Raw genomic sequence first — 121,896 nt, forward strand, 5'->3', positions numbered from 1 at the left:
ACACCCACAGTCATGTATGGGAGGAAGATGAGGAGCCATGGAAAGAAACAGATTTCGATCCTCTCTGGTAGCTCACTTAATCTTCATTAACTGATTCTGACTTTAGGGAGAGAGAGGGTACTAGTTTATCTCTCTTCTCCCAAGGTTGGCATCCTTCTACTGATTCAGAGCTGTGTTGGTCAGAGGGGCCCTTTATCCTTTCATTTCCACATCCCAGCATCCTTGTTCAAAGTTTAGAGACCACAGCTGTACTCAGTCCCTGTTTCATCAGGACTCTGTATTTCTCTCTCAGGACCAACCAGAAACACAAACCCTTTTTTGGGCTTGCCCAGATTCCCTAGCTCTGAGCTGGCTGGGAGAGCACAGTAAAAGCCATGGGGTTGGGCCCTCCCAAAGGGCATCTGGGGACTGCTCTGCACTAGGAGCAGGGAGGAAGCCAACAAGGCATAGAGAAGCAGAAAACTGAGACAAACTGACAGCTCCTGGGGGCCTCCATCTGCAAGGCCAGTGTCCAGCTGGTCCCAAGGCCCAGGTTCTCCCACCCCCACTGCAATCCCATCTCCAGGGGCAGCCATTGCTCTACGGCCTCCTGTGGAGAAAAGTGGGGAAGAGGAGGAGTGACAGGAAAGGAGCTATGGAAAAATCAACTGAAATAGAGACAGAAGGAGATATTTAAAAGGGGGAAGGGAAGAAAGAACAAGAAAGAGCAAAAGAGAGAGAGCATGAAAGGTCAAGAGAGGGAGAGAGCGAGAGAAACACACAGAGAGAAACAGAGAGACAGAGGGAGGGAGGGAGAGGGAGAGGGAAAAGGAGAGGGAGAGAGAGAGAAACAGAGAGACAGAGGGAGGGAGGGACAGGGAGAGGGAAAAGGAGAGGGAGAAAGAGAGAGAAACAGAGAGACAGAGGGAGGGAGGGACAGGGAGAGGGAAAAGGGAGAGGGAGAAAGAGAGAGAGAGAAACAGAGAGACAGAGGGAGGGAGGGACAGGGAGAGGGAAAAGGAGAGGGAGAAAGAGAGAGAAACAGAGAGACAGAGGAAGGGAGGGACAGGGAGAGGGAAAAGGGAGAGGGAGAAAGAGAGAGAGAGAAAGAGAGAGAGAGAAACAGAGACAGAGGGAGGGAGGGACAGGGAGAGGGAAAGGGGGAGGGAGAGAGAGAGGAGGGGGAAGAAGGAAGAAGAAATTTCTCTAGGAAACTGATGAAGTGCAGCTGAGAAAACTGTTGCCATGGTGATGGGTCCAGAGGAGGGAGTAGGAGTATAAATCGGATTATGGGGGGGGGTGAAGGGGGTGTTTCATAGAGCACTTCTGCTGAGCAGACCTAGAGGCAGCCTTACTCTCAGTCTCCCTGGCACAACCCCAGGCTCTCATCTACTTTTCCCAAACCTGCCAGGGTCGACATACTCCCAGCAGTCTGGGCCACCAGGCCGCTGCTCAGCTGCTCTTTCCCATTCCTCCCCCAGCACCACCAGGAGGAAGCTGGACAAGCAGCACAGACAGCTCAGGTTTCCAAATAAGCCACTTCCAGGGCTTTGGGTTGGGGCAAGAGCCCTACCTGCTATTCTTCCCATTCCCAGGCTCCTTTTCCTTGTGCTCTACTACCTAAGCCCTTTCTCAAGGGAGAATTTTCAAGAATTAAAGACATCCTCATCCCCAACTCCTCATCCCTCTATAAATGTTGCTTCATTTTCCCAGCCTTACCTGGATACCACTTATTGGTACCTTAAACCAGGCAAGGGAAGAGAGGCCCCTTGGCTGTCATTCGGCTTCTCCCCAAAGCCCACACCAAAAACGAGTTCTCCTGCTTCTAGAGATTTCCAAGAGGCAGGCTGGGTGGGGAGTTTCTGTGCCCATAAGTCAGTTAAGGGTCATTTAGGGTCAGAGCCAAGGGCTGCCGGTGCTAGTCTTTTCTACCTAGGACAGGATAGAACAGGACAGGATAGGTGGAGTTAGTTCCAGTCTCTTCCCCTCCTTGGGATTGCCTCCACGCCTTTGCACTCTCAGTCCAGCTCCTGGCTATGCATTTTGCTCTGAGGTCTCTGAGTCCCTGAGCTTGGAGAGACCCTAAGGAGAAACTTCCTGTCACCACAGACTGGAGATAGGACACAAGTATCAGGCACTAGAGACTGTGTATATGCCTACAGATGGTTATTACCTGTGCTGGGTCTAAGAAGCTGGCCTCCCCAGGCTGGATTTGGAGGTTGGTATTTGGCATTAGGGTACTGGTCCTTGAGACCATAGGGACCCGAAGAAAAAGAGGAGGGCGGTGGAAGGGAGGAGACAAAAGGGGAAGTGTCTTCGTATCTCTTGTCTTCTCTCTTCCCTTCCTTCCTCCCTCCTGCCTCAATCCTCTGTACAAATAGCAGATTTGCAAAGGGCACTGATGTCTAATGTGCATATCAAACAAGGCTCAAGGGAGACAGGCAGTCAGAGTTGGGGGCATAGGCAGGGGCAGCCAAGTAGAGCCAAGGAAACCTGCTTCAAACTCCACATCCCCCACAGGGAACTCCTGTTCCCAATAGACTGGATTTGGAGCTCATACATTATGAAAGGGGTGGCAAGCTACCCCAGAGATGACTTGGGACTGCACCTCTGTGGTTCACTGAGCAGTATTAGGGAGGGATGCCTGGGTTTAGTTCACCCATATTTGGCTTGGGGGTGGAGGGCAGGTCTGTACAACCACACCAATTCTTTCCCAAACCTCTTGGGATGGGGATAGGGACAGAGACATGGGTAAAGGAAGGATGGGCTTTCTCCTTTGCAGGCATGGACAGCAGGCTCATTAGCAGTCAGCTCACTACTCCTGCCGCCTCTGATTCACACCTTCTCCTACGTGCCCGACCGGACTTCTTAGAACACCCCGCCCCCTTCATCCCCATTGGGTTCCTCCCCTCCCCTCCTACAGAGAAGCTAGCAAGGCACTAACGATGGGGAGGGAGGTCAAGAAGGACTCTAGGGAAGAGGGGGGGCCTGCCCTACCTCTGCTGGCCTCGGATGGAATGAGGAACAGTAGCTGGGAGTGGGGAGCACATAGGAAGAACCCAATCGTCCGCTTCCAAACATATCCAACACTTTTAGTGGGCTCTCCTCCACAAGCCCCAAGATCCTTCTCCCTTGGCTCTGTGCCCTCAGACATGCAACCCCATTATCTCTGTCTCCCTCAATCCTGTCCCTACATTAGCTCATTCCTACACAATCTTCTTCCCCAGGTGTATACCTCTGCTCTTTGTCTCTCCCCTCCTCCTCTTCCTTCTCCCAGCCCAGAACCTCAGTCCACATAAAAATCCTAAAGGAAGCATCATGGTTTAGTACAGAGGGTGCTGAGTTTAATTTAACATAGGGACATGGGTTCAAGTCTCAGTTCTTTACATACCCCCTTATTGGGTGACCTTGGATAATTCACTTATCCTCTATGGACCTTACAGGTAAAATGAAGAAGTTGGATTAGGTAGCCTCAGAAGTCCCTCTGCCCATGGTCTATTATCATCTAGGTGTCTCCCTGCTCCCACAGGAGTTCCATGTGAAGTCTTTATGAAATGGGAGAAAAAACTGAAGCCTTGAACTGAGGCATGTAGCTAGGGGCACTCAGTCCCAAATTATCCAAACGGATCAGGACTGTTTGTATTTCACATTCCTGACCTATGCTGCCCAGGCTCCAGTATCTTGCCTCTCCCCTTGCACCCCTGATTCTCAAGTCACTTAACCCTGTCTGCCTCACTTTTCTCATCTGTAAAATGAGCTGGAGAGGGAAATGGCGAACCACTCCAGTGTCTTTGCCGAGGAAACCCCAAATGGAATCACAAAGAGTCGGACGCAACTAAAATGACTGAACGAGAAGTGGCTGAGGGTGGATTTGAGATGAGGACCTCTTGACTCCAAACACAGGCCTCTTTGGGAGTCAAAGTCAGGGGTGTTGATTTGAGTCCTTTCTCCCCAGAACAGGGCAGGACAGAGGGAGTTAACCCCAGTCTCTTCCCATGAGACCTCTGAGCCTCTCTGAACCAGGGCTAGGCAAAAAAAGAGGTAAAAATATTTCATGGAGGCCTTTGCTTGACGAGTGCCTGAATGTTCCTTTTTTTTTTAAATGAACAAAACATTTTTTAACTTGTAAAAACAATTTTTAATCTTTTTTTTTTTTACAATTTGACTTCCAAATTCTCTTCTACCCTTCCTCCCCTCCATCCTCATTGAGAAGTCAAGCAATTTGATAAAGGTTATACATATGAAGTCACGCAAAATATATTTCTATATTAGTCATGTTGTGAAAAGAAAGTAAAAAAAACAAAAACAAAAACAACCCAGTATGCTTCAGTCTGCATTCAGACTCTATCACTTCTTTCTAAGGAGGTAGATAGCATTTTTCATCATAGGTCCTTCAGAATTGTCTTAGATCTTTGTATTGCTGAGAATAGCTAAGTCATTTCACAGTGGATCATCATAAAACATTGCTGTCACTGTGTGCAGTGTTCTCCTGGTTCTGCTCACTTCACTTTGCATCAGTTCATGTAAGTCTTTCCAGGTTTTTCTGAAAGCATCCTGCTCGTCATTTCTTCTGAGTGCCTGAATGTTTTGCCCCTTTTTCAATGGGTCTTTTAGTTCAGAACTCAATTTCCTCATCTGAAAAGTGAGGTTTGATTAGATGACCTCTAAGGTCTCTTCCAACTCTATGATTCAAAGAGCCTTAGTTTCCATATCTGGAAAATTGGGATAACAATTCCCTTATCTACTGCTTCACCAGAGATTACTGTGAGGTTAAGGAGGAAGAGGGAAAGTGATAAGTGTTTATATAGCACCTACTACCTGCCAGGCATGTGCAAAGAGCTTTACAAATATATTATTCAACCCTCACAACAGCCCTGCAAGGCAGGTTCTGTTATCCCCATTTTACAGTTGAGAAAACTGAGGTAAACAGAGATTAAAGGGCTTCTCCATGGTCACACCACCAGGAAGTGTCTGAAGCTACGTTTGAATTCAAGTCCAGGCTCCAGGCCTATCTACTGCACCACCTAGCTGCTTCTAAAATGAAATATGAGAACGTCAACACATGCAAGTGAGTATTGTTGTCATTAATTATACATCTCAGTCTGATTCTTATGCTTCCAAGAATAGGCCTCACAATTTTCCTATGGGAACCTGTGGTCCCCACCCCACCCCACCACACCCCAAATACAAGGGGAGGAGCCTAGTGGTGCTTGGGAAGAGGGTATCCGGGAGCCTTTAGATTGGAAGGAACTTTAAACTTGGGTCCCTCCTATCAGAAAGCAAGGGAAACTGAGTCATGGGGTATCAGGTGATCACATGGCCTCTACTGGTCCCCAGAGGAGGAAATCTCTACAGGTGCCTCCCTTAGTCACGCAACTTCAGTCGCTGTAGACTGACCAGCACTGTGTCCTAGATCAATGTTACAAGATTTTAAGTCTGACACTGGCAAGTTGTCCATTATTTTCGTCCCTGGATCATAAGCTCATGTATCCTCAGAGACCACTTAGTCTAACCCCTCATTTTGCAGATTACAAAACTAGAGAGAAATAAGCTTCTCTTCCTTTCCTTCTTCTTCTCATTATAATGTAGTAGTGACAATAAGCCCTTATATTCTGATAGTAGTATGTCCAAAAACACTTTCACATTTTTCATGAAATCTACAATCTTCAACATTTTATAAAGGGAGAAACAAAGATTCAGGAAACTGAATAATTTACCCAAAGTAAACAGGATCCCTATCAATTCATTGCTATAGTGGATTTCAAGTCAGGAGCCCTGTTTTAAATTCTGGTAGAAATTTTTAGTAGCTGTGTGATCATAGGCAAGTCACATATACTATCCGAGACTCAGTTTCCTCACCTGTAAAATGTTGATAGTAAATAATATTTCCCTAGTTGTCTAAACATGGTTGTCATGGCAAGGTGGCTCTATGGATATACTGAGGGTTGAACAAGTCAGCAAGACATGAATTTGAAGCCTGCCACAGAAGCTGACTATGATACCTTGGAAAAGTCATTTAACCTTTCTCATCCGTAGATTTCTCATCTTTAAAATTTCTCATCTTTAATAATAGTTTCTCCTTCCCAGGCTCATTGTGAGGATGAAATGAAATAATATATCTGAAATGCTTTGCAAACCTTAACATGTTATATATGTGTTATTATTATTATTATTGTGAAAAGCACTATATAAATCTCAAATCACTAAGTGTGATCTGCTGCTATTAAAAAAGCATTTATTGAGGCCTTTTGATGCACAGAACCCTGTCACAGAGGCTGACTGGAATAATGAATCCTAATGGCCCTGACACTTCCTACATAGGTGAGAACCATGAGTCTCTAAGACTCAGTTTCCCCCTCTGTAAAATGAGGATAATAATACTTCCTACTTACCTCAAAGAATTTGCAAGCCTTAAACCACTAAGGTAAATGTGAAGGATTTTCCTTATGGGCAAAGCATTGTGCTAAACTCTGGGGGAAACACAAAGATAACATCTACCAGTAGGAGGGCAATGGTACCCATCAAGAGCTGACACTGCCACCTCCCCCTCAAGACAAGCAGACACACAATTAATTTATCAGCTATAAATTAGCTCTTGCTCTCTCCCTGCAGTAGCTGGCCAGGGGTAACTGCTCCCTTTGTGATAGTGGGCAAGTCACTTTGAATCTCTGGGCCTCAGTTCTCTTATCTGTAAAAAGAAGGGGCTGGACTAGTTGATCTCTGAGGATCCTTCCAACTCTCCAATCTTAAAAGCTTATAATCCAAAATAGAAAACTGAGGGACAGAATACCAGAGAGGTCTGATAGCTCACCTGTTAGTCTTGGCAGAATAGTACAAGCAGGGAGAAGATGAGGTTGGGGGTAGTGGGGTGTGAGGGGGAAGAGAGAGCAGAGATGGATTTTAGGAAAATCCTAAATAGAGGCTGGAGCTTAGACAGGGACCCCAGGAATGCAGTCCTATTTCAAGCACCCCAGGGAATCCCCCAGAGGAGCAGGCTCTATGTCTTTAAATGACTTCAGTCTTGTCAATGAATCAGTTCCATTAAGAGAGTTATCCTCTTGCTCCTCTGCTTGGCCTCACCCCCACCCAACTCCTTCTGGCTCCCCAAACCCCTCTCAGCCACTGTGATGGGATAATTAGATGCGAGAGCTCAGCACAGATGATGCTCCAGTTGCTTAGCAACTAATGGTTTCCATGGAGATCGCAAAGCACAGCCTCTAGAGCAGCGAGTGAGCAGCCCGGCAGGGCAGGGAGAAGACGGCTCCAAGTCTCTGCTTCTCCAGAAACCCAGAGAGGACTAGGGGTAGCTAGGAGTGGGGAGGATGAGGGGTGGGATGCTTAAAGGAACAGGACCCTCTTTTCCTTTTAGAAGACCTGAGTCAATCTGCAGCCCACCCACACATCTCAGCCCCAGGCTCTGAGTTTCCTCAGATCAGATGCAGGATGAGAAGCACTCAACCTATCAACCCACTGCCACATTTCAGTTAAGGAGAATGATGTAGGGGAAAAGACACCACTGGATTTGCGATCAGGAGAACTGCATTTGGGTCTCAGTCCTAAAACACTCTCCAATCTGACATCTGACTAGTTATTCCACCTTAGGTTAGTCACATGAATTCTGTGAGCAATGGTATCCCTACCTGTAAAATAGGGGTGATCTAATCAAACAACCTTTCTGAGCCTCAGTTTTCTCATCTGCAAAACGGGATGCTTACCCTACCTCCTTCACAAAATTGTTGTGGGGAAAGCTGCTTGCAAAGCATTATAGAAATCTGTGTTATTGTAAGATCTCTCCTCCCACCCCCACAGTATCTGCTTCTAGTAGCTTGTGGCTAAGCTGAGGGTGAGTAACTCCATCCCCTCACCAGCTTCCCAGCAGGGACAGCCTTACTCCAAAATTCCCTCACATATAACTGAAATACCAACATTTATATCTTTGAGTTATACAATGACCTTTCCCCAAGGTACTCTTTTACAATAGAAATGCCTCTAGGAGATATTCAATTCATTAGCATTTATTAAACATCCACTGTGTGCAAGGCACTGTAGGATGGGACCTCAGAGGCAATCTAGTTCAATTCATACCTGACTAAGAATCTCCTATCCAGCAACTTCAAATTGCTATCAAACCTCTGCTCCAAGACCCTCTAGTATGGGAGGACCTACTGTGTCCAGAAGTGGCCCACCTCAGTTTTGGGCAGCTCTGATGATTAGGAAATTGTTCCTGATATCAGGCTTACATCTGTCTTAATTCTGCCCTCTAGGGTCAAACAAAAATCTAGCCCTGTCTTCTATGTGATAGTCCCAATACCTGGAGACAGATAACATATCTTCCCCCACCCCCACCCCACCACTCCCCAAGTCTTCTCTTATCTGGATTTAACATCCCTATTTCCTTCAAAGAGTCTTATATGGATTTCAAGGCCCTTCCTCATTCTGGTTGCCCTTTTCCTGAATGCTCCCCAGTTTATATATGTCCTTTCCAAAATGAGGCATCCAGAACTAAACAGAATACTCCCTAGGTGGTCTCACCAGAGCAGAGCATAGAAAAATGCTAACACCTCCCTAGCTCTTGATACTATGCTTCTTATCACTGAATTAGATTAAAAGCCATTCCCCAATAGATAAATGGTTAAAGCATGTGAATAGGCAGCTTTCAAAGGAAGAAATCAGGCTATCAACAACATATGGAAAAAAAATGCTTCAAATCACAAATAAAGAAATACAAATTAAAGCAACTCTGAAGTTTCTACCTCATACCAATCAGGTCGTCAGAGATGACAAAGGATGAAAAGGACAGATGTTAGAGGAGCTGTGATTAAATAGCCACACTAATAATGCACTGCTGGTGGAGCTGTAAATTAGTATTGCCATTCTGGAAAGCAGGTTGGAACCATACCCTGAAAATTCACTGTGGATACCCTTCAACTTAGCTGTCTAGGCCTATACCCTGAAAGAGATAAAACAAACAGTAAAAAAATACATATCCTATGTATTTACAGTAGCTCTTTTTGTGATAGCCCCAAACTGGAAACCATAGGAGGATCCACCTACTAGGGAATGACTAAACAAATTATGGTATATAAATTAATAGGATGCTATTGTGTTATAAGAAATGACAAAATGGGCAGTTGCAGAGGAAACTGGAAAGAACTTTATGAACTGATGCATAGCGAAGTGAGCAGAACAAGGAGAACAGTTTATACAACAACATTATAAAGAAAAACAACTTCGGGGTTCTGTTAAATCCAATGCTAAGTCACGAGGCCAGAGGATGGAGATGAAGCTCACTACCCATTGCCTGCCAGAGAGCTGATAGTCTTAAAAAGTACAGAATGAGATATACATTTTTAGACATGGCCAATGTGGAAAATGGGTTTTCTGGACTCTGCATATTTATGAAGGTTTTTTTTTCCTTTCTTTTTAAAAATTGTTCAGTTGAAGAGGGCAATAGGAGAGAAATCATAAATACTTGTAAAAAATAAATATTTTTAAAAGGGGAAAAATATTGAATTAAGCTTCTGTATCATATTCATATTCAGTTTACAGACTACCAAAACCCCCAAAAGGATCAAAATACAATGGGCTAGAATGATGGACTTGGATTCAAGAAGGCCTAGGTCCAAATCCCACTTTATTTAATGGTTGTATGACCATGGATGAATCACTTAACATCTCTGAGCCTCAGTTTTTCCATCTATAAAATGTATATAACCATATCTGTTGTAAGAAACAAATGAGATCATCTATATAAAAGTGCTTTACAAACCTTAAAGTGCTATCTATATAATGGCCAGATAACGTTAATTCTCAGGCAAATTGCTATTTAATCATGTTTCTCCATCTTGTACTACTGAAGCTGATTTTTTGAGCCCAAGTATAAGACTTTATAGTTATCCTTATTAAATTCCATCTCTTTAGATTTGGTTCCAGGTTCCAGCCTGTCCACATCTTTTTAGATTCTGACTCTATCATTGAACATAGTAGTGATTTTTCCCAGCTTTGAGTTCTCTATAAACTTAATAAGTACATCATCTACTTCTTTATCTAAGTCATTGGTTAAAATGCGAAACACCAAAGAGCTGCTAGCTGACCCAGTGGATAAAGCACCAGCCCTGGAGTCAGTAGGACCTGAGTTCAAATCTGTCTTCAGACACTTGACACTTACTAGCTATGTGACCCTGGGCAAGTCACTTAACCCCATTGCCTAGTCAAAAATTTTAAAAAAAAATGTTAAACACCACCAACTATGCTAGGCAGGGGAAATTAAGGGGAAAAAAGAAACAAACTTATATGACTTGTACATTGTATATAGGGAGATGCAATATGAATAGAGATAAATACAGTACAAGGTAATTTGAGGATGAAGAAAGCACCATCAGGGAAGGTATCAGAGGGGGAGCTAGCTGTACCTGAGAAAGAAGTTGATAAGGCTCCTAAGAGACAGAGATAGTAGAACAGGTAGCATGTATATGGTACTTTAAGGCTTCCTAGGCGCTTCACATATTTTATGTCACTTAAGACTAGGAGTACATTTTAGGCATGGCTTCTAAGAGGGAGACTGAATGCATGGTTCAAGAAGTAAATAATAGCCACTCTGTGCATTGGTTATTATGGGTTTCTACTGCATCTCAGGGTCACCAGACAGCAACTAGTCGCTGTTTCAGGATCCCCTTGTGTGGGGGTAGGGCATACTGAACTCACCGTAGATAGCAATTGTCACTGTGGGGGTCACATTGAGCTCCCAGGGTCCTTCTCCCCTTTCTCAGTACATAAGAACCCTGAGTTGACAGTCACTCTGGCCCCAGGTTTTGCCAGACTGGCAGGTAATTGAGGTCTTGGGTATGTCTCATGTACAGGATACCATAATAAGGAAGGAGGAAGGGAAGGAGGGAGGGAGGGAGGGAAGAAGGGAAGAAGGAAGGAGGAAAGGAGGAAGAGAGAGAGAAAGGAAGGGAGGGAGGAGGAAGAAAGGGAGGGAGGGAAGAAAGGAGGTAGGGAGAAAGAAAGGAGGAAAGGAGGGAGAGAGAGAAATAAGCTTTTTTTTTTAGAAATAAGCGTTTTTAAGTGCCTACTCAGCATCAAGCACTTTACAAATATTGTGTTATTTAATTCTCACAACAAGCCTTCAAGACAGGTGCTATTATTATCCCCATTTTACAGACAGGGGAACTGAGGCAAATATCAGTTAAGTGACTTGCCTAGCATCACGTAGCTACTAAGTATCTGAGGCTGGGTTTGAACTTGGGTCTTCCTGATTCCAAGCTCAGGGCTCTACCTACTTCACCAACTACATGAGGGTATGCATATATTCAAAATGGGACCTAGAGGAAAAGGAGAGGTTCAGAACATTTAAAGAAAAGGTAAGGGGAGGGATTCATAACAATCCAGCCTTCTCATCTACGTCCAGCCCCTTAAGCCTCCTCTCATTGCCACTACAGAACCCTAGACCTCAACTTCACAGGATGGACTTAATGCCTTACCATGCCCCTCTTTCAGTTCTGTGGGCAATACAACCATTCCTACACTCCCCTACCTTACATAATGGACCTTGATTCTCAAGACAAAAGGATGGTTCAAGTATCCCTGTTCAACTGCTCCCTGGGTAGGGGTAGCGAGGTGGTGCAGTGAATAGAGCTCTGGCCTTGGAGTCAGGAGGACCTGAGTTCAAACCCAGCCGCAGACACTTAACACTTACTAGCTGTGTGACCTTGGGCAAGTCACTTAACCCCAATTGCTTCACCCCCCTCCCCCAAACGAAAGCAAAAAAAAAAAAGAAGCAAACTGCTACCCGAGCAAGGCTGAACCCTGTCCTTTCCCTCCTCACCAACTCGGTGATTAGGAGCTGGAAGGGACCTAAGAGGTCATTCAGTCCAACTCTTTCTCTGCCCACCCCATTTTACAGATGAAGGAAAAAAAAAAAGGCCTTGAGAGGTGGAGGAACTTTGCTCTAGGTCACACAGGTAAAGTAAGAGAGCCAGGCTTCAAATACAAGCCCTCTGGCTCCAAACTGAAGTGTTTCAAACAATTTCTTAAATTTTATTTCAATGAACAAAAAAGTATTTTCTCTCCCTCTCTCCTTCATCCCACTGAAAAAAATAAACAAAATAAATCCAGGTCTTTTTTTATACCACACTATACTGCCTCTCAAACGCTATATAACATGTGTATGACCCTACTAGTTCCTTTGGGGGAGGGGAGGAAGGCCTGAAATGGTACCAAAGAGCACACAAGCAGGTAAAAGGCTACAAAAACAATTTAGAGTTTTGCTGAAAGCGTCCCTATCTCTACTGCCAGAGTCAAAGGAACCAGTGGCGTCTGACTTGGCTGCCATACCTAGAGACTGCTGCATCTCGATGTGTGCACCTGGGCACCTAGGGAGCCTCCCTCCCCCAAACCCGGTAAGAGACGATAGATCCCCACTCTCTAACACAGAAATCCAAGCCAGAGAGGGCAGAGAGTAAAGCTGGGGCCAACAACCCAAGCACCCGGGCTTACTTTAAAGCTTTCAAAGCACTTTCCATTATCCCCTCTGAGCTCCATAACAACCCAGTAAAGTGGGCACTACCATTATTTCGACCCCCATTTTATACATGGTGAACTGGCACTCAGAAAAATTGTCACCGTGGGGGTCAGAGGAAGTGTCAGAAAGCAGGTTTGAACCTAATTCTTTCTTACTACAAAGTTCTGCATTCTAAAGAATACCAAGCTCTAAGCTCTCATTCGATCTCTGAGTCTGAGACTTCTTTCTACTTTATCTGCTAGTTCCATTTTTCTGTTTCCTTTTCCCCTCCCCCTAACCCAGAGACTTGTCCTACTGTTACATTGTCACTGGACAGACACCATCTTGACCGAGAGTAGCATTACTGTGGAAAGATTCCAGGGAGTCCGTGAGTGGAGAAGCTGGGGTGAGGGGTAGGTAATGAAGGGGAATGGGTCATCCCCCACCCCTCTGTTGAAAGGAGGGTACATGTGGATGGGATCTCTGTCTGGGGATCTCCTGTGGCATCTCTCACAGTTAAGGTCTCCAGGAGGGGCTTCCTGAGCCAAGTTTTAAACCAATGCTCCTTCGCCTCAGTCCTGAAACTGAGCAAAGAATGGAGGTGAAGGTGGGACAGAATGGCTTCCCCCTCCTATGGGGTCTTTCTCCCTTCCATATGCAAATCAACTTTTAAAAATAACTGAATGTACAGAACAGGCTTTCCTTCCATCTCTCAGGCTGCTCCAGAGGGCAGCTTCACCACACCCTGAGCCTAGAGTCACTCTGCCTTCCTGGCCCCTCTTCCTTCCCTTTCCTTTCAGCTCAGAAGCCATAGGCAGTTTGAACAGCCCAACCTAGCCACCTTCTCCTTGCATCCTTAAGGGGTGGTGGGAAGGAGGGGGGTATGGGGGGAGCCATGGAAGAAAGAGCGAATAAAGCACCCAGAGTCAGAGTCAGTCTGCCTCTCAGAGAAAGCTCCATTCCAGGGGATGGCACAGACCTGGATGTGCCGCTTCAGCTGGGCACACATGGCTTCTCCTCTAGTTTCTTTGTCTCGCTTTTCTGCCTACTGTGCCCCAGCCCAGATTCTTTTTGCTCATCTCAGGGGTCCCCAGGGAACCCTGTCCCTATCTCCCTGAGTTTAACAGTACTGAGGCACCTGAGAACACTGGAGCTTGCCCCAACATGCCTGGTGTCCTGGGCACATAAAAACACCCACAGCCCCAGGGACCCAAATCCGCATGAATATGCCAGGTCCTGAGGAGACACATAGAAGTGCCTGATTTCATAGGCAGGAACTTCTACAGTCCCCACACATGTGAGACTGGGCTTAGGGGGAAGTCAGACTCCCCCTAAGGGGGGAGGGAAAAAAACATGGTTGTACCCTTCAGGAATCAATTAATCCATCCTCACTACCAGCTTGAATAATAGTAATAGCTAGCATTTATGTAGAACTTCAAGGATTGCAAAGTACTTTACATACACTGTCTCCTTTAATATTCAAATCCCTATGAATTGTTATTATCCTTTTACAGATGAAGAAACTGAGGCTGAGTAAGGTAAAGTGACTTAACCAGGGTCATACATTCTGGTAAGTAAATGGGTCAGGATTCAATCAAACTCAGTTCTTCCTGGCTCTAAATCCACTATACCACCTAGCTGCTTAGCAGTCATCTACCCCACAGTTGAGCCCACAAGAGGTAGTGGAAAAGGGCAGTGGACATCCCCAGAGAGAGGTCTTCATGACCCTGGAGGCCAGGTAACCAGAGAAAGGTTGGATTACATGAACTTTGAGGTCCATTCCAACCCTGAGACTTTGTAAATCATTGCCAGGAGCGTAGGGAGTCCCACCCACCCTCCTTCCAGGACCCCAGGGCCTGTTCCTCTTCCAGAAAAACCAGTTCGGGGCCCCTGCAGGCTCTTGGGGCAGAGAGGGCAGGTTAGGCAAGATTCCCCCTCTGGCCCCTCCCATCACTACAAAATCAGCCACCCCAAGGCCTGGGCAGCACATGCCTCGGGGACAAACCTTCATAGACTGCCAGATCCCAGCCCCTTCATCATGTCATTTCTGATGCCCACCCTGCTTCTACTGGTGCTGCTGTATCTCGGGGCTGCAGGTCCTCGTTCACCTTGCCCCAATTTGGGTTGGAGGGGGTGGGAATCGGGGTACCTGGCTGGGGCGAGATGGCTCTTCATCTCATGTAGGGTGGGGCTGGAGGTACCTTGTTTCCAGAGATGCTCTGAAGTTGTGCTGGCATTGGTGGGGAGGATAGGAAGTAGAGAGAATATGAGGGTGCTGGGCATTGAGGTACTTGTCCAATGATAGTGGGCACCCTCAGAGTCCTTTTCAAACTAGAAGGGGAGGATGGGAGGAACAGGGAGGCTCTAGAGCTGGCAGGTCCAAAATTCAGTTCTAGACGTCATGTTCTGTATCCCTAGGGTTAAATCCCAATACCTGCTGTGCCTTCTCAGTCTGTCTACCCTGGCAAAGTGGCCCAAGTCTGCCACCTGGTGGTCAGCTGGGCATTGACTGGACTCTCTCTGTCTCCAAGGGCTCTCTCTGTCCATCACAGTTCTGTGAAAGGATGCTAGTGTCAAGGGTGGAAGCCAGACCCTTGGTTCCTTTGAAGGGTAGTCAAGGGAGGTTTGGAGTACAAGGCCTGGACTGTGTAATGTAGTTTGGTCTTTTGTTGGGGTTATTCCTAAGGTCTCAGTTTCTCCATCAAGCCTTCCCTCCTCTGCCTTCCTACAGATTTCAACATCTCCAGCCTCTCTGGCCTACTGTCCCCAGCCCTGGCAGAGAGCCTTCTAGTTGCCTTACCCCCTTGCCACCTCACAGGGGGCAAAGCCTCTCTGACCGTCAGAGAAGAGTTAATGAAACCAAAGGTTTGGGTCCCTCCTTCCCCTGAATATCTCATCCTAACCTCCAGAGCCTTTCCTTGTCATCCTTATCCTGGGTACCCCCTTCCCTTCCTTTGTTCCAATCCTTTCCCCAGGAGTATCTTACCCCCACCCCACCACACAACTTGATTCCACCCCTCTTATCCCTTCCTCCTGCCCAGGAATAACACATAACTTCACAGTAACCTCCTGCCGAGGGCGAAGGGACCTGGTGAGCGTGGTATACAGCAGTGGCCGCTTCACCGTCACCCAACTCAGTGCCTACCAAGTCACCAACCTGGTACCTGGCACCAGCTACTTGTAGGTACCCTATCTGGGAGGGGCACCAGTAGGGGAAAGTGAGGGGTGGAAAGAGGAGTAGTGTATTTCTGTAGGAAGTGGGCAGGATGGATACCTCTTGGGGAAGGTGCATGCTGTGGAGGGAGGAGGGCACGTTTGGAAAGGTTATGATGGGAGGAGAGTCCAGAGACTGGTCGTGGATCAGAGAGGGGATCTTTGAGGAGAGAGAAGTATAGGAGGAACAGCATGGACCTATATCCCCCTCCTCCAATACCTCTGCTGCTTACTGAGTTCCTTCCTCCTCAAATTCCCCTTTCCCTCCCAAGTGTCTCCTACTCTGTGGAGAAAGGAAATGCTGTAGAATACAGTAACAGAGTCCGGATGACTACATTACCTCGTGAGTAACCTCTCCCAAACCGAACTCCCAGGTGTTCAGCCCCAGACTCACCTCACAGGTCTTGGGCCTGGACAGAGAGCTTCAAGCAGGGGAAATCCTCACCCAACCCCCTCCACTTCAGCCTCTAAATCTCTCATCATCCCACAAAGGAATATTTATTGAGTTCAGGTTTGCAACAGTTTATACACATTATCTCATTTGACCTTGACAGGCAGAAAAGTGGAGACCTTGAAGGTGGGAATGGCAAGAACTGGGGGCATGATAGTCATCACAGTACTGCTGTCCGTTGCCATGTTCCTGCTGGTGGTCGGCTTCATTGTTGCTCTGGCCCTCGGTGCTCGAAAATGAAAGCTCTGAGTGAGACTGGTGCTCCCTGGAGATTGGGATGGGGCAGCACTCACTTCCTGGGGGACTTGGGATTCTACTCCCAGGGCTTCAGTCCTCCCTCCCAACCCTTCCTCATTTCCCTTGCACTTGGCTCTGCTTCAACCTCATCCCCTCACATCGACTTTTCTCCCAGGATCTCTCTCCCCCTCCCCCACTCTCCTCCTTTCAACTGGTCTCTCATTCACTAAGGTCAAAAGCAAACCAAGCCCGGAACTAAAGGGTGGAGGAGATGGAAAGTTTAGATAAACTCTAAGGAGTTTACAATCTACTAAATCCCCAACCCCCATCCCCAGATCCTTCCCCTATCTACCCCAATCTTCCAATAGAATCTTAGAATTGTAAAAGAAATGAAGTCTAGTCCTATCCAATGCCAGCCTTCTAGTCCTCCCTAGACCCTACTGCTCCCAGGCTTCTTAGCCTCCCTTCTCTGCAGCCCCTCCCTACCCCCTCTCCCCCAGGCACTCCCTTCCCAGATCAGTGCCACCAGTCCACCTTCCTTCTCAGCTGACTTCCTGTAATAAAGTGTGGATGTTGCCTCGGTCTCCGGAGTCTCCTTTTTCTGCTCCCTCTTATTTAAACGCAAAACACTAGAATCAGCAGAGCTCTTCTCACCCAGTGGGCCAAGATGAGGTTAACAACAACAATAACACAAGCTCCCGGGCTGCCTATCATGTTCAAGGCCCTGCCTTCCCACCAACCTCAATTCAATATCTATAAAGTTAGTAGTTTGAAGGGCAGCTAGTGGCACAGTGGATAGAGCACTGGGTCTGGAGTCAGGAGGACCTGAGTTCAAATTCAGCCTCAGACACTTCTCTGGGCAAGTCACTTAACCTTGACTGCCCTCCAAAAAAAAAATCACCCCAAAAACTTATTAATTTGAATGTTTTCTATGTTCAAAGCTTTGGGGATTTGAAAACCCAAGTGTCCTGATCCATGTGCTGAGCTCAGCAATGAAGGGTAATTAAATTAGTGTTGTCAGCGGTCCATAAGAGCACCCTAGCCTGACCCATGGGCATGAGAAGTCTGAGGAAAGAGAGGCACAGGTTGGTAAAACCTAGAAGATACGAGGGGCCTGGTAGGAAAGAAGCAAGGAGGAATGAATGGGGTTCTGGAAGAAGGAGGGGCTGGGAAAAGAGAAAGAGAGGTGGGGAAAGGCAACCCAGTAGATAAAGGTTGTTGTTCAGTAGTTTCCAACTTTCCGTGCCCTCATTTGGTGTTTTCTTGGCAGAGATACTGGGGTGGTTTGCCATTTTCTCCTCCAGCTCATTTTATAGATGAGGAAACAAGTATACAGCTAGTGTCTGAAGCTAGGCTTCAATTCACGAATATGAGTCTTCCTGAATCCAGGCCCACTGTTATCAGTTATATACATATATATGTATATATATATGGATTTTTTGGTGAAGCAATTGGGGTTAAGTGACTTGCCCAGAGTCATGCAGCTAGTAAGTGTTATGTGTCTGAAGCCACATTTGAACTCAGGTCTTCCTGACTCCAAGGCCAGTACTCTATCCACTGGGCCACCTAGCTGCTCTCTCAAAGTATTTTCAAAAGATTTTCTGGGACCCCAGTTTAAGAACTCCTGATTAAAAATGAGGCTTAGGGTGAAAGACTTTATATGGAGAGGAGTAAAGATGAGAGGATATTACAGATAGAGAAGAATGAAAGAAAGAAATAGAAGACAGAGAAAGGCACCTGGGTATGGACTAGAGGAGGGCAGTAGAAAAGAGTGACTAGGAGGAGTTTTTACTCTGCTTAATCCCATCAATTTTTCTTGGGATTCATTTTAGGATTGACTGCTGCAAGAGGCCATAGCTTAATGCTACCATGCTACCCTCCTCCCTGCCTTTCTCCTGTTTTACAGATGAGGGAATTTCAAAAAGAGATATCTCACAAACTTCAAAAAGGTCAAAATGGGGTGTGCTTGTAAAGTCAGGCATGGTAGAAAAATTATGATAGTAGAGGCAGCTAGGTGGCGCAGTGGATAGAGCACCGGCCCTGGATTCAGGAATACCTGAGTTCAAATCCAGCCTCAGACACATAACACTGACTAACTGTGTGACCCTGGGCAAGTCACTTAACCCCATTGCCTAGCCAAAAAAAAAAAGAAAAAGAAAAGAAAAATTACAATAGTGAATATATTGCACCATAAGAAACGATGAAAGAAATGGTTTCAGAGAAATTTGGAAGAGATTTATGAACTGATGCAGAGTCAAGTGATCAGGACCAGGGGAACAATTTATACAACATTACAAAGAAAAAAAACTTAGAAAGACTTAGGAACTGCTCAATGTACTGATCAACTGTGACTCTAGAGTAGAGGTAGCCAGCCACAGCCCACAACATTCCTCAGTGCTGCTGAATCAGATTAAAATGTATTTGGGAAATATTTAACAAAATAAATGAAAATGCAAGAGAACAGATAATATTACATTTTAAAGCTAAGTCAAAATGAGGCCCCCAGGGATCATTATATATGAATTAGTGGGCCCTGTTTATCGCAAATCGAAACCGAGGTTTGCTGGCTACATTTTGTGTTGATGTGTACTTTTCTCTTTATTTTTCATTAGAGTTGGAGGATTTGGGGACAAGAGGGAAGTTACATGTTGCCAAAAGAAAAAGAAAAGAGGTCATTGAAATATTTTTTAAAATATATAGAATGGAAGGAAGTCTGGAAGGAAACAGACAAGCTAGTGAAAAAGTACAACTGCATTTATTATAAATGATTTTCAAAAGCAAGTTGTATGTAATAGAGATCAACATTTATACATATGCTTTTTCTGTTCTACTTTGCGTATAGACATTTTTTCTCTTTTTGGTATTTGTTAGTAAATAAAAGATTTTTTTTAAATAAAAAAAAATAAAAGATCAAAACAGGCATTGTGGTACAGTAAAAAGAAAGCTGGATTTGGGGCCAGAAGACTAGAGTTGAAATCCTCTCTCTGCTACTTGGGTTACATTGGGTAAGACACTGGCCCCCGGCCCCAGTTTCCTCAACTGTACAATTAGGGGACTTGATGAGAACAGAAGTATCTAACTCAGCCCCTAAAATTCTGGGGTATAGCTGGATCCAGACTAATATAATTGAGAAATGTTTAACAAATTAAGTAAAAATACAATACAACATAGGTAATGTTCATTTGTGATTTTCTAAATCAATATTAGTCCCAGCTATTTCTGAGTTTGACACAACTGAACTAGAGGAACTTTCCAGCCCTAGATTTAGGATCCCATAGTCAATCTGCTATGTAAGGATTGACTTTCACATTAAAGAATCAGCCCCTTTAGGGCAGAAGACAGCTAGACAATGACTTTGAAGACGTCCCCTTAAGAAGTCTGTCTATTTGAGAGAGGGGGAGGAGACAGTGTCTGGTACTTTTGCCTTAACCCCTGTCTTTTTCTCTCTTCCCCCCCCCACCCCCAATCCCTCAGGCCTGATTATCCCAAATCTAAAGAACGGAAGGGATTAGATTTAGTTTAGATTTGTTCCCACCCACCCAAGTGCTGACAGCTTCCTAGGCACAGTAGAAGAGTCCTCCACCAAGTTTCAGTGAATCCAGATTCTATTTCCCAGCATTTAATGAAATGCTCTCCCTACTGGTCTCCTTCTGCCTCTTGGAATCATAAGTTTCCTTCAAGACTCAGCTCAAGACCTTCATGAGGCCTTTCCTGGCGCCCTTGACGGCCAGTGCATTTTCTCCCAAGGTTACTTTTTATCTGCTTTACATATGTTTTGTGTATATTGTGTAGGTATATGTTGTCTACCCATAAGCTCCATGAGGACATGGATTGTGTCCCTTTTTTCTTTGTGTCCTCATAAGGTAGATAGAGCGTTCAATGCTTTCTAGCTTGCTTGATTTTGTTGGTGAGTTGTTTCGGTCATGTCTGACTCTTGGTGAACCCATTTGGGGTTTTCTTGGTAAAGATACTGGAGTTGTTTGCCATTTCCTTCTCCATTTTACAGATGAGGAAACTGAGGCAAACAGGGTTAAATGGTCACACAGCTAATATCTGAGGCTGGTCTTCCTGATTCTAAGCTCAGTGCTCTGTCTACTTCACCACCTAGCTGCCCCATTAATTGATTATCCTTTGACAGATTACTACAGAAAAACTCATTGGGAAACACTACTCCATAAGGTTGTGGTGAAAAGTCAGTGAGGGTACACCACCCACCTGATTCCAAGCCTTGGAAGGTGATCTTCCTAAGCTTCTGTGGCCACAAAAGTGGGTCATCTCCTTGGCTAGTCAACTTTCTGTTGATAACTGTTAGGCTGATTCACAGACTGACCAAAAAACTCACCACTGGCTTAAACTAAAAGTCTTCCCAGTTCTGTAGAACCTATCAGAACTTGCGCAGTCTGAGTCCTCCACACTGTGAGAACAGAGTGAGCACTAAAGGAGGTCTGTAGAGGAAACTTAGGAGATTGTAGGTGCAAACAATGTTTGTTGGATGAATGACAGTACCCTAAAACGGTAATGCCAACACGAGACAAAGGGGTCCTTATTATAATGGACCTCCGAAAAGGGAGAAGAGAGACAACCTAGGAGCTAGAAGGAGGTAGGATTACAGCCCATCCGAAAAATCCAGCTTTTGGAATCCAAGTATTGTTAAAAAAAATATTTTTACTTAGACACCAAATAGAATAGGGCTTTAAATCTGAAACTCAGTATGTCTAGAACCTAACTCGTCATCTTTCCCCCTGGTCCCTCCCCACCTCCTAATTTCGCTGTAACTATAGAGGACAACATCCTCCCGGTCCCTCGGGCTTCCAGCCCTGGATTCCTCACCATCTCCCATCTCTTGTATCCAAGCTGTTGGTGAAGCTTGTCGATTTCCCCTTTGCAATATTCCCCCTTCTCTTCTCTGACACTGCTGTCGCTATAATGCAGGCCCTCATCACATCACGCCTTGATTACTGCAGTAGCCTGCTGCTGGGGCTGCCTGCCTCAAGTCTCTGCCCATTTCAGCCACCAAAGTGATTTTCCTAAAGCGCAGGTCTCAGCACATCATCTCCCCTCAACTCAATAAACTCCAGGGGCTCTCTATCACTCCCAGGATCAAATATGAAATCCGTTGTTTGGTGTTCACAGCCCTTCACAACTTAGCCCCTTCCTACCTTTTCAGTCTTCTTACACGTGACACCTCACCTTGGATCTGTGCTGTTCCTCCCACAAGGCACCCCATCTCCTGGCTCTGGGCATTTCTTTTACTGTCCTCCATGCTTGGAATGCTCTCCCCCCTCATCTTGGCCCTCTGGCTTCTCTGGATTTCTTTAGGTCCCAATTAAAATCCCATCTTCTACAGGAAGCCTTCCCTAACCGCTCTTAATTCTAGAGCCTTCCCTCTGTTCATTATTTCCTATTTATCCTGAATATAGTTTGTTCAGATTTGCTTGAATATTGTCTCCCCTGTTAAACGGTGAGCTTTTGGAAGGCAGGGGATTGCCTTTTGCCTCCTTTTATGGCCAGCATTTAGCACAGTGCCTAGCATATAATAGGTATTTAATAAATACTTATTGACTGACTATATTTGCATATGCATAATGGGATAGAAAAAGAGGCTTAAGTACGAAACTACTCTTCTCTATTATGCACAGCTTCCCTTTAAAAAAAAAAAGTATATAATGAGATCAGCCAGTTCCTTTCAAAGCTGCTCTGCTTATCTGGCCTTATTGGCCTTCCTTCTCCTTCCTTCTGCTCTTTTCTCTCCATAGAGCCAAGCTTTTTTTTTTTTTAAACCAAAAAGCATTTTCCTGCCCTCCTTCTCAGACCCTGTAAATTAGGGCCACTCACTGTAGTGAATAAAAAGAAAGCTCTCCAGGGGTATTCCCTGGGTTTCAAAATTAGAGCAATTGATCTGCTTCTCCTCTCCCTTAGGAAAGGCCCCTGCAAATGAGCAATTATGTGATAACTCAGCGTCCAAACTAGAGGGAGGAAAAGGGGGAAAGGCCGGGACCCAAGACTGATGTGTCCAAAAGAGATCCTTTGGAGGATATTCTTTAGACCTGTGGGCTATCAATGGGAGCAGGGTGCTGTGGTTCTCCAAATGGCCTGATAGCTTCTCAAGGTTCTCCTGGCTTTCCCTTTGTATGGAGAAAACTCCATCTCTCTTGTGTATAAGTGTTAGAGATGCTCCCCCTTGGGGTGTGGGGAGGAGGTTCCAAAACAGTGATTGGTGGGGATGGGACAAGGTATTATCGATTGCTTCACTTGCAGACCTCAGCACTTTGTTGAGGGATGTAAGGATAGGATTGGCAAATTTCCCAGTGTACCCAAGGTTAGTTAGCAACCTTCCCTGACCCACAATTTCTAGGGCCTTTCCTCCCTAACTATATGTTTAACTACCTTGTGTTTATTTCTATTTATTCTCTTTATATTCATTTTTATTGTATATGCTTATGTATGTACTTGTGGCCTTCCCTCATTAAAATGCAAGGCCTTTGAGAGTAGGGAATATTTCATTCTCCAAGCATAGAGCCTGCCAAGTGATAGGCACTTAATGTTTGTTGATTGACTTGTTGATTGGCTTTGTATCCCCAGAGCCTAGCATAATGCTTTGTACATAGTAGGAGCTTAATAAAAGCTTGTTGATTCTCCCTTCCAGATAGCCTGAGGATTTTCTATGTTCCTAGGGCTTCTACACCACACAAATGGAAGCCAGGGATGGGCCAACTGGGATTAAGAGAGAGGGAGGGCTTGTCTGATTGAATCACACTCTGAAATACTGAGGAGTTTGCCCTCCACCTGTGTGGAGCTGAGGGCAGAGGCCAAAGAGGTTAGATCTCTGTGCTTAGAGGTGTGTTTCTCTCCTCACTCCTCCCAAAATGAATCCAAATCTCCAGAATCGTGAGTTCTGGGAGAGCCTACATGGAAAGATCCCAGGTCTGCTGGACTGGAAGATGAATGAGGAGCTGAAACTAGCGACCACCACTGACCAGCTACCCAGAGGTGAGTAAGCCGTCTAGTCAGTGAGTGAGGGAAGATAGGATAAGGCTAGAGAAAGGGAGATTACATGAGAAAGGAGAGGAGAAAGGAGGGAAAACTTCCTCTTGACCCATAGCCCCTTCCTACTTTTTTGAACCTTCACAACTTTAAAAAACAAAATCCTGTCCTGAGTATCAAGAAGGCTGACTTTGTTTCCTAGCTCCCCTACTAACTAGCTGTGTGACCTCAGACAAACTTCCTAGGCACAATGTAACTTAACAGTGCTAGACAGTGAGGCAGGCAGGTATGAGTGGCTAGACTATAAACTCTAACAGCAGGGACTCCTCATTGTCTAATATAGAATTCGAGGTTGGAATTTCTTTACCTATAAGGATCCATGTCCAGGCTTACCAGATTTGGGTCAGTTTACTCTTCTTTAAAATGGATTAGCTATATCTAAAGTCCTTTTCAGCTCAATGTTCTGCCTTCCTGTTCTTACTGAGGGCAGACACGACCCCCTACAGGATTCAATACCCCTCATGACCCCAGAAACATAGACAAGCAGTTGGAAAGGAACTTAGAGGTCATTGAGTCAAACCTCTCCTCACCCCCACACCCCCACCCCTGCCCAACAGATGCTCAAATCCGTTCTAGCCCGAAAAGTAGCAATAATCATAATAGTTGACTTTTACAGAATGCTTTAGATTAATGTTTGCATATATTATCTCATTCGATCCTTACAAAAATCCAGGGAGGTGGCTATTGTAAGTATTATCATTCCCATTTTATGGATAAGAAAATTAAAGTAACTTGCCCAGGATTCCACAGCCAATAAGTATTGGAGACAAGATTCAAAAACCCAGATCTTCTTAGGGCTCTTTCCACTACTCCCTGCACCTAGCACAGTGCCTGGTACTGAATAAGTGCGTCTGGATTGATTGTTACATATCCAAGCTACTAGCCCTCATTCCTGACCTCCCACAGCACTTAGATTCTGTACTTCACCCCTTAGTACTGGAATATACCTGCCTGTCTTGTTTGGTTCTCAGGTGGGTCTGATACCTTGTCTCTTGATTGTCAACAGCTGAAGGAAAGAGACCTTTAAAACGCCCCTCTAGATCAAGGCTTTTTAGCCCTTTTTATGTTATGGGCAGTCTGATGAAGCCTACAGACACCTTTTCAAAATGTTTTTAAATTCATAAAATAAAAATAGATAGGGTTCCACAGGAAACCAATTATATTAAAATAGTTCTTTTTAATTTTAAAAAAAGTTCAAGGACCTAGGTTAATGCTTAGCATACAGCAGGTGCTCCATATAGACTTGTTGACTAATTTATCCCATCTTTCCCAATTTGGGATTGATATAAGGGTGGGTAGGCAGAGAGGCAGCGTTGCTGGGGAACGATAGAGATAAAGATGAAGGATATACAATCTGGGTCAGACTTAGAGTAAAGAAAACCTAAAATCAGCCAGAATTTACTCAGTTTTTCATTGTGGGCCAAACCACCTTTGTCCAGCACAAGTAAATCCTAGTCTTGACCCTCCAGGAAAGCATTCAGATGTCCAACAGAAGCCTACTCTCTCTAAAGAAAGCAAACACCCACACTGCATGCACAAACAAGCAAGCACTCGTGTATAAAGCACTGTACTAATCACTAGGTAGGCAACTCAATTCATAAGAATTTAATAAGCACCTACTATGTGCTGGGCGCTTGGGATACAAAGGCAAAAATGAAACTGTCTCTTCCCTCAAAGAGACATACTCTATGGCTGCTGGGAAGTAATGTACACAGAAAATTCAATATCTAATATATACAAAGTGATTTCAAGGATTTCAAGTATAGCTCTAAAATGAAGGAAAGCTCACTATTAACAATGGTTAATATTAACAAAGGAGGCAACTAGGTGTCTCAGTAGATAAAGCTCTGGGCCTGGAATCTGGAAGGCTTGAGTTCAAATCCAGCCTCAGATACTTACTAGCTGTGTGACCCTGGGCAAGTCACTTTACCTGTTTGCCTTAATTCACTCGAGAAGGAAATGGCAAACCACTTTGGTATCCTTGCCAAGAAAACCCTATGGACGCTATTGACGTGTTATGGTTCACAGGGTCATGGAGAGTCAGACATGACTGAATGATAGCAACAGCAATATTAAGAATAGAAATGGCATTCCAGAGGGCACAATGGAAGGGTAGGGTAAAAGGAGGTAGGGATACAGTAGGGATGGAGCAGACGTGGGTGAGCATGAAGGAGTAGGGGGGTTAGGGGAGGATGCAATAAGACACAAACACAGATCACTTGAATAATACAGTATTACAAGATATATTTATTAGAGAAGGGTCAACGTGTTGTGTGTGTGACATCTAGGAGGAGATGGCATTTGAGTTGAGCTTGAAAAGGTGAGGGTGGGCGGGGTCAGGCAGCTAGGTAGAACAGTGGATCCAGCACCAGCCCTGGAGTATGACCCTGAGCAAGTCACTTAACCCCATTGCCTCCAAAAAAAAAAGTGATCAAGGACACAATGGAAGAAGGTAGGGGCAGAGGCGTTGGCGCCCCTATTCCCTCTCTCACTTGCCCCTTCATTCTGCCCCTTTACCTACTTTCCCTGGCTTCAATTACTTCCCTCTCTAGCTCCTGCCCTATCAGAAAAAAAAAAACACCCAACAAGCCCTTCCTAGCTCGGAGTGGGTCAATGCTGCAGTCGTTTTTTAAAAGAAAAGGGCTCAGGACCTTGGGGTCAGAATGTCCTAAGAGACTGACTGCCAAGTACCCACACTAGAGTTAGATACCAAAAACCACCCAGGGTCTCGACCTAAGTGTTACTCTCAACTCTCACTATCCCTTAACAATCCCCCCCACACACACACATTCAATCTATTAACCAAGGTTTGTCGATTTTCACTTTTACAACACTTCTCAAATATGTCCCCTTCTCTCTGACACTACCACCACCCTGGTGCAGGGCCTCATCAGCTCACATCAGGACTACTGCAATAGCTGCTGATGGGTCTGCCTGCCTCTCCCCACTCCAATCCCTCCAGTCAGCCACCAATGTGATTTTCCCAAAGTACAGGTCCAAACCAGGTCATTCCTCTACTCGATAAACTCCAGTGGCTCCCTATCACCTCCAGGATCAAATACAAAATGCTCTGTTTGGTGGACAAAGTCCTTCATAAACTACTCCACCTTTCCAGTCTTCTTACACCTTATTCTCCCCTACTTCCTCAATCTAGTGACACTGGCATCCTTGCACTTCAAGAACAAGACATCCATTTCTCAACCCTTGGGCATTTTTCTCTGTCCATCCCCAATACCTGGAATACTCTGCTACTGCAGGACTACTGCTTTCCCTGGGTTCCTTTTAATCAATCGATAAACATTTATTAAGCACTTAATATATGTCAGGCACTGCTCTAAATCCCAACTAAAATCCCATCTTCTATAGAAAGCCTTTCCTGTTGTTGCTGAGTCGTCTTTTTTTTTTTTCCTTCTCCAGCTCGTTTTACAGATGAGGAAACGGAGGTAAACAGGGTTAAGTGACTTGCCCAGGTCACACAGGTGATAAGTGTCTGAGGCTAGATTTGAACTCATGAAGAGGAGTCTTCCTGAGTCCAGGTCCAGCACTCTATCTGCTGTGCCACCAAGCTGACTCAAAGAAAGCATTTCCTAACCTCTCTTAATTCTAGTGTCTTCCCTCTTTTTCTTATTTATCCTTTATACAGCTTTTTTGTACAGATTTGTTTCTCCCATTAGATTTTTAAGCTCCTTGAGGGCAGGGACTATCTTTCGCCTCTTTTTGTATCCCTAGCACTTAGCCCAGTGCCAGGCATATGCCGTTTAGTTGTGTCTGATTCTTCAGGACTCCGTGGACCATAGCATGGCAATACTGTCCAGAGCAAAATACTGTCCTTGGCAAAAATACTGGAGTCTGCCATTTCTTTCTTCAGTAGATTAAAGCTAACAGAAGTTAAGTGACTTGCCCAGGGTCACACAGCTAGTAAGCATCTGAAGTCGAATCTGAACTCAGGTCTTCTTGATTCTAGGACCAGTGCTCTATGCAGAGTCACCTAGCTGCCTCTTTTGTTAATACTAACCATTGTTAATAATTAATTTTCCTTAAGCCCAGCATTGGGCTTGGAATCAGGAGACTCATTTTCATGATTTCAAATCCGTCCTCTGAGACACTTATCAGCTGCGTGACCCTGGAAGAGTCACTTAACCCTGTTTGCCTCAGTTCCTCATTTGTAAAATGAGCTGGAGAAGGAAATGGCAAAACCACCCCAGCATCTTTGCCAAGAAAACCCCAAATGGGGTCACGAAGAGTTGGATGTGACCGAAACAACTGAACAACAACAACAAATGTTTGTGGACTGACTTCTCAGGTCCCCACTGATCTTCTCAGGAAGATCAGTGCTTTGGAAAGGAGAGTAAGCTTGGCAAGGGGCAGGTGCAGAGATGACATTGCTGGGTAGTGCTAGGCAAGGCAAGGTCTGACAGAAGCCATTAACTTTCCCGTTCTATGCAGATACTCCCTTGGAACCTAATTTATGGATGTGGGTGGATCTCAACATAGTATGTCCTACAGCTGGGAGGCAGACCTCAAAGGAGCAAGATTTGGTCCATAACCCTCCATCCCTTGAAGAGGAAGAAAATACCTCTTTTTCAGAGGACAGCTTGCAGCCCCCAGCCTCCACCAGCCAGCAGCCCCAGGCCTCTACCAGCCAGCAGCACCAGGACTCCACCAGCCAGCAGCACCAGGACTCCACCAGCCAGCAGCACCAGGACTCCACCAGCGAAAAAGAGGTACAGATACAGGTATTCTTGTCCCCTTAGGGACAGGGTAGAATTAAGAAAATATCCTTTAGCCCTCATCAAGGAGAAGAAATGATTAACAACGGCTACCCCACCCCATTAGACAATATCCATCCTATGGATGGTTCCAAGCCTGACCTGAAGAAACAGTTTTCTAGGGAAGAATCTTTTATTACTGCCTGTCCTGAAATCCTAGATGCTTACAAACATTGCCTGAAATAGGGGGAGAGGTGTTTAACTCAACCCAAGTCCCAAAATCTAGCCTCGAACCTTACTTTCTATACTCTCCTAGCTCTCAGAAGAAGAGGAAGAAGATAAGAACACCTCCATGACTCTCCTATCACCCCACAAACTGGGATCCCTTCGAGGCTGTCGGCGACAGGTGGGCACCCAAACAGGGGCCCGGTGGCCCAGACCCCCCCTTAATTACTGTCACCTAATCGCTCTGGCACTGAAAAACAGCTCTTCTAGAGGACTCAATGTCCAGGAGATCTACAACTTCACCCGGTATGTGCCCAGGGTATGGGTGAGGGTGGAGAGGAAGGAGAGAGGGCAGAGTGGGAATGGAGAAGCAGTCCAGGACCTGTGGCTTTTGTCCTCCAACTGCTCTGGTGGCATGGGTAAACAGAATAGGTTGCCCTCTGTGTATTGTGCTGGGAAGAGACTAGACTCAATGATGTTTGAAATTCCCAGTAGAGATTCATTTCTTTGAATCTTTGTCCCAGCTTAAAATACAATTTATCTTTAATTGTCAGAAACACATTAAGTCTTATTAGTTGGCTATATCTCACATGAGTAAGCATCAGCTCCTTTCTTGAAAGTAGACTTTATTGAGTAAAGTCAGTCAACAAGTATTTTTAAATGCTTATTATGGTAACAGGCACTATGCTAAGTGCTGGAGAATACATGGCCCTTGTCTTCAAATTCAAATAACTGCATTTAGATATAAATGGTAGAATATAATATATATTCTACATGTGAAATATATCTTCTATAGAATATCTGTATTATAATATTAATATATTAAATAATATATGCTATTCTACATAATATATATTCTGTATAGAAAATATATATTCTATCAAACATCTCTAATATATGATACTAAATATATAGTAAATTTATTATATTTAATAATGTATAAATAATATAATTTATTCTAAATAATATATAGTCTATATATAAAATATCATAGAATTTCTATAATGTATAATATATTAAATAATATGTAAATATATTCTATTCTGAATTATATATTCTCTATATAAAGCATATTCAATAAAATATCAGTAATAATATATAGAAGATAATCTCAGAGGGAAAATACTAACAATGGAAGGGATTGGAATTTACGCTGGGTCTTGAATCTGGAAGCCAAGGAATCATGGAGGTGAGGGGGAAGCATTCCGGGCATGGATTCCAGCATTCCAGGACCACTTGTGAAAAGACAAAAGAGAGGGTCCAGTACAAACACTTGAGGCACAAACACAAAATGTGTGGGTGTGACTTGGATGAAAATCCAGTAAAGGAGACTGAGAAGGACAGGTAGGAGAACCTGGAGAGAGCCAAGTCATGAAAACCTAGAGAGGAGAGAATGCCCAGAAGAAGTGGGTGATTGACAGTGTCAAAGTGCTGCAGAGAGATCAAGAAGGATGTTGGTTGAAGAAAGGCCATCATCTAATGTCCAATTAAGAGCAATTAATTATTAATAATCAATTAAGAGATCCCTGGTAACTTTGAAGAGAGCAATTTCAGTTAAATGATGAGATCAGAAGCCAGATTGCAGAGGGATTAAAAGAAAGTTAGAAGAAAGGAAATGGAAGTACCAAGTGTAGACAACTTTCTCTAGGGGTTTAGCCTTTAAAAAGAGACATAAAGGATGGCAGATAGTAGGGATGGTTGGATAAACTGAATGTTTTCTGTTAAATGAATGTTTAGTGATATCTTTTGTTTTTACATCACCTAAATTTTTCCCAACATCTCTATCCTCCTGCCCTCTCCCAGAGAGTCATCCTATATAACAAATATTTTTAAAGAAAAAGAGGAAGAGAAAGAGAAGGAAGAAGAGAAAAAACTAGCAGAATTGATTAATTTTAAAAGTCTGAAAATACAATATAAATAGTGTTCCATACTTGTGGACCCCCCGTGTCTACAGATGGGAGAGCAATGGTGTCTTCTCGTATATTTTATATCTCTTCTTTGCAGCCATATTTGTCCTTTATAATTTAGCAACATTCACTTTTGGTTATTTTGTGGTTGTTCTTTCCATTTACATTATTGTAGTCATTTTGTGTATTGTTTTCTTGGATCTCTTTACTTCACCCTTCATCAGTTCATGTCAATCTTTCCATGTTTCTCTGTATTCATCATATTTGTCATTGTTTATAGGATAGTAATATTCCATTCCATTCATGTACCACCATTTGCTTAGCCATTCCCCAGTGGATGGATATCTTCTTTGGTTCCAGTTTTTTGGTATTGCAAAAAGTGCTGCTATAAATATTTTGGTGTATATGGAGACTTTCCTTTTATTGATGCAACTTAGAATTTTTTAACAATGGAGGAAACATGGGCATTTTTGCAGGCATCAGGAAAATAGCCAGTAGATAGGGAGAGTAAAAATATGTGAGAGTGGAGATGAAAGAGAAGACAGTATGGAATGGGATCCAGGGTTCATCTAGATGGGTTTACCTTGGAAAAGATAATGGCAATCTACTTCTCTGTGAGACAGTGAAGTTGGAGTGAGAAGGGGATAAGAGGGAACATTCCTAGAATGGAGTCAGTTTTTTATTTTTTGAAGTATGAAACAAAGCTGTCAATTAAAAGGGTGGGGGGAAGAGGGTATCATGAGAGGCTTCAGAAGAGATGAAAAGGTTTGGAATAACCATTATGGTGAGTAGTGTAGTGAATAAATTAGGGAGGAATAGAATCTTTGCATTGTTGCTGTGAACCCAGTCAGCACAGTTTTGTGATTTTTTTTTTCACCTCTAGCTCCATTCATTAGCACATGGATAGAGAGAAGGTGGTTGATGACAGGAGTAATTAAAGGTTGAGGATAGGCCAGGTGTGGTTCTGACCTTATTCCACTGACACTGCTCTCTCCAAAGTTACCAATGATCTCTTAGTTGCCAAATCTGATGGCCTTTTCTCAGTCCTCATTCTCCTTGACCTCTTCAGCCTTTGACCCTGTTGGTCATTCTCTCCTCCTTTATTGACATTTTCTTCTCTCCAGGTTTTCAGTGCACTACTCGATTATTTCTCCTCCTGTCTCACTCTTTCTGTCTCCTTTGCTGGATCCTCCACCAGATCACACCCTCATAGCACAGGTGTTCCTCAGGGTTCTGTCCTGGGCCTTCTTCTCTTCTGTATTATTTCAGTTGGTGAGCTCGTCAGCTCCATGGATTTAGTCACCATCTCTATTCTGATCATTCTCAAATCTATCTTTCCTGCCCCAGTTTCTCTGCTGACCTCCATCCAGTCTTGGGTCTCCAACTGCTTTTTAGACATCTTGAAGTGGATGTCCAGTAGACATCTTGAACTCAATATGTCTAAAACTTAACTCATTATCTTTCCCCCAGTTCTTCCCCACCTCCTACCTTCCCTATTACTATAGAGAGTGATACCATCCTCCCAAGTCCCTCAGGCTCCTAACCTAGGAGTTATCCTGGATTCCTCACTATTTCTCACCCCCCCATAAACAAGCTGTTGCCAAGGCCTGTCCATTTCACCTTTGCAACATCTCTTGAATGCACCCCCTCCTCTCCTTTGACACTGCCACCACTCTGGTACAGATCCTCATCACCTTGCACCTGGGTTATTGCAGTAGCCTGCTGGTGGGTCTGCCTGCCTCAAGTCTCTCCCTATTCAGATCCATTCTCCAATTCATTCACTAAAGTGGTTTTCCTAAAGTGCAGGTCCAATCATGTCACCCTCCTTACTCAATAAACTCCAGTGGCTCCCTATCACCTCTGTTTGGCATTCAAAGCCCTTCGTAACCTAGCCCCCTCCCCTTTCCAGTCTTCTTGATCTTACTCCCAGGTACATACTCTTCTCTCCAGTGGTCTCCTGGCTGTTCCATAAACAAGATACTCTATTTCCTGGCTCTGGGCATTTTCTCTGACTGTCCCCTATGCCTGGAAGACTATCCCTCCTCTGCTCTAACTATACTTACTTCCCTGGCTTCCCAACTAAAATCTGACCTTTTATATGAAGCCTTCTCCAACCTCTCTAAATTCCAGTACCTTCCCTTTGTTAATTATTTCCTATTTGTCTTGTATATATTTGTTTGCATATCATCTCCCCGTTAGACTATCTTTTTGCCTCGTTTTGAATCCCCAGCCCAGTGCCTGGCACATACTGGGAGCTTCATAAATGTTTGATTGAATGGGCATGCTGGAGCAGCTCTTCAAAGACTTGGCAGAGCTGACTATTAAATTTTCAGTGTGAGCGTTTATACGTCTGCAATGGGTCAATCACTACAAATCAGGGCTTGATTTATTGTTTTGTTGGTTTTCTAGACTTAAGAAAGTGTTCATGCATATTAAACTTAAAAGTGCCTGCATACATTTCATACCCCCCTCACCCCTAATGCCCAAAGCTGGTTGCTAAACATTTACTAGTAAAAACCTCTGAGTGTGGGACTTGGGGACAAGGATAATGTTGAGTTAGGTTAGGGAAAAAGAAGAGAATAACCAATGTAGGGATGATGGCCTGGGAAAGAAATGAAAAATAAAGAGGTTTGAAGGTCATGATAAAAATGAAGAACAGAGTTATGGGGAATCATAAAGCAGAGAGAAAGATGGATTTGAAAAAAAGATTATGATGATTTAAAGGAATTTGGGGGTTTATGAATATGGAAGTAGAACACTTTATATGATGGCAAGACCAAGGTGTAGGACCTTTTCTGTATGGAGTTGAGGTGGTGTGGAGGAGTACTTCACAGGAAATGAGCAGATTAAGGAATTGGAAAGTTAGGGTGTTTGGGGAGCCTCGATGTATACACTGAAATCCTCTGGTATGAGGGGCAGGAAATGGGGGAGAAGAGACTGAGGTGGAAGGAGAATATCCTTCAGCCAATAATCGCTACCAGAATCTTGGTTGGGAATACATTTGGACTGAATGAACCTCCCAAGAGAAGTTACTAAGTGATGATGGCAGAGGAAGAATCTGGAAGAGGCAATAGGCAGCAAGGAGTATTCTGACTCCTCCACCAAGACCAGCAAATCAAGATGTGTGAGTGAAAGTGAAACAACACTGGAAAGGGAAGCCAGAGGAAAAGTGCGTGAAGTTACTGAGTAATACCTGAGATGGGAGCAGTTTAGTAGAAACAGACTCAGGAGTTGCATCTGACAAATCTCACCTCGGCTATTAACCACCCATGTGTTTTCCTCTCTCCCAGCCTCAGTTGCCTCATCTGTAAAATTGGTGATCTAGAAGGGCCTTTCCAGCTCTAAAGCTATGTGATTCTTTCTTTTTTCATATGTGATTCTTTTAAAATGCTTAATTTTTCCCCAATTACATATAAAACAATTTTTTTAACTTTTAAAAAAATTTTGGTTCCAAATCCTCTCCCTCTCATCTCCCCTCCCTGAGGTGGTAAGCAATCTGATATAGATTATACACGTGCAATCACATAAAACATATTTCTATATTAGTCATTTTGTGGAAGAAAACTCAAACCAGAGAGAGAGAGAGTGAAAAGTAGTATGCTTTGGTCTGTATTCAGACTCGTCAAAGCTATATGATTCTTAAGGCCAACACAGACAGAAAGTCTACAATTTGTTTGCTGGCTTAACACAGGATTTTTTTTTTTTGCAGATTTTGCTTGATTTTTACTTTGTTCAAGCTCATATTCAAATATTTGTGAACTGAACAAGTATAAGCATAAGCTAACATTGATTTTGTTTTTGTTTTTGCTAGGCAATGGGGTTGAGTGACTTGCCCAGGGTCACACAGCTACTAAGTGTTATGTGTCAGAGGCCACATTTGAACTCAGGTCCTCCTGACTCCAGGGCCGGTACTCTATCCACTGTACCACCTAACTGCCCCATAAGCTGATATTGAGGATAGATAGCATGCTCAGTGGTCAGGGAAGCCAATTCAAACTTTTTTTAAAAGAGGGAAAAAATACAATTAAGCCACATTTAGACAATCAGGAATTCCCTGTCACCTCTGACTAAGGCTTCGTAGCATATAGCTTCCTCTGAGTCTACAATGTGAAATCTCCACAGGAGTCTAACCCACTTAAACTTCACCATTCAATGGGTAAGGGAAAATTGTACCAAGTTAATTTGTATAGACCAATCCTTAGTAAAGAGACTTCTGGCAATTGGGAGAAAACTTGCTCTTGACAGAACACATTAAAAAAATTAAATTTATTCCCTGATACTATTAATGAAATACAGGGCCCATTATGCCCAAGGCAAATTAAATAATTGACACCTCCTCATCAAAAAAGGATTCATAGATATTCTCAGAATGAAATCTTCAAAGAAGTATGTTTGAGTAAATGCCTTTGCACAGAACAAGAGTGAAGTTGACATGGCAGTGGATTTATTGAAGGTAATAGATATTGGTTTTACTATTAGATGACACTAATGAAATGGTTAAGATCTGAGAAGAGATCTAAAAGACCCTTTATAGGCAACATCTGCATGAGCTTAACCAACTAACCCTATGACAACTGAATCATGAAATTCCTCTTTAGAAAAAGACAGGGTTTATAACATTGACATAAGACTAGGTCATTGATATCAGAAATTATAGAAAGGTCATCTTTAAGGCAGGGCAGGTAGGTGATGCTGTGGATAGAACACTGGGCTTGTATTGGGAAGACTCATCTTCATGAGTTCAAATCTGACCTCTGACCTTACTAGCTGTGTGATCCTGGGCAAGTCACTTAATTCTGTTTGCCTTGGTTTCCTCATCTGTAAAATGAGCTGGAAAAGTAAACGGCAAACCAATCCACTACCTCTAACAAAAAAACCCTCAAAAAGGGTCATGAGGAGCTGGACACAACTGAAACACCTGAACAACATCTTTAGGGGTGACTTCACTTATTGATAAATATTTTGCAAGCAAATGGTAGATACTGGGCCATATAACACTATTGGTTACAAAAATTTAGCACTTACCCAGTACCTCAAAAAATAGAATCAAGGGGATGGAATTATATACATCAGAAGCTCAACTGTTTTTCACAAACTAATAGGTAACAGATCCCTATATTACAAATACAAACCACAAAATATCTCTGAGAAGTCAATAAATGCTGGTACTGGAACTTGAGCATCATTTAAGATGAAACTGATGCTCACAATTGTCTAGTATTATGAGTGAAAATCTAAAAAAAAATTTTTTTAAAGAGACATCTTCATACCAAATACTCTAAACTTCTAAACTACATGGAATGAAAAGCTTTCTTTTTAAAATTAATTTTTAATTGAATTTTCTTTCAATTTGAAAGATTTTTTTAAAAATCTGCCTCTTCTCTTGCCTCCCTGCAGTACCACCACCCCCCATAGAAAAAGAGAAAAACCCAAATTCTTGAAACAAATGTGTATCATCAAGTAAAACAAATTTCTTTATTAGTCATGTCCAAAAAAAAAACCATCTCATGCTTTGAGTCCATCCCTTTTCTGTCAGGAGATGGTGAGCCTGGTACATGATTAGTCCTTTGGAATCATGGTTGATCATTGTATTGATCAGAGTTCTTAAATCTTTCAAAGCTGTGGGGGTTTTTTGTTTGTTTTTTTAGGCAATTGGGGTTAAGTGACTTGCCCAGGGTCACACAGCTAGTAAGTGTCAAGTGTTTGGTCTGAGGCCTGATTTGAACTCAGGTCCTCCTGACTTCAGGGCCTGTACTCTATCCACTGTGCCACCTAGATGCCCCAAAGCTGTTTATCTTTACAACGTACCCTGTTCCTCGTTTCTAGACTTTAAAAATCATGCTTCTCCCACTGGTTTATCCCGGATCTTTTCTCAGTGTCTGGGGCTCCTCATCCTGAATATCCATCATGCCGTGACCTTCTCAACCTTGACTATTCCTTTGTAAGCCCTGACCCTTTTTCTCAATGCAGAGTTTGGGCCCTTCCTATTGTGGAGGAGGGCAAACTGGGTCATCCTTTCCCTCCCAGCCCTGTTCTTGGCTTCCAGACTTCAAAAGCAAGCTTTCTGTCCAGTGGAATACTTCATTCCCCACCCCCACCTCCCTTTTCATCTTCCTTCTGTATGTTAGAATTTAAGAATTGCATGAGAATATAAGCTCCTTGAGGGCAGGAAATATCTTTCTTTTTATGTTTGTATCCCCAGCATTTAGTACATAGCAAAGGCTTAATAAACGTTTCTTTCCCAGATTTTTATTCAGTTACAAAAAGGAATCATTTTATCCATCTGTACAATAGTCTACTGAACATGCAACACAGAAGAACATTAGTAGGATAGCAACTTCTCCCAGGACTGTTTCTATCTCCATCAAATATAAATTGAGAAGAATAACTCCTCACACATGTAGCATTTTTAGGTTTCCAAAGCAATTTCTTCACAACATCCCGAAAGGTGAGTAGTACAATTAGTATTATCTCCATTTTACATATGAATAAACTGAGGCCCAGAGAGTAGAGGGACTTCTGGTCATACAATAAGTCAGTCTTACATTTCCTTAAAAAATGTTTTGGTTTTGTTTTTTTTTTTAAGTTTTATGAATGCTTTTTTTTGGTTTTTTGATCAGTCATTTGCAAATGTACCACTCTAACAAAGCAAAAGTCAAGACCAACATTCAGTTTATGTGCATATGCAACATTCCACACTCCAACAAAAGGAAGAAGGTATTTTTTTTTTCTGGAAGCAATCAAGGTTAAGTGACTTGCCCAGGGTCACATAGCTAGCTAATAAGTGTCTACAGTCAGATTTGAATTCAGGTCTTCCTGACTCCAGGGCCAGTGCAGGACTCTATCCACTGCACCACCTAGCTACCCCTAGGAAGGAGGTCTTGACCGGTTTTCAAATCCAGTTCTCCAGGCTGTGTTCTTTACACCCCAATATGACAGCTAAAGGCTAGAGATGGAGTTCTGACCTCCTTAGGGAGTAGGAGAGATTTGGGGCGCTGGGTTCAGCTAACTCTTTTATTCTCCTGCAGACAACACTTCCCCTTTTTCCGGACAGCTCCAGAGGGCTGGAAAAACACAGTTCGCCACAACCTCTGTTTTCGAGGCAGTTTCGAGAAGGCCCCAGTGAGCCCAGGGAAAGGAATGGCTCCTGGCCGTCCTCGATCCTGCCGGTGGCGGCTCACAGAGGAAGGGAATCGGCGCTTTGCACAGGAGGCCAAGGCTTTGGCATCTGCTCGGCTCCAAAGTATCCAAAAGTGTATGAGTCATCCAGGTAAGACAGCAGGTGATCAAAGAAGGAGATCCTGGGCCAGGACCACAGAGAATGAAGGGCCATCTGACTTGGCTCACTTGGGTGAGGAATATGAAGGGCCCTCAAGGGACCAGCTTTGGTCTGAGCTCCTGGTAGAATGCAGAGTACTGGCCAGGAGACCTGATCCTGCCCACCAGAATGCAGTAGGACCTTGGATAAGTCACTTCTATTTAAAAAAAGATCACTCTTAGGTCTCTCCCAGCTCTGAAAGTAGACAGATCTAAGTCTCTGGAAAGCTCAGACTGCTGGGGCTATTTAGCCTGCTGCTGGGAAAGATCAGAAGGTTGTGCTCTTTACTCCCTCAAGACCAGCTCTGTTCATTCTTTTCCCTTACAGAAATGATGTCTACTCTCTTTGACCTCTGACTACCCAGGCAAGGGGCACGCCAAGGAAAAGCCATGCCCAAAGTCCTGACTGTCTCTTGTTCTCCTCCTCCACCAAACTCAGAGCTGGCTCTCTGTATAATCTCTTCTTTGAGAGGAGGAGGAGGTGTTCTTGGGGTGAGGGGAGGGAAGGGCAGGACGGGCATTTCTACCCAATTTCCCAACTGCCATTCCTTCTTCATTAAACCACTAATTGGCATTTTCTGTGTAAGATCTCTTCATTGGGAAGAGGTGGTGTGGGAGGCGGTGAGGCATGTGGTGCAGTACTTGAGGAGTGCTTTGAATTGCTGATTTTTGCCTAGTGTGTGGGGGAAGATGTTGATTGAATATAAGCATCAGCCACCTGCTTAGGTGTAAGACCCTCTACTAGGGAAGATACTAAAATGAGAAAAAGCTTGCTTTCAATTCAGTAAAGGTTTATTATAACATGTGTGGGGATGACAGCTAGGTGGTACAGTGGATAGAGTGTTGGGCCTGGAGCCAGGAAGACTCATCTTCTTGAGTTCAAATCTGCCCTCAGACACTTGCTAGCTGTGTGACCCTGGGAAAGTCACTTAACCCTGGTTGCCTCAGTTTTGTCATCTGAAAAACGAGTGGCGAAGGGAATGGCAAGCCACTCCAATGTCTTTGCCAAGAAAACCTCAAATGGGGTCACAAATGGTCAGACACGACTGAAAACATTAAAAACATTCGACAAACTGGATTGCAAGCCCCTAGGGGGCAGGGACTGGGCTTTTTTCCCCTCCAGATTTATATTCCTAGTGCTTAGAACAGCATCATGACTGAAATGACTGAATAATAACAGTGTGCATGGAAGGCACTGTGTTCTATGCAGGTGCTGGGGGTACAAAGACAAAAAGCCCTCAAAAAGCTTAAATTCTGGGGGGTTGGAGGGTAAACAAGACTACAACATGCACATAGGGAAGCATGATATTAGGGAGTATGAGAGCAACAGATTCGAGCAAATTTGAGGAATGAAAAGCATCACTTGGGGGCTGGGGGAAGGGCACGTGTGGAGGAGGTGTCATCCAAGCTACGCCCTTACATATCATGAAAGGCAGAGGTAAGAAAGGAATGGGGGACAGCCGAATGTAGAGTGTAAGAATGGGAGCAGATGAAATGTGCTGGGAAAAGGGGGTTGGGGCCAGATTGTGAAAGCTTTACACTCCAGGCTAAGCTTTTATATTTTATTCAAGAGGCTGGCAATACAGAGAGTTTTTTGAGGTGGGAGGTAAGGATGGATAGATGGATAGATCCAGGTCAGACCCAGGGTTGGAGTCCAACGTTCCAGGGGGAGAGATGTAAGGATGATGGGCCAAGAGCAGAAGGCTTTGTCAAGAGGGTGAATCATGGATAGGAGGGGGAAAGACTCAAGACAAGGAGATCAGCAAATTTATAAGAACATAAGTCATTCCCCAATTGGTAAATGGTCAAAGGATACAAACAGGCAGTTTTCAGATGAAGAAATTAAAGCCACCTATAGTCATATGAAAAATGCTCTAAATCACTATTGATTAGAGAAATGTAAATCAAAACAACTCTGAGGTACCATATCACACTTAACAGATTGGCTAACATGACAAAACAGGAAAATGATAAATGTTAGAGAAGATGTGGGAAAATTGCAACATTACTGCATTGTTGGAGTTGTGAACTGATTCAACCATTCTGGAAAGTAATTTGGAACTATGCCCAAAGGGCTATAAAACTGCATAGCCTTTGACCCAGCAATACCACATCTAGGTCTGTATCCCAAAGAGTTCATACAAATGGGAAAAGGACCCACTTGTACAAAAATATTTATAGCAGCTCTTTTTGTGGTGGCCAAGAATGGGAAACTGAGGGGCAGCTAGGTGGTGTAGTGGATAGAGCACTGGCCCTGAATTCAGGAGGACCTGAGTTCAAATCAGGCCTCATAACATTTAACTAGCTATGTGACCCTGGGCAAGTCACTTAACCCCGTTACCTAGCCAAAAAAAAAAAAAAGAATGGGAAACTGAGGGGATGCTCATCAATTGGCAAATGGCTGAACAAATTGTGTCATATGAATGTAATGGAAAACTATTGTGCTCTAAAAAATGATGAGCAGGCAGACTTCAGAAAAACCTGGAAAGGCTTATATAAACTGATGCTGAGTGAAGTGATCAGAACCAGGAGAACATTGTACACAGTAACAGCCACATTATACAATGATTAACTTTCATAGACTTGGCTCTTCTCAGCAATATAAGGATCTAAAACGTCTCCAAAAGTCTCATGATGGAAAATGCTATCCACATCCAGAGAAAGAACTTTGGAGTCTGAATGCAGATGGAAGCATACTATTTGCTTTCTCTCTCTCTCTTTCTTTTTTTTTTTTGTTCTATTTTCTCATGGTTCTTCCCATTGGTCCTAATTCTTCTTTACAACATGACTAATGTGAAAATACGTATGTATGTGAAACTATATGTAGAGCCTATATCAGATTACGGCTGTCTTGGGGAGGAGGGAGGGAAGAGAGGGAGAGAAAATTTAAAACTCAAAAGCTTATGGAAGTGAATGTTGAAAACTAAAAATAAATAATTTTTTTTTAAAGAAGGAAGGAGAAAAAAACGACAACGGGACCAGTTCAGTCACTGTTACAATAGTCCAGGCATGTGGTCATGGCCTAAACTAAGGTGGATGGCTATGTTAAAAAAGAGACGTGGAGGCAGTAAGGGTAAAAAACACAGGATCTGCCATCTCATTGGATTGGGGGGGGGGGGCAGGGAGCAGTGGCGTTCAGTGATGAAAAAGCCACCAAGATGATGCCAGAGTCTTAAACCCAGGTCATAGAAAATGGCAGTTCCATCAACAGAAATTGTTTCAGGCACTTTGCTATCGGAGATAAAGACAAAATATGAGAATGATCCCCACTCTCAAGGAGTTTACATTTTACTGGAATCAAATATCTACAGCTAAAGAGAGTTCAAGGAGAATGACATCTGAGAAAAGTATATGGATGTAGCAATTAAGACATCAATAGCTTCCAATCCAGCCATGGAAACCGACTTTTCAAAAATTATTAGATTACAAAGTGCTAAAGAGCTGAGTTAGAAGAGCCAAAGTTAAAGAGTTAAAGTGCTGAGGAAATGGAGGAAGGCAATATAGACTAACTTTCTATATTCTGGCCTCAGATACTTAAAGACTTCAGAACACGAGGCAAGTCATTTAACTGATATCTGACTCAGTTTCCTCATCTGAAAAGTGGGGACAATAATAGCGGCTAACTTCCAGGGTTGATGTGAGGATCAAATGAGATAATATTCATAAAGTGTTTTTTCCAACTTTAAAGCACCGTCTAAATCCTAGCTAATGTTATTCTAACCCAAACACTTTTTTCAAGTATATAGGGAAAAAGACCCACTTCTTTCTTGTTACTGATTTTAATCTAGCAGAGAGCAAGGGGTATGGATACCTAGACAAACTCTTCCCATATAGGGTGGGCCTATACCCAGAACTCACTGACTTAGATTTTTTACAATTATTTATAGAAGATAGAATAAAAGGCAAATAACAGGATGATATTCTCACATACTATAAGAATCATGTCAAGGATTTCAAAGCTCAGAATTGATTAAACAATCAGTGAACATTTATTAAGCACTTATTATAAGCCTGGTACTGTGCTGGGATCTGGGAATACCAAGACAAAATGAAACCATCGGGGCTTTCAAAGAGCTCACACATTCCTAAATTAGTAGACTATGGAAAGAATGAATACAAAATTAACATAATTTTTTTTTATTGACTAGACAGTGGGGTTAAGTGACTTGCCCAGGGTCACATAGCTAGTAAGGGTTACGTGTCTGAGGTCCTCCAGGGCCAATGCTATATCTACGGTGCCACCTAGCTGCCCCTAAAATTAACGTAATTAACAACTAGCAGCTGAGGGATCAGGAAAGTCATGTTTTTGATAAGTCTTAAAGTAAAAGATTCTTTGCGGTGAAGGGGAAAGGGAAAAAGCATCACATATAAGCAACAGGCAGTGACAAGATGTGGAGACAAGGGCCAGCGGAGTGCACTGGGCAAGGAAACACCAGAACGCTGCTTTGGCTGGATCACGGACTGGTGGAAGGGGAGTAATATCACAGGTTTGGAAAGATAGGTCGGAGCCAAGCAACGAAGGGCTGTCAGATCCAGAAAACTTTGTGTTTTATTCTAGAGGCCATATAAAGTCATTAATGCACGTTGAGTATAAAGGAGTGACATGATGAGATTTGCAGTAAAGGAAAATCACTTTGGTATCTCCGTGAAGGACGCATCAGAGTGTGGAAGAGACAGGAAGCTGTGGTAGGAGCAATATCTCCTACATGGGTTATTGTAGCTCTTCCTTAAAAACAGACAAACAAAACAAAAGCAAGAAACTAGACTCTTCCTGATATTTGATTGGTTCACAGAACCAGAGCTCCAGCCCTCGGCTTTTGGGTTTCCTCTGACAGAAAGGTCAGCCCGTGGGTTGTCAGGCTTTTCTGATGCTGTGGGAGTCACTCTTTCCATGGAAGCCAACGTACCCTGCTGACCAGACTCATTTCAGTGTGGAGGCAAGGAGTGGCTACATCTACCCGAATCAGTGCCACATCCTTCAGGAATATCATCTCCATGCTCTTGTTAAGTTTTATTTTCTTAAGTATTGGCTTGTTCACAAGTGTCCCATTTCATTTCGATCCTGCGCTTGAGTCACAGAACTGATAGGACTCCGTCCTGGCCTATAACAGAGACCAATTAGGAGGCCACTGTAACAGTCCAGGTGAGCTGCCGTGAGCAACTGAACTGAGGTGGTGGCGTTGTGAGCAGTGATGGATGGGTAGGCGAGATACTGTGGAGGTAGAAATGGCAATATTTGGTAACCGATTAGATAGGTGGAAGAAGGTAGTGCCCTCAGCTAAAATAGGGAAGGAAACAAGCATTTATTAAGTGCCTATCATGTGTCCGACACTTTAAGTCTTTTACAAATATGATCTCATTTGATCCTCACAACAACACTGGGAAGTAGGTGCTAATATTATGTCCATCTTACAGTTGAGGAAACTGAGGCAGAGGTTAAGTGACTTGCCCAGAGTCACACAGCTAGTCAGTATTTGCAGCTGATTTTGAATTCAGGATTTCCTGACTCCAGGCTCAGTACTCTGTCCACTAAGCCACCTACCTACTTCTGGGTGGGCAAAGGGAAATTTGGAAGAAGAATAAGTCTAGGGGGAAAGATACTGATTTCTCTTCAGCATCTTTGTGTTTAAGATGTCTATAGGACATTCAATTTGAAGAGAGTAAAGGCTGGTTTAAAAAAAAAAACTTGGTCAGGACAACAAAAGGGGTTGGTTTTAGTTTTGGTTTGTTTTAACCTGTATGGGGGAAAAGAGAAGAGGGGTCAATGAAGCAATAGAGCCTCTACCCCCTACTCAACAGACAGAAGGGAATTCGGCTTCTGGCTTTTTCCCCCCAAGGAAATGATCTTTGGACTCAAAAGGACAGAATAAAAATAGTTCCTAGGGAGTTGAAATCCAATATAAAGAATGAGATGATGAAAGAGCCCCTAGCCCACATGAAGGGCATCCTCAGGTAATGCAAAATCTTCTAGGGATGATTAGTGAACTACTGTTAGTAATTTTTGAAGGCTCGTGAAGAACAGAAGTGGTACTGCAGGATTGGAGAAGGGCAAATATCCCAATATTCAGCAGGAAAGCAGACTAGAACGTGTGGATTATAGACCAGTGAGTTCAACTTCTTTCCCTAACAAAATTCCATGAACATACAACATACTATGAAAAGAGTGGACAATGAATGTCTCAGTGATCCTTATCAAGATGAGTATCCTCTTTATGAGGAGCAGCTCATACCACACTGAACGTTTTTTATTTTTTCATTACGTTATTAAACTGGTAGGTCAGAAGAATGCTGTAGATAGGGTTTACCTACATATTGTGTGATTAACATGGTCACTCACATTTATAATGCCTTACACCTTTCACATGGGAGTTGGCTTATTCTCTCCAACATGGCCTTTCCAATACAGTTTAGATTCTAAGAGAAGGAACTCCACCACACAGTTATGCTCAAACTCTCTCCAGGTCCTAGAGGGAAACATTTTAGCTCTTGACCCCCACCAATATGCTTCCATTTACACAAAACTAGACATTCACAATAATGATAATTTAGATCTTAGACAAAACAGCAATAAGTAAAAGAAATAATAATGCCATCACAGGAACTTTTGTATTTCTATAACAAATGCAGGAATAATAAATACATGGTCATCAGGGTCATACTTTCCAACCAGTACTCAGCATCTACGGGAAAGGGTGGGCACACACTGGCAGAAACCTGCCAAGGAGAACATAAATAAAGAACACTCATGCTCCAGACAACTCACATTTCTGGAACTGCAAAGTTTGTGTATTCTTTCTATCTCAGTAACTATCCATGAACATTCTTTGGTAAATGTCACTTCTGTGTTGAATGGATGCTTCTACTGCTATGCTGAATTGATCCATGTTGTACTTAAGTAACACCTCTTTAGGCAATGAGGTCTCAGCCAAAGTAGAAGATCCATGAGGTGACTTCTCTGATTCTTCCCTTCCAAGGTATTAATCTAGACAGACATACTATTCAACTGGACTGACTACTCAACAACACTATAATATCTATCATTTCTAGCTTCTAGATTACATGTTCTAAAATCTGTCTTTTCACTGCTCTTATGTTTTAAGTTTTTGGGTTCAGGATTTGGGTCCTCTTTGTGAATAACCTCACCTTAGCTTATTGCTAGTAACCAAATTATCATCTTCTATCTATAGTCAGGTAAATTACATTTATCCCATGCTGTAGAAGAATTTTGATATCCATATTTCCCCAGTTATTAACCTAATTCTTCAATTTTTCCTATGCAAATCTTTGAAGCATACTATGTTCCCTTTTTACTCCAGTGTTCTACAGCTTGTTACATTAAAAAATTAGTAGCTTCTGTCTCAGAACTCTGCATCAGACTTAATTTTAGTAAATGATCCTCTAAGGACTCTTTGCACACCTATGCCCCAAATTAGTGAATTGTCACGGCAGACTTAATTCAGAAAGTGGTTTTTTTTTTCCCTCAGAAGCAGACTTTTATCCCAGACTCCATTACACCTACATCTTATTTTCTTGATTTTAATTTTTTATGAGAATCATCTATACACACATTAAGAATATAATCAAAGAGAATTTTTTTGGGGGGTTGAGGCAATTGGGGTTAAGTGACTTGCCCAGGGTCACACAGCCAGTGATTTAGTGAGTGTTATGTGTCTGAGGTCGAATTTGAACTCAGGTCCTCCTGACTCTAGGGCCGGTGCTCTGTCCACTGCACAACCTAGCTGCCCCCAAAGAGAATTTTAGTAGGGAACAGCTGGTAATATTCCACAGTGGGTCACAGATTTGCTGTCATGTAATTGACTGAAAGATATAGAGAATTCTAGATTCTGCTGTGCTATTGCATATTAATTATGAAAAACATTTGATCGAATAGAGCACCTTCTAGGCTCTTCCTCAAAAAGGTGATTCTCATCAATGCCTCAAAATCACGCAAGATTCCTTGAAGTATAGAATAGAAGTAACCTTACTCAATGACCTTCTGATCATAAACATCAGGAGAGGTATAGAACAACGGACTAAAGGTGTTTTGTCACTGTGAGGAAGGTGATCCACAGAAGAATCCAAATTATTGGAGTTATTCTCTGTGGATGGTGATGTCCTCCAGCTGGTCCTGTTTGCAGATGATATCATTCTGGGCTCATTAAGCCCTGGAAGATTTTGGCTTGACCATCTACACAGTTCATATGCAGCAATGGCTTTATCCCAGAATTAAACAGGAGAAGAAATTATTTTCAGGCAATTACAGAGTTCTTTTAATGACCCCAAACTTTTCTCAGAAGCAAAGACTCATGTTCTTAAAATACAGCTTTACTGATTTTTTTGTGTGTTTTTTTTGGCTCTTTATACTTAAAAACAGGTTTCCTTTTTTTTTATTATGAACTTGACAAACATCAACAAACATGAACATTTCCTTGTAGAAGATAAAAGAAACATGTGAATATGTCAAACCATGAATCTCTATTAGTTCTTTAAGTAAATTTTGAATTTTAAATCATAGTACTAATACTGGCCTGCTTGTCTATGTCTCTTTTAGAAAAAAAAATTCATTGATGTTATTTTCTTAACCTTTTAATTTTTTTTTGCATTTCTAGAAGTACCCCTGTCTTTTCCTAAAGACACAGAGATCTAGGAATCCAGGAATCCAGGCTAGGTATTCCAGCTAGCCCAGCAATGATATGCTTGAGGGCCCTCTCCAGTCATCCAGATCTATATCTTGCCACTGGACCCAGATGCTCAGGAAAAGAGAGTGAGGCTGGTGACTTTGCATAGCCCTTCCCCACTTAAATCCAATTCATTTGCATGTCGTGGCATCACCTCCCTGATGTCATAGTCCTCTTTAAGAATGAAGGATAGACAACAGCAATGGTATGCTAAAGAACAAGGGTCCTAGAACTCCAGAGCATCAGAGGCTGGCACTGATGCCAACTTTGGGCATGGACTAATGCTATGTAAGAACTGAGCTAAGCTGTGAGCCTAACTCCCCTGCCCCCCCCAATCTGTGACTGAGGTAGTATAAGGGGGATTATGCCCCTTGAAGTATTGGGGGAAATGTACATTTGTGTTTCCTGTAAGCAAGTGTCCCTTTGTACAAGCTAATCCAATGTTAAATGGTTACATTAAATTGGGGTGCTAGTCACTGGACCCCTAAAAGTAGGGGAACACAGTTGCTGGGGGCTCAAGCCAATGGCAGGGAAAAAAAGATAATTCCCCAACTCCTCAAGAAGCTCTGATTGGGATCAAATTCAAGAGACCTGGCCCTCAAAGAGTAGAGCCAGAGCAACCTTGTTCCATACAATAAAAAAAAGTAGTTGGGTTTGTCAGTCATGTGGTGAGGGAGAGGGATGAGTGGTAAATACTGGCATCTTCATGACTTCAGGAGAAACTGAGGAAATCTTCCAGCACGTTGAGTGGACCCCTGTGGGAGGATGTGGACAAGAGTGGTACACAGTAGACATGGATGGACCTCTAAATCAATGAGATCTCAGATCCATCTGAGCGTTTGAATTACTGTTAATTTTTAACAAGTTTTATTGATACCTTTTGATTTTACATCACAGTAATTTCTAGTTGAACCCTTACTCCTACAAATAAAATCATTGGGCACAGCAACTGGGTCCAACAGCGTATGTACCTTCCACCCACTCAGAATCCTTCATTTCTCCAAAGAAAAGAAAGCGCTATTTCTTCACTTCTTCTCCGGGACCAAGAATGTCACTATAGTTACATAACATTCAGTCACATGTCATTATATTACATGTTATAGATCTGGAAGGAAACTTAAAAGGACAAGTCTAACCTTCTCACTGTACAGACGAGGAAGCAGACTTGTCCTTAGTCTGTCATCTTCTTGACTGCAGGGACTTTTTTTACCTTTCTTTGTATTCCCAGCACTTAGCACGGTACCTGGCACATAGCAGGTAGTTTATAAGTGTTTGACCAATTTGCTTCAGGTCACACAGCTAACATGTAACTGAGGCAAGATCTGAACTGACTCCGGGTCCAGTGCTCTATCCCCTACATCACACAGCCTCTATTGTTTTCTTGGTTCTGCTTTCCTCTACATCATTCATGCAAATTATCCAGTATTTCCCTGAATTTCACGTATTCATGATTTTTTCCCATACAACAACTAGTCAAAACAATTAAATTGATTCTGAACTAAATTGACTCAAAGAGTGGTCATTAGTGGTCCCATGCAGGGGCATGCTAGTAAATGTTTAACAACTAGCTTTCTGGGGAAAAAATGTACACATGTAAGCTAAAAGCTAATTTGACTGTTGTGGCTAAATGGAACTGGATTCAGGGGACCACCTCCTAAATTGATGGAACACTAATTACCCTGGCCCTTAACTGCCTGAAGGCCAGATATATTACATTTCCATTCTTCCCTTGAGTTCTCTGGTACCCTTAAGGGGATTTAGGGGTGTCTACGCTCTTTACAAATAGCTCCAGCACCCACAGATGGTGTTCGTTCAATTATAAAGGTGGTCTCCTGAATCTCAGTTCCATTAGCCACTAAGAGTTGGATTGTCTTATACACATAAATATTTACTTCCCTACAAAATATGAGAGACATAATCCTCCATCCCCACCATCTCAGTCTCTGGGAAAGAGAAGGGGATTAGTTTCATAATTTAGCTTGGTTTTCATAGAGTACAGTCCCAGTTCTAAGTCCTAAAACCTCATCCGGCTTCCTAGCCCTCTAGCTCCTCAGTGTTTCCATCTTGGGTTGACTTACTGCACCATTCTGTCTAGCTCCAAGGTTGCCATGGTTCGAACTCCCTCCCAATCCAGTGAGGATCACCAATGGTACCTGAAACTCAGGACAAGCAACACCCCCCACCCCCCACCCCCAGCCAACTTCTCCAAGCCAGGGTATAAAAGAGGAAACAGGTGGAAGGAAAGCCCTTCCCATCTCACTGGTTCAGTTCAGGGCATCTTCATTGTGAGTGAATTGGTATGTCCACCCTCTGGATGAAGCCAATAAGAGAACAGCAGAGAACGTAGCAGTTGAAAAAGAATGCGTGGCTCAGTCTTACCACTTTTAAAAATGAAGGCAGCCAATCAAAGCAGGCTCCCCACCACCCCCATGGTAAGGGATGCACCTGGCTCCATATTAGACAAACTGGGCTTGGTCAAAAGCCCCTCAAGGTCATCTCCATGTTAGAAGTGGACATGCCCAGAGAAGCCTGGGTTACACAAAATTTTTAAGTTTAATCTGTATTATTGACATTTTCTCCATCACTCTCTTAAGTCTTGAGTCTATACAATCAACAAAACAATCCAGCCCTAATTTGTAACTGTTGCTGACTTCTGATGGATCAAGCTTACACTGACAATGTTTGAGCAATGGGCTCTCTGAAGCTGGATTGAGCTGGCTCCAGCACACCCCTGGGGATGTGTCAATTTGGAAGGTCTCCAGTGAAGTTCCCCAGGGATCTGTGCTTGTCTCAGGCTGTTTAACGTTCAGTTCAGTGACTTGGACAAAGACACAGACGGCACGTTGCTCAAATCGGCAAATGACACAAAGCTGGGAGGAATAATTAACACACTGGATGACAGGGTCAGGATCTCAGAAGAGCTTGACAGGATAGAACACTGAATTGAATCTAATAAACTGAAATTTAGTAAGAATATATGTAAAATCTTACAGTCAGATTTAAAAATGGACATACAAGTAAAAGTTAAGAGAATTATGATTAGAGAACAGTTTCCTGAAAAAAGTTCTGGGGGTTTTTAGTGGACCACAAGCTTGATGTGAGTCAACAGAGTAGTATTTTGAGCAGCCAAAAGTCCAAATAAACTAATTTGAGATAAAAAAAAAATCTACCTAGAAGCTAAGTGGGTGCCCATCAATTGTTGTATATGAATGTAATGGAATATTATTGGTACTGTAAGAAATAATTATTATGATCAACAAACAGTGATACTAATTGATATTTGTCTATTGATTTAAGGTCAAATGAGATACTATTAGTAAAGCACTGAGTACAGTGCCTGGCACATAATAGGTGATATATAAATACCTATTCCTTTTTCTTCCTTTCCCTCCCCTAAAGTTTGCAAAATGCCTGACATAATTTATTTCATTTGTTCCTCCCCACGACTTCATTGACTCTCAGCTTCAAATCTCTTTCCATTGCAGTCTGTCCTCCACACAGCTGCCAGAGTGATTCAATAACTCAATTCAATAAACATTTATTAAGCACCTACTATGTGCCAAGCATTGTGTTAAGCACTGAGGATACAAAAAGAAGAAAAGTTGGTCCTTGCACTCAAGGAGAGCAGGGCTCCTTCTAAAGCACCACGTTGTTCCCCTTCCTAACAACCTCCAAGGTTAACTATAAAGTCCACTGGACATTTAAAGCCCTTCACAAACTAGCTCCTATCTGCTTTCCGGTTTTATCACATGTTACCCTTCACGTTCCCTGTGGTCCAGTCAAATTGGCCTTCTCACACTACATTGTATTTTCTCTCTCTCTGTTTTGGAACTGTCTGTCCTTGAGACCTGGAATGCGTGACCTCCTGCTCGTTAGAATTGTTATTCTTCAAGTCTTGGCTTAAGCATCACTTTCTGCAGGAGACCTCACTACTATCACCACCACCACTCTCAGCTACTATCTTGCTTCCACTGGGAATAAGATAATTCAGCTCAACAAAAAGAGAGGACCCAATCCCACCCAAGGGGAAAATACCTCGAAATCTCTAGAGAGGCAATTTGGATATCAGGAATATGTTGGGGAGCTGACTTGCCCCTATGTATCTGTGGCTTCCCAGAGCCTCTTCTCTCTTTCTCCATGGGAACCACCTGTCTTTCTCTTGAAGAAGGAATGAAGAATGCCTCTCTTCTTCAAAGCTCTCACACCAAATCTGTTTCTTACGCAGGTATGCAGTGTGGAATCATCACCATCTCCATCAATCCAGAATCATACCTAAGCACCAGCTCAAAAAACATGAATAAAACAAAGTCTGGTTCTCCGTGTTCTAGCTTATTTTTGCTGTGGGTGAAAATACAGAATTTAATGAGGGGCATAACATATTTAAAAAGAACTGACATTTTGTCCAAGTCCATGAGCATATGGAAGTTATTTTGCTATCTAGGCATCATGGACCATAAAGGGCTAGAACTGAAAAGAATCCTATAGATTATCTAGTCTAACCATCTTATTTTACAAATGAAGAAACTTAGACACAGAGAAGTTACAACTAAGATCATATAGCTAGTTAGTGGCAAGGTCTTCTGGTTCCTGGCTAGTTTTCTTCCCATTGGTCAGGGCTATTTCTCATATAAACTGACAATCTGGTTGTGGCTGGCTCCCACTCTTAACTAGAGGTACATTCCCTTCAAATCTAGGAACAGTCTCTACCAGGGTAACATTCCTCACTTAACCTTGTCTCAGTCTGTCTTCTTACCCTTTACTCCTCCAGATTCCCATGTCAGTCCTTGGTGTTTCTCTTCCTTCCTTCTGTAAGACAGAAAGAGCAAGGCTGGTACTCTGAAATCTTACCCTCCTATGCTGATAGTTTTTGATGGGATGATTGGTTATGAAAGTCAAGTCAATAAGCATTAAGCATCTACTATGTGACAGATAGTATTAGGCTCTGGGCATGCAAAAACAGACAAAGATAATCCCTGCTCTAAAACAACTCACAGTCTAATGAGGGAGAGAATATGCAAGCAATTATGTACAAGCAAGTTATATACAGGATAAGTTGCAGATAATCTCAGGGGGAGGTCACTAGTGTTAAAGAGATTGGGAAAGGCTTCTTGCAGAAGGTAGGATTTTAACTGAGTTGATGGAAACTAAGGAAGCTAGGAGGGAGAGATGAGTAGGGATGGTATTCTAGGCATGGGGGACTACTAGTGAAAATGTCGGGTCAGGAGATGAGGTATCTTGTTCAAGGAACAGCAAGAAGACCAGTGTCACTGGATTACATAGTATGTGGAAGGGCATAAGGCATAAGAAAACTGGAAGGGTAGGAAGGGACCAAGTCGTTTTAAAAGCCAAACAGAGAATTTTATATTTGATTCTGCAGGCAATAGGGAACGACTAGAATTAATTGAGTAGGGCAATGACATGGTCAGACCTGAGCTTTGGGAAGATAACTGACAGTTGAGTGAAGGATAAGCTAGAGTAGGGAGAAATGGGAGGCAGGGAGACCAACTGACAGTGGGCCTGTATCAGTGGTAAGCAGTGTTGGAGGATAGACTTTGGAGATACAGGAGAGATGCTACAAAAGTAGAATCAATAGGCCTTGGCGTGTTATTGGATATGAGGGTTAAGAGCGAGGAGTCGAGGATGACACTCAGCTTGTGAGCATGGGTGACTGGAAATGGAGGTGCCCTTGACAGTAACAGGGAAGTCAGGAAGAGGAGAGGGTTTGGGGGCAAAGATGAGTTTGCTGTGTCTGTGGATATCTATTGGTTATGTCCAATAGGTAGTTGGAGATGTGAGACTGGAGATCAGGAAAGAGGTTAGGGCTGGATAAATAGGTCTAAGGATCATCTGCGTAAAGATAAGAGGTGAATCTATGAGATCTAAAGAGATTGCCAAGAAAGACAGTGTATTGTTTTCTTGGCTCTGCTTACTTCACTCTGCATCAGCTCATATAGATCTTTCCATGCTTCTCTGTATTCATCACACACACACATCATTTCTTAAAGTACAGTAATATTCCATTACATTCATGCACCACAATTTGTTTAGTCATTCTCCAACTAACTGGCATCTACTTTGTTTCCAATTCTTAGTTATCACAAAAAGTGTTACCATAAATATCTTGTAGTATATGGAGACTTTTCCCCTTACCAGTAGTTTCCTTGGGGTATAAGCCATGGAATCTCTGGTTCACTTTATTTGCAAAATTCCAAATTGCTTTCCAAAATGGTTGTTTCACCGGCAATGTATTAGTGTGCCTACCTTTCCACTGGTATCAATATATACAAAGTTCCTTAGTATGAGAGCAAGATTTGGGGAGGAGAAAGACTATGAACCACTGGGTGGCCAGTGAGGCACTGGACTCCATTTGAAAAGAAGAATAAAACACCATCCTTACTGTTAGTGGTTCTAGAAAAGCATTATCCCTTAATATTTATATAGGACCAAGCCTTCATAGGCCCAGGTTAGAGAAATTTCATTTCACAGAAATTACATCATCTCAGAGCTAGAAGAGACAGAATCCCAAAACCTCAGTCATAAGGGATCTGAGACATACTTTAACCACAGAATAAAATGAAGAGCATGAAGATCTCACATCCAGGTGACCTATTATATTTCTGCAATTGATGGAAAACATGGGGTAATGAAGGGGGGAAATAAGTATCATAGTATCAAAAAGTATTGTTTTTGTCCAGGTCTGAACACACAGAAATTCTTTTGCTATGTGCAGAGTACAGCAGTATTGGCTGGGAAAGGAGAGGGGAAAGTATAACAAAGGTCACCAGTGCCTTCGTGACTTCACCCAGACTGTGGTTTGCACAGGCTACAATTCACCTCAAGGAAGACGAAAGGGAGTTGAAAAAAATTTTCTCCCTCCAAGTTAAATAAGAGTTTAGACTAAAATTCCCCAACAGGGGAAAAGGAGTTCAAAAGAAAGACTTAATCCAAGCCTGAGGACCTCTTGCTGGCTAACTGGTTCCCCAGGTGGGTACGATGGCTCCTCGAGCTACAGTTAAAAGAGTAAAGTTCCCGCTGAGGAGAGGCTGTACAGCAGTTGAAAGACCAGCCAAAGCAGCAGGGCACCAGAGGACCCGAAGAGGCTGAGCAGCAGGCAAAGACCAGCAGATGGCAACAGAGAGCATCACTTCAGCCCATCTGTCCCTGCGAGAGACGCAAGCAACAGCTGTAGTAGAAGCCTCCAGCTCGTTTCATCATCCGGATACATCACCAGAGGATGTGAGCAGCCTTGCATCAAGGGTATGAGTTGCCCTGGCCATGCATGTCCCCTACGTGTGTGTCACTCCATACATTTTCCCCGGCCGTATCTGTGTTCCCTGCCTGTGTCCACTCTCCCACTTGGGTTGGGTCACCTTTTGTAAGCGTATTAGCTCTGTAAATAGGGAGGAGCTTTACCAATTATGTTGCTATGTTGTTTAATAAGAGGTGTTTGCTCTGAACTAATGTGTTCCCTGGTTAGCTGGTAGGGAAAAACGTTGCTGGGAAAATTCACGAGCTGGGGTTTTGGGTGGCTGCTGACTAGACTCAGAACATGCCTTGAATCTAGGGGAGTGCTCAAGGGGCTCATGTGAGTTGGGGTTTAGGATGACAGTCTCAGAGCATATGCTACATCTGGGTTTGGGAGAGAGGAAGAGCTGCAGTCACTTAGTGTTTTGTTGTTTTATTATACATTGTGTTTCTATTACCCAGGCAACATCTCTTACATCTGTCCACTTCTCTCCACTCACATAGCAATCACCCTAATTTAGAGCCTCGTTGCTTCTTACCTGGGGCATTGTAATAGTCTTCTCATTGATCTTCCTGCCTCGTCTCTTTCTTCTCTTCTCCAATCCATTTCCCTTGTAACAGCGTTACTGAGTCATTCTAGTCGCGTCTGACTCTTCATGACCCCATTTGAGGTTTTCTTGGCAAAGATACTGGAGTGGTTTGCCATTTCTTTCTTTAGCTCATTTTACACATGAGGAAACTGAGGCAAACAGGGTTAAATGACTTGTCCAGAGTCACACAGCCAGCAACTGTCTGAGGCCAAATCTGAACTCATGAAGATGAGTCTTCCTGAATTCAAGCGCACTGCACCAGCTAGCTGCCCATCCATCTTCCACACACAGCCAAAGTGATATTACCAAAGAATAGGTCTGAAATGGTGCCTTCCTTTTCCCTTGTTTTACATATTCTAGAGGCTCTCTTTTACATTCTGGACCAAATACAAACCCCTCTGTTTTGGCATCTGCATCTCTTCACAGTCTGGCTCCAATCTATGTTTCTAGCGTTTAGATTCTCTCTTATCACAAGATCTTAGCTTTAAAGCTGGAAGAAACCTTCTAGGGTATCAAGCCCAACCCCCTCATCTGACAAATGCGAAAACTTCCCAGGCTCATCCACTGAGTTAAGTGTCTGAGGCAGGATTTGCACGCAGGTCTCCTTGACTCCAACTCCAGTATTCCATCTACTATTTACAGTACAATCCAGTCAAACCCACTTTGCTGCTTCTCGCACGTGGCGTTCCATTATTTTGTCTTGATGCCTTTGTACAGCTGGAATGCACTTCTTCCTCACCTCTGCTTCTTAGAGTCTTATCTGCATCTGTATAGAGCTGGCTCCATTATGCCAAGTTAGTACAGCCATTGCTCCCTGAAATAGAGTAAATTCATAAAGAAAAAAGGAGGTTCTAATGGAAGGAGAGAGACAAGGCTTGGGACGATTACTGTGGGGAACAAACCAGGTAATCAATAAGAGGAGAAGGATTACTGAGCAGCTCCAAGGGTCCCAGATAAGACTATGCACAATAGGTTTACAGCTGGATTTCACGGTTTTCTCCTACAGCGTTCAGGAGCAGAGAAATACGTTAGGAGTTATCTAGAGTTGAGAATTAATCAGTCTAGATTTAGAATGACCAAATGTCAGGGAGGCAGGGTGACGGCTGGTTAGTCACTTAAATGATTTTGTGGTTCAATTGTTCAGTCATGTCCGACTCTTCTCAACCTCATGGACCATGCAGTCCATGGGGTTTTCTTGGTAAAGATACTGGCGTGGTTTGCCATTTCCTTCACAGTGGATTAAGGCAAACAGAGGCTAAGTGATTTGTACAGGGTCATGCAGCTAGTAAATATCTTAGACGGAATTTGAACTCTGCTCTTCCTGACCTAGGCCCAGGGCTCCATCCCTTAAGCTACCTCACTGCCTCAGTTAAGTGGTAGATCATGCCCAACTGTAAGTGTGGAGACATATAAATCAAGAGTTGGGGGTAAGTTGTGATAGGGAATGATGAACTATGAGGAATAACAACAAATTAAATTTATATAGAGCTTCTAAGTTTGCAAAGTGCTTTATGCACATCATCTTCATTTCCCCAAGAACCCTGTGAGTTACACACAATTGCCGTTACTGTATACATTTTACAGATGAGGAAACTGAGGATTGGGGAGACTGCGTGATTTATCCCTGTTCACCAAGCTAGCAAGAGGCAGGGGCAGGAACAGAGCCCCTGTCTGCCTGACCCTAAAAGCAGCATGATCCCCCACACCAACCTGCACAGTACACAGGTTGTTGAACTTGGGAGGGGGTGGGGTGGGGAAGGGGTACCGCTAGAATACAAAGGACAAAAGCAGGTTTTGTATGAGCGAGGACATGACAAAATTAGAAAGGCAGGACATCATCAAAAAGTGAAATTTTGGAACTCGAAGATCTGAAGTGTGTTTGTTAGATTGGAAGGTATGACCACACAATTATATATCTAAAATAAAGTGATAAGATCACTGGAGTTGAAGTTTAAAGGGCTTTTAAGAATTTTGAACTTAGAACACCAAATCAAATGCAAACTTCATTTGCAAAGAGAATGTAAAAGAAACTGTGAGTCTCTGATTTTCTCCTGTTCCACCACCAGGATGCTATCCCTCTCTCTCTGATGAATCTCTCTCAGTGGTATGAGTTAATCAAAGATTGTTAAAATTTGTTAAATCAAATTGTGGTTAAAATTGTTAAATCAAAGATTGTTAAAATTTTCACTGTGAGCATTTATACCTCAGAATTTGTCAAAAGCTACAAGTCAGAGCTTGATATATTTTGTGCATCGTTTAGACTGCCCTGTCATATTGTCTTAGAATATCACATATTAACATTATCTATGTTCTATTGTATTTTTATTTCTTTTGCTCAACATTTCCCAATTATATTTTACTCCAGCTCTAATCCAGTGGCCTGTGGGCCCCGTTTTTGACACCTATGGTCTAAACTTAAAGGACAGAGAAAATGTCAATGATTTAGATTAAACTTAAAGGTACACATAGTTTCTCTTTTGGAAAGCTGGTTGTTAAACATTTACCAGTACACCTCTGGCTGTGAACCATACCTCAATCTATTGTACTCAGGATAGTTAAAAAAGAACTGAGATCACTGGGGATGGAGGCCATCTGAGCCACTACTTGAGACAACTGGGACCAACTTGGAAAGCAGAAACAGGGCAATAGATTCAAAAGGAGTCCTCAGAAAGGAAACTATCAGCTGTCTTGAAGCCCAGGGCAGCGGTGAATCAGGAAATCCATCATCTTGTCTCAGGCTGCCCTTGGCTTCCTGTTTAAACTCTGAGGCCCAGAACTGGGACCCTATACACATGTCTGCTTATTCCCTTTCCCTGGATTGTAGGGAGGGGTACCCCAGGTCCTTCTCCAGGCATCTGAGAGAGGTTAATTAGGGGTATGAGAAGACAGTTGGTCAGAGGCTCCTTACCTCTGTGAGGGACACTTGATTTTCTTTTGTTTTGCTATGCTTAATAATCCATAAGGCCACAGTGGATGGAGCGACTGTATTCTATGGGAGAGGGAGGGTCTCAGAGAGGGGAAATTCCATATGAGGGGAGCTAGCGACATGGATTTCTCTATTTTTAGTATCTGAGCAGTATTTCATCATTTCCCTGGTCTGAATACAATTTCTAAATGCAGTTTCCTGCCAGCACTGTTATGTGAAGCTGCTCAGATCAGCAGAGCCGAGAGGAGAAAGAGGGTGAGCTCCAATAAACGTCCTGAAGCCTTCAGGCATTCTGAGTGGGGGATGTGGATGCTCAGGCTAGCTCTGGAAATCCAAGACTGAAGGATCTTCAGCTCCTATAGGCCACTGCACACGGGCACGGGTGCAGGCAGTATACTCCTCAGATGTGGCTTTCACAGCCAGAGCAGGAGAAAAGGTCAGATCAACAACCAAGGGTATGGCTGGGGCCCTTGTAGGAGGCATGAGAACAAGGCCCATCAGGACCACAGGAAGGGACAGAACCAACTCCTGGAGGAGGGGAACAGAGAAGGGCCAAGACCAATACCCACACTGGGCCACCGGAAGAGTTGGCAGAAGCCAGGGATTGTGATAGATGGCGAGGTCGAATCCCAGCTACTCCAGTATCATCTCAGTTTCTGAGTAACTAAACAGTACCTGCTCATATGTGGTAGGAACAGAACTCTGCCCTCTTCCCCTATGTAAGGTAAAGCTTTTCCTTAAAAGGTATTTTTTAAAAATATAAATTTATTTATTTTTAGTTTTCAACATTCACTTCCACAAGTTTTTGAGTTCCAAATTTTCACCCCATCTCCCCCCTCCCCCCACCCCAAGATGTCATGCATTCTGAATATCCCTTCCCCTAGTCTGTCCTTTCTTCTATCTCACTCCCCTTCTCCTTCTATTTTCCTGTAGGGCAGGATAGACTTCTGTACCCCATTTCCTATATTTCTCATTTCCCAGTAGCATGTGAAAACATTTTTTTTAAACATATGTTTTTAAAACCCTTAAAAGGTATTTTTTCAGGGGCAGCTAGGTAGCTCCATGGACAGAGCTCTAGCCTTGGAGTCAGTAGGACCCGAGTTCAAATATGACCTCAGATACTTGACACTTACTAGCTGTGTGAACTTGGGCAAGTCAAGAAAGAAAGAAAGAAAGACCACTGTTTTCCTAAGATTGAACTAATACTTCATTCTTGGAATGACTCCAACTTGATTAAAATGATTAAAATTAAGATTTTAATCAATTATACAGTTTCTTTGCTAATATTTTATCCAATATTTTTGTATTGATATTGATTAAAGTCATTGATCTCTAATTTTTCTGGTTTAGGTGTCAGGACACTATCTCACAGGCGTTTGAAGGAATCCCTTCTTTCTCTATTTTTACAAACAATTTATTCAAATTAATTGTCCTTTGAATATTTGATAGAACTCACTTATAAATTCACTTTTTGTTTTCCTTTGAGAGATTTTTTATGGCTTATTCAGTCTGTTTTTCTGAGATTGCATTATTTAAATTTCCTATTTATTATTATGTTAGCCTGGATATTTTATATTTTTGTAAATATTCACATATTTATCAGTTTTGTTGATAAAATTAGGCGAATTCATTCCTAATAGATTTCATTTGTTGTGAATTTTCCTTTTCAATTTTAAATATTTGCTTTTTATGAATTGACTAATAATTTATCTGTTTTATTGGTTTGTAAAAGAAGTTATTAGTTTAAAAATTTAAATGATTTTTCCTTCTAATGTTTTTCTTTGGTTTTCAGAATTTCTATTTTCATATTTAAATGGGTGTTTAATTTGTTGCTCTGGTATATACAATAAGTGATACAGAGGATACAATATCCCACATAGCACAATGAAGCTGCTGCCAAATGACATTGATGAGACAATAAGTGATACAAGGGATACAATATACCAGATCAAAAATCACCTCTATCCTAAAACACATTGGAAGCATACTGGCTTTCCCTTTGCCATGGTATAATCCCCCTGCAAGGTGGTAATACAAGCATAACTCTTCTTGTACAATGTCAGTCATTCTAGCAACGTGTCTTGGGGTTGATTCTTCCCTTAAGAAGTCACATCACAAGGTGGAGGATAGGAGGCTTAATTCTGGCCAGCTTGCCCTTGTAAAATGAAAGAGTACATTGTACGGGCACTGAAGAAAAACAGCACCTCAAGGCTGCAGGGGAAAATCAGAGTCAATGCTTTTATCAAACTCCAGGGTCTCGCTCCATTGCCTGGAGTGTTCCTTCCTTGTTCTTTTGTCTCTGTGCTTGTTCTGCCATCCCAGTGTCCGAAGTCTCTGGGTCCTCTCGGGCACAGATCCTGATATTATGTTCAGGAACCTGTACTGGTCCTTCTGCACCATCTGGAAAGACAGAAGTATATCCTCTTCCCCAGGTCAATAACCTATCTAGCCCAAACCAATGATCGGTTTTTGGGTCCTTCCCCATGACTGTCTTTTGAGTCTTTTGTTCTTCATTATTATCTTTTCCCATAAACCTTACAGGCTTTTTCAGCCGCAGTATAGCCTTCTCTATCAGATGTAAAAAAATTTAGAGCATACACCGCTTGTGCCAACTGTCTTTGTGGCCTTCCCCTTACTTCTCCCACTTTTTGTTTTTGAAGAAGCCTTTTCAGGGATCTATTTTTTCGTTCCACCATTGTTTGTCCCGTAAGGTTATGTGGGATTCTAGTGATGTGTTTTATTTGGAAAAGCATGAAAAACATTCCATTATTATTTTTCTCCCTTTATTCAAAGGACAGTCAATGCCACTAGACTGGCTAGAATTAGTGAAAATGGATGCATTATCTGTGGTGTTCTATAGCAGAATGACTCATTTTAAGATCGCATTTCATGTATAAATTAAGCAAGCATGAGCTGCTGGTGCACCTTATATTCAGTAATCTGGCATGCACGCTGGCAAAATTTCTTCCTACACTTTAGAGGCACCACAGGCCTTTTCATCCAGTTACTGGTTATATAAAATACATGCAGAATGTTAATGCAGTGTTATAATGGTAAAATGTGTAAAGTGTTACTAATTGATATAACTGATAACAGATTAGATGTGCCTGACAAAATCTTGTACCACACACAGTATGTTAGGTTTTTGACTATTATGGACTTCAGTGGAATAGTCTTTAGATATTTCAAGCCTTTGTTTTACTTACACAATGGTGCTCTATTCTGTGTTTTTTCTCCTTTCCAAGAGGCATTTGAACAGTTGTATTACATATTACATCCAAAGGAGTCTAAATGTAATTGGTTTTTCTAAAAGCTTTTGTTTTGCAGTCACTGTATAATAGTCAAATTTCCACTCTATTTCTTCTCATCTTAGAATATTTGTTTTACACACTCTGTGATGACTTGGACCAGATAAGTCAGTAAATATTACAAAAGATGGATGGATTCCACATTGCCTTTGGAGTGTGTCTGTATCCAGATAAAGTCTTAACAGCTTTAGTTTAAGCTAATAAAAACCAGGAACTTGTCATTCTCCAATAGTGTTTCTACATCAGTGACTTCCCTGTGAAATGGTCACTTACCATGAACTTCTGTTTGTAATTTTTTCCAATGGATTTGATCTTTGTATTTGTATATCGGCTCAGTGAAACAGGTTGCCATGAGTTGATATTCTAACCAATAAACAGGTGCTTTTAACCAGAAAAAAAACCAACCTGAAAAATTTCCAAATATCCTAAAAACTCAGTGTAATGAAATTCAATTTCTCTAAGTTCACAGTAGGACATGTCACTCATAGTGTCATTGTATTATTTGAATGCCTTGAAGTATGTGCAAAGAATTCCTCTTTGGCCATTTGTCTCTACCTACTCGTTGATATGTTTGGAGACTGTACTTTGGTTGTAAGTACAATTTCATTATCTACTTTGTCATCATTCATTTCAGCTGCTTGAGCTTTCTGCCTCTCCACAGGTGTTGGTGAACAAATGGGTGTGGGGCCCTGGCTGTTTACAAAATCAAAGACAGCATCTGAAACCCTCCTGTTACTCCAATGTAAAGCATCTTAATTAGCTGAGATTGGCAATTATATGTGATCTTGCTTTCTTGGAGGGGTGAAATAAATCTGCCATAGTAATAGAGATCCCTGTTCTGGACTTTATTGTATCTTTTAGTACTACAATATTATTTTGCTGACATCTAAGTTTAATCTTTAGGTATTTAAAAGTCTCTGTATGTGGTATCCAATAACAGTTCTTTTTTTTCCAGCTATTTTTAGTTGATCTACTTTAATTAATTCTTTACAAAGATGCACCTTCTGGCTGCTTAAACCACTTATCTATAACTGGTCAATACTTTTCTAAGTTCCAAAGGTTCCTCAACATGTTCTTCCATGTCTGTTTGAGATCTTCATATCCTCCACTTTCCTGACCTCTTTGTGATAGCAAATATTGGGGAGTTCCACGGACTCGTGGATGGTTCTATGCTGACTTCTCTGGATCATTTCTCCTACTGTCATATTAAGTTTACCTCCTTGTAAAGTTTTCTGGAATTACCCCCAGTCTCAGAAGTTCTCTCCAACAGTCCCAAAATGAACAATTTCCCAATTTCTTAATGATTAATCTCAAAACCTCAGAATCTGCTAAGATGTTTTTACCTGTATAAAACTTTTTACTCTAAGTCCAGGCTGGCCAGGCCTGGATCCACAAGGAAAGGAGTTTTACAATTTGTTGCTTCCCTAGCTGCAGCCCCCAGAAGTCTCTGGCTGAATGACACAGTGCACACTTAATGACACAGAGAGAGGGAAGTAGAGGCTTGTTAGAAAACTCTTAACATGAATTGGCTATTATTATTATTATTATTATTATTATTATTCTGAGGAATTTTAAGGGGAAATTGCAATTGTTCCTGTAATTCTGTGTATCTCCCTGTTCCTGTTAATTGTTTGAAAGAAATAGGAATTCCTGTTCTATTGTTATATTTTACTTGTTCTTGACATTGCTCAAAGTATTCTGACTTCCATAGGAAATAATCTCCAGGATCAAGACATGTTTTTACTCTATAATACCAGTCATATGGGGCTAATGCTGTATTGGATACCGAGTCCAACAATGTTTGAACATAGGGACTATTAGGGCCGTAATTAACTGAAGCCTGTTTTAATTCCTTTAACAATTTAAATTCAAACTGTCTGATGTCTTTGTAATTATAGGCCTTCCGAATAAGAGTGCCTGATGCTTAAGTAAACAAGCCCCTAGGGTTGTCTCAAAATTTCTGTAACTGACTTATTTGTATTGAATAAACCCCTTTCTTTCACTGTATTTTATGGCTTTTTAAATTTTATTCATATCCTCATTATCCTCTTTATATGAGCCTGATCTATATGAGGGTGGGGGTCTTACTGGTGTGGAAGATGTGATAGGTCTTGCATATATACCACCATCCTCCTCATCCTCTTCTGCAATAGTAAGCTTCTCATCAAATACTCTATTCATCTCTTCTTCTTCCTCCGTTTCCACCCCCCCACCTACCCCAAGTACTTTTATTGTTGAAAACCTCTTTTCCAAAAGTAAATATCAATAGAATGCTACAAATAACAATCACTAACCAGCGAAGAAAGCTAGATTAGAACATGAATAGGTGAGAGACAGAACAGTTGAATGTTTCTATATTTTATCAGTCAGTACCTCTACAGCAGTGGTTCTCCCTGTGAAACCCAGTGAATACTTAGTCTTTCAATTCTTGTAACTATTGTGCAATCTTTTGATGCCTCTCGCTCTTTGTTTAATGTTCTCTGCCTTTGCTTCTGCTTTGTGTTTGACCCATACTTTCAATACCAGGCGCACCTCCTAAAACCGAAAGTAAGTGTGCCTGACCATTCCAACACAATACTGTTTTCTTATGCTTGAGCCCTTTTCTTTTCTTATGCTCCTATTACCGAGCCTTTTTCCTTTCCATTCCCCCATATCCCCACTTTAGCCTGGTGTCCTTTTAGCCCTAAAACTGCTAAAAGACTGGGTTTTGTGACCCTTACTCTCTTACCTTGTGCTGCCAAGGTTTTTCTTTTCTCCGGAGTCCCAAGACAGCCACTCCTCTCGTACCTTCCTAAGTCCCTGTTTGGGTGCCACCTGTCTCCCGAGACTAAGTGTTGCATCAAACGGAGGAGTGTGCAATGAAGAAACGTGGGCCAGGTGGGTCAGTGAAAGACTGAGCCAATTTATTATTCTGAGGGTCCCGGTTATATAGTAAAAGCTTACAATCATCCCCGAGGCATTCCAACGATTCTTACTTAGGTGACTAATCCCAGCCCTTATGTGAATCCTTAATTGTTCACACCTGCTTGCCATCAAGGTTCAAGGGGCAGAGTATTCTAACACCTTCCAGGCATGGGAAATTGGTGAGCCAAATATTCTGAATAATTAAGCCCTTATGGGTAGGAAAAGGAAAGAGTCAAGCTCTAATTTAAATTTCTTATCCCATATTAGACTCTTCAGCTCTGGCCCTCAACAGAGAATAGATAGAGACAGCTTTCACAACTATTGATAAGGGAAGAGGTTTTTGCTCAAACCAGGGACAGAAGGATCACTTGAGATAAAATGGACAATTTTGATTACATATAATTGAAAAGATTTTCCTAATCAAAATCAATGAAGGTTGGAATTGGAAGTAAAACAACTAACTAGGAGAAAAAGTGCAACAGATTTCTTTGATAAAGACCTGATAGCTAAGGTATGTTGGAAACTGATACAAATATATAGGAGTAAGAGCCATTCTCAAATAGTCAAATGTTATGAATCAGAAGCTCTCAGAAGGAAAAGTATCAGAAACTATATAAAAATGCTCCAAATAACTATGCCCATAAGTTTGAAGTAAAACGATAATATATCATGAAGATCATGATAATATACTCGTCTAATAGACAACTGTAAGTAAATGAATGGAGCTCAGGAAGACATCAGAACTAGAAGGAATAACTGACAGCCATCTGTTGAGGAGAAACTTGAGGTCACAGTGGATGAGCTCACTAAGGGAGAAAGAGCAGAGAGAAGAACAGAAACTGCTAACTAAAAAGGCAGCAAAGTCGAGCAGTTAAAGGAAGAAATCAGAATTTATAGCAACTGGAGGAAGAAATAGGTTAAGCAATAAAAATTTAGGGTAGCTGGGAATCACATCTGTGATTCCCCCACAGCTACCCTCATCACTAGCTGTGGTATTCCAAAGCATGCTAGAGACATAACCTACAGAATGAGACTAACTGTTCACACATCTTGGGTCACAAAAAGTCAGGATCCAAAGGGTCCTTAGAAATTATTTAGTCTAATACCCTCATTTTACAGGGGAGGAAAGAGACCTAGAGAGTTTAAATGACTTGCCTAAGGTCACATAGTAAATGGCAGAGTTGGATTTGAGGCCAGGACTCCTTACTCGAAGTCCATTGTTCTTTCAAACATACACCTTCCTCTGAGCTAGAAAGAGACCCAGAAGCCTAAATAGAACATTAAATAACTTTCAGCTGTGGATGATAGCAGGTAATGTCTCTTAAATATTATTTATTTTGTTTTGTTAAATCATTTCACCTCTCTAAGTCATTCACCACAATAGTGAGGCCACCTTAGATAAAATAAATTTCAGTCCTATTATACATTATTTCATTTGACTAAAATGAAAATTTATTTGGCCTTCTACTTATGTAACTATAGGGGAAAAAATGTATTTTCTACCAGAAATCTGTTAATTAAATGAAGAGAATGTGGTTGTATAAATCGGGAATGAGATCATTTTGCTGGCCTCATTTAGCCACGCAGGATAAAAACTCACAAAATTAAGATATATAAAAATATCTAAGAAACACTCATTTGTTTACATTCACTTTCTTCTCCTACCTACCAAGTTTGTTTGTAACTAGACTGTTCACACTGAGGCAATAAACATAAGAACATAGGTGATTAAAAAAATAACTATGCCTCAAGGGCTATAAAACCATGCATAGCCTTTAACGGAGCCATACCACTACTAGGTCTGTCTCCAAAGAGGTTTGGGGGGGGAAAAAAAAGGAAAAACATTTATAGCAGCTCTTTATGTGATGGCAAAGCATTGGAAATTGAGGGGATCCCCATTAATTAGGGAATGGCTGAACAAATTGCATGTGATTGTGATGGAATATTATTATGCTATAAGAAATGATGAGTAGGATGCTCTTAGAAAAACCTGAAAAGACTTACATGAAGGGAAAAGAACAAAACCAGGAGGACATTGTATATAGTTATAGCAATATTGTATGATCAACTGTGAATGACTTATGAAAAATGCCATCCATTTCCAGATGATGGAATCTGAATGCATATTGAAGCATACTTTTTCTTTACTTTCTTTATTTTTCTTATTTTTTATCTGTGTTTTCTTTCACAACATGACTAAATTGGAAATATGTTTTACATGACTGCACATGTACAACCTATAGCAAATTACTTGCCTTTTCAATGAGAAGGGAAGGGGAGGGAAAGAGTGAATTTGGAACTCAAAAAGATTTAAAAAACAAATGTTAAGAATTGTTTGTACATGTAATTGGGAGAAAATATTTTTTTCAAAAGAAAAGAAATAAAAATGCTCTAAATCATTAATAATAAGAGAAATTATATTAAAACAACTAAGGTTCAACCTCATACTTCTCAGGTTGGCAAAGATGACAGAAGGAAAATGACAATTGTTAAAGGGACTGGGAGAAGACCAAAACACTAATAGTGTACTGTTGGTAGAGCTGTGAATTAGTCCAACCATTATTGAAAGCTGCTAACAGGAATGGATCCTGGGAGGATTCTGGGAGTCAGCAAGAATGCTTCACCTCAAGGGGAAACTCCTGGTAACGAGGATTCCATGATGATAGGACACTGGAGAATAAGAAGCTTCGGCCACATACAGTTCCTAGATTTGTGCCTATCATACTCTACGTTTGTATGGACTCTGCCCATGGACTCTGTGTATTTGTGGGAGAATATGCCTCAGATTTATGGGGTAAATGTTTTGTAGCTACAGTTTTTACTACATCCCCTTAGTAAATGCCCTTGCTAAGAGCTAGTTGTTTCTACTGGCTGACTGTTAATGAAAAGTACACTAGTTGGAGCTCATAAGCTAACGTAGTAGGAACAGTTATCTAGGGCACCCCTAGAACATAAGGAAGTATCTGACCTCTATGAGACTCAACCCATTAGTGACTTTGATTTAAAGAGGGGACAAAGAGGAGCCCAGAATAAGTACTGAACTTTTAAAAGGCTGTAAATGATAGGTTCCTAGTTTCATATACAAAGAATAGGGGGAAATAGATGATCATATGTAGAAAAAAGTATGTTTGTTGATGATTATCAAGTTTATAATTTTTAAAAGGGAAAATTATGATTCAGTATGTTTTTTTAATTAACCTGAGACAGGAGAGGTATGTATGTATACATACATATCCATCTTCAGTCCCATTACCACTAGGTATCCAGTCTCATATGGCTATTCCCTAATAATCAGCTCTAGCCCCTGGAATGGTATGGGGCATAACATTCCCCATCCTTTTCCCTTAGAGTCTAAGGCTTAGACCTTTCCTTCACTAGGTAAAAGAGGGATTAGAAGGAATAGCACCTCTAGTCTCACCTTTTTTTATTTTTTATTTTTTTGTGAGGGCAACTGGGGTTAAGCGACTTTCTCAGAGTCACACAGCTAGTGAGTGTTACGTGACCGACACCAGATTTGAGGTTGGGTCCTCCTGACTTCAGGGCCAGTGCTCCCTCTCCTTTTTATTCTTAATTGTACTAGAAGGAAAGTTGAGCACTGAAAAATTGATGCTTTCAAATTGTGGTGTGGAGAAGACTTCTGAGAGTCCCTTAGATGATAAGGAGATCAAATCGGTCAATACTTAAAGAAATTAATTCAGACTACTAATTGAAAGGACAAATACTAAAGTCGAAGCTTAACTACTTTGGCCACATAATGAGAGGACAGGACTCGTTAGAAAAGACCCTGATGCTGGAAAGACTGAAGGCAAAAGGAGAAGGGGACAGCAGAAGATGAGATGGATAGATATATCATGGAAGCAAGGAACATGCGCTGTTTTGACTTTGGGAAAATGGAAGATAAAAGGGCCTGTGATGCTATGGTCCATGATGTCATGAAGAATGGGACAGGATTGAACAACAAAATGATTAGCTGAATGGCTCTTAGTAGTATTCCTAGAAGAGAAGGACAAGGAGTGGGATTTTACTTGTCCATGGAACAAAGGGCAAAGGTTTCTAGCTGCACAGGTCCATTTTCAGGCTTATTTCCAAAGTGACATGTATGGCAACAAGGGGCATTCATTATGGGCAAAAAAAAATTCTTCTCACCTCATTTCTAATCTGCCCCTTTGCAAAGTAACAAAGTGTATTCTCTGTGGGAAGAGTTGACAGGGACTAGGGGAATGCCATAGGGTCATATAACTAAGATAAGGTTTAGACTGAGGTTTAAAGAAGTAATTAGAAAAGAGATGTTGCCTCAAACTACCTTGAATTTGTTCTGCACATACTTGTATCCATCCCTGTTTCCCCAGCAGCCAACATGGCACCCAGCATATTTATTGTTATTCAGTTATTTCAGTTATGTCCAACTCATTGTGACCCCATTTGGGGTTTTCTTGGCAAAGATACTGGAGAGGATTGCCTCATTTTACAGATGAGGAAACTGAGGCAAACAGGAGTAAGTGCCTTGCCCAGGGTCACATAGCTAGTAAGTGTCAGAGGCTGGATTTGAACTTGGGTATTCCTGACTCCAGGCCTGGTACTCTATCTACTTCACCACCTAGCTGCCCATAGCCTGGCACCTAGTAGGTGCTTAATAAATGCTTGTTGATTAAGTGATTAATGAAAGGCCAGAGGGTGGATTCAACTTTTGCCCTACTTCCCATTAGTAACCAACATCTTAGAGAAAAATTCCCAGAGAAATTCCTAGAGGAGAAATAGATTGTTAGGCTTCAAACTTAGGGACAATGAACAGACATTAAGACTAAAAAAAACATTTAAAAATAAAGGTTTGGAGTTTTATTAAAGTTCACCTTTGACATTCACATCATGATTAAAAACAGGCTACAGCAGCAGCCTTGACCCGTATATACTGTGATGAGCACAGTCCTCTCCCTTCCCTTGGACAACAGATTAACAATTGTTGAATGTAATTGTAATGTACCATGCTAAGGATTAGGCCTCACCCCTGCCCTAGGTACTGGACCTGCCCACCCTCCTTAACGACAATACTCTGAGGTGGTAGTGACATTGGATCTGCTACAGTTGAGTACCCCGGCAGTAGCTGGAGTGTCTAAATTTCTACAGATGGGTTTCTTTGGGTGGCTGGGACTGCTCTGGGCTGTCAGCCTCTGGGTTCTCTAAAACATCTGCTGGTACAGACAGAAGTGAATCTTCTTCCAAGCACTTTGCAAAATCCATTAAGAGTGTAACCAGTTCCTTGATTTGACTGTCTACATTTGGATTTGCTTCCTGGTCAGGGGGCATCTGGGCTGCCGCCGTGTGGCCTTTCTCATTCTGACCGTGGTCAAACATGTGCTCGTCCGATTGCTCTGGCTTGGGGGACACCCCTGTCTTATTTTCTTTGTCAGCCATCTGGATCCTTGAAAAGTGCTTTAAATAAACCCTCACTTCTATGATCGATTGCACCAGCTTTTCAAATACTGCCAGAGTTTCCTTCAGGGCACCGAAGGCATTGGATTCCTTTGCTTGGGAAATTATTAGCATTTTAGTCCCTGGGGAAAAGGCCTGGGTCATGTACTCCAGAGAAAGCCAAAAGATTCTCTGCCCTACCGTGCGGTAGGTAATGTCTGTCTCCTGGATGTCAGCCTCCTCATCCAAGAGAATCTCAACTGCTACTGCGGCTGCTGCTTCTACCGCTGCTTCTAATGCTGAGGCTGCTGCTTTCACTCTCTTGGCTACTTGGGCCACCCTGGGATCTTTTTTGTTCAAACTACACCCAGGAGCGAGTTCTTCCGCTGGGCCAGCCTGCAGTGCCTTCCGCGTTTCCTCTCCATTGGGAGGCACGCCTTCCCCTACCTCCCTGAGCATCACCTCCATTTGAACTGCACAGGCTTGCTGCTCTTCAAGGCAGTCCAGAAATTCTCTGCAGCTTGCTATGGCCTTCTTAAGGGCTCTCACAGCCTCCTCCTTGTCCTCCTGTACACCTGGAGATGGTTCCGGACTTGGAGCTCTGGCCGGCACTTGAGTTGTGGTCGAGGTTGTAGGCTGTTGGCTTTCCTCCATCTGCTGAGTCCTTCGTTCAGGGAGTCCGTGTACCTTCAAACAGCGACTGCACAAAGGCTGAGGGTCTTGTGTAAAATAATGTGGACGTGGATCGATTTCTGGCTTCTTTTCGACTTTGGCTGAGAGGTAGTAATATGGTGCTTGGCAGGAAGTAAAGGGCTCTGCTACAGAATCGAACGACTTGGGGGCATATTTTGCAACAGCAAAAGCCAAATCCTTTAAATTCAACCCTCGACAAGCTATTGCAGGAATTTTCCAAGCAGCTTCTGGTGGGAGCACTTTGTGCTCTGGGATCCTACAGTTGTGGAATTTAAAACGCTTGATACATTTGCAGCATTTCATGGATTCAGTATGGGGATGGACAGGGTTGTGACTTCTCTGAAGGAAGTTGGATGAAGAAGTGCTAGGTTCTGGAGGAAAGAGTAAAAAGGTTTATTCTAGTCAGGCCTGACATACTGCTTGTCTGTGTCCTAGTTTGTTTATCCCCATTATAGGCTGCTAACAGCTTCATCATTCAGAGATGAGCCCAGGGACTCAGTACCAACCTTGTAGGTGCACAGATGAATTTATTCACCAAAAATTTCAGGGACCCAGAGATACCCCTCCTCCCACTAGAACTTCCCTTGCTTGTAATTAATACCTTGAACATTAATTCAAAGGTTTGGATGTCTACTGTGTGTTAGGGCTCATGAGGCCTGCCCTTTAGAGGAGCAAGATAAAATATATCTGCAAGCAGACTATAATACAAGGCAGAATGTGATAAATGCATAAAGGGAAAAAAGAAAGTTAAAGCAAAGCCTTTGTTCCATAGTCAGCAAACAGGCTTATGCCGTCCCAGGGAGAGGAGCCAGTGAAATCCTTGTTCCTTGGCTTATCTTTGGCTTATCAGTACGTGTTTGGAATCTTAGAGCTGGCAGAGCCTTCGAAGGCCATTAAATTCATCCTATAACTAAATAAGGAACTCCTTCGACCACATACCAGACAAGTGACCATTCAGCTCCCAAGGCTACTTTTAAATAGCTCTAGTTGTTACAAAGAATTACTTCCTGAAATCTAAATTGTCATCTTTGCACCTTTAGGTAAACCTGGAGACATCTGGGAGGGCAATAAGGAGAGTACTCGGCTTAGATTCAGGAAGACTCGAGTTCAAATCTGGTCTCAGATACGTAAGAGTTGTGTGACCTTGGGCAAGTCATTTAACCTTTATCTGCCTCAGCTCACTCATTTGTAAAAGAGAGATAATTATATCACCTCCCTCTCAGAGTGAGAATAAAACAAGATGTTTTTGTAAAGCACTTAGTGGAATGCCTGAAACATTAAGTAGGTGCTTAATAAAGCTAGGTTCCTTCCTTTGCCTACTGCTTCTAGTTATACCCCCTACCTTTCTTCCCTTACCCTCCTGTAGTCATAGAAGGAATGTGCTAGTAAATGTCTGATAACTGAATAGTGCTGTGTGTGGAATGTATGCATAATATATTTAAGTTTAATGCATTAACATTTTCTCCATCACTTTCTTAAGTCTAGTCAAGCCTAATTTTTGGTGTTTGCTTATTTCCAAGGTATAAATGCTCACACTAAAAATTGAACAATTGGTTCTTGTGATCCCATTGTCATTAATTCTAGCACATAGTTGGTCATTAGAATTTAGAGTTAGATTAAATTCACTTCTATGTTCCTTACAACTCGCCTCTAGTCAAATATCTGTTTTATCAAATAGTCCATTCCACTTACAGAGAGTTCTCATAGGTAGGAAGTTTTTTGACTCATTGAGCCAAAGCCCGTCTCCACAGAACTGCCACCCATTGACCCTAGTTAATAATTTAATTTAAAGTCTTGATCCAAGACTTCTCCAAGACAAAACAACCCTTGTATCTTCCTATGATTGTTTTTCGACACTTCGTTCAACTTGTCAGTTCTCTTCTTTTCCCTTTCTCCTCAACCCTGTGAGATGATCTCCTTTACTCTAGTTTCTGAATTTACCCTTCTTGCTAAGGTGAACCTCTCTCTGTGTACTCTTGATCCATCCTTTGTCTTTTCCAGTGGATTGACCCTCAATCATCCCCTCTCTTACCAACCTATATAGATGTTTTTTTTTTCTTAAGGCAACAGGGGTTAAGTGACTTGCCCAGGGTCACACAGCCAATGTCAAGTGGTTAGTCTGAGACCGGATTTGAACTCAGGTCCTCCTAACTTCAAGGCTGGTGCTCTATCCACTGTGCCAGCTAGCTGCCCCCATGCCTATATAGATGTTCAACTATCCCCTTTCAATTCCCTTCCCCCCCAAAAAACCCTTAAGAAACCTTACCGATATACCAGCATTTACCTTTTTTGTCAATTAAACTGCTTGAAAAAAATTTGCCCATAGTCATTAATCATTTCCACTGCCTCACCTATCTCTTTTAAGCCTTCTCCAATCTGATTTCCAACATAACTATTCTCTTCAGAGTCACTGATGACTTCTTTGCCATATCTAATGGCCTTTTCCTCCACTTCATTGCTCTTGATTTTTGCCACATTTAACACTATTGGTCACTTTTCCTACTGGATACTCTTCTCTGGATTTTTTTATGACAATTCTCTGTTCTACTTACCTGCTTATTTTTTTCAGCCTCTTTTGCTAACCTCACCCTAAGGGTGTCTCTCAAGATTTTGACCTAGGGGCAGCTAGGTGGCACAGTGGATAGAGCATTGGCCCTGGATTCAGGAAGACCCGAGTTTAAATCCGGCCTTGAACACGTTAATGCTTACTAGCTGTGTGACCCTGGGCAAGTCACTTAACCTCAGTGCCTAGCCAAAAAAAAAAAAAAGACTTTGCCTGAATTCCTTCTCTTTTTCCTTTAAATTCTTGCTTGTGCATTTTATCAGTCCCCATGAGGTTAACGATCAGATGATTTACAGATCTATGTACCCAGCCCAAATCTCTCTCCTAGTCCTCCATCACTAACTGCTTATGGGACATTTTGAACTAGATGTCTCATAGGCATCTCAAAAGTCCCAAACAGAACCTAGTATATTTCCCCAAAACACTGACCCCTATTCTGAGCATCTCTATTTCTGTCAAGGGTACCACCATCCTCTAGCACCCAGATTCTCAACCTCAATTGATGCTGTACTCTCCTTTACCTCACATGTCTAATTGGTTTAACAAATGTCTCCCTCAGGGAAAAACATACTGCCAGGCACATTTTTAAAAGTTTAATCTACCTTACTTAACACTTCCTTTATCACTTAAATCTAGTCAATCAAAACAATGTACCTGCTGTTCCCTTCAACTTACTGTGTGAGACTCCTAGGGTAGCTGGGACCACAAAGGGACATCTAGGCTCTAAAAGTCAAACAGTCAATAAGCATTTATTAAGTGCCTACTCTGTGCCAGTCACTGTGCTAAGCACTGAGGATACAAAGAAAGGCAAAAATAGTGCCTGCCCTCAAGGAGCTCACAGTCTAATGGGGGAGACAACATGCAGACCACTACACAGAAACAAGAAACGGACAGGATATTTTGGAGATAACCAATAAAGGGAAGGCACTAGCATGAAGGAGTATCAGAAAAGGTTTTCTAGAGAAGGTAGGATTTTAGCTCGGATTTGAAGGTAGTTAGGGATGCCAGGAAGGAGAACTGAGGAAGAGCATTCCAGGCATGGAAGAATGGCCAGAGTTGGAAGACAGAGGGTCCTGTTGGAAAAACAGCAAAGAGGTCAGAGTCACCGGATCACAGAATGTGTGGAGGGAATAAAGGTGTAAAAAGACAAGAGAGATAGAGAGATGGATAGAGAAGAATGCCAGAGGGTTTTTTATTTGATTTTGGAAATGATAAGGAACCACTGGAGTTTATTGGGGGAGGAGGGAAGGCAGAGGGTGAACCTGTCAGATCCATGCTTCAGGAAGATCAGTTTGACAGCTGAGTGGAAGATAAACTGGCATGGGAAGAGACTTAATGAAAACCTATCTACTATGTGAGGCCTACTCAAATACTATCCCCCTCCACAAAGCTTGATCTGATTACACTACATAAATATTTCCCCTTTCTGAACTCCTACAGAATCTGACATATGCTTCTCTTAGGGTATAGATTATAGTTTGTAAATAATGCAGGAGGTCTAAAACCTCAAGCATGGTCTTTATATAGGCTGGCTTCAGTGTCAGGGACTTTTCACAAGGTCAGACTTTGATTCATGTTCCTATAACAGGGCTTGGGAGGCACCAGGGACCTGCTTCTGGGAGAAGACAGTGTGTGGGTAGGAGCAGCATCTTTGTAACTGGAAGAGATTGCAATTTTAAAACTACCAGATGAACATATTCATATTGTCTCTCTCTCCTTCCCTCCTTTCCTCCTCCCCCCCCAACCCCGACTTCTCACTCTCTGGTGTCCAGAAAAGGTGAGGGTCCCATTCATCCACAGCATGAACACCATGAATTGAACGGGGTGAGGGGAAGTTTCCCCTCCCCTTTTTATCTTTGGCCCTGATAACCAGAATTGGTGTTTTGTTTTTGGTTAGTTTCCTTCGTCCTTTTCAGGTCTAGATTCAAGCAATGGAAGCCTTGACTTGGAATTGAGCTCTGGTGGCCTTGGAGGCAAGATTCCAGGTTAGATGTTGCAGCCAGGTCAACAGAAAGCCCTGAGAAGTCAGGATCCCAGAGACTTGAGCCCAAGAGGGGCTTTGGACTTGGAACTTGATGGGATTATTCCAAATAGGAACTGAGCTAAATCGTGAGCCTTATCCCCACTCCTTCCCAGAGACTAAGGGACAAGGGAAGGGGGTTATGCACTCCCCAGGTATCTGGAGAAGGGGATTTGGATACATTATGCCTTTAAAATAAATATTCCATTGTAAAAGCTAAGTGGTTAAATGGAATGAGATTCAGAGGACTGCTAAAATTTGGGGAGATACCCTCAGTGGGGGGCTGGAGTGAATGGCAGAGACTATACTCCTTTAAAGGTACCAGAGAATCCTAGGTAAGGGCAAAATATAAGATATCTGATAATCAGGCACTGGGGGGGGCGGGGGGGGGAGGGTCCAGATAGTCACTATTACATTCTCAACTGTAGTCTCTCCTAAAAACAAGAGAATGTAGTTTACATCTAGGTCTTTATGGAAAAAGTAAAAAGGGGTCCTTTAACTCCCAGGCAAACTAGTAATACCTCATTTGATATAGGTTACCCTACCAAAGAACAAAAACTGTGGGATAAAAAGACTTAAAGAAACCTATAAAAGTCAATATAACTCTCTAATTCTCCTGGCCCCTGAAAGGAAAACACAGGCTCCCCAAAGAGAGGAGAACATTTGGGATCATCCGAAAATCAACCTGTTAACTTCCAGTGAGCGCAATCTCAACTATAGACTTACACAGTCCTCCAGACCAGAGGTGCCAAATTTGTTGCTGGGTGGCAAGGGGTCTTCAAAACTCAAGTGCCAGGGAACCAGATTAAAATGTAGTTGGGAAATGTTTAACAAAAGAAATTAAAATATAATGTAGACAATGTTAATTTGTGGTTTCCTACATCAGTATGTGGCCTTTGGGGATCCATTTCTACAATTCGCCCTTCCACATCTCTGGAATCAGGGGTGTTGTGCCCTGCCTCCATGTGAAAAATCCCCTTAAAATTTTAAAATCCCCTTCCTCATACCACAGAAGTCTGAATTATTATGTTATTAAAAGATAAAATATATTGATATCATACAATACTATACATATATTTTATGCATTTCTGAGTTTCTAAACTTTTTCTGTGTCATCTATTGGCCTTCATGTGCTCATCTGTGGCTTCCACAAAACTCCTAAAAAATTCCCATTTAATTTCTTATGCCAACTTGCAATATATCAAAACTAGGATGGGGAAAAATCATGATGTGGAAGGGATAACTGCATTTGAGTTTGACACCTCTCCTTTAGACTTACGATGTTACCCCTAAAGTTAAGTTTCACAGGAGGTTGCTTAAAATTCAACCCCCTTTCCATTGGGTCAACCCAGTGACCAGAACATAGTAGGTACTTAATAAACACTTGTTAACTTGATCTGTACAGTCTGCATAATTCACATTACAGGGAAAAGTCTAGATTCTGTATCATGACTGGTTCCCTGGTTCCTCCTCAAACTCCGGGGCCATGTGGTCATTGTTATTCTCTTTAGGAGAGCAGAACCTGGGACACCTGTCCTACCACAGTTCCCATCTCTTGGCACCTTCTCCAAAGGCCCTGAGGAAATTCCTTCACTGTTCTGCAACTGCTTCTTCAAGACTAACAGAGTTGGTGGGGCAGCTAGGTGGCACGGTGGATAGAGCACCAGCCCTGGAATCAGGAGGACCCAAGTTCAAATCCCACCTAGACCAAATGCTTGACACTTATTAGCTGTGAGACCCTAGGCAAGTCACTTAACCCCAACTGTCTAAAAAAAAAAAGACTAACAGAGTTGGGCCCTAAGGAGTCTGTTAGGGATGAGGTGACACCCCCCCCCCGCAACCTTTGCCCTAATGCTCAGGGGCCCAAGTCTGTTGTCCAGTTGATATCTCCCTCAGCTCTCCATCTCTGCTCAGCTCTTTAAGAGGCATAATCCAAAGGTAAGGCTCAGCTCCACACCAGCTATGACTCAAGTTATCCTCAATGGACCCACAAGCACCCAAGCAAGGGTACTTTTCATAGTCCAACAAGGAGACACAGCTAACCTAAGTTCCCTGAGAGCAAGGACTGAGTCTAGTCATAGTCCCTACATCACTTAGTAAATAATTAATAAATATGTTGAATTAACATAAAAAAACCAGGAAGATCTAGAAAATGTCTCTTAAGTATGAAGTATTATTTACCATAAAAGGGAGGGTCAAGACTGTCACTCAAAACCTAGTCAAAAGAAAATGTCACCCAATTGGCTTGCATACTCTTTACTCCAAGGTCTAACATAAAAATTCTCTTTCATACTCCACTCCTACATACACATTTTCCCCTTTCTCCCTTCCCTGAAGGGTGCTAATCTTGCTGACATCCAACCTGAAGAACTTTTAGGATCATCAGAAAATCAACCAGTTACCTTTCATGGGGTCCAAGAACCATTCCTAAGGCCTCAGCCAATAGGGCAGGGATTCTTAATCTGGGCTCTATAGGTTCCCAAGGAGTCCATTTTAGGAGATCAGTGAACTAGATAGGGGGAAAGCTACATCTTTATTTAGATAAAATTGATATCCACATCCAGAAAAAGAACCATGGAGTCTGAATACAGATAGAAGCATACTATTTGCTCTCCTTTTCTTTTATTGTTTTGTTTATTCTTTCTTATGGTTTCCTCCCATTAGTTCTAATTTTTCTATACAGCATGACTAATGTGAAAATATGCTTAATATATATGTATAAGTAGAGCCTGTCTCAGACTGCACGCCGTCTTGGGGAGAGGGGAGAAGAAAGGGGAGAAAATTTGAAACTCAAAACTTTGTGAATGTTGACAACTAAAAATAAAATCATTTTTAAAAAATTTAAAAATAGATATAATTGATTTCCTTCATAATCCTATGGACTTTGTTTAAAAAGAGAAAGGATTCATAGACTTTTTCACCAGATTGGCAAAAAAAAGTCTATGACACAAGAAAGGTTAAGGAGCCTTTCATTAGGGAATGGCCTGCAAATCAGAGATAAGGCATTTTTCAGTGGAGGAAGGAAGAAACTTTCTCTAACACTAGCTACTATTAAAGAGACGGACCATATATGTCATAATCAGTCCATTAATTCAATTAATGGGAACAAATAGGATAGGACCATTCTTTTTATGTTCCCCTATAAGCCACCTATTATGTTCTAGACATCATGGATACAAAGACAAAGAAAAGAAAAAAAACACCTCCCCCCCCCATGTTATAATTTTTGCTTTACCCTACTCCTCATCTGATTTTACCTAGATATAGGTGTTGGAAGAGAGAGGCTAGACAAGAAGCCACCAAATGTAGATTGCTTCAGTTCTGTCTAATTCATCTAAGAACAGCTCTGGGCCTATCTGGACCCCATTCCACTGCTGACACCCAGTCCCAATTATTCCTCCCCCTAACACAGGCCTTAAAAAGATCCAGGCACACAAATCTCTGGTCCCTAAGTCAATTTAACAAGACCTCAAAATCACCTTATTACTGCTTCCCCTCCCGCTCCTGCTCCTCCCCCTCCCCCTCTTCCTCCTCCTCACTTTCATCTTCTTTCTCATGCCTAGTTTCAGGTCCAGGTTCGGTTGCAGATTCCGGCACATTTTGGGATTCAGGTGCAGGTTTAGGCACGCTTGTGGGTTCAGGTGCAGGTTTAGGCACACTTCCGGGTTCAGGTCCAGGTTCGGTTGCAGATTCAGGCACATTTTGGGGTTCAGGTCCAGGTTCGGTTGCAGATTCAGGCACATTTTGGGGTTCAGGTGCAGGTTCGGTTGCAGATTCAGGCACATTTTGGGATTCAGGTGCAGGTTTAGGCACACTTCTGGGTTCAGGCGCATTTCTGGGTTCTGGTTGGGGTTTTGGTGTGGGTTTGGCATGGGGTTCAGTTGGATTGCTGGCCTTAGCTTTGGCTTTTTTCTTCTTGCCTTTGGACATGTCTTACCTATATCTGGGACTTCAAACACCACAGGACAGGAGAATTAGCAAGGAAAGGGTGGGGAAAGGAGATGAGATGATAATAAAAACAGATAAAATTCTAATATCAAGAGACAACTGGGACCAGGAAAACTGTGCTTGCTCGCTCTGCTGATTTATAAGGATTTGACCTCTCAACTCTCCCTCTACCAGACCAGCTGGCAATTGATGCTGTTAATTTGTGATTATTAGTCTCATCCTTGCTGGTTAATTAGTCTCACCCTTGTTTTGCCTTTTCTAAGCTGGTGAAATCCCTCTCAGTCCAGTTGACTGTCTTGGGGGGAGGGGGAAGGGAGAAATGCTATCCTGGAGATAGAGACAACAGATAGGATCTCAATAATCACAATCCTAATTGAGTTGATTCCCTCCCACCGCTTGCTGCCCCAGGAATAGGCAGAAAACCTCTTTGTATAAGGAAGTTTAAACAAAATGAATCAATGACCAAAGAGGATTTTTAGCTTTTCCCCAGTCCTACTGTCCTCCTCTTTCTGTAAGGTGTATTTACATATTTCACATGGTTTTGAAGAAGTCATTTTGTAAAAATAAGCTATCAAGATGTGAATTATTGCTGATAATTGTTTGGGTGTTTTGTCTCCCCATCAGACTATGGGTTGCCATTTCCAGGTTCTCCCCTTATCTCTATCACTCAGTAACCTCTTCTCCTTTGAGGTTCACGCAAGTCAGATCTACCACACAATCAAAATCCAGGTAGCTTTTGTCTACAAACACCTCCTCTCCCTCCCCCTACCTCCCCTTCCTTCCTGAACAAGTTCAGTGACTGACTCACAATTCTTCTCCCCAACTTCAGCCTTCATACTAGGAGACTTCAATATAATAATGACTCTTCTTCAAGTACCCTAACTACTCAGTTCCTCAACCCACTCACTTCCTATAACACCTCAGACACACACAAAGATGGTCACATCCTTGATCTTGCTTGCCATTATCCATAAATTCACCATCTACATGTATAAGAATTCCAAAATGCTTTTATCTGACTGTAGTCTAACAGCTTTCCATTTCTCTCTGTCTCTCTGCCTTCCTTAACCAAAACCTACTCTTCATCTATACCTTGACCTCCAATAAGAATTCTGAAATCCTTTCATGTCACTGTAATGGCTTTCCACTCTGCCTCTGCCTTCCCTAGCAAACCCCAGTCCATATCATGACCTCCAATCCCTTGACACCCCAGTTCTCTCTCCAGCCATCTCCCCTGTGCTAGCCATTCTCTTTTTGCCTCCATTTTGACCCCTGAGAGAAACATTCAGCTCCACATTGTCCTTTTCTCTTGAGCCCCTAGCCCTTTATCATATCACTGATTTCACCCTGCCAATATTCAGCTTTGGATGACTCTTACCATATGCTATCTTTGCTCCTAAATTTGTGCTGCTGAATGAAGGCAGCCATTCTGATCAAGTCTACTACAGATTTTTGTTACACAACCTCACTGGGCCTTCACTGCCGCTAGGCAATCCTACTATATCCCCCGTATCAACTATCTCACTCTTCACAATGGCTCTTCTGAACCTTTTCATCCCTCTTCAAACTTCCCATGGCTCCCCCCTCCCCACCTTCTCAGCTGATATCCTCGATTCATATCTAACAGAAAAAATTGAGACCATTCGCCATGAGCTCTTCTCCTTTCCTCTTCCTCTTCTCATGTCTTTCCACATCCTACTCTTTCCTCCTTCACCCCTGTCTCACATGAAGAGGTGGCCTTACTCCTTCCCAAAGCTAACCCCTCCTCTACCTACACAAGTGATCTCATTCTATTCCATCTCCTCCCTCTCTGCCATTCTCACTCTATCACTTATCTTCAGTCTTTCCCTGTCTACTGACTCCTTCGCTGTTGCCCACAAATATATATCTGTATCTCCCCCACCCTCAAAAAAAACCCAAACAACCCTCTCTTGATCCTTCCATCCTTTCGAACTGTAGTCATGTATCTCTTCTGCCCTTGGTAGCTAAACTCCATAAAAAGGCCTTCCAACAATAGGAGCTTCCACATTCTTTCCTCTCATTCCCAAACCCCTTACAATCTCCAACCTCATCATTCCACCAAAACTGCTCTCTCCAAAGTTACCAATGATCTTTTAGTTGCCAAATCCAAGTCTTTTCTCAGTCTTCATTCTTCTTGACTTCTTTGCAGCTTTTGACACTGTACATCATTCTCTCCTCCTTGATGCTCTCTTCTCTCTAGGATTTTGGGGCACTACTCGCTCCTGGTTCTTCTACTAATCTACCCACTCCATTTCAGTCTCCTTTGCTTGATCCTCACCCAGATGACGCCCTGTAAGGAAAGCTGTTCCCACAGGGTTCTGTTCTGGGCCCTCTTCTCTTCTGTTTCTATACTATGTCACTTGATGATCTCATCAGCTCCCATGGATTTAATTATCATCTCTATGCTAACAATTCTTAAATCCACCTATCCTGCCCTCACCTATTGCTGACTTCCAATTTTCAACTTCCTTTCAGACACTTTAAACTGGATGTCCAGTAGACATATTAAATTCGTGTCCAAAATTGAATTCCTTATCTTTCCCCCCAAACCAAGAGTGGTGAACCTGAAGCCTGGAAGCCACCTGTGGCCTTCTACGTCCTTGGGTGTGACTTTTTGTCTGAGTCCAAGTTTTACAGAACAAATCCTTTTATTAAGAGGGGTTTAATTCTAGTGCCTTATGTCTTTTAATTATGTCTGTTTATCATGTATAAGGGCAGGTAGGTGGTGAAGTGGATAGAACACTGGGTTTAGAATCAGGAAAACTTAACTTCCTGAGTTCAAATCTGGTCTCAAACATTTACTAGTTGTGTGACTCTAGGCAAGTCACTTATCCCTGTTTGCCTCAGTTTCCTCATCTGTAAAATGAGTTAGAAAAGGACAAGGCAAACTACTCCAGTGTCTTTGCCAAGAAAAACCCTAATGGGGTCATAAAGAATCAGACATGACTGAAACAACAACTGTTGACTATTGTGTATAAAGCTTGTTTATATGTATTTGTTTACTTGTCTCCCCCATTAGATTGTGAGCTCCTTGAGGGCAGGGACTGTATTTTGCCTCTTTTTTGTACCCACAGCACTTAGCACAGAGCCTGACATGTTGTAGGTGCTTGGTAAATGTTTATGGACTGACCTTTGTAGCTCCTTCAGTACCTAAGTCAATAAATGTTTGTTGAATAAAGGAATGAATGAATGAATGTGTCTGGGCAGTGGTCCCTCTGAGAGCAGCTCATTAATCTCTTCTACCCGTGCTGCTGTTTCACTTAGTGAGAATAGTCAGGAAGCCACTGTAAGTAGAATTGTAGCTACTTTGATTCCTCCATAGATAGATGTGTGTGAGCTTGTCGATGCCAACATCACCTCCACTCTGCTTCTTCTCTTCCTCCATGTCTTCCCAAAACACATTTCTGAGAGTAGAGAGGGTCTACCTAATATGCTGAGAGCCATCCCACAGATATCTTGACATTGTGAATATGCTAATGGAACAGGTCTGTCCATCAGTCCTCCTGGGTTCTTGCTACATGACCAGCTCACTTTGTTTTCTGCTCTTGTATCTCTAATGACAGACTTTTCACCATTCTTTTGAAATTCTTAGCAATATGTTTCAGCATTCATTTTGTTGTTGTTATGCAGTTGTTTTTCAGTTGTGTCCAACTCTTGGTGACCCCATTTGAGGTTTTCTTGACAAAGACACTGGAGTGGTTTGCCGTTTCCTTCTCCAGCTCATTTTACAGATGAGGAACTGAGGCAAACAGGGTTAAGTGACTTGCCCAGGGTCACACAGCTAGGAAGTGTCCGAGGACAGATTTGAACTCAGGAACTAGAGTCTTCCTGACTCCAGGCTCTCAGTGCGCCACCTAGCTGTTCTACTGAATATTTACCAAAACTTTACTTCAACCCACCAGGGATATGTAACAAGGTTATAATAGCTTCTCTAGTCATGGTCTCCTTTATCTCCTTCTGGAAACACATCTGGTCAGTTGGCCATCAGAGTCTTAGACATCCACCAAGTCCGAGAGGCCCAGATTCCACATAAGTGAGCTTTGTTATGCTCCAAGATAACCAAGAAGCTACTTTAGGGAAACTGAGGCTAATGAGGTCCTTGAGGCAGCTTTGTCTTTTTGGGGTAAAGCCTCCCCATATTATGGATGGGAGGAAAGAATGTGAATCAGGAAAATGCTGGTCTTATCATAGCATTAAATGTTTGTTTCAAAAGGCTTGGGATCATTAAAGGCATGAAATAAACACTCAAAAGGTATAAAACAAAACCCTTCAACCTACCTATCTTCCAAATTTGTCTGTTTCTCTCAAAGACATCACCACAGGTGGCTAGGTGAATAGGAGTCAGGAAGATCTGAGTTCAAATCTAGCCTTAGTTACTATCTGGGGCAAGTCACTTAACCTCTGTCTGACTCAATTTCCTCAACCATAAAATAAGGATAGTAATAGCACCTCCCTCCCGGGATTGTTGTGAGGATCAAATAAGACAATATTTGTAAAGCTCTTAGTACAGTGCCTGACACATATATAGTAGGTGCTATATAAATGCTTGCTTCCTTTCTTCTCACACCTATCCAGGCACCCAGGTTTACAATCTCAGGGTCAGGCTCAACTTTTTCCTCACCCCCAGATCGAATCTAACATTCTCTTTTAACCATTCCCTTCTCTCCACTTCTTTGCACATCCACCACTCTAATTTGGACCCTCATCACCTTTGGCCTGGGCTACTGAAAGAGTCTCCTAACCTGTCTCTTTGCCTCACTTTTCCGCAGTCCAAACCATCTTCCACACAGCTGCCAAAGTGATATTCCTAAAGAATGGGTCTGACCCTGTCACTCCCCCACTCAAGAACTTTCAGTCACTCCCTATGGTCTGTAAAGCCCCCTCAAAGTATGGCTCCAACCTATCTTTCCAGACATCACTCCCCATTCCTAACTTTACATTCTAACCAACTTGGCTCTTTCACCCACCTCCATAGACAACACACTGTCTTCCATCTCTGTGCCTTGGCATAGGCTATCCCCTCATGCTCTCCCCTCCCCACAAAAAAAAAATCTTTGTATTTGCTCTGTATTTTAATTAGGCTTATCTATGCACATGCAATTTCCTTACCACCTTTCTCACCAGTACAAGAGGGTTTTCCACTGTCTACTCCCTGCTCCTTGAAGGCAGGGAAGGACTGTTTCATTTCTTTTTATCTCTCTCCAGAGTGTATCATAATGCTTCTGGCACATAGTAGATAGCCTATAAATGTTTACTGGATTGAATTAAGCACTGTCAGTAATTGGAATAAATACCAGGAACAAATGGACGAGATGAACGTGTTCCCAAGAGTCTGATTTGAGTCCTATCTTTGCTCCATACTGCTGTGTGACCTTCAGAAATTTACTGTCTTTATTTCCCTATCGTATTTCTCATTAATAGGGTGCTTTAAGGGTTAAAAAAAAAACCAACTCTTGGAGGCAGGTAATGTAAGTACTATTATTCCCATTTTACAGATGAGAAAATTGAGGCTAGGAGAGTGAAACTCTGTGTCAGAGCTGGAATTTAAATTTAGGTCCCTCCTGACTTAAAAGCCAGCACTGCCCCAGTATATTTCTTCCCATCTATAAAATCAAGAGGTTTGATATTTGACTACCTCTAGCTCTAATATTCTGTGATTCTGAAATTTAGCCATCACAGAACTGGGAGAGACCTTAGAGTATTTATTTGTGGAAACTCATTAAGCCCTCACCACTATGACCCTGGAGCTGATTCCTGCTTGTAGGATTAGGGCAATGGGAATAGGTTAAGGGGTATCTCTTGAAGCAGCAGGGCACCCTGAGAGAGGAACAGGAGACAGCATGGGCTAGGTAAGTCAAGTCACCGCCACCTAGAACACCATCTCCCCTGAGACCCTGATGGAGTAGGGCAGGACCCTGAACCCAGGACCCCAACAGCCTTGGGAATATCAGTACTTCTAGCCCAGTGCCCTCAGACATCATCCTGGGAAGCAATCCCCGAGCAGCTGCAGTCTGGCCACTGCTCCTCAGCTATAGTTACCCAAAAAAGAAAGTTCTTGGCGTGTGGTCAAAAGGTTCAATACCAGAAATGGATATGATTTTATCAGTGGAAATGGCATTAAAGAAGAAACATTATCATCTTCCCCCTAAGGACCATGGGAACTTTGCCATCCAACTTGCTGCTGAAACCTTGCATGCTGTGGTCTCTCCCGTTTTTTTTAGAATCAGCTAAAGAACAGAGACTCTCTTACTTTTCTATTTGAATTCCCCAGTGCTTAGCAGAGTGCTTTGCACATAGTAAATGCTTAATAAATGCTTTATTCATTCATTCATCATCTACCAGGAGATAAAGGGAGATCTTGGGTCTCTGGGAGATGGTAACAAAATTAACTTTTAAGTCTGCAAGAGAGATGGTGTCAATTGCCAAATGGCTAAAAAAGCTATAGTATATGAATTTAATGGATTATTACTGGGCTATATTGTAAGAAATAATGACTAATGAATAGAGAAACACATGGGAAGACATATGTTGTCAGCAGGTTGTCAGCTTGGACTTGGTGTCAGGAAGGCATAAGTTTGAGAATCCTGCCTCACACAGTCACTGGGATCCTAGGCAAGTCACTTTAAAAATAAAAATCTCCCAGCCTCAGTTTCCCCATCTGTAAATTGGGGATAATAATAGTACCTATCCCACAGAGTTGTGATGAAAATCAAGCAAAATACACCATATATGAAAAGCAATTATAATAATATTATTATTATATGAACTCATGCAAAGTATGAAGAATAACAATAACTAATAATGGAGCAAGCATTTATATATTTTCTTTTTCTTTTTTTTTTTTAAGGCAGTTGGGGTTAATTGACTTGCCCAGGGTCACACCACTAGTAAGTGGCAAGTGTTTGGTCAGAGGCTCGGATTTAAACTCAGGTCCTCCTGACTTCAGGGATGGTGCTCTATCCTCTGCGCCACCTAGCTGCCCCCTATATAGTTTCTTTTAAGGTTTTCAAAGCACTGCACACACTCATTTAATCCTCACAACTGCTGGGAGGTAGGTATTATCATCATCCTTATTTTACAGATGAGGAAACTGAGTCAGAGATGTCAAGGAACTCACCTAGGGTCCCACAGCTAGTAAGTATCGGAAGCTGGATTTCAACTCCAGGCTTCCTGACTCCAGGTCCAAGGCTGTCCTCTCTTTTTGTATCCCCAGAGCTTAACACACTGTCTGGCACATAGTAGGTGCTTCATAAATGCTTATTGCTTGATTGCTGCGCCACCTAGCTGCCAGAAAAGCAACAGACACACTGACCTACAAGAAGATAGAAGAAACAAGACAATTGAAACTGAATGCTGAAAATTTCATCATGATTACGTTTGAACTCAAAGAAGACATATAAGAAGCCACCTCCACCCCAGTTCTTCGCAGAGACCGGGGATTAAGGGAGTGGAACGCTGCACATAGTGTCAGCCCTGCACTATGTTGGTCAGTTTTGCTCACTGTTTTTTTTCCCCCTTTTTAATTCTTTGTTGTGATAAATGGCTGGAGCAGGGAGGGGATGCAGTGTTTTGGGGAGATACAAGAGAAAGTGTAGGTTGTGTAAAAATCAAGATAGAAGTAACTTTTTTTATAAAGAGAAATGGGAGATGGTACTACCTTTGTTGTTGTCTTTGTCCAACTCTCCTCGACAGACCCATTTGGGGGTTTGTTGACAAAGATACTGGAGTGGTTTGCCAGTTTCTTCTCCAGCTCATTTTACAGATGAGAAAATTGAGGCAAACAGGGTTAAGGGACTTGCCCAGGATCACACAGCTAGTTAGTGTCTGAGGACAGGTGCGAACTCAGGAAGAAGAGTCTTCCTGACTCCAGCTTGGCACTCCCAGCTGCCCATCAATAATCATTCAGCAGTGCCAAGCACTGTGCTGAGCACAGGGGACACAAAAAGAGGCGGAAGCCAGTCCCTAAAGGAGATTACAGTCTAATAGGGGAGATGTGCAAACATATGCAAAGCAAGTTACTTACAGCATAAATGGAACTAGTTAACTGAAGGAAGGTACTGGAATTGAGAGGGGTTGAGGAAGGCTTCCTACAAGAGGTGAGGTTTTAGCTGGGACTTGGGAAGGCAGGAAGCAGACAGAGAAGGGAGAGCGTCCCATTGCTCAGCTATCCCTCTCCTCCAACTTCTTCTAACATTTTTCATCTTTCCTTTGCTGCTTCTACTCTCTTTGTGTAGAGAGGCGGACAAGTTTAGTACATAGAGCCTGGGACTTGGGAGTCAGTAAGGTCTGGGTTCAAAATCCTCATCAGCTACCAACGTCTACATAAGATCTCTGTAAAATGAGGAGCTGGAATTTAGTGGCCTCCAGGTTCCAGGACCCTATGCCAATCCCACCCCCTCCACGGGCTTGCGGCGTTGTTCTTCTGCATCTAGCAAAGTACAGTACTGTACACAAGGAAGCGTTCGCGGAGCGGAACTAAAAGTGTGGTGTACTGGCAACAGCACCGGCCCTACACCCGAGAGGACACAGGTTCGAATCTCTGCTACGAGCAGGATTTGGAACACGTCACTTCCTCTCAGCGGGTCTCAGTTTTCGCTTCCATAGAAGACGAGATAACACGGCTAGACCGGTCCACGCAGGCGCAGGTGTAGGAACGCAGAGAGGCCCGCCCAGGGAGGAAGGGGCGGAGCCTCGGCAGGGTCGGAGGTGCGGGGAGTGGCCTCGGAGGCGGCGACAGCGGCGGAGACGCTCAGAGGGAAGAGGCTTGCGCGTGGCTTCGCCGGGGGAGCGATGGCGCCGGCGCTGCGCTGCCCGCTGTGCAGACAGAGCTTCTTCTCGGGCCGCGGGCACGTCTACAGCCGCAAACACCAGCGACAGCTGAGGGCGGCCCTGGAGCGGCTGCTGCCCCAGGTCGGGCCCCGGGGCCGGGGATGAGGAGGGCGGGGCCTCGGTACGGATGGGGGGAGGGGCGGAGGCAGAGAAGCGGGGAGCCCAGGCAGGTGAACGGCAGAATGAAGGATCTCGGGAGTGATGGGGCAGGTGAGCAGGAGGAACCTGGGTACTAGGATGTCAGATTTGGGAACTGAAAAGTATTAGGGGAGAATCCAAGGCACCGAGAGGTGAAGGAATTGGGGAAGGCTGGGACGAAACCCAGGAACGTTAGGTTTTGTTTGAAGTTGCGTTGGAGCAAAGAAGGGACAGCACCTCTCCTTGGGCTGAATGAATGGATGATGAAGGCAGATCACAGACAGACCAGTTCCCATTTTGCTTTTGTTTTCTCTGCTAAAAAGAACATTCTTTTACTAGAAAAAAGACAGATCAAAAATGGCTAATGGGTTTTCAATAACCACGTTAAGTAAGAGAGCAGTGACCTGAGTCATTGGGCCTATAGGAACATCCTCATCTTTAGATATAGTATAGAGAACAGGAGAGGCACTTCAGGACTGAAGAACAAATATCTTTTTTTTTCCCTTTGAGGGAAGTGAATAGGCTGTAAATTATAGGCCAGGGAATGATATTCACTTAAATTACTGCCAGAATTCTAGAATGAAATAATAATATGATAAACTATGAAATAAATAATAAATGTTTGTTGATTTGATAAAAGGGGTGGTTAGTGAATATGTATCTGGACAGGAAGTGATGATCTCAAAGAATGAGCCTGTGTGACTTATTCAAGAATAAGTGTATTTAAATTTTTTAAATCTTAATTAACAATATACCTACCAATATATAGTAGAAGAAAAGAGAAAGAAAATCACTACATCAGTATTAGGACATGCTAGCCATTTTATATATTATTAACCATGGTCAACTATGAGTTGACAGATAATAGAAGACAGAAAAAAACAAATGGTCCTACAAGAGATCATCAGTATTGACAAAATATTAGTAAAAATTCTCTGGCACAACCGGTCAGGCCGAAATAATCTAATTTACATTTTTGACAGGGTTATTATACTGGCAGATCAAGGAAATAATATGAAAGTTATATACAATTTCTCCTTGTGGACAAGGAGAAATATAGTCAGAGTGACTGTATAATAGTATAGGTGGATTCAGAACCAACAGACTGGTAAGCCTAAAGGAGTAGTCATTAAATGGTTTGAGGGCCTCTACTGTTGTGCGTCAGAACTCTGGTATTTAACGTTTTCCTCAGTGATTTGAATAGATGGTGGTATGCTTACTAAATTTTCGGGTATCCCAAAGCTGAGAGGGAAGGAGAGCTGTCTTGTTGGATGACAGAGTAAGGATCCAAAAAGATTTGAACAGACTAGAACATTGGGCTCAGTCCAATAAGTTGAAATCTAATGGGGACAAATGTAATAAAGAAATGAAATTATAAAACACTTGGGTTCAATAAATCAGCTTCCAGAGTAGAAGATGAAGAGGCATAGTTAGAAATTCATCTGACTACAAGCTCAGTATGAGTCAAAATATGATATGGCAGTCAACAAAGCTAATTCAGTTTTACAATGAATTGAGAGAATTGTAGTGTGCAGGACTGAGGTTATTATAAGTACCATTTTGTACTGTTATCTAGTTAGATGACATCTGGGCTACTGTACTCAGTTCTGGGCGGCACATTTTAGGAGGAATATTGAAAACTGGAGAATGTCCAGAGGAGGGCAGCTAGGATGACTGAAAGGCCTCACTGTGATGCCATGTTTAACCTGGGAAGAGAAAAGACTTGAGAGATCTGATCACTGACTTCAGGCATTTAAAGAGATGTCATATAGATGAGGGATTAGACTTAAACTGGGCCTGTATGAGGAATAACGAGTGGCAGTTAAATAATGAGGAAGATTTGGGATAGATATAAAGAAAAGCTACAGTTGAGATTGTTCAAAAAATAGAATGGTTTTACCTTGAGATGTAGCAAGATCTCCTTCAGTGGTGCTTCTCAATCAAAATCTTAACAACTACTTTTCAGGGATTCAGAATAGATTCATAGACTGTTATGGGTTGAACTAGATGTCATTCTGTGAAGGTAAAAAACTTGAAGCAATTGAAGGGAGTGGCCAGGGGCTGAGGAAGAGGTCATTGAATTTAAGGATGAAAAGATTGACTTTGAGCTCCCTCTAGTCTTTTTCCTTTTCTTTCACTAGGTGGAGGCTGCCCGAAAAGCAATCCGGACTGCCCACGTGGAGCGATATTCCCCTGAGCATGACCAGTGCTGCTGGTGTCTATGCTGTGGCTGTGAGGTTCAGAAACATCTGAGTCATGGAAACATGACTGTGCTGCATGGAGGTCTGCTAGAACATCTGGCCTGGTACATAGAGGGAGCTGAGAAAAGGGTGGTTGAGACACACATGATCATGAGGGCTTCTCCTGTCTTCCCTCATTATGGCCCAAGAAGTAGCCTGGCCAGATCAACCCGTCAATCAAAGCCACCAGTCATTGAAGTGCCCACTGTGTTCCAGGCACTGAAGTTACAAAGACAAAAGGAAAACATTGCTTGCCCTCTCAAGGGGCTTCCATTTTGACAGCGTAGATGTTTTGTGTGTGTGTGTGTACACACACACATAGAGATAGATAGATAGATTGATATGCACAAAGACATAAAATATACAAGATAAATACAAGGTGACCTTGGGCAGCAAGTACCAGCAACTTGAGGGAAGAGGGGTCAATCAGCAAAGGTCTCATGAAGAAGATGATGATAGAAGTGAATCTTGAAGGGGAAACCAGGGATTCTGAGAGGCAGAAGTGGGGAAGAAATACTTTCTAGGGCTTGGATATAGCCACTGCAAAAGCACATAGATGGGAGATGGGAGTATTATGTGTGAGGACATTGAGTGTCATTGCTGCTCTTCCTCTATCAGAGGGGGAAAAAAGCCTGAGGTCTCTGCAATCCTTAATCATGCAGTGTGACCCATAGGAGTAATTTGCCATGGAATGACTATAGCAGTGACTTCTCCATACTTTCCTTTAGAAAGAAAAGCCTAGCAATAAAACTCAGATCACATATGAAGATATTAGTAATACCTTATCACTGAAGGTAAAGCACACATCTTTCTTTTTTGTTAAGAATCAGTAAAGTTGAAAATGACATGTATTATCAATGACAATCTCATCAGTTATGCAGCTTTGCTCAACTTGATTTCTAGAAATGTATTTTGTGGACGTTAAATGTCTTGAAAAATTTATCAGAAAAAAAAGAAGAAAAAATCCTTAGTATATTGTTCTCTTCATCTACAGTCCAGATCACAGGAAAGCAACCAACAGGTTTTGGTGGGAGAATAAAGCAGATGTCTTGCTAAAAGAAAGGTTCCTAGTCTCCCAGCAAGATTACGCCCGGTAAGTCATTGGTTATGAGGATGGATAAGTGAGGAGGAAAAATGTGAGTAGAGATGGCCTTGGTAATTAGCCCCAATTATAGAGTCAAAACAGCTTTTAAAGGAAGAAAATTCAGCTGTCAAAGACCACATGAAAGATTGCCTCAAGTCACTAGTTATAAGAGAAATGCACATTAAAACTGCTCAGGTTTTTTCTCACACCCAGCAAATTGGAAAATACAGCAAAAGTCAGGAAAAATCAATGTTGGAAGAACTCCAGGATGACTATGACATGCTGTTAGTGGAGCTGTGATCTGAGTCTGGAAAACAGTTTGGAATTATGGTAGAAAAGTAATTGGATCATTCGTATTCTTTGACTCAGAGGTTCCATTCTGGGCATATATCCAAAGGATGCCCCCGAAAGGCATCAAGTATACCAAACCATTCATAACAGAACTTTTTGTGGTAGCAAAAACTGGGAACAAAGTAGGTACTTACTGATTAGGGAAAAGCTGAACAAATTGTGGCATATAAATGTCGTGGGATATTACGGCACTGTAAGAAATATGAGGAATTCAGAGGAATAGGGGAAGACCTGTATTATATATAATTTTTATTGCATCATGATCTGAACGGAGGGAAGAAGTAATAAGGATAAAGAGGAAGAAAAGGGAGGGCACTAATAGAAGGGAGGTGGACTGGGGGAGGCAGTGGTCAAAAGCAAAACACTAGTGAGGAGGGAAAGGGAGGAAGACCTCTATCAACTGATACAAAATGAAGTAAGCAGAAACATAGAAACAATATTCAAAATTACTAAAATTACATATAATGGCTAGTATTTATATAACACTTTAAGGTTTACAAAACCCTTTACAAGTATTTCATTTGATCCCTGTGATGGAGGTGCTATGATTATCCCTTGTTTTATAGAGTAGGAAACTGAAGCCAAGTGAGGTTAAATGATTTGCCCAGGATCATATAACTTGTGTCTGATTTAGGATTAGAACTTAGGTCTTCCTGGCCCCTGCATTGAGAGCTCCACAGGTCACTGCTAAAACAATGAAGATTAGGAAGTGCACTTCATTTGGGGGTAGAGGAAAGCCCACTGGATGGGTAATGCGGTATATGCTGTCAGACTGAGTCATTGTGTTGGTTGGTTATACTTAACTGCCTTATTTTCCAGAAATTACTGTGCTTTAAAAACACAATTCATCAATAAAACTTATCTTTTAAAAGCCCACTGGGCTGGGTGGAAGTCAAGAGATTTGAGTTTTTAATCCTGCCTGACACCAACTAGCTGTGTCAGGCAATTTGTTTAACCCCACTTTACTCTGTAAAATGAAGGGATTGAACTAGATGATCTTAGAAGTCCTTTCTAGTTCTAATATTCCATAACTTTTTAAATAACCAGTGCCTCATTTGGTTATGAAGATAACCCTGGGTTCTCAAAAGGCTATGCCAAGGAAGTGAAAATCTGGCTGGGTCCTACCAAGATGCAGTCAGAGCCTAGTGACTCAAGTCATCTTGTTTGTCCTGCAAGGGCAAACCTGGCTAAGTTCAGAGAGACTCAATCACTACAGTTGACCATCAGAGAATGCCATTTTTTTGGCTATAATGTGTGTACTTTGTGAAGACCATTAACTAAGGCATGGAAGGGTAGTTAAGCTGCATCAAAGGAAGGAGTACCGACATCAGGGAAATTTGAAGCGCTGAATAACTTAGTGCGTCCACCTCAGTAATGAGATGACCAGTCTAATTCAACTCAAAAATTGAGTATTTACCAAGCCACTAATATGCATAGCACTGCACTATTTTACATGTGGTTTTTTGCTGCAGTGAAGAGGATATAAAGGAAATGTTTGATATATTTCCAGAATAAGAAAACATAAGATAAACAAAATCCTTTATAAACATGGTGTTGAAACATGAAAAATCAAAACAAATACCTGCATTGGCCATATCCAAAAAAAGGTGTCAGTCGGCGCTTTGAATCTGTCACCTCTCTGTTAGGAGATAGGTAGTCTATTTAATCCAGTGCTGAATGGAATAAAATCAGGTGTTAATATGTGTGATACAAACTGTTGTGATCTGTCCTTCAGAAGTGGGAGAGGTTGTTCACACTAGGGAGGGGGCAGATTCTCAAGTAAATGGAATTTGAGAGCTCCTCAGCTAGTGCACACCTAGTAAACTGAAGCCAAAGTGATAGGTGATGCCTATCGGCTATCTCAGGCAGCTGAGGTGAAAAGCAGCTTTTATCAAAGCTGCTCATGAAACGGGCCATCTGGTGTAGTCAGACCAGCCATGATCACAGAAAAGGGTAACCAAGGGGTCTTGTGTCAGACTCAGAACCCTGAAACTACAGGAAAACAGGTTTTAGTTGGTCTTGCTAACTGCATAGTGAAGGAAATACTACCACCAGCTGGGGCTGGTCTGTGCATTGCACAAAAAGGTGGAAGGAAATGTTAGATTACCTTTTCTCAAATGATTTTACTTTCCTGTTGACTGTTGTGTTGATCACTCAAACTGATGGGAAAAACCAGAGATCTCTCCCCACCCCCCATATTTCCATGAAGTGGCCTAAGTTTGGGGGTTTTTGTTTGTTTTTTTGGAGGGAGAGGGCATGACTAATCAGGGATGTCAAGGTAGTGGGTACGATCGAAAACTCTGGATGTGGTTTGGGAAAGTGTGCAGTTGAGGAAGAGATTAAACAAGGCAGGGAGAAGTAACTGAGGGAGATTGCTAAGCACAGGTTTGAGGCTGGGGCCAAGCAGGTGTTTGAGAAGATGTGTAGATTGTTAAGGAGAGAGGAGGAATTTTACTTCTGGGAAGTCTGAATGGCCAGAACCTTGGAGAACAGTTGGCCATGCCCCGAAGACCAGGCTGACTGGTTCCCCCATCCTTGTAATTTGTCTTTCTAGATTCAAGAAGTCTATGATAAAGGCCCTGGATTCCTATGAGGAAGAAGAGGATGAAATGATTAAAAAGGTAAGTTACAGTGAGGTTATAGGAATGTGAGCTCCCTGCGCCCTGCACAGCATCGTAACCATCCCTGCATCTTCTACAATTCCCCCACAGATGGCAGCTGAGATTCGAGAGGTGGAACGCAGCCGACAGGAGGTGGTGCAGTCTGTCTTAGAGGTTGGTTTCCACCGGAGGCTCCAGAGCAGTATCCACCATGGCTGGTCTCTGAGTTGCTTTGAGCTCCCCAGCATCTCATCTACTGGCTTTCTTTGAGAACACATGGACTTCGGTTCTGCTTGAAACCCTACAACTGAAGGCACCTTGGCTTTGCAGGGCGTCAGACTGGCCAAGATAGTGGTGATTGGCCAAGGGGGTTCAGCATAGACGGCAGGAAGGGGCATCACCCTCAGCAGCTTACTAAGCCTGGCTGGAAGTTATTGGGGCAGGGAGGGATTCTACACATTGGCAGCACAGTTCAGCTGCCAGTCTGTCCTTTGAGCATGGGGTCTGAGGGCTGGGGAGGGCGTCACAGGCAGGCACAGAATTCTAGACACATTTATTTTTCCTGAATCAAACTCAGCCTCAGGCAGTGCCAGACCCAGAAGAGGGCTGTTCGGCGCCTTGTATCTGGAAAGGAACAAACAGGTAAGAGTTCCAAGAGGAGTCCTGGAACCTCTGAATTAAAGGGTCCTGGGAATGAGCTAAAATAGTGGTGCCATTCCTATGCAGGGGATATTTGGGCATCTCTCTTAATCTGTGAAGTGAGACCAAGTCCCATGTTGCGGGGCCTATGGCTAGCACCTATCAGTCTGCTCCTAAGGACCTCAACCTCCAGGCTCTCTCCGATTTACTTTTGCAGGATAGCCTTCAGCTCACAGCAGCTCTCCTTGGATCCATCACCTGCCCCAGAACTGAACTGGATGGAGGCCACACAGTCCCTGACTTTCATTGGACATCAGGTAATGTGGAGAAGGGGGTATAAATTCCCTCAAGAATTGGTAAGAATAAGACAAAAGACCACCCTAACAAGACTCTCATCTTTCTCATAGGACACACCTGGAGTTGGCAATGTTCATTCAGGTAAGATCCAAATGTTAATCCTGACTCATCTATACCATTAGTAGAGGAAACACATCTCATATCAACAACTTTCACTCGGCCCTCCTGGCAGCTTTTGTGAGCAAGATAGGCAGATAGAGGCAGGATTCAAAGGCATGTCCGACGGACACCAACATGAGAATTTATCCACTACCGTCATCAGTCAACTTTGCTTTATTAGAGTTAGGAACTCAACCTTTTAGAATTAGCTGAAACCTTAATTCAGGGCATACACAATGTTCTTAGAATGGTCCTAGATTCAAATTCTACAGTGGACACTTCTGTGTGATGATGAGCAAGTCACTGAGCTTCATTTTTAAAATGGGGATACCCTCACAACCTAAATTCCAATACAGTGCTCCTAACAAAGAAATGGTTTGTCTCTTGTTTGTCCATTTAGGGGCTACTCCTCCCTGGTTGTTGCAGGATGATGAAGACCGCAACAGCTCAGCACATCAGATCGGACCCTCCTATGAAGAATTCCTCAAAGAAAGTGAGTCAGTTACAGGGGTGGGATTGATTTTTCTTACCACACTTAATGCTCCAACCTTCCCCATCCCCCTTGCAGAAGAGAAACAGAAATTGAGAAAGCTACCCCCAGACCGAGTTGGGGCCAATTTTGATCACTGCTCTAGTACAGGTGCAGGCTGGCTGCCCTCCTTTGGCAGAGTTTGGAACAACGGGCGGCGATGGCAGTCTCGGTAAGTAGAGCTGGCCTACACTAGTTTCAGCCTTTTTCTTTTTTACACTCAACTTGATCTTTGAAATTTTTCTTTCTTTCCAGGCATCAGTTCAAAGCGGAAACAAAGCAGTAGCCTATCATCAAGTGGGACTACGTGGGGGCTACACTTTATCCACAACTTAGCAATATTATGGTTACTGTAAATAAAAGTCTGTTTTTTTTCTAATACAGTCTAATTCAGTTGTGGCCCCAGGAAACACAGCACAGTTTTAAAACACAGTTCTAGTTCAATAAGTTTATTTTTGAAAATGTACACAAATGTTGAACCTGCCAGGAAAAAAAAAACCACAAAATTAGAGTGGCACATTTCACACATTTCTTCCCACACCCTTTCCTTCAATAAACGAGTCTTGTTTTCCCCCTTACCATCTCATGCATCTTCAGCAGCTGGAGCATCTCCACCCTTGGTGTTCCTGGTATAGATCACTTGAGCTCTGTGTTTGGAAACTAGCTTAATTAGACCTACAGGGAACAAAAAGGCCATAGTAAATATATATAATGATTTTTAAAAAGGCCAATAAAGCTATAGGTTGTAAAGATTAAAAAAAAAAAGATAAACATGCTCATTGACACTCTGAATCCCAACCACTCCTCCCACTATAATCCTCTAATTCAGGCCCACTTGGGAAAACACACCTGGAAAAGACTGATCACCAAACTTAAAAGAACTAGGTCTAACTTTGCATAATAAGGTTCAAACACTGAATTTAGTCAACGAGGAACATAAGCTATTTATGGTTTCCTAATCTGTGAAATGTTGAAAGTTGTACTAAATGGCCTTTCCATCTTCAGAGCCATTAACTCAATTTCACACTGGGAACCATTTCCTTTTTCATTAACTTCTCCAATCCTTTTCTTCCTCTCTGCTAATAATAGCTAATAGTATATACAGACTTACTTTACAATTATTCTCATTTTTCAGATAAGGAAACTTAGGCAGAATTTAAGTGACTTGCCCAGGGCCACACAGCTAATGTCTAAGTCTGAATTAGATCTTCCTGACTCCAAACCCAATTCTGTTCACTGTACCATCCAGATACCCATATTACTTCATAAGGCCATAGATTAAAAGCTGGAAGCAGCTCAATCAACAAGACTGCCAGGGAACTGTGAGACACTGAGGACAATAATACAGAGAATATAAGAAATACATGCAAGGAGCTCATTCATTCCAATTGGAGAGACAAACATATGTACAAAATATGTGCAGCATGAATATACAATGTTAATAAATATAAATGCACACAAATAAAAATGGATGGGGGAATCAGAAAAAGCTTCATGGAGAATCTTATAGAAAGGGACTGACTGAGGGGAAGGTCAAAAAGAGGTATGCAGCCAAGACAAAAAGCATGACAAAAGAAGACGGGAACAGAAAGACTAGTCTGACTAGGTGCAGAAAGGGGAGTAATGTCCTATGGGGTTGGGCCAGCTCACATAGGGCTTTAAAAGCAAAACAGCTAGGTGGTGCAGTGGACAGAGCTCCAGCCTCGGAGTCAGGAGGACCTGAGTTCAAATCCAGCCTCAGGCACTTGACACTAGCTATATGACCCTGGGCAAGTCACTTAACCCCTACTGCCCCACCAAAAAATAGCTAAACAGCTTTTTATTTTTCATAGGGGGCACCAGGGAGTCATATGACCACAGCTGTATTTAAAGAAAATGACTAGCAGCAAAGTGCAAAATGGACTAGAGAGGGCAAAGACTTGAGAGAAAAACCAGTTAGGAATCAAACTAGTTTAGTTGAGGTAATGAAAACCTGAACCAAAGTTGTAGCTGTCTGAGTTAAGAAGGGATTGAATAGAGACAGCAACTGATTGTGTATGTAGGATCCAAAATAAGACAAAACTTACAAAAACCCAGGAAAGATGGTGATGGCTCAAAAAAAAAATTATACACATAGGAATTTGGAAAAGGAGAAGATTTGGGGGAAAATATGATGAGTTCAGTTTTGGCCATGATGAGTTTAAAACATTTCCAGATCTTTCCATATGAAATGTCCAATTTGGTCAGACTTGCCTGAGGTCACAGGTAGTAAAACAGAGGTGAGATTTTAATAACTATCACCCCATCTATTCTGGCTAATGGACTTACTCTTCACTTCTTCCTCATGTAATTATTCTAGCAACCAACCTCACAGCCTACCTTCTTTACTCTCACTACAACTACCCTATTTCTAGCCCTCCCACAAAAACCTAATCTTCCTCCTGTAGTCTTGCCAATTATCACTAATGTTTCTACTACTACAATCATCATTCCTCTACTGGAAAGTCCACAATGGCTCCCCAATGCCATAATCCATGCATAAATTCACAACTGGCACTCAAGGCCTTCACAGTCCTCACCCCCACCTCTCCCTTTATTCTCATTCTCTAATCCCTAATCACACCCACTTAAGTTCGATCAAGGAAGGAAGTTTAGATACCATCCTCTATGAAAGACCCCTGAACCTCCCCTTAAGAATATCTACCACACCTCAATTTTCTCAAAGCATTTTGTATCTTACTATTCTGTCCTATATCCTAGGTGTATACCTGTATCTCCACAATGCCACCCCCCCCACCGCCTCCTTAAAGCAGGTCCCCCGACCCTTCTATCTTTGTATCCCTTAGCATTTATCTGTTGCCAAGGCCTACTGATTTCACCTTTGCAATATCTCTGAAATACACTTCCTTCTCTCTGACACAGTCTCCACTATAGTGTAGGCCCTCATCACCTCAAGCTTTGATTGTTAAAGTGATTTTCCTAAATTGCAAGTCTGACCATATTACTCCCCTATTCAACCAACTCCAGTGACTCCCTATTGCCTCAAAGATCAAATACAAAATGCTCTTGTCATTCAAAGCCCTTCATAACTTAACCCCCCCCAACACCTTTCCAGTCTTCCCTCACATGTATTCTTCTATCCAGGGACACTGGCCTCCTCTGGCTGTTCCATAAAGAGACACTCCATTCCTCAGCTCTGGGCATTTCCTCTAGCTGACTATGTCTGGAACGCACTCTACTCTGCACCAACTACTGACCTCCCTTAAGTCCTAACTAAATAATTCCACCTTACACAGAAGCCTCCCCAGAACCAGCTTAATTCTAGTGCCTTCCCTCTGTTAACTATTTCCTATTCTATATATAGCTTGCTCTGTATGTGTATTTGTTTGCATGCTGCCTCTCCTATTTGAGGGCAAGAGCTATCTTTTGCCTCTTTGTATCCCCAGCATGTCCTGTACATAGTCAAACTTCTCAGAAAATATTAAGTGGACCAATCTGATGAAGCAGGTTGAGCAACAGAAGATTCTGACATTGCTTTCTCCTATTAGATCTTCAGAATATGACTAAAATAAGTTAGACTGGTTAATGCAAACAATCTGTGAGCTTGTCTTTCTCAGGTTTACCTTTACTAAGCAGTTCCTGGAGGGCTGCCCGGGCTAGAGAACCCCGGATCTTCAGTCTCTCGGAGACTACTGCAGGGGTGATAAGTTTATAGTTGGGGACTTCCTTGCAGAGTTTGTCGTAGGTTGCTTTGTCAAACAGAACCAGATTGTTGAGCTTGTCCCGAACTTTTCCTTTGGACCACTTCTGCTCAAGAATGAGAAAAGGGTCAGAAAATATACTGTTAACAGCACCCTCCCCGTTAAAAACCATAGGAAGTTTACAGTTACTTAATTCTTTTAAATATAAAGTCCTTTTTGTATATATCATCTCATTTAAGCCTAAAAATTCAGAAGCTTCCTCCAAAAAAATCAGATGAGGCAAACACAGCTAACTCTTTACAAAGACTTGAATTTAAGTTAAGTGACTTTCCTAAAGTCAAAGGTGTCAGAACTGGGATTTGAATAACATAGTTTAGTGGCTAAGAGAACCACTTGGGGAATCTAAAGTGCCATTGTGACAGATAAGGGCTAAGCATTCCTGCATAAATCACGTAACTTCACAATGCCTCAGGCAACTCTCTTAGGCAAAGTTTAAGAGAAAGTGAAGACCTGTACCTTAGAGTAGCCAGTTCACCATAATTCTTGCCTCCACCAAAGTATTTATACAAGTTTTATAACATGACCCCCACCCAAAACATGAATCCTGCCCACAAATTTCCCAACCTGGTCATGTCCCCTTTTCAGAAAAATTCTGTTGTTCTTAATTTATCCAAATCCTGTCAATCAATAAACATTTAAATCGGTTATTATGTTCCAGGCACCCTACTAAGGGCTAGAGACAAAAAACAGTCTGTCTCCCTCTGCGCTAAAGGAGCTGGCAATCCAAGGGATTAAATGGCTAATGCAACCCACTCTCACACTTAGGCAGCTCTGATAGACCAGAGATTATTTTCTAAGAGCAATTATAAATTGCTTTAGAACTTTGCCTCACACAGGTGTGCTCTCTGAGGCCAAAGAACAAATCTAGCTCTCTTCTGTGAACTCTGGGAAACTGGGCCTCAAGTCAAGACACTTGAGTAACCGGGGCCTGAGAGATTAAACGAGACCCCAACTGAGATAGGCCCATCTTAGAGCCACCCAGACCGCCTTTACCTTCTTCTTAGCTTTGCCCCCAGACTTGTTCACGGGATCTTTGTCCTTCTTGGCCGACTTGCCGGCATCTTTCTTCTTCTTATCGTCCTTGGGCGGCTATGGGGAGACAACGAAGGAAGCAGGCTCGGTGAGGCAGGGCGGCAGCCCGACCGTCCCGTTTATCTGCACGCCGTCCCCAGGCCTCCCCTCCCCCGAGCACATGGGCCCGGAGAAAGCACTCCCGGCCATGGGCTGTGCCCCGCCAGACCCCCACCACGCTGCGCTCTCTATGCTCCACACCACCCCTCCTCTTCTCTCCCCTCCCCGCCTTCTGGACCCCATCCCAAGCCCCAAGCCCTCACCATGGTGAGGCTCCAAGAACTCCCGCTGCTGCCGCCTCCAAGCTAAGATGTCGGATAGAGAGGAAGTGGGTGGTAAGGGTGGCCGCTGAAACTCCGTCTGCTTCTAAGTACTTCCGGGGTTACGCCGAAGGAACTGAAACGGAGTGAACTACAATTCCCAGCAGACACTTCAAACTCTACGTCTCAGGCAGATAAGGTTCAAGAGTCGTGGACTACAATTCCCAAGATGCATCATACCCAAACGCAACATTGCATAGACCGCTACTATGCTAACACTAGGGGAATCTGACGCAGTTGCGCTTATGTCTCCACACCCTCTTCAAGGAACTCGAGGCAAAAAAAAGATAAAAAGCTACCCTTGCACTCAAAAATTAACTCCTAGAGAAATTATAAAACTAGAGATGGGAGGATCAATAAATATGCGTTGCACAGTATCCCCCCCCCCACAACCTCAACAACGCAGAATGGGCTGGTCAAGGACCACGTGTCCCAGGTTTCCTGGGTGGAGCAATCAGGGAGGAAGGAGTAGTTTGAGGACTAGAGTAGGACTGGAAACCGGAAACTGCATCGAATGGAGCAATGGCGATCTTCAGCGTTTATGTAGTGAACAAGGCCGGCGGCCTCATCTATCAGCTGGACAACTACGCGCCTCGAGCCGAGGCTGAGAAAACTTTCAGCTACCCGCTGGACTTGCTACTCAAGCTACACGACGAGCGCGTTCTCGTTGCCTTTGGCCAGCGGGACGGCATCCGGGGTGGGCTGGGTCTTAGGCGCGGTCCTAGGCGCGTGGGGGTGGGGCTGAGGAGTGGTTTCCCGGGAAGGGGCGGGGCTTGAGACTCCTAGAATCCAAAGTGTTCTCTCCTGGGGTGGGGACTGAGGCGGGGGGCGGAGCGGGCCCGAGAATCCCGAAATCGGATTTGCTCCGGCCGAGGGGTGGTGGCTTTTAGGGCTGTGGGCTTGTGGCTCCTGGAGGTGGGAGGATTGCGTCCCCGTTGGCCGGGATGACCCGACCCCTGCCTCCGCAGTGGGCCACGCGGTTCTCTCCATCAATGGCGTGGACGTGAATGGCAAGTATACCGCGGATGGGAAGGAGGTGTTGGAGTACCTGGGCAATGCGGCAAACTACCCCGTGTCCATCCGCTTCGGCCGACCCCGCCTCACGTCCAACGAGAAGCTGATGCTGGCCTCCATGTTCCACTCGTGAGTTGCGCCCTCGCGTGGGGGGGGAGGGGCGTTCCTTCTCCCGAGGGGGCCCGCAGGACTTTTAGCTTGGGAACGCGGTGGAGCTGCCCCCACCCCCACCCCGGACCCCCTGCACCACGCTTTCCGCCCCAGCTGGTCACGCGGGCCGCTCGACTTGTTTGCACACAGGCTGTTTGCCATCGGCTCCCAGCTGTCTCCCGAGCTGGGGAGTTCTGGCATCGAGATGCTCGAGACAGACACCTTCAAACTCCACTGCTTCCAGACGCTGACAGGTGCAGACCCCAGAAGGGGAGGGGGCAGGGCCAGGAGGCTGGCTGGGGGAGGCAGGGGCTGGACTTGGGGCACGAGTTTGCCAAGCAGGGTGGCCGTTGTCTTTTTAAACAAAGGGATGAGCCCGGTATAGTCAATTTTCCTTTTCTTTCTTTGTACCTTACAAAAAATCGAACCTTTAATCCAAGGCTGACTTTCACATGTGGCTCAGATTTCTTCCCTTCTCCACAGGGAAAATTCAAACAGTGTAATAACTTGACCTCTAAAAATGGATTTAGATGGCTTTAGCAATGTGTGTTGTTGCAGGTGTTACATACCTTTGTTTCCACTGTTAACTAACATAATTAAGTTGAGTGGTTATTGGTTATTAATTTGACACTTGTTTCCACTCCAAGATGGGGCTTCTCAGAGCTTCCTCCTAGTCTACTGGGAGGAGCATAGCCTACACTGGGTTTGTTCCTTGCTCTGTCACAAAGAATCTGTGTGACCTTAGGGAAATCACAAAGGTCTCTAGGTCTTTTTTCTTATCTGTAAAATGTGTCCTGTCCTATTTTCCTAGAAAAGTAAAAAAAGGAGGTAAGATTCAAAAGTGCTTTGCAAAAGGTAAAGGTATACAAATGCAAGGTGTTGCTATTGTAATTTGCCACATTTTATACCCATTAGATTTTTCCATAGATTATGGAAGTTGAAAAAGACCTTTGAGATCCTCCATTACAGCAACTCTGTTTTACAGATGAGGAAACTGGAGCCCAAAGAGCCAAAGGAAATTGTCCAAAGTCACATTGCTAGTTTGTGGAAAGCTAAGACTCAAAAAGACAAGGGTTTCCTCTTGGAGTTTCTTCTACTATACCATGCACTCACTGTGTGACTTTTCCCTACAATCCACAGGTATCAAGTTTGTAGTGCTGGCAGATCCTCGACAAGGTGGGATTGATTCTCTCTTGCGAAAGATCTATGAGATTTACTCAGACTTTGCCCTCAAGAATCCATTCTACTCTTTGGAGATGCCCATCAGGTAAGTTGTCCCTTCCTAGCCACTTTAATTTAGCCAGTTGTGCCAAAAAGCCATCACCTCCTTTTAAAGCAGGCAGGGATAAACATCTTAAATATGACATGAAGCCAGGTGAGCAGTTTATTGGAGGGAAATGCCAAGTTCTCCCTGAAGGTTTTTCTGCCTTCAGTAATTAAATACCACTTTAAGCCCCCTAATCCTTCACCTCTTACTTGTGGCTTCTGGGCCCAACCCAGGTGTGAGCTGTTTGACCAGAATCTGAAGCTAGCTCTGGAAGTGGCTGAGAAGGCTGGGACTTTTGGGCCAGGATCATAGGCCCTCCAGCAAAAACCAAAGCTTGAGATGGACTCAGCCATTTTACTAGGATGGAGATCCAAATACCCATTTCAGAGCACATCAAGAAGAGTGGAGTCTGAGCAAGAGAGGGCAGTGTGGCACTTTTAAGAACTATTTGGTGTACCATCTTCTCTTCCCTGTATATAATGGTCCTCCCTCCTCAATGTTGTACAGATCTATTTATGGAATGAGTGAGACCTGATTGAAGATTCTGTAATAAACATTCCTGTGAAACCTGGGGTACCTGGTTTCCTGCTTTGGGGCTGCTGAAAAGCATTAGAAGGCAGCAAGACAGGCAGAGAAGGAGAATACTAGAAGGAAATAATGGGAATGGGGAAATGTCTGGAGAAATAGACAAGGGAGAAACAGCATGTTCCAGTGGAAAGAGTACTCAAGACTTAGTGTCTAATTCTGAGTCTGGCTGCTTGACTTTGGGCCAGTCCCTTAACTTCTGGATAACTCAGTTCCTTCATAGGCTTTTACAGCATTGGAAGGAAGCTAGGACGTCTGATCCAGCATGCACTACAACATTCAGGCAGAGGGCAGGTAGCCGCTTGTTGGAAGGGACTTCCTTGGCCTCTAGTCCATCCTGTATCCAAGTCACATTGCATATGATTTTTGTGGTATACCTAGCCACTGACAAGGGACTTCCTACTTTGCTGAGGCCACCCATTCCACATTGGAACTACCCTAAGGATTAAGACAGTTTTCCTCGTGCAGAACTGAAATCTGGACCAAGTGGAACATGTGAAAGGTTTCCCATGTGGATACCAATGCTTCGTATCTGACACCTAGAATTTTCTTTCACCCCCAGAACCCTAAGGTTTCAGGTCATCCTCAAGTGACAGGATTCTCAATCTATTCCCTCTAGTCAATACCCTTCCCAGACATGTGATGAAATCATAATTCCAGATGAGTGATCTGACCAGGGAAAAATATGGTGGCACGATCACCTTCATTCTGGACACCATCATTAAGGGTAAACAGAGCAAGGAGACAATTTGTTCTAAAAAATAACACAACTAAACGAGTTTTCTGAACAAAGCTATCTAACCTACCTCATGGGGAAGTTAGGATGCTATTTGTGCTAGAGGTCATGGGGGATTAAGGTGTTCTGAAAAGTTCTAAATGCTGTAGCACACCTCACATGTAGGAGGACAAATCGAACACCAAGGTGTTCAGGCAACAGGCTTCCCTTCTCTAGTGGTGCCAAAACCTCCTCCCCATTTTGGCAAGGGGAGAAAACACAAACTGGTCAAGATTCTTCCACTCCTTTGAAATAAACTACTGACAACACTTAGTATCAAATCTATTTTTTTTCTTTTCTGGTACCATGCTCGAGTTCTCTCTCAGAGTATAAAAGGTAAAAGTGCCACTACTACCCCATCCCCCTGCTCCAAGTCCCTGGGTTTTAATCAGAAAGTCCTTGATATTGGTGTCTGCGGGTGTCCTCTGCATGGTGGCAGTGAGGTGGGCATGGCTCTTCAGCTGATCAAACTGCTCTGCTCTAGGGCTCTAGGTCAGGGCCCTATGTAGATACTGAAGTGGGAGGCAGTCAGGCACAGGGGACCTAACCCTGATGCAGGCTCAGTTGTGTAACTATTTGTTTTGGGCACAGGATGGAGAGCTGCCACAGCCTGGGAACAAAGGTTATAATTTAAATAAACTGACAGGCAAAGGGTGTTGGGAACTGGAGCCCTGTTCTATCATGATAACCCCAATGCCTATATAGGGCAAAAAGGCAGAAAAGGAAAGCCAGAGACTCAGTGCCAGGGAGAGACCAGGGGGCACACACAGGCACCAAAGGATGTCCCTAGCCCTGCCCTCAGTCAGCTTTCTTCGGCAGCCGACCCATCTTGGTTCGGATGTTTCTGAGGAGGAAGAAGGCCACGGTACTGATGGTACAGGTCACCTCTGCCACCCAGAAGGCAGTGCTCCAGCTATAGTGCTTGGCGATGGTGCTGAAAGGTAGCCCAGCCAGGAATCCACCCACTGTAAGGAAAGATGCAAAGACCAAACTGAGTATAGGCTGCCAAGGGGGGTACACCAAAGAGAAAGGTGCAGAACCCAGAACAGGGCAGAAGAGTAACGAGTTAGTGGGGATGGGGGAAGGACTCACCATTGGCCATCAGCCCTACGATGGCATGGGAAGTACCACACAAATTGGAAGGGGCACTCTCATTGGCAATGACCCCAAACAGAGCAATGGGGCCATAGGAGGAGAAACCAAAGATGGCACCCAGCACCAGGATCCAGAGCTGCAAGAAGGGTGACATTTATGACCAGACAGAATTGGCACCACCATGAGAAGGGAAGAGGGAGGAAAGGATACCTAGGGATGAGTGATAACAAGATACCCCTAGGGTTTGCCACAACAGAAACCAAGACCAAGCCAGGTGCTAAGAGAGAAGGGTGGGAGAAGGTGCATGGCTCAGTGAAAAGGGGGACAGCAGTACCAAGAGTTTGCATCAGCCAGGGGCAAGGGAGAGGGGGACCAAGGTAAAGGTGGGAGGCAGACAGAGACAGATGAGACACCTCATGCTCCGTGAAGCCCATGAGCTCAGCCAGAGGGTGTAGAGCTGGTGTCCAGAAGGCAGCATCCTACAAGTATTAAAGACAAGGGAAGAAACCCAAGATCCAAGATAACTCAGAGGTCCAAAGGAAGAGGAAAAATGAGGTCTCAATAGAATGTTAGCGGAAACTAAGATACAGAAATGGAGTAAAGGAAAGCTAGAGTCCAGGAGAAGGCCAGATGTGTCCAGAGAGTCTCCCCCGCACTTTCCTGGACCGGTCCCTCTTACCTTGGGGGAGGTGCTAGTGACTGTGACACGGAGGAAGTACATGGACCCAACCATCCCAGCCATCATGAAGAGCAACAATCCATGGCGTGGGTGCCCATATACCGATGGCCCCGCCTGCATGATATCAAGAGCAGTGTTATGCCCCTGAAGAAAGGCAGAGAACCTCCCCCTGTGGACTCTGACACATCAGGGCCTTTGAGGACAGAGGGAACAGGGCTTTGGCAATCCCACCCACAGTGCTGAGTCTTGGCCCCATACCTACTGGGGGCCCTGGGGCTATTCATTGTCTTGGGGCCAAACTCCACTGTTCCACCCCCCCACTTCCATCACGGAGCACGTGCCCAGCAGCTGCTACAGCTCAGCTCCTCCTCCACACACTCTCCCTCCTAGAGGTACAGCAGTGCCCACAGTGGCTCCTGCTGCCCACGCCTGTCTTCAAGGGCTTCCATTTCTACTCCCCTAGGAAGGGGAACAGCTGCTCCACAGCTGTCTGGTATCTCTGGGTTCCTGGGCCTACTCCATCCTCAGGAATAAGAACTTCCACTCTTCTGATCTACCTGATGCCTAGGTCAGCTGTCCTGGAAGCGGTCACATCAAAACTTCCACAGTGCCCATCCTCTCTCTGTGCTGACTTACCTTTGCCATGGACCGGTCTGAGAGGTAGCCAGCTGCAATGTTACCCACAAGGCCCCCAATCTCCAGGGCACTCATATAGGAGCTGCCTGGAATAGAAAGAAAGGTGGTGGGCCCAGGAAAGCAGAGCCTAGGGGTAACCTGCCTTAAACCCAAAGGCAGAGCTGGTGCTCAGACCCAGTTCTTGCCACGGCAGTCCAGGAACAAGGCCAAGCTTCCAGGTAGAGGCTATGGCCATACTGGAAAGGCTGTGCCCTCCAATCTACAATGCCATCTGCTGCACCCCAAGCCTATCCTTGTGTCTGTCACTCCTAGAGAGTTCCTGAACTTGTCCATTCCCAACCCAGTATCTTCTGGGAATTGGCTAACAGTTGCTCTTACCCACAAGGGCTGACTGTCCTTTCTCCTGGATAAGGAAGAACTGGCCCCAGTCAGTGCAGCAAGTTTTTACCCCAAACACCACCAGGTAGCCAATAGAGAGAACCCACAGGTATGGGGACAGCAGCAGTTCCTGTAAAGTGCTCTCATCATCCTGGGAGCCTAAGGGAGGAAGTAGAGAAGGGGATTCGGGGAGACCAGGATTTAGCCATTTATCTCCCTTCCCTGCCTCCTCCCAAGCCCCCAATACTCATTAACCAGCTGCTGGAGCAAAGTCTAGCTGCAGAGCCCAGGGATCGGCCTGAAGGACAATCCCCCCCTCCACTACCCCATATATACCCTTCTAGACATTGTGTCTAGAAGAAACAGAGGCCCAGGAAAATGGGATGGGGCAAGGGAGGGGAGGGACGGGGAACCTAGGCAGCAAGGGGCTTCCTAAGGAAAAAATTCTGGGCTCCAGGACATGTACAGATCTCTAGTGCAGGTGGGAATTAAAGCCCAGTGCAAGGAAGAGACAGAGAAAAGAGACTAGCTGGGCCTGGATCTGGCAAGTTCCTGATCAGGGATTGAGGAATAAGGACTAGAGTAGAGGATTCACAGGATTTACTGTCTTCAGCACTCAGTTGATATCACAAAGACTGTTTTGTAATATCAACTGGACCGTTGTACTGTCAATGTTATTTCCCTTGCCATGGGACTCATCTCCTACAACTGTATTAAGCTCCTGGAGTACTAAGACCCTGTGTTTTTATATTTTTTTGTGCATAGCCCACACCTAGCACAGGATGGATGTTTAGTAGGGCCACAACAGTGAATTAATGAATGAGCAAGTGGGTTAAAGTTCAAATAAAGATGACTAAGGAGAATAAGGGAGTGGGGAGGGGGCATGGAGGGGCTCACCTTTCTTGCTCTTTTTGGGGGCAGTATCGAGGTTTTGTAGCCCAACATCTGCTGGCTCATTATGGATAAAGAGGAGGCAGAGGAAGGAGACGACCATGCACATTGCCCCTGAAAGTGCCAGAGTGCTACGCCAGCTGTAGTTCTGTGCCAAGAGGGTGACCATGATGGGGCCCAGCCCTCCAGCCAGGTTCATGCTGGCTGACAGGATGGCCCACCAGGTACCAAACTGGGATGGCTCAAACCACTGAGGGGAAGAATGTGACAAGGTGAGTGCCTGCCCCATCCTCCAAAGTGGATGCTAAATCCCCCAAAGAGGGTTCTCACACTGTACCGCACCACCACCATGTAGGCATTAAGGCCCTGGCACACTGTCTGTCAGTTCAGGGGCATGGGGATTGAGTTACAGGCTAGAGGGAGGGAGTAATAATGGAAAGCCAAGATTACGGCTACTTCCTGGCTATACCCAGGACCCAGGCTGTCACCTGATCCCTGCTACCACCAGAGTGCCTGAAATATCTTGATGAGCAATCTGAGCTGAGTTGAGTTCCTGAGAAATCGGCCTGGAGGAAAGTAGAAGATGGGGTACTCCTGACATCCCATGAGCATCTATTGGGCCTGCCTAAGCATAGCAGCTGATGCCTACCTTTCGAAGCACCTTCCCACAGGGGGGCCAGCCCAGCCCTTGGGCAAGCCCATTAAGAACCACAGGGTGGCAAAAGCAGATACTGTAGAGCTCCAGGAGAAGGCCACATTGACCAGCCCAACCAGCAGCAGCCCGGACGAGAAGAGCCATCGGGCACTCATCTGGTCAGAGAGCACCCCGCTCACAAACTTGCTGATGGCATATGACGCTGACTGGCTGCTGGCGATGAGTCCTGCAGGAAGGGTAGGGGGTATAGAGTCAGGGAGCAAGAGAAAAAGGAGCAGGGAAGGGTGAGGTATACAGCGACTGGAACAATGCAGACAAAAAGATCACTGAAAGAAGCTTGACTTTGAATAAGTGAAAAATCATTAATGGTCCCAGAAAACAGATAATGAAACGTACCTCCCTTCTCTGGGCTGGGAGGTGGGGGACTAAGAGAAAAATGTACACACTTGTCAGACATGGTCAGATGTTTTTGCTTAAATTTTACTGCAAGAGGAGGGTTCCACTTCAAATAAAAAAGGAGTATTTTCAGAAATAACTGAAAACAAAAAGGCATCAGTGAAACTTATTTTTAAAAATAAAGGGGAAGGGCAGTTAGAATGGGAAGTCAAAGGGCACTAGGTCAGAGACCATGGGTTTGGAGAGCACAAGGTCAGAGTATGAGGCCTGCCCATCAAGGTAACCCAGGTCCCTTTCAAAGGGAGCCACTGTCTCAAGGGATCTGCCCACTAGACCACAAAAGGTACAAGCAAGGTGTGTGCCCCTGTTACAAAGGGGAGAGTGAGGGTGCCCCTCACCAGAGATGTGTCTGCTGGTACCGAGATACTAATTTTCATTCCTCTCTTCAACACAACCACCCTATTCTCACTCCCTCCATCTCCCCAGCCCTCCCCCTCGGCACCAGCCCCAGGATGACCCTTGACCTTTTCAGCCTCTTGGAATGTTCCAGGCCAGCTGTCAGGGACAGGAGAGAAGGGAAAGGACTGTGGGGCAGAAGAGCTCTTCTTTCCCAGGGGCCCTGACACTCCATTTCTAAGTCCCGGGGGCAGAAAGGGCCTGAGATCTGAGCCAGGGACCTTGCCCCTCCAAGAGTAACCAGGATGAATGCCCGATGCTTGGGCCTACCTGATCCTGAACATGTACTCACACAAGTCTGATGATCACATACTCAGCACCCCTCCCCATGCAGAGATCACATACAGAACTCCTGCATGCACATACAGGTCTCTTACACTGAGCTCTCTCACATCTGCCTCAGTGAGCAGCAGAGGGTAATGGAAAGAGAACTTGACAGGAAGTCAGGAGACCAGAATTGAAGTCCTGACACTAACAGTATGGCCTTGGATAAGTCACTTCAATGCCCTAAGCCTCAGTTTCCTCATCTGTAAAATGGATTTACATTAGGTCTAGGGCTTCATTTTACAACTTTTCTATATGCAAACATACGTGCTTCTATATTACCCACTAAGTATGCAGGCCCTTCCCCACAAAGCCACTCATCATACCATGCAAAGGACCCCCCCAATCTGTGCTTTTGCATAGATCTATCCCACATACCCAACATGCACTAAGTACATGCTGTACCCCCCACAAATACCATCTCCCATGGGCCATAGCCCCAGCCCTTCGGGGGTCCTCACCCAAGTCATCCTTGTCTAGCGAGATCTCTTCTACCAGTGATGGCATGACAAAGGAGAAGGTCTTCCGATTGAAGTAATACAGACTGTAGCCCCAAAACATGGCAGAAAAAATCACAGTTCGGTAATACCCATAGCTCCGGGTAACCATGATGTCCACTGGGAGGGAGCAGGGGGCCCTGCCCTGCCTTCTAGGACTCCAGCTGCTCCGGCCACCACAAGCCTGCCTGCCGGTTCTTGGTCACACACCTAAACTGCTGAGTTGGGGCTTTCAGTCTCTGTCTCCAGTGCTGGGCTCCCCAGCTCCCTTTATAGACACTGTCTGGGCAATCATTAAGCTCTTGGGCGGCTCCCTGGGAAACCAGTGTCCTGGAAGAAAAGGGAAAACAGAGGAGAAAGCTAAGACAGGGGCTAAGTGAGTAGGTAGGAAGGCAGTGCTATCTGGCCCAATCAAGCCTGGTGCCTCTACACTCAGGGGTGCTGGAGAAAAAGCCCCTCACCCAATATTGCTTTACCTGCTTCTTTCATGCCCTCCTAGTTATGAATCCAGCTGTGATTAAAAGCACAACCTAATTACTCTTGCCTGCCAAGGGGCCCATGGGAGGCTGAGAGTCCCAAGAAACCAAGTGAACAAGGGTGTCAGCTGCCCCCTTGTCCAGCTCTACTCACTCCCCTTCTCTTGTCTCCTTTGCCCCCCCCACCAGCCCTGACTACCCAGAAACACATCCTGCCTTCACGCTGCTGAATCCCTCCTTACTTCCCCTTCTTCTATATCCTTTTAACTTCTAATTCCTAATTCACTGTGCCTCACCGGACATGCATCTAAGTGGCCAGAAGCAGGTGGGCCCCAGCAGACTTGGGTTCAACTTATCACTAAAGATGCTTCCAGGTCTAACATTGTGTGAATCTCTAAGTCCTGCAAGACACCACCTCGGTGAAATTGTTCTTCATCTGTAAATGGTAATACTAATACAAGCATTAACTACCCACCTATGGTTGTGGTCAGGAAAGTGTTTTGTAAATCTTAAAGTACTAGATCAAAGTGAGTTATTCCCTTCACTTCCCATTCCCCTAATCATCTCTCTACCCAATGAAACTGGTATAACCTACCTTCCTGCTGCTCACCGGCCCCATCACTGGCACAGCCAGGGACCCCAAGAAGAGAAAAGGGTGTGGGAGGAGGGCGAGAAGAGAGATTCAATCTCTCAATATCTCTCTCTTCGCATGTGTATGGGGAGCGAGGGTCACAAACGGTGACTGAGCAGTGTCAATGTGGCCATCGGGCCATGCACAACTGCACAATAGTGATGCCCTGTGCTCCAGGCAAGGGCTTCCCGGAGTCCAAGCCTCCTTCCCCTACGTGGGGAGTAACTAGAGCGTAAAGCAAAGGGGAAGAGAGGGAGGAGCCGGCTTTGTCCCTGGCCCGGGAAAGCGTGCCCTCCGGCTCCGATGGCCACTGCCAGTCACCATGGACGCTGGGCATGGCCAGGAGGGGTTGAAAGCCGGCAGGGGAAGGGGCGTGGGTAGGAAGCAGGACGGCCGCTCTGGGCACTGAGCCCAGCGCCAGTGTCCACACTGCCCGGGGCCCGGGGCCCGGGAGCGGTGAGAGCCCGGACGCTGCGGCCACAAGGGGGTCTGTACGAGATGCATGCAGGAGACATGGCTGAGTGGAGGGAGGGGGGAACAGCACACCTGCCGCTGCGGGGGGAGGGCGGTGCAATCCCCGGAGAAGGCGGGCGAAAGTGCAGCCCCCATCCCTGCCCCGCACCTTCCGGAATAAGGGACTATAGCGGCGCGAACTCAAGGCCAAGGGAGAGGGAGGGAGAAGCGAGATGCAGCGCCCTCACCCAACCCAGCCCAGCCTGCAAACACGCCGCGGCGCCGCCGCCAACTTCCTGCCTGCCTGCCCCGCAGCCTCCCTGCCCGCCTCCTACCTGCTCGCATTCACCAGAGACTAGCAAGTAAGCAGGTGGCGGCCAAGCCAGCAGGGGACGTAACGCGCAGGCGGGGGGGCGGGGCCTGGGGGAGGGGCGGGGCCTTGGCTCGGTCGTCAACCCAGCGTTCCAACCCCGCCCCCGCGCAGAGAAGCTCCGCCCACAGAGCTCAGTTCCCAGGGGAGAGGCCAGTCTGGGATTGTTAATTTCCAGTCTAGTATTTCCTAAAGCCCATTTAGCCCTGGGGGGGAAGGTTGTCTCACTGCCAGCAGTACCAAGAGCAAAGAGTCTGATTGACCTTAAATCTGTTTGAGAAGACCCAGGAAAAATTAGGTCATATCTGTAATCCCTTACAACTTCGTGATTGTGAGAACTGACTTTTTTTTTAAAGTTATTATAAATATGTAACCATCCAAAAGAAGTATAAGAAGCATATAAACGTGTGCCGGGCTTGGAGTCAGGGTAACCTAGGATCAAATTTAGGTTCAAAATCTAGGCAGGCTAAGCTTCCGCCTGCTTACTTGCCATTCTCCCGCCTCTGCCAATTAATAACTGTGTGACCTTGAGCAAGACGCAATCTTTTTTTAGGGTCTTGGGACAACTCCAGGACTTAGCTACTAAATTCTGAAATTGTTTCAGTCTGAATTAGAGGAGGCTCTTCCCACACTGGGAGTCCCCCAGAGTCACAAATATCCTCTTGCATTCCCACTTTCAAGTAATGAAAAACAAAATCGTATATATCCAATTCTTAAAGTTTAAGTAATTAGAACCAAATGAATTAACAGGCAAAATCACGTGCACACACACACAAATACATTTACTGTGTCCCTTTTCAAACTGGTCTGAAGTTCCCCTTCTTTTGGCTTTGTTTTCATTCCTTTTTTAATGGTTGTAGTCAGCACCTATATAGTTCAGATATAGCTGATCCCTTCATGTAGGTCTTTTCCATATTTTCTTGTATTCATTCACATTTATCCTTTTTTAAACAGCACCATAACATTCTATTACATAACTGTTCTATCGTTAATTCATCCATTTACCTATCATTGAGCTTAGGTTACTTCCAGGCTTTGGTTATTACAAATAAAGTAGCTACAAATATTTGTATTCAGAGAGGTCCTTTTTTCCTTCTTATGATTATTTTTAGGACAAAGTTCTAGCAATAGAATTGTTAAGTCAAAATGTACAATTGGTTTGGAGCTTCATAGTTTGGACAGAGGCAGAAAGTTAAGGCCTCAATGGATAGCACTGGATCTGGAGCCAGGAACGCCTGGATTAAAATTTAGACTGATGTTCAGTAAATATATGACCCAAAGCAAGTCTCTTAACCTTTTCAGGACTTCAGGCAACTTCCCACGATTTATTTAGTGTATATGGGGCACTATATACTGGTTGCTAATCTGGGTTCCCTATGCTGACAAAGTCACAGATCCCAGTAGTTTTTATTCCTCTATTCAATCCTACCAATTATTCTGTTCAGCTCTGTAATTTCTTTCTTATGTATCTTGGTGTTAGGTTTATCATATTCTGATAGTAGAGTGTTAAGATCTCCCACTGTTATTGATTTTTAGCTTCTTGCAAGATTGTATTTCCTTTACAAATTTTACTACAGAGTTATAAAATGCATATATATATTTCATGTTGAGTATATATTTAAATGTATGCATGTCTAGGTATATATTTTTAAGTTTTTATATAGCACACAACATAGGGGCATCAAAGTGGCACACAGGCCTGGAGTCAGAAAGACTCCTCTTCTGAGTTTAAATATGGCCTCAGATAACTTACTAGCTGTGTGAACCAGGGCAAATTACTTAACCCTGATTGCCTCAGTTCCTCATCTTGTAAAATGAGCTGGAGAAGGAAATGGCAAAACACTCTAATATCTTTACCAAGAAAACCCCAAATGGGGTCACAAAATGTCAGACATGACTGAACACCATAGCACATAACATAATGTTCTTGTTTATCTCTTTTAATATGTACTTTTTGATATGACAGCTTACTCCCAAAGAAGATAAGAGTGACCTTCAGCAAGACACAACCTCTATGGGTCTTTCTGTCCCCCCTGCATCCTGGGCCATCTCCAGTTGTCCTGATCAAAATCTGGCCACTGGACCCAGATGGCTCCAGAGGAGAAAGTGAGGCTGGTGACTTTGCACAGCCATCCCTCACTTAAATACAATTCACTTGCATGTCATGGCATCACCTCCCTGATGCCAAGGTCCTCTTCAAAAATAGAAGAAACTGACCCCTTAAAAATTAGAAGGGGGGGACAGCTAGGTGGCACAGTGAATAGAGCACTGGCCCTGAAGTCAGGAGGACCTGAGTTCAAATCCAGCCTCAGACCAAACATTTCACACTTACTGTGTTACCCTGAGCAAGTCACTTACTCCAATTGCCTAAAAAAAAAATTAGAATAGGGCAAACAGAAGCTATGAGAGAATAAGAATCAGTCAAACAGAAACAAAGAATGGAAAAAATACAAGAAAACATAAAATACCTCATTGGTAAAACAACTAATCTGGAAAAGAGATCCAGGACAGACAATTTAAAAATTATTGCTCTACTTGAAAACCATGATGAAAAAAAGAGCCTGGACAATATCCTTTAGGAAATCATCAAAGAAAACTGCCCTGAGGTCCTAGAACCAAAGGGTAACTTAGTCATCCAAAGAATCCACTGGTAACCTCCTGAAAGAGATCTTAATTTGAAAACACCAAGGAATATTGTAGCTAAATTCCAAAATTACTAGATCAAAGAGAAAATACTGCAAGCAATCAAAAAGAAACAATTTAACTATCATGGAACTACAGTCAGGATTACATAGGACCTTGGAGCTTCTACATTAAAAGATCAGAAGGTGTGGAATACAGTATTCCATAAGGCAAAGGACATTGAATTACAACCAAGGATAAACTACCCAGCGAAACTGAGCATAATCTTTCGGGGGAGGAGATGGACATTCAATGAAATAGGGGACTTCCAAACCTTCCTGATGAAAAGATAAGAGCTCAACAGAAAATTTGATCTTCAAATACAAGACTCAAAAGAGGCATAAAAAAGTAAACAGGAAAGAAAAAAACATGTTATTAATAAGGGCAAACCATTTACTTCCCTACAAGGGAAGATGGTACTTGTGACTCTTGAGAATTGTAATGTCATTATGACATTTAAAAGGAGGTATACTTAGACAGAGGGCATGAGTTTAAGTTGACTTTGATGTGATGGTAAAAAATCTAAGTGGTGAAAAGGGATTGTACTGAGAGAAGAAAGGAGGCAGACAAGGATAAATTACATCACATGAAAAGGCACAAAAACCAAATACAGTAGAGGGAAAGAAAGAAAGGAAATGAGCATTGTTTGGACCTTACTTTCATCAGATTTGGTTCAAAGAGGGAATAACATAATCAGGTAGGTATAGACATCTAACTTACCCTATAAGAAGTAGAAAGGATAAAGACAAAAGAAAAGAGAGGGGGCTAATAAAAGGGAAGGCAGACTGAGGGAGGTGGTGATTGAAAGCAAAACCCTACTGAGAAGGGAAAGGGAAAAAGGAGAGAAAAAAGCATAAAAAGGTGGGGAGAGGATAGGATGGAGAGGAAGACACAGATAGTAATCATAACTGTGAATGGGAATGAGAATAGGACGAAATCTCCCATAAAGTGGAAATGGATAGCAGAGTGGATTAAGAACCATAATCCTACAATTTGTTGTTTACAAGAAACACATTTGAAGTAGAGGGATACACAGAGAGTAAAGGTAAAAGGCTAGAGCAGAATATAATATGCATCAGCTGAAATTTAAAAAAAAAATCAGGCATACCAATCCTGATATCAGACAAAGCAAAAGCAAAGATAGATCTAATTAAAATAGATAAGGAAGGAAACTACAACTTGGTAAAAGGTAACATAGAGAATGAAGTAATGTTATTACTAAACATATGTGCCCCAAGTGGTATAGCAGCCAAATTCTTAAAGAAGTTAGGAGAGATACAGGAAGAAATAGACAGCAAAACTATACTAATGGGAGACCTCAACCTCCCCCTCTCAGAACTAGATAAATTTAACCACAAAATAAACAAAGAAGTTAAGGAGATCAATAGAATCTTAGAAAAGTTAAATATGATTAACCTCTGGAGAAAATTGAATGAGGACAGAAAGGATAGCTTTTTCTCATCCATACATGGCACTTACACAAAAACTGACCATGTACTAGGGCATTAAAACCTCACAATCAAATGCAGAAAGGCAGAAATATTAAATGCATCCTTTTCAGGTCATGATGCAATAAAAATTATATGCAATAAAGGGCCATGGAAAGATAAACTAAAAATTAATTTGAAACTAAATAATCTAATCCTAAAGAATGAATGGATCAAACAACAAATTATAGAAACAATCAATAACTTCATCCAAGAGAATGACAATAATAAGACAACATACCAAACTTATGGGATGAAGCAAAAATCAGTCCTTAGGGGAAGTTTCATATCTCTAAATGCTTATAAGAATAAAATAGAGAAAGAATAGATCAATGAATTGGGCATGCAACTAAAAAAGCTAGAAAAAGAACAAGTTGAAAATCCCCAATTAAATACCAAATTAGAAATTCTGAAAAACAAAGGAGAGATTAACAAAATTGAAATTATGAAAGCTATTGAACTAATAAATAAAACCACAAGCTGGTTTTATGAAAAAAATGAATAAAATAAATAAACCTTTGGTTAATTTGATTTAAAAAAAAAAAGAAAGAAGAAAATCAAATTACTAGAATCAAAAATGAAAAGGGTGAATTCACCTGGTGGTGAAGAGGAAATCAAAACAATAATTAGGAGTTATTTTGCCCAACTGAATGCCAATAAATTTGACAGGCTTAGTGAAATGGATGAGTATTTACAAAAATATAAACTGCTCAGATTAACGGCAGAGGAAATAAAATACTTAACCCCATTTCAGAAAAAGAAATTAAACAACTATCAATGAACTCCCTGAGAAAAAATCTCCAGGGCCAGATGGATTTACAAGTGAATTCTATCAAACATTTAAAGAAGAACTAATTCCAATACTATATAAACTATTTGGAAAAATAGTGAAGAAGGAGTCCTACCAAATCTTTTTATGATACAAATATGGTGCTGATACCTAAACCAGGAAAAGCCAAAACAGAGAAAGAAAATTATAGACCAATTTCCCTAATGAATATAGATGCAAAAATTTTAAATAAAATATTAGCAAAGCGATTACAACAACTTTTCTTGACGATAATACACTATGACCAGATAGGATTTATACCAGGAATGCAGGACTGGTTCAATATTAGGAAAACTGTCAGCATAAATGACCATATCAACAACAAAACTAACAAATCATGTGATTATCTCAATAGATGCAGAAAAAGCATTTGACAAAATACAACACCCATTCCTATTAAAAACACTAGAGAGCATAGGAATAAATGGAGTCTTCCTTAAAATGATAGCTAGCATCTATCAAAAACCATCAGCAAGCATTATATGCGATGGGGATAAGCTAGAAGCATTTCCAATTAGATGGGGGGGGGAGGTGAAACAAGGATATCCATTATCACCACTGTTATTCAATATTGTGCTAGAAATGTTAGCTGTAACAATTAGAGAAGAAAAAGAAATTGAAGAAATTAGAATAGGCAAAGAAGAAACAGATCTATCACTCCTCTAGAGAATCCTAAAGAATCAACTAAAAAATTACTTGAAATAATAAACAAATTTAGCAAAGTTGCAGGATATAAAATAAACCCACACAAATCATCAGCATTTCTATATATTACTAACAAAGTCCAGCAGCAAGAGATATAAAGAGAAATTCCATTTAAAATTACTATAGACACTATATAATATTTGGGAGTCTACCTGCCAAAACAAACCCAGGAACTATATGAACACAATTATAAACACTTTTCACACAAATAAAGTCAGATATAAATAATTGGAAAAATATCAGTTGCTCATGAATAGGCCAAGCTAATATAATAAAAATGAGAATTCTACCTAAATTAATTTACTTATTCAGTGCCATACCAAACTACCAAAAATTATTTCTTAGAGCTAGAAAAAACAATAACAAAATTCATCTGGAAGAACAAAAAGTCCAGAATATCAAGGAAACTAATGAAAAGAAATGCAAGGGAAGGTGGCCTACTTGTACCAGATCTTTAATTGTATTATAAAGCAGCAATCATCGAAACTACTTGGTACTGGCTAAGAAATAGAGCAGTGGATCAGTAAAATAGATTAGGTATGCAAGACATAACAGTCAATGACTATACTAATCTACTATTTGATAAATTCAAAGACTCCCGCTTCTGGCATAAGAAATGACTAGTCAGCAAAAACTGCTAGGAAAACTGGAAAAATGTATAGCAGAAACTAGGCATATACCAACATCTTACACCCTGTACCAAGATAAAGTCAAAATAGGTACATGGTTTTGATATAAAGACTAATACTACAGTTTACCTTTCAGATCTATGGAGAAGGGAAGGATTTATGACCAAACAAGAGATAGAGAACATTATGAAATACAAAATAGACAATTTTGATTACATTAAATTGAAAAGTTTTTGTACAAACAAAGCCAATGCATCCAAGATTAGGAGGGAAGCAGAAAACTGGGAAATAATTTTTACAACCAATGTTTTAAAGACCTCATTTCTAAAATATATAGAGAACTGAGTCAAATTTACAAGAAAACAAGTCAATCCCCAATTGATAAATGGTCAAAGGATATGAACAGGCAGTTTTCAGAGGAAGAAGCTAAAGCTATCTATAGTCATATGAAAAAATGTTCTAAATCAATATTGATTAGAGAAATGCAAGTCAAAATGACTCTGAGGTACCACATCGCACCTATCAGACTGGCCAGGACAATGATAAATGTTGGAGAAGATATGGGAAAATTGGAACACTAACACATTGTTGGTGGAGTTGTGAAATAATCAATCCATATTGGAAAACAATTTGAAACTATGCCCAAAACGCTATAAAATTGTGCATACCCTTCGACCCAGCAATACCACTTCTAGGGCTGTATCCCAAAGAGATCATACAAATGGGAAAAGGACCCACATGTACAAAAATATTTATAGCAGCTCTTTTTATGGTGGCAAAGAATTGGAAATGGAGGGGATACCCAGCAATTGGGGAATGACTGAACAAGTTGTCGTATATGAATGTAATGGAATACTATTGTGCTATAAGAAATAATGAGCAGGCAGACTTCCAAAAAAACTTGGGAATACTTACATGAACTGATGCAGAGTGAAATGAGCGGAACCAGGAGAATGTTGTACACAGTAACAGCCATGCTGTGTGATGACTGACTTTGATAGACTTAGCTCTTCTCAGCAATGCAAGGATCTAAGACAACTCCAAAAGACTCAAGATAGAAATTGCTATCCATACCCAGAGAAAGAAATATGGAGTCTAAACACAGATGGAAGCATAGTATTTGCTCACCTTTTCTTTTGTTGTTTTGTCTTATTGCTTCATTCTTGTGGTTCCTCCCATTAGTCTAATTGTTTTTTACATCATGACTAATGGGAAAATATGCTCAACATGAATGTATATGTAGAGCCTTTATCAGATTGTATGCCATGGGGTGTGTGGGGGGGAGGAACATATGGTAGGGGGAGAAAATTTAACGCTGAAAATCTTATGAAAAAAAATCTTATGGATGTCAATGTTGAAAACGAAAAATAAATAAATGAATCAATTATTTAAAAAAGCTTATGGAAGTGAATGTTGAAAACTAAAAATTAATTAATTTTAAAAAAAAAGAAAAGAAATGTTAGCTGTTTTTCTTAGAGAGTTACCTGGGACACAGAGAAATTGTGATTTGCCTAGCACAAGACAGCCAATATGAGTCAGAGGCCCTTTCTTCCTTTTGCTGAAAATTTTGTTGCTATTGTTCAGTCGTGTCTGATTCTCCTTGATCTCATTTTGGAGTTTTCTTGGCAAAGATACTAGAGTGGTTTGCCATTTCCTTCTCCAACTCATTTCACAGATGAGGAAACTGAGGCAAACAGAGTCAAGTGACTTGCCCAGGGTCACACAGCTAATAAGTGTCTGAGGCCAGATTTGAACCCAGGAAAATGAGTGTTCCTGACTTCAGGCCCAACACTCTACACTCTATACACTGCACCACCTAGCTGAACTCATTACTGAGAACAGCTCTATTCATTTACAACACCCTGCCTCTCATTTAAATCTTATTGAATTAACTTTGTATTCTGGAAACAATCTATTGTTGGAGACTGATTTTAATCCATTTGTGAGTCTTTTTATTGGAGCAGGTTATGGTTTGGTTTTTGTATGCATATTGTTACAAGAATTTTGTATTTTTTTTCTTTAGAGTGGGGAATGAGAGAGAGAACAAAATGGCTTATTAATTAAAAAATAAAATGAAATTTTTAAACAGCTTATGTAACTTAAACAAAATAGCATGGTATGGTGAAAAGAATATTGAATCAGGAGTTACAAGATCTTTAAGTCCCACTTCTCACCTTTACTGCCTGGGTGACATTGGACAAGTCACTTAGTGACCCTGACAAAATAAGGTGGTCTCTGACATCCCTCCCATCTCTAAATCTGTAATCTTATGACTTTCTTATTTTGTTATTAACTCCAACTTACTAGTAATCTAAGAAAATGTCATATTAAAAACTGTGATTTACATGAACTGATGCGAAGTGAAGTGAGCAGAGCCAGGAGAACACTGTATACAGTAACAGCAATATTACATGATGATCAACTGTGAATGACTTAGCTATGCTCAGCAATACAACGATCCAAGTCCAAAGGACTCGTGATGAAAAATGCTGTCCACCTCCAGAGAAAGAATCGATGGACTCTGAATATAGGCTGAAGCATATTCATTTTTTACTTTTTTTTTATCTGTGTTTTCTTTCACAACATGACCAACATGGAAATACGTTTTGTATGTTTGCATACGTATAACTTGTATCAAATTTCTTACTGTCTCAGGAAGAAAGGGAGGAAGAAAATTTGGAACTTAAAATTTTTTAAAATAAATGTTTAAAATAGTTTTTACATGTAATTGGAATAAATAAAATGTTCAAAATATGTAAATTTACTTTAACTTGATCAGTGATAGGACCTTCCTTTGGGAATGACTGTTCTTGTTCCTTCTCTTAATTCCTTCCACCCTTTTCCCCACCCCTCCATGCCTTTAATAATTTAGCCATGATATTCTAGGAGGTCTCACATTCTGTTAGTGACTGGCTTATTTTTTAAAAAATTATTACAAATTTTATTATTGTCAACAAAAAATGAAAAATCAAGTCAACATAAAAAAAATATGGTCTATAATGATAACAAAAAAATCCTGAGCCATGATCAAAAACAGAGCCTAGACATCATCTTTCAAGAAATCAAGGAAAACTGCCCTGATATAGTAGAACCAGAGGGCAAAATAGAAATTGAAAGAATCCACAGATCTCCTCCTGAAAGAGATCCCCAAAGGAAAACTCCTAGGAATATTGTAGCCAAATTCCAGAGTTCCCAGGTCAAGGAGAAAATATTACAAGCTGCCAGAAAGAAACAATTCAAGTACTGTGGAAACACAATCAGGATAACACAAGATTTAGCAGCTTCTACGTTAAAGGACTGCAGGACATGGAATATAATATTCCGGAGGGCAAAGGAGATAGAATTACAACCAAGAATCACCTACTCAGCAAAACTGAGTTTAATCCTTCAGGGGGAAAAATGGTAATTCAGTGAAATAGAGGACTTTCAAGCATTCCTGATGAAAAGACCAGAGCTTAACAGAAAATTTGACTTTCAAATACAGGACTGCAGTGGAACACAAAGAGGTAAACAGGAAAGAGAAATCATAAGAGACCTATTAAGATTGAACTGTTTACATTCCTGCATGGAAAGATGATATTTGTAACTCATGAGAACTTTGTCAGTATTAGGGTAGTTGAAGGAAAAAAATTGTATGTATGTATATATAGATAGATAGATGGCACAGGGTGAGTTGAAGATTAAGGGGTCATATCTGGAGAATAAAATTAAGGGATGAGAGAGGATGATACTCGAAGAAGAAAGGGAGAGGTAGAATAGGGTAAATTATCTCACAAAAAAAAAACCAGAAAAGAAAAGTCTCTCACAGTGGAGGGGAAACAGGGGAAGGTGAGAGGAAATGAGGGAATCTTATTCTCACATTGTTTGGCTTAAGGAGAGAATAACATACACCTTCAATTGGGTATGGAAATCTGTCTTACCCTACAGGAAAATAGGGGGAGAAGGGGACA

The 121,896-nt window shown here is 42.8% G+C and overlaps 7 protein-coding genes across 9 annotated transcripts; 4 read left to right on the forward strand and 3 right to left on the reverse strand.

The window, feature by feature from the left end:
• The first annotated feature begins 14,424 nt into the window (after positions 1-14,424).
• Positions 14,425-16,966, forward strand: UPK2 (uroplakin 2). The gene is given in 6 exon segments (XM_020984803.2): positions 14,425-14,577; positions 15,213-15,322; positions 15,325-15,346; positions 15,523-15,661; positions 15,967-16,037; positions 16,249-16,966. Coding segments are annotated over 6 exon segments (537 nt in total). The 5' UTR covers positions 14,425-14,519; the 3' UTR covers positions 16,386-16,966.
• Positions 16,967-23,248: 6,282 nt separating this feature from the next.
• Positions 23,249-37,941, forward strand: FOXR1 (forkhead box R1). Its single transcript, XM_020984695.2, has 5 exons — positions 23,249-23,372; positions 27,873-28,091; positions 28,465-28,666; positions 37,296-37,537; positions 37,913-37,941. Exons 1-5 carry the CDS (start codon positions 23,249-23,251, stop codon positions 37,939-37,941), a joined length of 816 nt encoding a protein of 271 aa, XP_020840354.1.
• Positions 37,942-68,054: 30,113 nt separating this feature from the next.
• On the reverse strand, positions 68,055-86,417 carry LOC110207205 (uncharacterized). 2 transcript variants are annotated; one of them, XM_078146884.1, is made up of 4 exons: positions 85,547-86,417; positions 85,007-85,201; positions 77,460-77,869; positions 68,055-69,708 (listed from the first exon to the last, which is right to left on the reverse strand). In XM_078146884.1, exons 3-4 carry the CDS (start codon positions 77,848-77,850, stop codon positions 68,354-68,356), a joined length of 1,746 nt encoding a protein of 581 aa, XP_078003010.1. In that variant the 5' UTR covers positions 77,851-77,869; positions 85,007-85,201; positions 85,547-86,417; the 3' UTR covers positions 68,055-68,353. The 2 variants fall into 2 exon arrangements, with proteins under 2 accessions (XP_078003010.1, XP_020840464.1); XM_020984805.2 differs by lacking the exon at positions 85,007-85,201.
• Positions 86,418-86,576: 159 nt separating this feature from the next.
• On the forward strand, positions 86,577-95,134 carry CENATAC (centrosomal AT-AC splicing factor). Of its 2 annotated transcripts, XM_020984811.2 has the most exons (11): positions 86,577-86,799; positions 88,998-89,161; positions 90,091-90,189; positions 93,086-93,152; positions 93,243-93,305; positions 93,709-93,773; positions 93,988-94,087; positions 94,178-94,208; positions 94,627-94,719; positions 94,795-94,927; positions 95,011-95,134. In XM_020984811.2, the coding sequence occupies exons 1-11, from the start codon at positions 86,680-86,682 to the stop codon at positions 95,039-95,041; spliced, it is 966 nt and encodes a 321-aa protein (XP_020840470.1). In that variant the 5' UTR covers positions 86,577-86,679; the 3' UTR covers positions 95,042-95,134. The 2 variants fall into 2 exon arrangements, with proteins under 2 accessions (XP_020840470.1, XP_020840469.1); XM_020984810.2 differs by having other exon boundaries at positions 94,627-94,927.
• A 54-nt stretch (positions 95,135-95,188) lies between these two features.
• Positions 95,189-99,940, reverse strand: RPS25 (ribosomal protein S25). Its single transcript, XM_020984813.2, has 5 exons — positions 99,830-99,940; positions 99,489-99,584; positions 98,358-98,541; positions 95,335-95,430; positions 95,189-95,235 (listed from the first exon to the last, which is right to left on the reverse strand). The coding sequence occupies exons 1-4, from the start codon at positions 99,830-99,832 to the stop codon at positions 95,339-95,341; spliced, it is 375 nt and encodes a 124-aa protein (XP_020840472.1). The 5' UTR covers positions 99,833-99,940; the 3' UTR covers positions 95,189-95,235; positions 95,335-95,338.
• Positions 99,941-100,337: 397 nt separating this feature from the next.
• TRAPPC4 (trafficking protein particle complex subunit 4) lies at positions 100,338-102,884 on the forward strand. Its single transcript, XM_020984812.2, has 5 exons — positions 100,338-100,583; positions 100,855-101,029; positions 101,201-101,304; positions 102,191-102,317; positions 102,551-102,884. The coding sequence occupies exons 1-5, from the start codon at positions 100,409-100,411 to the stop codon at positions 102,627-102,629; spliced, it is 660 nt and encodes a 219-aa protein (XP_020840471.1). The 5' UTR covers positions 100,338-100,408; the 3' UTR covers positions 102,630-102,884.
• Positions 102,885-103,946: 1,062 nt separating this feature from the next.
• Positions 103,947-111,663, reverse strand: SLC37A4 (solute carrier family 37 member 4). Its single transcript, XM_078146885.1, is given in 10 exon segments — positions 103,947-104,642; positions 104,770-104,908; positions 105,452-105,565; positions 106,088-106,173; positions 106,466-106,624; positions 107,363-107,606; positions 108,006-108,061; positions 108,064-108,237; positions 109,649-110,014; positions 111,580-111,663. Coding segments are annotated over 9 exon segments (1,287 nt in total). The 5' UTR covers positions 109,797-110,014; positions 111,580-111,663; the 3' UTR covers positions 103,947-104,475.
• Between the last annotated feature and the right edge of the window lie 10,233 nt (positions 111,664-121,896).

This window comes from Phascolarctos cinereus, unplaced genomic scaffold, assembly GCF_003287225.1.
Source record: "Phascolarctos cinereus isolate Bilbo 61053 unplaced genomic scaffold, phaCin_HiC Scaffold_726;HRSCAF=1367, whole genome shotgun sequence".
NCBI classification, from domain to species: Eukaryota; Metazoa; Chordata; class Mammalia; order Diprotodontia; family Phascolarctidae; genus Phascolarctos; species Phascolarctos cinereus.

Coding starts and splice junctions, on each gene's coding strand:
- LOC110207205 (XM_020984805.2), bottom strand. CDS start 77,850: ATGTCCAAAGGCAAGAAGAAAAAAGCCAAAGCTAAGGCCAGCAATCCA. Junction 69,709..77,459: donor GCATGAGAAAGAAGATGAAA/GTGAGGAGGAGG, acceptor TCTTTCCTCCAG/AACCTAGCACTTCTTCATCC.
- RPS25 (XM_020984813.2), bottom strand. Junction 98,542..99,488: donor GGGGCAAAGCTAAGAAGAAG/GTAAAGGCGGTC, acceptor ATTCTTGAGCAG/AAGTGGTCCAAAGGAAAAGT. Junction 95,431..98,357: donor CCAGGAACTGCTTAGTAAAG/GTAAACCTGAGA, acceptor TGTTCCCTGTAG/GTCTAATTAAGCTAGTTTCC.
- TRAPPC4 (XM_020984812.2), top strand. CDS start 100,409: ATGGCGATCTTCAGCGTTTATGTAGTGAACAAGGCCGGCGGCCTCATC. Junction 101,305..102,190: donor CTGCTTCCAGACGCTGACAG/GTGCAGACCCCA, acceptor TACAATCCACAG/GTATCAAGTTTGTAGTGCTG. Junction 102,318..102,550: donor TCTTTGGAGATGCCCATCAG/GTAAGTTGTCCC, acceptor GGCCCAACCCAG/GTGTGAGCTGTTTGACCAGA.
- CENATAC (XM_020984810.2), top strand. CDS start 86,680: ATGGCGCCGGCGCTGCGCTGCCCGCTGTGCAGACAGAGCTTCTTCTCG. Junction 86,800..88,997: donor TGGAGCGGCTGCTGCCCCAG/GTCGGGCCCCGG, acceptor TTCTTTCACTAG/GTGGAGGCTGCCCGAAAAGC. Junction 94,088..94,177: donor TGACTTTCATTGGACATCAG/GTAATGTGGAGA, acceptor TCTTTCTCATAG/GACACACCTGGAGTTGGCAA.
- FOXR1 (XM_020984695.2), top strand. CDS start 23,249: ATGAATCCAAATCTCCAGAATCGTGAGTTCTGGGAGAGCCTACATGGA. Junction 28,667..37,295: donor GAGATCTACAACTTCACCCG/GTATGTGCCCAG, acceptor ATTCTCCTGCAG/ACAACACTTCCCCTTTTTCC. Junction 37,538..37,912: donor AAAGTGTATGAGTCATCCAG/GTAAGACAGCAG, acceptor TTTCCCTTACAG/AAATGATGTCTACTCTCTTT.